Raw genomic sequence first — 144,179 nt, forward strand, 5'->3', positions numbered from 1 at the left:
TGTTTTGTTTTTTTGAGTCAGCTTTCTCTGTGTAGTCTTGGCTGTCCTAGACTCACTTTATAGACCAGGCTGGCCTCGAACTCACAGCGATCCCTTGCCTCTGCCTTCAGAGTGCTGGGATTAAAGGCGTGCACCACCACACTCAGCAGCAATAACAATTGTCCCGTCCAGCAGGACCAGTAATTACGGGGTCGCGAGGGGAGCCATACCTGAAAAGATGGGACGAGAAAGAAGGAGACGAGACCAAGTAGAACTCCTATCAAGGTCTGTTTATTGAATCGAAAGCAAAAGCTTATATGGGGTGGAAGCAGGAGCCAAGCAGTAGGGGAGGGGTCTGAGAATGCCTCCAGGTGATCTCAGCAGGGGAACATCCTGTGGTTCATCTTGAAACAATTCCTATCTTATTTTAGCTAACTATCTCTTGGAAAGTCCCGAGCCAACCCGGCTAAACAACATCTGCAGAGGTCGAAAGGAGGAGGTTATGCAGAGGTCGAAAGGAGGAGGTTATGCAGAGGTCGAAAGGAGGAGGTTATGCAGAGGCTGAAATGAGGAAGTTATGCAGAGGCTGAAATAAGGAAGTTATGCAGAGGCTGAAATGAGGAAGTTTAGCTTTGGAATGGGGCATCAGAATTTTGCCTCAGCCAGTAGATTCTTTTAGCCTTGAATGACCCTGGGCTGGCTCTGGACAAACAATAATTAATGAGATAAAAACAGTGGAAAGTTTGGCAGTTACAGACAAGCAGGAGGGGCTGTGGTAGAGACTTACTCAGCAGGATACTGATACTCAGTATCCATCCTTTATTATGCTACAGTTGCTAAAATGACATGAATGGGAGTTGTTATTTCATCAGTGTGCTGAGTACCCATCCGTGTGTGTGTGTGTGTGTGTGTGTGTGTGTGTATGTGTGTGTGTGTGTGTGTGTGTGTGTTGGGGGGGTTGTCTCTTGGGTTGTTAGACTCACTAACCACAGAGCTTAGGAATAGACTCGGAAGGGAGCACAAGGACAATTCATTTAGAATTAAAACAATACAACAACAACCCAGGCAAGGTATAAGTCTCAGCATAGCCCAGAGGAGGAAACTGAAGAGAGAGAAGGCCATGTCTTTTGCACTAGGCGGACATGAGCACTCGAGATCAGCAAGTGGCCACACTGGTGCTTCAGAGAAAGAATGAGGGATGCAAACATGCCAAAAGCTTTGCCCAGGAGAGAGACAGACTGGGGGGCGGGGAAAGAAGAAGGGAAAAAGGAAGGGGAAGACAAGAGAGATATTACATTTCTCTGAGTTAGTATTTAGACAAGGCCAGAGTTACCAGAAACAAGGCGGTTCTGTCAGCAGTCCACTGATAATTACTCCGCCCATGTCTTTAGCATGGCTTAAGATGTATCAGCTGAATATGGCGGCAGCGCTGACCTTCCACCTGCTGCTGGCTCTCCCCAGGGCTGCACTGGGTTTCGGGGTGCGAGTGTCGCCATCCGGGGAAAAGGTCAACCACACCAGCCAGGTTTATGATGAAAAAGACTACAGGAGGATTCGGTTTATAGATCGTCAGAAAGAGGTGAATGAGAACTTTGCCATTGATTTGATAGCAGAACAGCCCATGAATGAAGTGGACCATCGGATCATTTCCTGCGATGGCGGGGGTGGTGCCCTGGGCCAGCCCAAGGTGTACATAAACTTGGACAAAGAAACAAAAACAGGGACATGTGGCTACTGCGGCCTGAAATTCAAGCAGCACCATCACTAGTGTAGGCTGTGTCCTGGTCCTCTGACGTCCGTGGAGCATCTCCACATAGGTGTTTTGGTGTGAGGTCACTGCTCTGTGGATGGCGTCCCTTGTTATGAATAAAGGATGCTGCCACTATGAAGAAAAAAAAAGATGTATCAGCTTTCCCAAGCAATGGTTTATAGTAGATAAATGGCTGGATTAACTCTTAAGAGGTAAGACAATACTATGGCAACAAGGCTCACCATGCTACAGGAAGAGAAGGTACAACATGTGGGACAGAACTGACATTTGTGTCTGAGACCCCAGAACTCACAGAGTCCCACCCCCCAACCTGGCCTCAGGGTGGCTGCTCACAGCCTGTCCTGGTCACAGCACTGACCTCGTGGGATATGAGTGGTTATCAGCAGTTGGAGGGAAGGGACCCTAAGGAGTGCAAGGCCATGTGGTCTTAGGCCCCAGCCCACCCAGTCTTCAGAATACGACGAGGCCATGTAGGAAGACCAGGAGGCACCCGTTCAGCTTTAAGACAAAGTTCCACCTATTTATCAGAGGGGTGTGGCTCACCTGCTAGAGATAATCACACAGTGGGCCAGCATTGACTCATTTCCCTAAATCTGGGCTACCTCACAGGAAACAGCACCACATTGTTTCCTACAGGTTCCAGATGTGAGTGGTGCGCACGGCTTGCCTATCGCCCCTTTCTGGGGTCTCGCATCTTCAGCAAGGCTGGACCGGTTTCTCTCGAGTGCCCCTGCTCTACTTTACTGTTGCTGTGATGAACACTGTGACTAAAAGCAACTTAAGGAGAAAGGGTTTAATTCATCTGACAGTTCACCTTCCGCCATCAAGGGAAGTCGCAGCACAGGAGGGGCTGGCTTACTGGTTTGCTCCCTCTGGCTTACTCAGACAGCCAAGGGCCACCCATCCCCAGGGACAGGACCTCCCACAGTGGACTGTGTCAAGAAAATGCCCCACAGACATGTCCAAGGGCCAATCAGATGGAGACTGCTCTTCTGAGGCTCCCTCGCCTCAGGTCAGACAACCAGGATATGCCTTTTCCCTCCCTGTTCCTGCCAGAAAGCTGACTGACGGGGCATTTTAATATGAATGAGCTGCTCCACTATATATTTGCCTAATTAAGCCTAGCACCCCCTTTCTGTGAATCAGAGGCTTTGTCTCGTTACTGGCTTTCTGGAATCTGCATGTAAGTGGGATCTACTTTCAGGAGGAAGAGAAACCTGGAAGTATAAAAAGGTGGCGCACGCCTTTAATCCCAGCACTTGGGAGGCAGAGGCTGGTGGATTGCTGTGAGTTCGAGCCCAGCCTGGTCTACAGAGCCCAAGACAGCCAAGGCTACGCAGAGAGACACTGTCTCAAGAAAAAAAAAGCCTCAGTCGCACCTTGTGCCTCTTACCCTGTAACACCCCAAAACTCCTATTTCCCTGAACGCCTGGGAGCTGTGCTTTTCCAGAACTTTCTAGGACAGGTTCAGTTTTGCCTTGATTTCAGAAGAGTGTTTCCTAGCAGCCTCCTCCTGACCCAGCTTTCATTTACTGACTTTACCATCCTGGCAGAAATGACCTATGGAGAGGGGACATTTTTATTTTGGGCTCAAAAGTTTCAGCCATTCACCTCAGGGTGGAAGCAGAGCAGGAGGAAGAGGCCTGGTTTAGACTCAGCCCAAAATATGCTCCCCAACTTCAGCTGTAGTTGCAGTCACACACTGACTCCATTGTTCGTTAGGTCCAAGTCTGGAAGCACACCCCGAAGTATGGGTCAGTAATCTACTACATATTCCTCTGTGTAACCAATGTGACAACTATGATTAGCTACACAATGTCTCTAATCTCTCTCCCCTTCTTGTTCTCGAAGTGTTGCACCCTGGAGTCCAATTCAGGAAGGGGGTCGCCACGAGAGACCACTCAAGTCACACAGGCTGGAGGTATATGTAAAATTTATTACTGACACATCAGAAGTCCCAATTGTCGATGTGTCAGGGTCCCTCAGCACTCGGGAGGTGAAGGACCCCGAGTAGCTGTTACAAGCTAGTTTTAAAGGCTAAAACCGCAAAGCAGGTGGGGTTGCTTATCAAGTTAGACCATATGGACATTAGGACATCTGGCATTGGGAAGCTCCTTGTGGGGGCTTGGGTGTGGGTCTCTAGAGCAGTTACTGAAAGCCTTATGGGGACATCTGATATTTGGAAACTTACATCTAACTATTCTGGGAACTAGGGTGGAACTTTTGAAGTTAGCATTAACGAGAACTGGGAGAAGCGAGCAAGGCTGGACAAGCGAACAAGCATCTTGTATTTTACAATTTTACAGTTTCTCAGAAGCTGCCCGGATCTCATCTTTTCACTTAGGAGAACCCCAAAGCCTTTGCTTGTGGGGAAGTCCTACCCTTGCTGAGCCTGCTTTGTGTCAGAGGACACAGCTTTGTCAAGTTGGTTTTACCAGAGGAAGACCAAGGACATGACTATTTCCCAGGCCAATAGGGTGCTTAATTCCACAGCAACTTGGAAGTGGCAGATTCCGTCAGTTTTGAGGAGCTCTGGGATAAAACCCAGCAGTGTTTATACCCAGCTTCAGGCTCTGACCAGCTCTGCAGCCTCTTAGAGGCGGGCAGGAGTCAGCTGAGGAATTGTTTTCACTTTCCCCATGAATCCCAAGGTCTACAGGGCCCCACCCCTGTCCAGTCTCGGTGAATTAGACGCCTTTCTGGGATCAGCTTGATGCAAAGCAGCCAGCCAGCAGGGGACTTGGACAGATGGGGACTTGGGGGGCAGGTTTTAAACAGCAGCTCACTGAGCCGAGCTCCAGAACTACGGAACCCACTAGGAAAGGGTGGAGGGCCTGTTTTCCCAGGGAAGACAGAAGAACATGCTGTAATTCCGGTTCAAGGATTTGTGAGCATAAAACAAACAGTGTCTCCAGTTTGCACATTCCAAAGTCAAGATGTTATGCAGAGATTGGAAATAGGTTGTTCAAGGTGACTTTGAGGGCTCTGCAACTCAGAAGAGCCTCAGGAGCTGAAAGCTCTACTCTCTCCTTAAGAAAAAAATGACCGCACCTGCATAAACCCAGGCTTTGTTGTGTGAGTCCATTACAGATGCGCTGAATCCATGATCTCTACATCTGCGTAATTTAAACAGAGACAGAATTTATGCACTAGTCCAATACTAACTCCCGTGGTGCTTTAAAGAGTAAAACAAGGCACAGTAAACTCTCCTGAAATTACCCACTCGGGTCAGAAACCCTGGCAATTGAATCCTTTTTCTGCTGCCTCACTGAGGACCAGGCCACTCTCCAGAGGGGTAATGGCAGCCATCCGGAACAGACACCTTGGAGTTTTCTTGCTGAGACGGAACAAAACTTTAAGTATAATTTGCAGATGATCTCCGTAATGAAAACGAGGCCGACTCAGACCTGCGCAGCAAGTTTCCTGATGAATTCAGGATTTCCAAAGAGGTTTTGGGGTGAGGTCAGCTGAGAGAAACTTCTCTTTATGTGCCTGAGCCTGCAGCCATGCAAATTCTGGGGTGCACCCTATGCACAGTGCCCCCAACAGACACCTCCAAGCTCTCACTCAGTGATGTGTCTGGGTGTGGCTAGTCCTAAGACTGAGACTATCACTGGCAACCCCTGCCTTTGTCTAAAGACCTCAGTCATCTGAACAGCTGTCAGTGGCAAGGCTCTTGGGGACTCAGTTGCTCCTACAAATGCTATCAGTCCCTGGTTGGAGGGATTTATTTATTTATTTCGTTTTTCAAGACAAGGTTTCTCTGTGTTAGCTTTGGCTGTCCTGGAGTCACTTTGTAGACCAGGCTGGCCTCAAACTCACAGCGATCTGCCTGCCTCTGCCTCCTGAGTGCTGGGATTACAGGCGTGCGCCACCACGCCCAGCTTGGTTGGAGGGATTTATAAGGAGGCAACTGAGAATTCAGCTTTCTGGGTCTCCAACTGCCCCTTGCTACTCTGTAACAAGCCAATAGACTAGGAACAAGTTCAGAGGTGGACATAACGGCCAGATGTGAACACAGGAGGCCTGCAGCCCAACCTGACTACAATAATACCAAGAGCTATTTTTTGTTTTTGTTTGGTTTGGTTTGATTTTGGGGGGGGGGGGCGGGGGACAGGGTTTCTCTATGTAGCCTTGGCTGTTCTAGACTCAATTTGTAGATCAGGCTGGCCTCGAACTCACAGCGATCCACCTGCCTCTGCCTCCCAGGCGCTGGGATTAAAGGCGTGCGCCCCCCGGCTACGAAGAACTTTTGAAAGCATATTTAGTACAAATTAAAGACTAGAGAGAGACCAGCTCTGCCTGATCTCGCAATGAGAAAGGGGGAGAAGCAAACAATTCTTCCTTATATGAGCTGTAACCGTCTCTGTCTTTCTGCAGAAGATCCCGTGCAGCTGTAGCCAGTGCGGGCTCCCGCAGTCCCAGAACTTTCATTAGACCCACAAGTGACTTGCGTGGGTGGAATTGAACTTCTGGTAGAGTGTCAGCCATGAGACTGCAAGGTCCTGTGCTCCGTTCCTGCTTAGTACTTTTAAGCAACTGCCAAACTAATTTCCGAAGTTGAAGAGCTAATTTTATGCCCCTGCCAGCTAAGCCTGAGATTCTGGTTTCCCTCTATCCTCATCAACAGCAGCATTTATCACTGCTACCTTTTGAAGGGCGCCCACGCTCGTGGGTGTCAATTGTTATTTCGATAGAATGTGCAGTTTTAATTTTTAAAATATTCATTTAGCGTGCATGTGTATGCTTGAGTTGTCTGTGCACCGTGTATGTGTAGGTACATTTTTTACAACAGTGAGTACATTGTTAAGCATTTAACACTTCACTGTTTTAGATCGCCAAAAGACTGTGGCTGTTGGGAAGGCTGCTCCAAGCACCCCGGGGTGAAATACGGCATTATCCCACCTTGTTCTGGTCCTGGATTGGTCTCTCCGGACACCGTCTTCCTGTTTAAGCTCTTCCCACACTAATTAAGGAGGAGGGATCGGCAGAAACCCATTTTCCTCTCCTCCAAGTGGCCAGAACTGGAGTCCTGGGACACCCTCACACTTAGGCATGCAGAGAGGGACAAGAGCGGGTGGTGTGTGGGTGGGGGTGGGGGCGGAAGCAGAAGATGCTGCTACTTTTAATGCGCAGAATGGCTGCCACTTCAGAACGGCTGGAAGCTGCTTCCACGAGCTATGGAGACGGACAGCAGCGGTCCTGAGGGCGGAGATGAATGCTGGGAGAGTGGCGATGGCTGCCAGAGCCTGCCCGCTGTCTCCCGGTCCTCTCTGAGGAACAGGAGGCATCAAGCACCCCAGCCTCCTACTTCACCTAATTCTGTGTTCCCCACAGCAAAAATCTGGGAAATGCTTCCCTCCTGGGAGAGGCAGTTTGAGTGCACACTCCAGAAAGATGAATGATAAAGGGACCCCCTCTCCATCAACAGGGCTTCTGGGTTACTGAGAGCATTACCTCCTCCCACAGCGCATCCCTGAGCCACTGAGTAAACCGTGGGCTGGTAGGCAGGACACAGGAAGGCCATAGATAATGATAAACAGCGACCGTTTTCAAATGCAGTGTTTGTGAGACTGCGCATGTTCAAAAATAAGAGCTCTGCAGGAAGTCCTCAAGAGTGGGCACCCAAGGGCACAGGGGCTGCCTGCTGACTCACTGTCAAGCTCACACTCCAGCCGTCTCCAAAGAGCTTATGCTCAGAACATCATTATGCAAATCAAAACCACAGTGGCCGTTCGGATTGGTGCATTATCACCTCTGAAATTCAGATTAAGGAAGGTCACACACAAAGCAGGCAAGATTCACCAGGGAGTCTTTCCTCGTTATTGTTTAATGTGGCCATTCTAAAAATTACTTTCCCATAATCACCCACCTCTGCAGGAGCAGAACTGTTCTTGGCAGCATGTTAGGTACAGATTCTGAGCAGCCAGAAGCCTCACAAAAGCTGTGTGTGTGTGTGTGTGTGTGTGTGTGTGTGTGTGTGTGTGTGTGTGTCTTTTTTTGAAAGGACAAGCTATAAAAAATTTGTTCTCAGTGTCTCAGGAAGCAAATGGAGTGACTGCCAAGACTGATCTGACACCTTTATCTTTGAAAGGAGTCATTCAAAGGCGGTACTTGCCTCAAGGGTTAGTTAATAAAGATAAATCATCACCACTAAGAATAAGAAGTTAGCCGGGCCGGGCGTGGTGGCGCACATCTTTAATCCCAGCACTCGGGAGGCAGAGGCAGGTGGATTGATCATTGTGAGTTCCAGGCTAGCCTACAAAGCGAGTTCAGGACAGCCAAGGCTACACTGAGAAACCGTGTCTCAAAAAACAAACAAAAAAACAAGATAAGAAGTTATAGGGCTGGGCGTGGTGGCACATGCCTAAAATCCCAGGATTTAGGAGGCAGAAGCAGGCAGATCTCTGTGAGTTCTAAGCCAGTCTGGTCTACAAAGCAAGTCCAGGACAGCCAGGGCTACACAGAGAAATCCTGTTTAAAAAAAAAAAAAGTTTAAAAAAATATAAAAGTTATTGGGAAGGGAGTAGCATGAGGGCAGGACTGGAAGGAGAGGAGAGAAGTGACTGGAACCAGGTTGTAAAATAATTAAATTAATAAACATACATGTATGTATATGTATAAGAACTGTTTATAAAGAAAGAAAGCAGGTGGGTCTTCAAGTTCCTAAGACTTCTTTTTTCTTTTCTTTTCTTTTTTTTTTTTTCTTTTTTTTTCGAGACAGAGTCTCTCTGTGTAGCCTTGGCTGTCCTGGACTCACTTTGTAGACCAAGCTGGCCTCGAACTCACAGTGATCCGCCTGCCTCTGCCTCCCGAGTGCTGGGATTAAAGGCGTGCGCCACCACGCCCGGCCCAAGACTTCTTTTAGAAAAAGATTTTATCATTTTAATGCCACATATAAGAGTGTTTGCCTGAGTGTATGTGTACCACATGCACACAGGGCCAACAGAGTCCAGAAGAGGTCACGAGATCCCCTGGAACGTGAGTTACAGAAGTGTGTGCATGCTGGGAACCGAGCCAGGGCCCCTGCAAGAGCAGGAAAGCACTCTCAGCTCTTAACCACTGAGCCATCTCTCCAGCCCCTTCTTAGCTTTTTATTAAGGAACCAAAACATCTGCGAGGAGGAAACGGCCTCAGGAGAGAAAAGTCAGAGGGAAGAGGTAGCGGAAAAGCTGTGTTGGAAGCAACCTGCTTCACCATACCACTCTTTAGTCCCCAGCAGCGTTTTAAAGACCTGGTCCCACTATTTTGTACAACATAGATTCCTGTTTCTCCTAGTGTGCCAAGCCTCGAGGAACTGAGAAAATTGTAGCTATGTAAGATCACTCCCCTTCCTCCCCCCCCCCGCAGGAATTAAAATATTCTAAAATATAGAGGTGGTAAAATAGCTGCTACATTAAACTGCCAGCCTCAGCAAAATGACCATATAATGTTCTCTTTCTTTCTACGGCAAGAACGCAGCCTGACAAACGATGCCATAAAGAAACTCAGCGCTCCTGTGTTTAGCTAATAGGTTGGGAAAATGAAGGAAAAAAAAAAAAGGACTCTCCCAGCATGCTGGATGGAAAATAATTACTGACAAGTGAGTAACAGCTACCAGAACAAAGAGGACTGAACACAACCCTTGTCTTGGCAGCTAAAGCTTTATCTTATTTCTTGTATCCCAAGAGCAGACTGCAAACAAAGGTCACACCATATATGGGGGTGGGGGGCGGGGGAGGAGGGGATGGAGGGGGGGGCTCGGAAGGGGGTGTGTAGGGGGGCATGGAGGTGACTTTTCCAATAATTTGTTTCCTTCCCTCTCTCCCTCACCCCCTCTCAGTCCACCCCCTCTCTCTGTTCTCCTCTGCTATTATGTGACAAACCTTTTCCTGGGGAGACACAACACACATCGACTCACCACAGACAGGGAAGCCATGACAGATGAAAGTTTGGTCAACCATCAAAGTCCGCCATGGTGAGCCAGTGAGTCTTATTGGGGGGTCCCTAACAGGAATAAGGGTGAGGGGTTACTTAGAGTAGCAGAAATGCCTCAAAGGCAGCATCACCAAGGTCTTCCCAGGCATGGGTGTTGATCCACAAAAGCTAGGAACCTAACGCACACTGCACAGCCTGCAGGCTGCCCAACAGAATGCAGAGTTTCCAGGTGCCTCAGTTAGCCAAAACCTCTTCCAGGCAGCTCGGCTGGTTTCTGCTTCTTCCAGGCAGCTGCTCCGGGCTCACTCTGTAGACCAGGCTGGCTTCGAACTCACAGAGATCCACTTGCCTCTGCCTCCAGAATGCTGGGTTTAAAGGCCTGTGCCACCACTACCTGGCTTGTAGCTTGTTTTATCTCTTGAGTCTTTTTGGCAGTTCTATTTCACTCGTCTTAGATGGACTCTCAGCGTGTATTGCTTACTCTGGCAGGGAGGAGCCTGGTGAATATGGTCAGTTTCAGGGACCTCCTGAAGCTGTTTTGAGTTGTTTGGGCCCCTTCCGGATCTGGAGGTAACTGCGGCACACCACCTGTCAATCTTTCTCTTTCCCTCCTGCACTAGTTATTTTCTCTTTGCTGTTAACAGAGCACTTGACAGAGGACTCAAAGGCAGAAGGATTTATGTTGGCTCTTGGTTTCAGAGGACTTTTGTGTCTATAATCATGCAGGCTAGTGACCCGTCCTGCGGGTTTCGACTAAAACTTGGGAGGAAGGTCACCTGTTGAAAATACAAAGAAGGAGAGCAAGTCTGATTGATCAAACTCTCAAACTTTATTAGTCAGGCAGCAGCTTTTATAAGTCAGAAGGCAGGGGAGCATATTGCTATAGCAACCCAGCTGCAGACTTTTCTCAAAACACAGGGAATTCCAGGCAGGGTCATAGTGTCTTGCCACACAGGGTATCTTGCTTTGTCTTCATCTAGCTTTAGTCTAACTGCTGACTCACAACAGGGTCGCTCCATCCCCAACTGTCTTTAGCTGCTGACTCACAACAGGGTCGCTCCATCCCTATCTGTCTTTAGCTGCTGACTCACAACAGGGTCAGCTAGTTTCTGGTGAAAGGCAAGCTTTGGGAAAGACAGAAACTTAAAGATACAGACTTGGACAAGATGAGTGAACATTGGCCATATGGCCTATCGTCCCCAACAGCTAGTTTTATTTCAACGTGACACAAACCATAGTCACCTAAGAGGAAGGGAAGAGGGAGCCTCAATTAAGAAAATGTCTCCACGAGATCAGGCTGTAAGAAGGCAAAGCTGTAGAACATTTTCTTAATTTATGACCTATGTAGAAGGGCCCAGGTCACTGTGTGCAGAAATACCCTTGGGCAGAAGGCCCTGGGTGCTATAAGAAAGCAGGTGAGCAAGCCACAGGGAGCAAGCCCGCAAGCAGCACCCCTCCATGGCCTCTGCATCAGCTCCTGTGTCCTGGTTCCTGCCTTGCTTGAGTTCCTGTCCTGACTTCTGAGAGATCCAGCATAACTCCGCTTTGAAGCAGGGTCCAAAAGGGGACAGGCCCTGAGGAATTCCACCCTGCAGAACTGACAGTTCTAGCCCACACAATCAGGAAATTACCCCATTCGCGACCCCCGCCCCCCGCCCCCCAGCCAAAACAACAAGATCTCCTCTGACCCTGAACATCTCCAGGCTGAGGCATAGTTTTAGAACTACTCAATAGAATTAAAGGTCAGAGGCATAGTTATAGAATTACCCAATAGAATTAAAGGTTATGTTAAGCAGCCAATAGGATTGTCACTAATCTTTGAACCGGCCTCTGCCTCTCATTGGTCGCTTCCCGCAACAGACTCTCTGATCAGAGTCTCACACTTCCCTCAATGGGCTGTGACTTGGGATAGGTAAGTCAAATTAACCCTTTCCTCCCCCAACTAACTTTGGTCATGCTGCCTCATCAGAGCAATAGAAACCCCCAATAAGGCAGTCACTGTGAGAACAGAAGTCTGGTAAAGGTTGTGGCAGTGGGAGAACATGGTAGCGAGTGTGCGTGTAACAACAGGCAGACAAGCAGTGAGGGAGGCCAGAGCCAGTGGCGGGGTTGACAGGGAGGGGTGTTGGAGCAGTTGGTGGTGGGTCCCGACCTCCAAAGCCCACTCCTACTGATATGACATGACAGCTAGGCCCCACCCCAGTTCCACACCCTCTCCACAGGGCACCACCAGCTGGACAATCACTCAAAACGGGAGCCTCTGAGAGTCAGTACCTCTGTTCTTTCTGAGTATCCACTCAGGCCCCACCATCCCCCCCCCCCCAACCCCGACAAAGTTCTCAGCACAAAGGGGATTTATTTGCCCCAGAGGGACAGAGGGCGGGAATGAAGAACAAAGACAGAGGATAGAGAAAGAAAGAGAAGGGGAAGGAAACTTAAGGGCGAGAGAGGAGGGGGGTGTTTTCCTCAGAGGGACATGTAGGAAAATGGCAGTTTATAAAGGCAAAAGGGGGAGGGGGGCTATTTGGATGAGGTGGTAAATTTTAAATGTACAGGTGAATTCTGGCAGCCACAAGGGGGCTTTTGGTTGCTGGACTCCAGTACTTGGATAGCTGGACCTTGGTAGTCAGTCAGCCTCAGGAGGAGGAAGTGGCCAAACAAGAGACCTTGGTAGTCAGCCTCAGGAGGAGGAAGTAGACCTTGGTAGTTAGTCAGCCTCAGGAGGAGGAAGTGGCCAAACAAGAGACCTTGGTAGTCAGCCTCAGGAGGAGGAAGTGGCCAAACAAGAGACCTTGGTAGTCAGCCTCAGGAGGAGGAAGTGGCCAAACAAGAGACCTTGGTAGTCAGCCTCAGGAGGAGGAAGTGGCCAAACAAGAGACCTTGGTAGTCAGCCTCAGGAGGAGGAAATGGCCCAGCAAGAGACCTTGGTAGTCAGCCTCAGGAGGAGGAAGTGGCCCAGCAAGAGACCTTGGTAGTCAGCCTCAGGAGGAGGAAGTGGCCCAGCAAGAGACTAGACCTTGGAGAGGAGCTTCAGGAATGTAATCTGAGGGTTTTCAGCAAGTCAGGGAGACAGGAGAAGGGCAAAGCCTGCCAGAGCAAGCCATGCTCACCACACCGCCCAGAGACCCTTCAGTCTCCGTCCTCTCCCCCGCTTCCTTCCAACATCTCTCTCTTCTTATAGCGTGCTAAGAAACCTACTAAGTACTTCAGATTATGTTTTAAAAAAAGAAAAAAAGAAAAAAATACACCTTAGCCGGGCATGGTGGCACACGACGTTAGTCCCAACACTCAGGAGGCAGAGGCAGGTGGATCTCTGTGAGTTTGAGGCCAGCCTGGTCTACACAGAGAGTTCCAGGGCAGCCAGGGTTACACAAAGAAAACTTGTCTCAGCAACAACAACAAAGTTGCGCTTTGTCGAGAAAGAAAGAAGCAAGCCTTACAAGTTGTTCTCTTATGCAGTCAGACCTGGAATGGTAGGATACAGCTAAGAATAAAACTCTGCCCTGTGCTCCCCCCACATAAGCTGGGTCCTTTGCTCTTCTTTATTTTGGTGTTGCGGTCTCCTCGACCCTAGCCTTTCACATGCAGTAGTATATACCTCTGCAGCTAGAATGCTCCAAAGGGTTCCTAACTGACTTGATTGGCTGTGATTTTTTTTTAAAATGGCTGAAAGTACTACGTGACCAAAAAAAAAAAAAAGCTTAAATTATTACTCTATGGGGACTTGCCTTGTTTCAGAATTTCAACTATGAATAACACTGGTATAAATATCACATATGCTTATGATATTATATTACTAGCATTCTTTGCTGTTTTCTTTTCTAGAGGCCAAGGGGCAGAGGCTAAGACAGGGTCTCCTGTAGACCAGGCTAGCTTTAAACTCACTTGCAACAACTAGGAATGACCTTGAATTTGTGACCTTCCTCCTGCCTCTGCTTTGCAACTGCTGGGCTCCTGTGTGCTGATGATACTGTTGGTAACAGGCCTCATCTTTTAATTTACTAAAGTGTCTGGCACTCTCTCCCCGAACCCCAGCCCTTCATGCCCATCACTGTTGGGGAAGTTTTGGTTTCTATGTAAACATGTTTTTGTTTTAATCCCAGGTGTGGAGTATGGGAGCTGCTGACAGTTGCCTCCCTCGAGGGCATGTGATGTCTGTCAGCTGTGAATTATCTCGTGTGGGAGTATGATCTTTGTGGGGATATAAAGCCAGACCTAAAAAGAGTCTGGGGGCTCTGAGAAAGCAGAAGGCTGCTGGCACTTCCCCCCTGCTCCTGGTTGCTGTTGATGCCGTGTGATGAGAAGTTGGAGATTTCTTGAAATGAAGATTGAATTTTCTCCAAAGAACCCAACGACTGTGAACAGCACAAAGTAGCTAAGAGAAACTACGCCCCCTCTCCCCACTAACCTTCTTTCTCCCCTACCTGGTGCTGGGGTGCTGAAATGGATTGGGGTGGAGAAGGGAGAAAGAGATATAAGGAACCCAAAATAAAAAGGTTTTAAAAGTACACCAACACTTCATCCTATCCCCCACCCAGAAAGGCGAGTGGCATCTTCAGTGTGTACAGGGATGCCACACCATAGAATTCCACTTAAAGTGTTGCACAGTACATATTTTGTATTTCATCCTTAAGACTTACAGAGTTTCCCAGACTAGTATCAGTGACTGTACTATTGTCACATCCCTTCCACTTTGCACAGCGAGAGCATTCTTAATGTTTGGACACTTTTCCTTATTCCTTTAATTTAACAATTCTCTGTTTAACTTTATTTAACTTAACTTCTTCATCATTGCCCTTTCCCCAGACCTTCTTCATATATGCTAGTTTATTCAAGATGAAACCTCAGGAATACTCAAACAGTAGGGTAAAAACCTCTGCTTCTTTAATATGGGTCAAGGCAGTGTCAGACAAAAAAATATTTTTTTAAAAATTTGGTTGTTTGAGACAGGGTTTCTCTGTTTCCTGGACTCCATTTGTAAACCAGGTTGGCCTCGAACTCATAGCGATCCATCTGCCTCTGCCTCCCGAGTGCTGGGATTACAGGCATGTGCCACCACGCCTGGCTGTGCCATACAAATTTATAAGTTGTCACTGTGTCCTTTACTGTCACATACTAGGAAAGCAAAGAATTAACAACTCAACATCATTGTGAAGGTCACTGTAATACAGTAGTTCTCAACCTTCCTAATGCTGTGACCCTTGTCTGCAGTTCCTCAGGTTATGCTGACCTCCAACTATAAAAGTATTTTTGTAGCTACTTTATAACTGTAATTTTGCTACGGTTATGTGTGGAAGGAATGTGACCTTGCCTTAGACTGGGCCCAAGGTGAAAGCAGTCTTGGGTGGCTTGAGCCCGCTGAGACCCACTGAGATAATCATCTGTGATAGGCTGAGAGGAGGCATATGGGTCCAGGATTGAAGACAGGGGCTGGGACTCCAGGCCGGGCTATTGTATTGCAAAATGACAACAATGGGAGGAGGGAACCTGGGTGAGATCAGTCACCCAAGCCTGACCTGCGGGCTTGAGTACTTGCTGGATCGAGGAGCAAGAGGTGAGCGTGAAGAAGAAGGCTGGAGGTTTGGGCCACGAATGGTGCAGTTTCTTCCGTCGGGTAGAGGATCTGCTAAATTCCCGGAGAATTACACCAAGGGATTCGCCCCGCGGAACTGACACCCAGAAGGTTTCATTCTTGTTCTCCTTTCCCTCCTGTTTAGGGTAGCCAGGTTGTAAGGGAGGTACCTTTGTTTAATAAATTCATAATAAAGTTAAGTTGTTAAGGAACCAGAGCCAACATTCACGAATGACAATGCAAATAATCTGTGTTTTCCTGTGGTCTTAGGCGACCCTGAGAAAGGTCAAAGGGATCAAGACTCAGAGGTTGAGAACCATTGCTGTAATAAAAGGCAGAGCTAGCCTTCCTCCTCAGCACTGCAGTCACCAGGCTGCTGGGAGATCGCCTTCCCTGTGACAAACCAAGTCCTGACCTTGGAGAGAGTGCGATGGGCACCTGCACTCTTTGCAGGAGCTGTAACTGAGGAAGAGGACAGAATGCACCCCACTTCTCCAGCTTCAGCATCTCCCAACACCTGGGCCTGCAGTGCAGCTGTCACACTGCCAAAAGACAGGCGTCCCTGGACCCATGGCCTGGCCTGACGGGAGGGCAACGGGGTACGGCGTGCGAGTCCTCTGAGCTGCAGGTGGGGTCCTTTAAGTCAGGCCCTAAGGAGACAGTTTGTTCACAGCCTTCTGCACTCCTCCATTTCTTTTTTTTTTTTTTTTTTGGAGACAGGGTTTCTCTGTAGCCTTGGCCGTCCTGGACTTGCTTTTGTAGACCAGGCTGGCTGCAAACTCACAGTGATCCACCTGCCTCTGCCTCCCAAGTGCTGGGATTAAAGGCGTGCGCCACCGCGCCCAGCTTCCTCCTCTACCCTTTAGTGAAACTTTCTCCTGGGAAGGGAAATGGACTTATAACCTGAAGGACCTAATAAAGAAGGAAACAAGAGCCCCTTGAGTATTGTTATCATACTCCTTGATAGCTTCATACATGTATATAGTGAATTTTAATCATTTTCACATTTGTGCACACACACACACACACACACACGCACGCACACACGCCTGTGACTTTCTCTTATCCCTTCTTCTGCTGAAACATTTCTCCCCAACAAATTCCCTCTTCTTTCATGTTGTGTGTGTCTGTGTATGTCCATATTTGGGTGTGTGCATGTCTATGCATGTGTGTCCATATAAGTGTGTGTGTATGTGTCTGTGTGTCCATCCCATTGAGTTTCTTCAGGGTTGCAAGTATGAGCTCACATTATTGACTGGAGCATGGACAACATAGCAGCAGTTACACCACTGAAGACAGCGGTGCTCCTTCACCTAGTCACAATTAGTGGTCAACCTCCCACGGGAAGGCGGGGCCTCATGAGTCCTACCCCCTCTTGTGATGAAACCCTGAGGTGCCCAATCTAGTGAGGGTTATCACAGAAATGACTTTAAAGTCGTCCCTTTAGGAAACAGAAAAACTGCTGGTTTTCTGAGCTAGGAAATTAACTCGGGTCCCTTGGAAGAACAGTGTACGTTCTTCAACATTGAGCCATCTCTCCAGCAACGTTAACCGCAAAGGCACGTTAAAATGTTTTAATATTGCCTCTGGCATTTCGCTGTGATTTGTGAAGCTTTGATTGTGAGTTCCATGCCTGCTGCTGCAATCTCCCCCCTTCCCCCCCCTCCCCGGGCTCCAGCCTGGCATCCACCTGAGGAAGCACTGGCTTGCTTCAAGACAAATGTGTGAGACCTGGCTCAGTCCCTGTGTGTGCCGGCCGCTGCCGATCCACAACCATCCAAAGTCACGCTGCAGCTAGGGTAAGCAAGGCACTGTTGTACGGCCCATCAGACATCATCCGAAACCACGAGTTCAAAGAGAACATTACCGTGAGAATTTCAGGACAGTGAAGGAGGAGCATTCACTTAGCCAATGGATGCTAGAACACATGCCCTGCCAGGGATCACCATCCCTGAAGCGGCCCTGCTTGGGGGTTCAGAGGTGCATCCATGGCAGTATTTGCTTTCCCATCGCCTAGTGGCATGGGGCGACATGTTTAATGTTTTTGTTTTTGTTCACTTGTTCATTTTGTTGTCAGTCTGGTAAGCAATTTGCCTTATACACCTGCTGCTTACAACCTCTCTTGGAAATGGTTGAGGCTCTCTGTAGCCCTCAAAGCCAAAGGCGGCCTCTCCCCTCCTTATAAATCAGCTGGCCTGCACTACGCACCTGTGAAGAGTCACTGTTGACTCAGGAGGTTGCAGGGACCTGGAGGCAGAGGCTGGTGCAGAGGCTCTGGGGGCTCAGCCTGCTTGCTTAGACAACCTGCCCAGAGAAGGCACTGCACACAGTGACAGGGCCTCCCAGATCAGTCATCAACTAAGAAAATGCCCCTACAGACCAATCTGATGGATACATTTTCTCAGTTGTGAGTCCCGTTTTTTAGAAGAGCCTAGCCCGTGTCAAGTTGACAAAAAGCTTTCTAGCACAACACTGTTTTATTTTTATTATATTTAGTATTTTATGGGTGTTTGGCCTGTGTGTATGTTTGTGTAGCAAATGTGTGCCTGGTGTCCATGGAAACCAGAAGAAGTCATTCATATCCTCTGGAAAGGGCTGTGGGTACAGGTGGTGGTAAACTTACCATGTAGGTGCTGGGAATTAAACCTAGGTCCTCTTTGTGAGCAGAACCAAAGGACTGGCTTTCCAGTCCCACATAACACTATTTTAAAGAACCACATTTTGGGAGTTGGAGAGATGGCTCAGAGGTTAAGAACACTGTCTGCTCTTCCAGAGGTCCTGAGTTCAATTCCCAACAACCACATAGTGGCTCACAACCATGTATAACGAGATCTGACACCCCCTTCTGGTGAGCAGGTGTACATGCAAGCAGAACACTGTATATGTAATAAATACATCTTTAAAAAAAAACCATATTTTGCTGAATGTCTACCGAGAAGATAACTAAATATCACATTGTATGTGATTTACAGCAAACTATTGTCCGGAGCCAGCCCAGGGTCATTCAAGGCTAAAAGAATCTACTGGCTGAGGCAAAATTCTGAAGCCCCATTCCAAAGCTAAACTTCCTTATTTCAGCCTCTGCATAACTTCCTTATTTCAGCCTCTGCATAACTTCCTCATTTCAGCCTCTGCATAACCCCCTCCTTTCGACCTCTGCATAACCTCCTCCTTTCGACCTCTGCAGATGTTGTTTAGCCGGGTTGGCTCGGGACTTTCCAAGAGATAGTTAGCTAAAGTAAGATAGGAATTGTTTCAAGATGAATCACAGGATGTTCCCCTGCTGAGATCACCTGGAGACATTCTCAGACCCCCTACTGCTTGGCTCCTGCTTCCACCCCATATAAGCTTTTGCTTTTGATTCAATAAAGAAGACCTTGATAGGAGTTCTACTTGGTCTCGGTCTCCTTCTTTCTCGTCCTATCTTTTCAGGTATGGCTCCCCTCGCGACCCCGTAATTACTGGTCCTGCTGGTCGGGACACGTGGCGCCCAACGTGGCCACGAGGTACGAGCCCTCTACCACGACAGAGACCCTTCGTGGGAAATAATTCAGAAACGCCGCGGTCAAGTCTCTCGCCGAGGTCAAAAGTACCTCCGATCGTCTCGGGTGCGGGCCTGCCGCTCACAGGACCTCTCCGCACTCAGGTAAGTGTTCATCTCTGTCAATAAGATGGGTTAAAGTCTCTCAAAGGAGGCGTAATTTATTCGCCACCTTAAAATTTTTCTCAGGGAAAGAGGAGTTAGAGTTAAAAAAGCCCTTGTAAGCATTAGCTTTTCTTACAGAGATTCAAACAGTCCTTCAGGACACAGGGAACTCGGGTATTGCTTTATAATCGTCATGTCAAATTTTATGTCTATGTTTGTAAATTTGTTTACTTTTTAAAATACTGTTTAATTTTTCTATGTCTTGATAGAGGGCTAAGCTTTACTCGCTGGCCAATTTTCTAAAACAGTGCAGCACAACATGGCACACACAGCCTATGAGACAGTAAGAGTATTGCCTCTGAGGCAGGAGCAGGCCTGCCCTTTCCAGGGCCTGGACCCAGACACAGTGGCTGCCTGTGGGGCTTGCCTCTTACAGAACAGGCATGGCTGCAAACATGTGACAAGTTGAAAAAGCACGGTCTAAGAAATAGAGTTTATTGCCTAAAACTTAGAATTTTCTTGCTTAATTTTTTTGCTTGTAAGTGACTAACAGTTTTTCAAATTGGTCTAGCAAATAGAGTTAATTCCAAATTCCTTAGCTACAAGGTGTTTATAATTTTCTTGTTTATTTGCTTAATGTTTACTTGAAATATTTCTAAAAAATTTTAGGTGCTCAAATAAGAGATATAAACTAGTTTTGTCCTTGGAAACAAACATTTATAGCTGAGAGTTTCCAGCTTAGATCCAACTGACTAAACAAGTCCAGGGATACTATTTCCTTGGGCCAGATAATTTTACAGACACTGCTCCTAGTTATCTGTGGGCTTGACTCTTACAGAGCAGAGATGGCTACAGACACGTGGCTAGTTGGAGAGGCGGAACTAGGAGGCTGATAGATTTCTAAACTAGGCTAGTGAATGTAGTTAACTACCTAGGACTTAGAATTTTCTTGTTTTCCTGATTAATTTTTGTTTGAGATGTTTAAAAATTTTTTACTAAAATTAGAATAAAACAATTAAACAAGTCACGGTGGCACATGCCTTTAATCCCAGCACTCGGGAGACAGAGACAAGCAGATCTCTGTGACAGGGCATGGTGGTGCACACCTTTAATCCTAACACTTGGAGATTAACAGAGACAGAACTCTTAAATTCCAACCTGATCTCCACAGAGCGTGATCTGCTGATAAGCTAATTTTCTTACAAAGATGTAAGTTTTTAAACTTATATTAGACTTAAGGATTGTTTTTTCACTGTATCCCCTGCACCCCAGGCAGATAAGATCTCTTGGAGAAGTGATGTCCCTGTCTGGGTAGACCAGTGGCCTCTGACACCCCCTAAATTACAGGCTGCCCTAGCTCGCGTTGAGTCTGCCATTAACAACCAAACCATCTCCTTTTTTGACCCTACTAAACCCTTACAATTCATTGTCCTTCCCACCCCTTTTACGCCCACGGGGGTGTTTTGGCAGGGCGCCCCCCTTTACTGGGTACACCTCCCTTCGGAATCGTCTAAGGTTCTTGCCACCTACCCATCTCTGGTGGCCCAGCTCATAAAGGATGGCCGCTTACAGTCGAGAAAAACCTTTGGAAAAGACCCTGACATTTTGATCCTCCCCTATACCCCAGCTCAGATTAATTGGCTATTTATCAATTCTGATATCTGGGCCATTAATTGCATAGATTTTCAAGGCAAAATCGATAACCATTATCCCCCCGATAGGTTGCTTCAATTCCTTTACAAAACGCCTATTATTTTCCCTAAAAGGACGAAATTGTCCCCTATCTCCCAGGCTAGTTTAGTTTTTACGGATGGATCTTCTAATGGTATAGCAGCTTATTCCATTGATGGAGTAACCACTCATGTGTCTTCCCCTTTTCTTTCGGCACAGCTAGTTGAGTTATATGCTATAATACAGGTATTTACAGCCCTCCCAGACCATTCCTTTAACCTATATACCGACAGCGCCTACATTGCCTGTTCGGTCCCCTTGCTAGAAACAGTGCCTCACATAAAACCTACCACTAATGCTGCCCCATTATTTGCGACATTACAAAGCCTTATCCATCGGCGCACCAAACCCTTTTTTGTTGGACATATTAGGGCTCATTCTGGACTCCCTGGACCTCTTGCCGAGGGAAACCGGTTAGTCGATGCCGCCACCCAGATGGTCGGGTCTATTCAGGTTCAAGATTATCCCTCTGATCTAATTTCCCAAGCCCAACAGGCCCACGAGCTCCACCATCTTAATGCCCACACCCTTAGGTTGCGGTTCAAAATTACCAGAGAACAGGCTAGACAGATAGTTCGTAATTGCAAGAGTTGTTTGACTTTTCTCTCCGAAGCCCACTTCGGGGTCAACCCTGGAGGACTGGTCCCAGGCAAATTGTGACAAATGGACGTTACCCATGTTGCCTCTTTTGGAAAACAAAAATATGTCCATGTTACCATTGATACGTATAGTGGCTTTCTTTACGCCTCCCTTCAAACGGGAGAGGCCACTAAAAATGTCATCAACCATGTACTAACTTGCCTCTCCGTCATGGGACAGCCCAGAACTATCAAAACAGACAATGGACCTGGATATACCAGCGCCAGTTTTAAACAATTTTGTGCCCAATTAAACATCAAACATATTACTGGCATTCCCTACAACCCGCAGGGACAGGGAATTGTCGAGCGAGCTCACCAAACGCTTAAAAATATGCTGCTGAAATTACAAGGTACAGGGGGAACACTCTTCCCCACATTGGGCAATAACAAAACCCTTCTGTGCCATGCACTTTTTGTCTTAAATTTCCTTACCCTAGACAAAAATCACAGATCAGCAGCGGATCACTTATGGCATGGTACAACCTCTCAGACTTATGCTCAAGCCTTATGGAAAGATCTGTTCACCTCCCGGTGGCAGGGTCCTGACCCTATTCTTATTTGGGGAAAGGGACATCGTTAACTCCTTCCTCTATCACTCATCAAACACCCTGGCTTACTTAGGAAGTGGACTTATGTATGCTGGCCTTGGGAGCCAGCAAGGCCTGGGGAACCCCCTCCTATTATATGCCTCAAGATAAGCCACTGGATATTCCGCCTGAGGGTGTCCAAGCAGGATGTGATGGACAAGTGCCCAGGTACTTTTTGGGAGAAATACCCATTTATGTGTGTCCCGGGGGACACAGAGATCGCTCCCTTGGTCACAAATGCGGCTTCTCTAGTGACTTTTACTGTGCCGCTTGGGGATGTGAGACTACGGGAGATACCTATTGGAAACCTTCATCTTCTTGGGATTATATAACTGTTAAAAGAAAGGATCCCCCAGAGACAGTTGACCCCTCTGGCACTCGTGACTGTAGTAATTGGTGCAACCCCCTTGTGATTACCTTCACTGACAAAGGAAAGAAAGGCACATGGGAGAATCGAGGCCTAGAGTGGGGACTTAGGTTATATACAATTGGATATGATCCTGGCCTCACTTTTCAAATTAAATTACTCAAGACCATTCCCAATTCAAAACCGGTGGCCATTGGTCCAAATCAGGTCCTACAGAACCTGCGGTCTGATCCACGCCACCCAACAGCCACTGGTACACCCCATACCACCCTGTTTCAACCCACCGTACCTCCTGGCCCCTCACCTTCTGTTAATATTATCCTGACCATGGTTAATGAATCCTGGTCTGCCCTGCACGCTGTTCGTCCCAACCTTGCAGATGATTGTTGGTTATGTTATCATGCTTCCCCACCCTTTTATGAGGGTGTTGCTGTCCTTAACAATCTTACTGCTACTAACGACTCCTCCCTGGTTCGCTGGAACCCAGAGGCCAGGGAAGGCATGACCCTGGCCCAAGTCTCAGGCCTGGGGCTCTGCATCAGGGGACCCAGGATGCGTTTACCCTCCGTTATTTCTCCTCTGTGTAATCAGACCCTTGAGGTCAGTGGTGGCTCCACCTACCTGGTAGCCCCAAATGATACATATTTGGCATGTTCCACTGGCCTAACCCCGTTTATCGTGGTACAGCCTTTCCTACAACAATATGATTACTGTGTGCTTGTTCAGCTACTTCCTCGATTAACAGTTTATTCTACAGATGAATTTCTCAACTTCTGGACTCCTCCGGGTACACCATCCAGAGTCAAATGCGAGCCCATTACAGCCGCAACCATCGCGGTTCTACTGGGGCTCGGGGCTGTCGGGGCCGGGACGGGCATTTCATCTTTAGTGATCTCCAATCAAAACTATCACCAGCTTAGTGCAGCCATAGATAAGGATATTGCTGAAATACAGGTTGCTATGGCAGCTTTAAAGGATTCGCTTTCCTCCCTTGCAGAAGTGGTACTGCAGAATAGGAGAGGGCTAGATTTGCTGTTTTTACAACAAGGGGGATTATGCGCAGCACTCAAAGAAGAATGCTGTTTCTATACCGATAAAACTGGGATCGTAGAAGATAGCATGAGGAAGGTCAGAGAAAGTCTAGAAAATCGCAAGCGGGAGCGAGATAGAGCTGAATCCTGGTATAAAAACTGGTTTTCTGCTTCCCCTCTTCTGACTACCCTCCTTCCTTCATTGCTGGGACCTCTTATAGGGTTCTTGTTACTAATATCTTTTGGACCATGGGCTTTCAGAAAGATTACTGACTTTGTCAAACGCCAAATAGACTCTGCCATACAGGGACCCACCCATGTGGAAGTTCATTACCACAGGCTCGAACCACCTGACCCCGAGGCAGAAGACTGTGCCGTCCTTGATAATGCAGCTAAAAGTGGCCTCGACTTCAACAAGCTGAGACCTAAGGGCTTGAGTCGATTGTTCGCTTGAGAGGGTGCGAGGCTAAGCACTGCAGGGAACCATGCCAGACACCTCGGTAGGTTCCTGAGGAGCACGCCTGACTGCATATAGGCTGACGCGCATAAAGGATGTTACTATCCTTTTCCTGTCCTCCGCAAACGCGTCTGGGAGGTTGGGGACATGTGTGACCTGAAAAAATGGCCATGCAGTGACCTCTTAACGCAAGGCCCATCTTCAGGAGGGTCAGGCCTCTACTCCCCCCTCTCTCTCTCTCTCTCTGCTTCTATTTAAAAAAGTGGCCTCGACTTCAACAAGCTGAGACCTAAGGGCTTGAGTCGATTGTTCGCTTGAGAGGGTGCGAGGCTAAGCACTGCAGGGAACCATGCCAGACACCTCGGTAGGTTCCTGAGGAGCACGCCTGACTCCATACAGGCTGACGCGCATAAAGGATGTTACTATCCTTTTCCTGTCCTCCGCAAACGCGTCTGGGAGGTTGGGGACATGTGTGACCTGAAAAAATGGCCATGCAGTGACCTCTTAACGCAACGCCCATCTTCAGGAGGGTCAGGCCTCTACTCCCCTCTCTCTCTCTCTCTCTCTCTCTCTGCTTCTATTTAAAAAAGTGGCCTCGACTTCAACAAGCTGAAACCTAAGGGCTTGAGTCGATTGTTCGCTTGAGAGGGTGCGAGGCTAAGCACTGCAGGGAACCATGCCAGACACCTCGGTAGGTTCCTGAGGAGCACGCCTGACTGCATATAGGCTGACGCGCATAAAGGATGTTACTATCCTTTTCCTGTCCTCCGCAAACGCGTCTGGGAGGTTGGGGACATGTGTGACCTGAAAAAATGGCCATGCAGTGACCTCTTAACGCAACGCCCATCTTCAGGAGGGTCAGGCCTCTACTCCCCCCTCTCTCTCTCTCTCTCTACTTCTATTTAATAAAGAAGGGGCAGATGTCCGGAGCCAGCCCAGGGTCATTCAAGGCTAAAAGAATCTACTGGCTGAGGCAAAATTCTGAAGCCCCATTCCAAAGCTAAACTTCCTTATTTCAGCCTCTGCATAACTTCCTTATTTCAGCCTCTGCATAACTTCCTCATTTCAGCCTCTGCATAACCCCCTCCTTTCGACCTCTGCATAACCTCCTCCTTTCGACCTCTGCAGATGTTGTTTAGCCGGGTTGGCTCGGGACTTTCCAAGAGATAGTTAGCTAAAGTAAGATAGGAATTGTTTCAAGATGAATCACAGGATGTTCCCCTGCTGAGATCACCTGGAGACATTCTCAGACCCCCTACTGCTTGGCTCCTGCTTCCACCCCATATAAGCTTTTGCTTTTGATTCAATAAAGAAGACCTTGATAGGAGTTCTACTTGGTCTCGGTCTCCTTCTTTCTCATCCCATCTTTTCAGGTATGGCTCCCCTCGCGACCCCGTAATTACTGGTCCTGCTGGTCGGGACAAACTATAGTCTGGCACCTCTGATAGCCAAAGCTTTTCAAATATATCTAAAGTGGCTAGGTTGGAATATTGTATTTGATAATTCTATTATCCTGCACTCATTAACTATGTTTTAATTATTTGTTAAACTAACTAATGGTCACTGTGCTATTATGGTGATTTTTATTATATTTTAATCTTGAAAAACTGCAGTCCATGATGATTTGTTAAGATTAAATAATTATCCCAATATGATCATTAGTAAATGACTGAGACAGAAACTCCAGACTTTTTCCAGCCTGGGGGTGGTCACCATGAACACCGTCACCATCGCACATATTGGTAAAGAGATGTCTCGTTGGTAAAATGCCTGTAAGAATTCCACTGGGCCCCAGGTAATTAAGGAGGGGCAGAGAAAAAGAGTGAATTCTTTGTTCCATTCGTTAGGTGTTCATTTATATAAGATATGTTTAGTGGGTGAGTAATAAACCTCCTACAGAACAACGTGGCAAATAAGATAACGATCTCGCTTTGGAGAACCTATTTTAATGAAAAAAAAAAATTAACCACCCAGTTCCAAGTAGAATGTTCTGTGAGGTTTCCGGATGAGCAAGCCAGAGGGACAGAGGACATTTTTTGAGGTAAGGAAGGTCTGCTCAATGAAGTCAGAGACACAGGAAACCGATGGGAGACGATTGGAAAAGTGTAACCAAAGAATCCAAAAAGAGAACAAGAGATCCCTCTGCAAGCCTGAAACGAAGGGTGAACGCCATCTGTCGAATTCCACACCTAAGCTTACAAGGGTTGGCAAGTAAATCAGCGGAAAGAGAGAGGCACGTGGAGCGAAAGCAACGAATATTCCCATGCAGACCTGGAGTTTTTTCTGGTTTAAGGTTCCGGAAGAATAAGAGTGGATCATGGTGAGGAGGCATGAGAGCCAGCAGCAGGCACGGCGGCAGGAGCATGCGAACCGGAAGTGGTGTGAAGCTTTAACCTCTGGTAACATACTTCCTCCAGCAGGGCCACGCCTCCTAAATGCCCCTCAAAACAGCGCCGCCTACTGGGTACCAATTATTTAAATGCCCGAGTTTAGGGGGCTCATTTTTCGTTTAAACCACCATGCCCATGTAAATCTTATGTGCTTTAAAGTTGCTGCTGGCCATGATGGCTCACGCCTGTAATCCCAGCGGTCAAGAGGTTGACCTAGAGGATAGCCAGGAGTTTCAGGGCAGCCTGGGCTACATAGCAAGTACCAAGCCAGCTTGGGCTACAGAGTAAGGCCGTCTCAATATAAAAAGTTGGAGAAGCCAAGATGAGATTACTGGCTCTTGTTTTAGCTTCCGTGGTAACCTACCCCCAGAGAGGCTGCTCTAATGGGCCTGAGGTTTTTTTAGAGCTACCAGGTGACTGGAATATATCGCTAAGAGTGGAACCCATTGGTCTTAATCAATTCCATCTCCTCATAGACAACAACAGCAACAACAATGCTGGCAGAAAAGGAGTCTTACTCCAGGTTGTAAAGCAAATTTGCTAGTAGAGCTGACGTGTCCCGACCTGCGGGACAAATCGAATCAGGGTTCACCTAAAAGAGGGAGTGGGGATTGAAAGTAGGGTACAGAGACGCGAGAAAAAATGAGCCAAGTCAGGAAATTTCTGATCAAGACTCTCTTTAATGCCGATGAGTAAGACTTTTTATAGCAAGGTCAATAGGATCTATTCTGATGCCTCTCTCCCTAGGTCCCAATAGCCTAAATAGCTCTCTGAAAGGATTCCTTAACCCTCTGGGTGTTTCTCAGTAGGGACTTCCCTACTTCTTTCAAAGGTAAATAGTCCAAGGATGGCCTGGAACACAAAGACCTCCTCCCAGCAGCTGGAAGGTCACAGCATGCAGCCTAAGCAGGGGATTTCTGATGTGGCAGAATTTAGCACAGCTCCCCACATAGACCTAGCAATTCCAAGATGCCGGTCTGATTTGGGGGTGCCTCTGCTACCTGAGTTTGAGCCTTGCAAATCCCAGGTGTTCCATTTCCATGCAGGAGAGTTGGCAGCATCCTTTTGTTTCGAGAATGTTTTCCTGGGGCTGGGTTTGTGGCTCCCGGGAAACTGTTTGCTTAGAATGTGAGAACCCTCAGTCCCCAGCTGAGGACATAAAACAGGCATGGTGGTTTGTATCTTGATTACCCCTTCTTGGGAGGTAGGGACAGGAGGACCAGAAGTTCAAGGCCATCCTCTGCTATATAGTGGTCCGAGACCAACCTCGTATACGAAACAAAAAACAAAAAGAGTGTGGTTGGGGGTTTACCTCAATAAATAGTGGCCCATTTGCTTAACAAGTGCCAGGTACAAGGTCCTAGGTTCAGTATCCAGCACTAGGAGACACACACACACACACACACACACACACACACACACACACACACGGGGGGAGAGAGAGAGAGAGAGAGAGAGAGAGAGAGAGAGACAGACAGACAGACAGACAGACAGACAGACAGATTCTGACTTCCTGGATGTACTTGAATATCTCCCTTAAAGATGTGTCTCCACCCAGTCTGCCTGTCCTCCCCCACTTCCTCACCTTTCCTACAACTACCGAACCTTCCGTAGAGCCCATGGGCCTCAGAGAACAAGCTGTCAGAATGACTCAGAGAGACCTCTCGCCAGCCATCCTGCCAGCCCTCGAGTGCTGCCACCATCTCCCAGGGCACTTCAGAGGAGGCAGATGCATTTCACACACACACACCAACACACCCAGAGCCTCCCTGACCTCTGGCTGCTGCTCCCCTGAGGATCCCTCAGAACAGACCTCTCACCTGCTTCCCTGCTTTGTCCCTGTCCCCTCCTTCTTCTCTGGGTGAATCATGGTGTGGCTGGGGCTGCGGGACTCCTACATGTCAACGTCCAGTGCAACAGAGTGACTAATCTGTACAGCGCTTGTGATGGTGGGTTGGCGAGACGATGACAGTCAGGGATAAATGAAACCCGTTTCACCATGGTACCTACCACAATAAAAACGACTTCATGTATCATTTTGTCTCTGCATTCATCTTACCTGCCAATCTTTCTCTGGTTTTATGTCCTTTCCTCTCCTTTCTGGCTCAGCACTTCTGCCCTACCTCCAACCCCTGTCTATGGAAACATTGTACCTGAAGCCTTGGGGCTCTCGTTCAGAGATTCACGGTGACCTGTGATTTAAAGGAGAAACAGATACATCTCTTAAATGTAGCACTATGGCCTTGAACATAGTACAATTTGCTGTCTAATAACCTGGACGTTATTAACCAAAGCTTTGATTTGCTTGCAATTGCTGACCCAAACAATATGAAGTGCCTTAGGCAACATCTGTGCTCAAAGCCGTAATTAGACAGCAGAAGCCACAGCCGAAGGAAATGGAATTTTCCAAACTCATCAATTCTAGTAATTTATTAAAGGGAAGGGGAATGTTTCTATTGAAAATAATTTATACAAGTAAGTAAATAAGGTCATTTACTGTTAAATTGTTTTACCACAAAATAAGCATATTGAAAGATTGTACTAAGCTCAGAAACTCTGCTTGGAAATAAATGAAAAATTTTAAAGTCTGCAACTATGTACCAACTAAATAACAAATATACAAATTCTAATGTTTTGTCTGTGTCATTAGATTGTTTCAAAAGAGCAGATGGTACAAGATGCAAATACAGACGTAGCTTCTTCTGCCAAATGGTCCTTAGGACTCTACCAAGAAAACATTTGTATAATTAAACAAAATAATACAACAAAATAATTTAGTATCATGAAGTAAATGTATGACTTGAGTTTTCTTCTCAGTTTTACTAAAAGAATCTATCTTGAACATGTCTATGAAAAGTCACAGGAAAATTAACTAATGCTTTGGGATCAGTGAAACATCTTGACAGTAACAAACTTTGTTTTTGCAACATTGCGCTCTAAATATTGAATTATCAACAAATCTAAAGCAGTTTGAAAAGTAAGTGAAATTAGTCTAGAAAAATCATGCCATTGGCTTTTCATTCCTGTAATGAAATAAAGCCCCCCACCACCACCAAAAAAAAAAATTAAAAATTAAAAAAGACAAGAAACCATTTCTTCTGCCTGAGACATTGGACGTTGATCAGTTTTGGGACTATTAAAGCCAATGGGGGGCAGGGGCGGGTGGAGAGATGGCTCACAGGACCCTGATCTGATTCCCAGCACCCCTAACTCCAGTTCCAGATGGTCTGGTGCCCTCTTCTGGCCTCCACGGGCACTGCATGCATGTAGTGCACAGACATATGCAGGCAAAACACTAATACACATAATATTAAAAAAAATAAAATAAAATGTTCTTAAAATGGGACAATAGAGAACTTTTGAACTTGGACTGAGTGTATGTTGTGCCATGAGGTGGCCATGAACCTACAGGAGTCATAGGTAGAATGTGGGGGTTCGTCATGAGCCTATAGGAGCCATAGGTAGAGTACAGGGGTTCACCATGAGCCTATAGGAGCCATAGGTAGAATGTGGGGGGTCATAGGTGAAAGCTTCCCATAGGCTCCTGTGTTTGAACACCAGGTCTCCAGCTGACGGTGCTGTGTTGAGAGGTTTTGGATGCATTAGGAGGTTGATGTGAGTGACTAGGGGCAGGCCTTGAGTCTGGATAGCCTGGCCCTAGGCTTGTCCTGCCTGTCTCTGGACTGAGGTAGCTGTGGTGCTCCTCACCTACTGTGATGGAGTGTTTCTCCTTGAACCTTACACTAGAATAAACCACTTTCCCCCTAACTTGTTTCTGGCTAGGTATTTGATCACAGCAATGAAAAAAAGCAAGACTCCACATCTTGGCTTTTAAAGGATACAGTTCACCAATAGCTTGGCCTTGTTGGGCATTAAATGTGAATTGTTTTATAGGTTACAGAGGAGCTGTGGACGGGAGGGTGTGCTGGTTGCTGGTTTATCTTTCCTAGTGTGCTGAGTGTCTCCCTAGGAACTTACATATTAGACTCTTACTCCCCAAAGTCACAGTAATGATATTTGGTCTTTCGAGGTCACTTGAATCAGATGAGGAGGGGAAGATGGGGTCCCCATGATGAAGGTGGTGGTTTTATAAGGAGGCAAGTGGTGACAGGCTGGCTTTGCGTTGCCATGTGCTGTTTCCCATCCTGTTGTCCAGCACCAGGCCTGTAGCAAACGCCAGCACTTTGGCAGTGTACTTCCTGACCCTGGAGAATCATCACAGAAGAAAGAAAACAAAGGTGCCCCCACTGCCTAGAGAGCCCCTCTCTCCCTGCTCCCCACTTCCCACGCTTGATGCAAGAGTCTCCCTGCCTCCTCCATGTAGCCAGTGGCTGGCGTTCTCTGAAGTTCTAGTGGACACAACGCTCCCATGGATGCCTTCATCCAGCTGAAAGATTTTGAGGTGTCTGTGTCTCGTCTTCCTGGGCACTTTGCGACACTTCTTGTGTTCTCGTTGGCTTTTTGTTTGTGTTATCTCTCAGGTCTCACCTCCTGTGGCTATCTGAAGGTCCCTATCTCTCTGGTCTCCTTAGATAATTTGGCAATAATTTTTGATTCATTACTTAAAAAAAAAACAAAAAAACAAAAAAACAAAAAACAGAGTCTCACTCTGTTGTCCAGGCTGGCTTTGATCTCCCAGTCATCCTCCTGTCTCTTACTTTCAAGTAGTAGTTTATAAATGCCAGCCACCATGCCTGACAAAGAATTTCATTAAAAAAAAAAATCCACTAACAATCCACAGATATATGTGTAGTGAGAATGTTGTAGTTTTGGTTTCTTCCAAAAACACAGCAATAGTATAAGACTATGTTTTTGTTTCAACCCCATATGTGGGTATATGGGGCTGCCTCACAGCAGGTGACTATGGTTTGCCCCATGCTCTAGTAGGGGCCTAGGTTTGGCAGCTGCAGATACTTTCTGCAAGTGTGTGACATTTGGAATTCTGGGAACTTTTCAATAAATGCTAGGCCCAGAGAGGCGGGGTTGTTGTCATTGGCTGGTTCATTGGTGGTAGGACCGGAGAGGTGGGGCTGTTGTTGTTGGCTGTTTGGCTGGTTGGTTGGTGGTGGGCTGCTGCCAGCTACACACGTAGCAAACACCGGCTACACACATGACTATGGTAGGAGGTAAAGACACACAAGGGTTGCTTACAGTGCTTCAAGAAACAGCATTACTTCTCTCTACATTCAAGGAGTAAGAGTAAACAATGCAGCAAGAAAATTAGTTTTAAATGATATTTATTATTGAACTAATTAATGGGAAATTGGCCCAATACATAAAACAGTTTTGAGCTATTCAGACAATATTCTGCATATCTTTTAAATTTTTGCTCCTGAAGACTAATGACAGAGAAATTATTTAATAAAAACGAATAAAGAAGATGTATACCTATGTATAACATGATCTGACTGCATAAAATACAGCACATAGGAACTGTCAGTGGGGTCTCTGTATTATATTATAGGTAGTTTTTCTTTACATATAGTTTTCATCTCTTAAATTTTTACAATTAATATATATTACTCTGTAATCAAGAAAAATAGACATAAAATAAACTATTGATTCTATAGCATTTGATTCCAATAATAAGTCCAGATATATATAAAAAATACCACAGCGAAAGCTGATCATTCATGAGGGAAACCATCCTGCATTGCAAGGTGAAGCATAAGAGAAAAATGAGTTATGCACTGTGACCCTGTGTCAGCAAGGGTAGCTGTGCCTGCTATGGCTGATGATCTGTCACTGGCTTATCAGTAAGACCACTCAGGTGTAGTGCGGAGACGTCCCCATGAGACAGTCGGTAAGATGTAGGGTGGTGGGTGTCGGACGACCTCTTTAGCCCTTCCTACAGAAGTCAGTAGCATGGGTGGTGTAGAAGCTCTGAGAGGGGCTACTTCAAGGCCCCTTCACAGGAGCAGCAGCACAGAGCGCGTCTCGGCGACCACGAAGCCGACTTCCAGTGTGTCCCCACTAGATTGCCCTCCATCTACGAGGAAGTTTGAAAACCATCGCATCAAAGCTGTGACAGCCATGGTCTGTGGAACGCAGCAGAGACACCTTCACAGGCTGAGCGAGAGTTCACCATGGCATTCATTCTAAGCTCTGCTCAGAGCTAAAAGGATCTTCAGGGAAATCACTCATGTTGCTCATTTTAAAAAAAAGAAAAGAAAAGAAAAGAAAAGCCTTCCTCTGTTCTTCCTAGAGGCACTGCAGTGCATTCCATTTCACAGTCAGTTTCTACTTCCGAAGAGGCCAGCAGCTCATGACTCGTCTTTTTTTATTTTTTACTTTGCAAACATTTGTCAAAAAAACAAAACAAAACGAAACTCCAGTGTGCAGGCCCTTAAAGGAGAGCCAGGAAGAGAAAGCCCTCGAGCATCTGGGGTTTAGGGTGCACCTAAAAAACATTCACAAAATATAGATCTCTATAATCTCTAAGTATATCAATCTAAGTATATCAATAAATTAATATTAGCAGCATTTGATAGAAAAGTGCATGTAAAAGGACTGTTCTAGCCCAGGGCCCCTTGGCCATCTTTCCTAGATGCCCTTCCATCTTTGCCTTGTGAAACCGGATCAGGTAAAGTCACCGCGAAGGGGTCGAGACGGCAATTGAGAGATCGTGACTTCCAAAACCACGTGAATTTAAAAACGGGCATAGATACACAAGTCCCCAATGTTGTTTTTCAAACTTCTTTCCGTTTAGCACTGTTGTGACTGCCATGTTCTGTGCCTTCCGTATGGGGTCACTGTAGAAACTGCGGTGACTATGATGACGTCATTACCCCTAAAGTGAGCTGAGTCAGACACTATTCACCACGCCGACATTTCACAGTCACCGATACCTGTCTCAGAGCTCCTGCCATCTGTGACGAAAGGGTTTTCTAGAATCCAGAAGTGTGGAATGTGGCCTCACCACATGGAGAGGGACAAATGGCTGACAGCTGGCGGTGCGTGCACAACAATCCCGAAACAAGGGGCCAGGAAGCTATAAGCCACTCTACTTATAACTTCTGCCTTTCTTGGAGTAGTAAAAAATAAGAGAGAGAGAAATAATACAAACAACAACAAGAAATGCGATGAAGACCAGCAAAGACTTCCGGGTTTGAAAAAAGCCGCATTCGGTGCACACGGTGTACTCTTCTGGACAAAACCTGCCCAGGGTTTCAGTGCCCAGGAAGCCATTGTTGTCGACAATTTTCCTGTAATGTTTCATAGACGGTTTGGGTTCGAACTGATTCGCAGCGTATCTGTAAAAACCAAACTTCGGAGCTGAGCGATCATTAAGCGAATACGCGAAGTAGCCACAAAGGTTGATGCCGTCCAACACGTAGGCTAGAAAAGCAAAAAGGCAGGAGACAACTTACTGAGATATTTTATGCACAGATCAGCCTTCTTACCCAGCCTTGGTGGATAATGAAAAACCGTGATGCCGTGCGATGAGACTTCACACTCGTCAGATCTCACTAGGAAAGGTTTTACACCAGAACAAATAGGCAAATAAAAGACAATATGGAAACACACTACACAGTTGGTTTTGCACAGTCAAACCTAGGCTTGCTTTATTTTTAGTACACCAAGCAGTAAAACTGGCTGTGTGGGCAGCTGCAGCATTCACAGTAGGTATGAGATGTCCATCAACAGATGAAAGGATAAAGAAATGAGCACATGCACCGGGTGAGGTTTTGTTCAACTGCAAAGAACGAAAGGATGCCATTTGCAGGAAAATGATCCAACCAGAGACCATCTTGTTAAGCAAAATAAACGAGACTCAGAGAAGTATTGCACATTTTCTCTTATGGCTCATCTCTCTCTTTCTCTCTCTCTCTCTCTCTCTCTCCCTCTCTCTCTCTCTCACACACACACACACATACATACACATAGATACATACACATATACATACATAAACACACATACATACATACATACATACACACATATACACACACACATACACACATACATACATACACACATACACACACGCACATACACACAACACACACACACATACATACACATAGATACATACACATATACATACATAAACACACATACATACATACATACACACATATACACACACACATACACACATACATACATACACACATACACACACGCACATACACACAACACACACACACATACATACACATAGATACATACACATATACATACATAAACACACATACATACATACATACATACATACACACATATACACACACACATACACACATACATACATACACACATACACACAACACACGCACACACACATACACACACACACACACACACACACACACACAGAGGAATGGAAGTAACTACAGGATAATGAGTGCTGAGGAAGAGATCTAAATCGAGGAGATGGGAGAACAAGAGAGAGTAAGGAGGAGAGAAAGGAACAAGCAAGAGCAATTTCCTTACACATGCAGACGACACACACACACACACACACACACACACACACACACACACACCAGTACTCTGACCCTGCAGTCTTTCTGCCCTGTCTTTTGAGATTGTCCTCAGCCTTAAGTATAGGAGTTGCGCTGTAAATGTATTACTTGAGGGGTTGAACACCCCATAATCATTCATTCTAGACATGACAGGAAAGCGGTACCCATGAAAGCTGCTCAACAATATGGCTGCTTAAACAAGACCCGCACAGTAACACCACTAGATGACCCGACAACCTGGACGGGAGAAATCTCACCAGGCCCCTCCCCTAGAAAAAGAGCTACAGGCAATCAGTGGCTGCTGGGGGGAGAATCAGTCTTCTCGGGGTGCTAGCCGCCTAATAGGTCATCCTTACATACACGAACAACCCAGCAACACAATGTGGACTTGTTAGGGGCAGGTGTATGTGTGTGTGTGTGTGTGTGTGTGTGTGTGTGTGTGTGTGTGACAATAAACAAAGAAGAAGCTGCAGGATTTGAGGGGGACACAGAAGGAGTTAGAAGGGGGGGCAGATACAAACACAGTCCTCATGTACAAATTCTCAGCCGAAGGTGGGGCGGCAGGGGCGGGGCAGAGAGGTGGCTCAGTGGTTAAGAGCACTGAATAATCTTCCAGAGGACCGTGGGAAGCCACGTGGCAGCTCACAACTGTCTGTAACTCCAACTGACACCCTCGCATACACACACATGTAGGCAAAACACCAATGCACAAAAATAAATAAATAAATAAATATATTATTTAAAAAAAGAGAGATTATCAACCAAAACAAACAATCAAAGAAGTTTAAATGTGACAAGAAAGCCTAGGATAGTCTTTAAGGAGGAGGGGGTCTATCAAAAGATGGGGAGGGGACAGGGACAGCCAGGGAGAAGTGAACCAAAGCCCTCTACAACAACATCACCCACATGAACAAAATCTCATACAGAACTCTGGCATTTTGTATGCTCACACACACACACACACACACACACACACACTCCAATTAATTAAAAAATAGGGGGAAAAACACTTTAAAGAAAAGCTAAAAGGAGCAAAAGAGAGAAAGGAAGGAAAGAAGGAAGAAAAAGAAAGACAGATCGTGGCGTCCTCTGAGGCAAAGGACAAGAGGCTAGGCTTTGACTACTTCAGGCCGGTGCTAAGATCTCCGGCCTCTACTTTCTGCGCTTTTCACCACAGGGAAGACTGTGGTGTCAAGCTGTACTGAAGGATGGCTGGTGTTTCCCTCTCACATGCTCTGATGGTGATGACATTTCTGGGCTTGAGGATGTGAGTGTGGGGGAGGGAGGGGGCGTCTCACCTTTCAGGGCCTCATTTATGTAATTCTTAATATAATACATCCTCAATGCGTCTTGCTCAGCGTGGGGGTCGTCATCTATGCCATTGGCTGTCACGTACATGGGGAGGTCTCCGTACTTGAACCTTAGCCAGTTGAGTGCTTTGCGCAGCCCCCAAGGCACCACAGCCACCTGACTGGGAGAGTTGAGCCACGTGATGTCAGTCATCTCTTGCACTTCCAGATAATCGTTGTATTTCAACGGATCCTCTTTTTCCCAGTCTACAAGGATGGTGGTGTAATGGCTCAACGCCAGGAAGTCAAAGGAGCCCTGGATTAGCTTTTTTTCGTCTTCGGTGAAATAGGGCAAAAGGAAATTGTTTTTTTGGTTCAGCCAGTCTCTCATCACGCGTGGATAATCTCCAGAGCCAAAAATAGGCTCTGCCAGCCAGCCAATATCAAATTCCAAAACTCTCTCGGCCACTTCTTTGTCCTTTTGAGAGAAAGGGCAGGCTGGTTCTATCCAGTCGACTTGCAAGGCAATGGATATTTTGCCTTTCTGAGCTGCCCTAAACTTGTCATCGTACAGGCGCCAAGCCAAGGCATGAGCTTTCAGGAGGTGGTGCCCTGCACGGTAAGTCATGTTCCGTGTGTTTGGCTCGTTCAGGGTAATCCAGAACTTGACCCGGTGGCCCAGCTCTTTAAAGCATAGGTTTGCATAGTCTGCAAATGCCAGGGCGGTGTGGGGGTTCTCCCAGGCCCCGTGTTTGGCCAGAGCATGTGGCAGGCCTTGGTGCGGGGCTGCTGGGTGCCACAGGGCCACCACCGGAGTGATGTTGGCGTGCACCAGCTCACTGATCACGCAGTGGTAGAAGTGCAAAACCGTGCGGTTCACTTGGGTCTGGTTACCCAGAGGCAAAATTAGGGCCCAGTCCAGGGAGAATCGAAAGTGGGTGACACGCATTTCTCGAAGTAAGGCTATCTGAGGCCGGATAGCAGAGAAATCAACACAGGCGGGTTTTCTCTTCTTGGCTACAACCCCGTCCACTTTAATAAGCCTCTTGCTGCGATGCACATCCCACAAGTAGACGTTCGGGTCAGTAAATTGAGAGAGAGTGGTGTCCACCTACAAAGAACCAAGCAACTATAAGCTATCAGAGCAGACCTGAAAATTTCAAGCATAACTTCCACAGTTCTAGCAAGCAAGACATGCACAATTAGGCACACTTCCAGTCGAATGCTTAAACGGTTGTTTACAAGAAAGAAAATATTCTCCTTTCAAAAACTGCTAATTCAAACTCTTAGATTAAGATTTTTTTTAAATCTGAATTTTGTCATTTCAGATTACAGACACTAGTGATTTCTATATACAATGTGTAGAATACAAACAGAGAATTTAAAAAATCTTTTTATTTCAATAAAAAAATGTATGTAGCCCAGGCTGGTCTCTCCTATCTCAGCCTCTTGAATGCTGAGATGACAGATATGTCCCCCTGCAATTAGCAGGGATGTTTTGCTTTTGATGTAAGAAGCCACTAATAGCATAACACTATGCTTTCTTGCTTTCTTTCTTTTTTCTTTTTTTCTCTTTTTTTCCGAGACAGGGTCTCTTTGTGTAGCTTTGGCTGTCCTGGACTCACTTTGTAGACCAGGCTGGCCTCAAACTCACAGTGACCTGCCTGCTTCTGCCTCCAGAGTGCTGGGATCAAAGGCGTGTACCACCATACCCAGCGCTTTATTTCATTTTTAAAGGTGTTTTTAGTTTTGTTTTATGTGTACAGGGTGGGGGGGGGTTGCCTGTATATGTGTATGCACATTACATATGTTCAGTGCCCATAAAATCCAGAAGAAGGCATCAGATCCCCCGAAACTGAAATTACAGATGGCTGTGAGCCACCTTGTGGATTTTGGGAATCAAATCTTGGTCCTCTCACGAGTATTCAGTGCTTTTAACCACTGAGCCATCTTTCCGGCTCTATGACTGTTTTTAAGTAAACAAAAACAATTTTGTTTAAAAAGAATAGGAAGAGAAGAATATTTGCACATGAGTGGTTTAAATTCAGAAAATGAAATGTGATGTGTCATAATTCTGCCTGTTAAAATCAGGCTTCAAACTGAGGCGTTTCCTGGTGTCAGATATGTGCAACTGCTGCCTTTTGATGCTTGAGAGAGAAGGAAAAGACTTGGAGAACACAGCTGGGTGGTGGTGGCACACGCCTTTAATCCCAGCGCGCAGAAAGCAGAGGCCGACCATCTCTGAGTTCTACAGGAGTTCCAGGACAGCCAAGGCTGCAAGCCTGCACGGAGAAACCCTGTCTCCAAAACAAAACAACCAAAACCAAAACCAAAACACAAAACAAAAAGAAACAAAAAACCCAACAACAACAATAGAAAACAAAAAGCAAAACCCCCAAACCCCAAAACTTAGATAATATGGTGTGATGATTAAAAAGTCTGAGAGCGTGTGTGTGGAGGGTTAACTTGTGGTTTTGGGTTTTGAGTTCTCTGAATTATTTTTCTGTAGCAGCATTAACACCACCTCTTCCCAGCCCTGAAATATGTAAGTCTCCAAAATGAAAACAGTCTCTAGGAAAAACAGGTCAAGGGAAAACCCACCGGACACCGGCAAGCCAAGCTGGGCTTTGCCTGGAAATCTGTGAGGAACTGTGCCTTCATATGACCTGCCTATAAAAGTGGGGGGTCTTGGGTCTCTGGCCCAGGTTTTGTCAGGGGTAAGCATGTTGTTTGCCAAGGGGCAGGGCGAGTGCTGTGTTTATAAAGGAGAGTAGTTAAAAAAAACTCAAAAAGCGTCTGAAGGGAACTGCCTTTCTGGGGAGTGGACCCGTGGCTCATCCACGCACATTTCGGATGCTAAGGGAATTCGTCAGGTGTTCCCTTCCACCACCAAACGCGCCCAAATGGGTCACGGTCTCCGCTTCACAAGAGAAACTATTCACTTGTGTACTCTGTGGAGGCTCAAGTCTAGAGGCAGCTCTTTTGGATTATTCTAGTTCAACTCGGAATGGACCAAATTCATAACTTTTCTCCCAGAACCATCCCAGAATACCAGTTTCTATTTAGTCTCAGTAAGAACAAGTATGGAAGGCCGTGCTTAGAGTGTGGGTGGTGCGATCAGTTCTCCAAAATACGGGACACTTACAAGTGAGTGCGCAGGCAAAGGCCATCTAACTTACAGTAGTTTGTTACCTTGGGTTTTACTAAAATGTAAAAATAGGCCTTTGATGAAGGGCGGGTACAAAACGTGTATCTAATTTGTTATTGATAAAAATTTCTCCTCACAGGGCAGACAACAATGAGGTGGATGTGAGGTTTGGGGGTGTGGGAAGGTGTAGATGGGTCTGGAAGAAGTTGGGGGACCCTAGGAGGTAAATACCATCAAAATACGCTTTATAGAATTCTCAGAGAATTAATAAAAATATTCTTTAAAAAAAAATCACTTCTTGAGCCAGGCCTTTAATCCCAGCACTCAGGAGGCAGAGGCAGGCGGATCTTTGTGAGTTCCAGGCCAGCCTGGTCTACAAAGTGAGTCCAGGACAGTCAAGGCTACACAGAGAAACCCTGTCTCAAAAAAAAAATCACTGCTAGAGACATTAATAGACATTGTAGAAGTGCTGGGCACTGCTCATCATAATGATATGCAGCTTGTGCTGAGACAAAAAAAAAAAGACATTTTGACTTTGACAGCCAGGCATTTGTCTCAAGAGCAGCACTGGTAACTTAATGGAGAGCCAGCCATATGGGCAGACAGAAGCAACTCGGTGACTGTAGCCTGTTCCCATCAGGGTGTGTCCAGAGTGCTCACAACCACAGCAGGGTTGAGAGTGGCTTTTGTGTTTGTTGGGGCCACAGAGGACACAGAGGACCCTGAACAGTAGCGGGACAGAACCCCGAGTAGTGGATCTCAAAACACAGTACAACCTGAGAGAGGGTTGGGGGCTAATGCATGGCTGACTCAGATTAGATTCTGACACAGCTGTAAGAGCTGGGGTGTGTATCAGGGGGGTCGGGGCATGACTCAGTAACACTGGCTAACAGAAACAAGATGAAGAGGCAACAAAAACAGTTGCTTCAAGATTTTTTGGGGGGCTGGAGCGTTGGCTCAGAGGTTAAGAGCACTGTTTGCTCTTCAAAAGGTCCTAAATTTAATTCCCAGCAACCACATGGTGGCTCACAACCATCTACAATGAGATCTGATGCCCTCTTCTGGAGTGCAGGCATACATGCAGGCAAAATATTGTATATATAATAAATAAAATTTTTTTAAGTAAAAAAAGAACTGTAATTGAGGGAAAAAAAAGATTTTATTTTTGTTTTTTCGAGACAGGGTTTCTCTGTGTAGCCTTGGCTGTCCTGGACTTGCATTGTAGACCAGACTGGTCTTGAACTCACAGGGATCCACCTGCCTCTGCCTCCTGAGTGCTGGGATTAAAGATGTGTATCACCACCACCCAGCTCAAGAGTATTTTTTAAATACCCTGCCTATTCATTGCCATGATTTGGGTTCTGATTGGGGTTGTCCTTATCTTTCAGGAGCATAGACCCAGCACTTGCTCAGTATTTACTAAGTCCCATAGTGAAGACGCTACGCTTCCCCAGGGGAACAGGGTGAGAGCAAGGTGGCTTTCTCACATGGCCCTGCTCCGATGCAGCCTGATCCTTCTCCAAACACAGAAGACTGAACTTGAAGTCACTTGCCACACTCCAGCTGCTCTGAGCGATCAATCGTGTGCATGGGCCTCCAGCGCAGGCACATGATCAGCAGGGACCTCCCGAGAGGTAAAGAAATGGAACAAAGACCAGGGACCATGTAGTCTATTCCTGGATCTAACGAAGGTAAGACGAGAGGGGTTGGGGGACACATTTACCTTCTTCCTCCCTCTACAACATCCCAGTCTCTGTCACCTTGGAGCCTACCTAAGCTTCACGTTAGATTCTGACAAGTTCAGATCGGACGTTCCGGGTGGCCTGGTCCTGGGGGAGAGGGGACATGAGGCAGGAAGGAAAGCCACACTGCGCGGGAGGGTGCTGGCATGGCTGTTCACTGCTCTCCAGACATCCTCACGGTGCTAGCCAGCATCCCATCAATTCTAGCAAGCCTGAGAGAAATGAGTTAAAAAGCCAAAGCTGATTTGGGCTCACGGCTTTGGACCCTCCTGGTCCATAATCTGTGGACCTCGCTGTTTTGGGAGCTGCGGTGAGCTGGCACGCTGACTTACTTGAATGTGGTTGTCAACAACTCCCCAAGCAAAGTCACAGGGGAACGTCCCCTCTAGGGGCTGGTTCTCAGGCACAGGAGGGAAGCCGTTGCTCTCTATCAGCTTTTGGTAGAGCAAGGCCGAGGACTTCGGCACCAGGTCCTTATCCTGACTCAGAAAGTCCACATAGAAGAGTCCACGTCGGATGCTGTAGCCCCTGTGCCACTCGAAACCATCCATGAGGGACCATGCGGTGTAACCAATGACGTTGACCCCATCCAGCCTGATGGCTGCAGAAGGAAGAGAGGACAAGAGCAGTGTCATCCTTTGTGTGTGACTCATGAGCATATGAGGGGATTTTCCACTTAACGAGACAAGGCAAGGGGCTGGAGAGATGGCTCAGTGGTCAGAGCACTGGCTGCTCTCCCAGAGGACCCAGGTGTGGTTCCCAGCACCCACATGGTGGCTCACAACTTTATCTCCACTCCCAGGGGATCCAACACCCTCTTCTGGTCTCTGTAGGCACTACATGCATGTGGTACACACACACACACACACACACACACACACACACACACACACGCAGGCAAACACTCACACGGATAAAATACAAATAAGTAAAAATCTCAAAAAAAGAAAAGAACGAAACAAATCAGGTCTAATGCTTCTTGTTTGGTAAGTAATTTTTCTCTTGTTCACAGAAGGCTCTCATCTGCCAATCAATGCCTTCATGGACAGTGTCTCACTCCCAGGTGGGCTGGGATGGCTTGTTCTTCCTAACCTGGGCAGTTAGCATTGTGACACCTGTCTTCTGTTTTCCTGTGCTGTGGATGGAACCAAGGGCCTTGGGTGCCAGGCAGGTACTCTACCCAGGACCCACTTCCCCGGTCCTTAAAACTCAACTTCTCCAGATCATATGAGCATTCCCCTTGCTTTAAAAAGCACTTCATTATTGAAGGAAGGAGCTATTCATGGTTATAAAGGATCAACACAGATTGTATAAATGTATAGAAGAAATTTAAGGAATAAAAAAAAAAATTTAAAGCATTTTATTCAGCTAAAACAAACGAACTAGAAATATGTACAGAGAGCTAGATAGCCTCAGATTTGGTTATATTATATTATGTTATATTTATCATATTATATTATAATGTAGATAAGAAACTGTGAGTCAACTAGCTTCAAATATTAATCCTGTTTTGTTGTTTTATCAACAAATTATCAAAGTTTCTGTTATGGAACTTTGAAAATTGATTTAAGTTTCTAAACAGCCCAAATGAGAGAGGCATTACCTAAATACAGTCTCCTTACTGTCCAAATTATCTACATGGTGGCAAAAATTACACATCCACATTTTGAAAATAATCTTATGTGAGGTGTGTGTGTGTGTGTGTGTGTGTGTGTGTGTGTGTGTGTGTGTGTATGGGTGGTATGTGTGATATGTGTGGTGTGTATGTATGGTTCTGTGAGTTTGTGAGGGGTGTATGTGTGTGGTGTGTGTATGGTGTGTATAGATGATGTGTGTGTGTGTGTGTGTGAGTGTATGTGTGGTGTAGTGTGATATGTGGTTTGTGGTGCATGTGTGTGTGTATGATGTGTGTACATGACATGGTGTGTATAGTGTGTGTGTGTGTGTATGATGTGTGTGCATGACATGGTGTGTATGGTGTGTGTGTGTGTGTGTGTCAAGTTTGGCAGGAAATGGTCATCTTACTTGAAAGCCTACCTTTTAAGGTTTCCATTATGAACTTCTTGAGGTAATACATGTATTTGGCATCATCTCTTTTGGTGGTCCCTGAGACAAACCAACCATTTTCCACAATAAATATTTGAGGGTGGTTATATTCCAGATCTATCCAAGACAGAAGTTGCCTCAGGCTGGGAGACTCCAGTTGGCGGAACTTCATGTAAGGGTCTAGCAGTTGAAAGCTCAAGGTTGGTCCAAAGGAAAGAGCAAAGAAGTCGGCAGTTCCCCTAACGAAGGCCTTCTCGGACTCAGTGAACTCAGGCAGAAGAGACGAGAGGTTGGCCTTCATACTCTCTGGGTAGTCGCCATTGAGAAATATGGGTTTGGCAAACCAGCCTAGCACAAAGTCAAGAGACTTCTGGCATTCTCTGACGTTGTGGTCAGTCATTCTTCTTGGCCTAATCCAGTGGGAGCCTAGGGCGATGGACACCCGGCCTCCCTGAGAGGGTCGGAACGACGTGTTGTAGAGATGCCAGGTTTTGGCATGAGCCTACGGAGAGAAAAGCACGGTGAGTTTCTCCCTGACTCTGACTGGATCCCCAGCCCCACCGATGCCTGGTTTCCAATAGGCCTAGCACAGTGATAGCCCACAACTCAACAATCAGCTAGAGCCAACAAGTTATTTCAAGGAAGGCCACCCTGCAGAGAGCTGCTGCCATGACTGGAGAGATTGCCAGTGTGTTTTAGCAGCCAATGGAAAAAATGTAAATCTGTTGTACTGAGTGGATAGTTATGATTGACATTGGAAAAATTAATAAAAGAAGAATTTTTTAGGATAGCTTATAGGCAAGTTATCTTCGGATTATATACTTTTTAATTAATGGGCTTGATACAAAAAATAAAATCTCCCGTCTGTGGCCATACCAGGAATTTCTAAATAGGATTATATGTTTTATCCGAAGGGGCTGGGAGTTTCCAAACAGACTTCAGTTGTTGGAGTCAAACGCACTATTCTTCATTCAAATCACATTGCCAAAACTCTAACACTTGCTCTCACAACCTCTGTTTTCCCCTGTGGATCAGCACAAGAAACTGAAGGACGAGCCTCAGTCTCTTGGCCCACCATCCAGAGCGCTGAGACCACTCTGGCTCCTTGAAGTGCAAGGGACAAGCCAGGAGAGCAGGAGACAGCTAAATACAGCTGCGAGGACACGGGCTGCTAAGACTCACACAGCCAAGTGTGCTTCCAGAAAACGCTGCTCCCATTTGCTGCTCCGTTCTGTGTCGTTTCCAGAATGACTGATGCAATTTTCTGCTCACTTTGTGAGCCAGAGGACCGTCTGCTCAGCACTCCAAATATCCTTTTCATTTGCCCTAAATATTTGTCTGGTTTGTCTCAGCTCAGGCATCCAAGAGCAGTCTCCTTGCCCACTGTCCAAGTTCAGCAAGCCATTCAGTGAAGTCAGTTTGCTTACGTCATCTCTCATGCTGCCTTTTTGTTTTGTTTTTGTTTTTTGTTTTTTGAGACAGGGTTTCTCTGTGTAGCCTTGGCTATCCTTGACTCCCTTTGTAGACCAGGCTGGCCTCGAACTCAGGTTGGTCCACCTGGCTCTGCCTCCCGAGTGCTGGGATTAAAGGCATGCGCCACCATGCCCGCCACCATGCTGCCTTTCTTAAACAACATGCTTCATTTCACCGAGTGCAGTGCTTCATGATCTGAGGCAGCTGTCTATAGACGAAGAAAAACATAAAAACTAAACCGTTGACCAAGGCAACAGTGGTTTTTCGTTTGTCTGACTCGATCCTTCCTCAAGGCTGCCGCCTGGCTCGACCACCTTCGCCATCGCCACACTTTCCCTCCCTCTGCTGTGGACTGGAAACCTCGTGGTGATTTGAGAGGAAGCCGGAAGTAGGCTGTATTCATCCTCAGGAATCCAACCTCAGGAGTTGAGACAGGAAGTTTCTACTTTGGCCCAGTTTGTGACCTTTGAACATGAGTGCCCTGACTCTAATAGGCGCCGACCAGAGGCGGAACTTGAAGAGCTTCTGAGGCGCACAGGACAGAATCACCACACAGTTCAGGTCTGTCTGGGCTGTAGAGTGAAGTCTGTTTCCAAACCATTACAAAGAGGAAGAGGGAGGCAGGGAGGGAGGGAGCCCACACTGAAGTTATAGCTCAGCAGTAGAATGCCTACTGGTGCATGAAAGGCCCTAGGTTTAATCTGATAAACAAACAAACAAAACATCAAAGGGGGAAGAAATGAACCACCCTCTTACATAACAATAGAGATTGCTCTAAAAGATGGCACCCAAAGCAAAAGAGCAAAGACAGGAAGGGCACGCACATAGAGTGTGACGCCATCTGTAAGCCTTCCAGGCCAGTGTCTAATGACAAGAAGCAGAGCGAGGCTGCTTGAGGAGAGTGAGCGCTGTGAGGAGCTACAGGAAGGTTTATATGATAGCGGGCAGGTCCTGCCTCTACAGGGGGCTTGTCACACAGATGGCCTTTGTCTTAGTTTGCTTCTCTGCTGCAGTGACAAAACCCCAACCGAAGCATCTCAGGAAGGAAAGGGGCTCTTAGGCTCTCAGGTTACTGTCCATGACTGAAGCGAGCCAAAGCAGGAACCTGGAGGCAGGAACTGGAGCCTTCTGGCTGGCTTTTGATGGAGCGCAGGCCCATCATGCACTGGGCTCTCTTACATCAGTGAAGAAGTGCCACCCAGACATGCCCACAGGTTGATGGGATGCAGGCAGCCCCCCGGCTGAGGTTCCCTCCACCCAGGGGTGGCAAATTGACAAACAAAATTAGCCACCACTCTTGGAGTAGACGAAACTCATCAGACTGTGTGGTAAAATACCAAAGACGTATAGAGAAACAGGTTGTGAGAGCATATTACAGTCTTAAAGATACACAGAGCTGTAAATTATCTAGGATTGAGGTGACAAGAAACACCGATTTTCTCTGAAACATAAATTTAACTCTGTAACTACAGGGATAATTTCTTTTTTTTTAACTCTTGTTTTTTATTACAAGAGTTAAGACTTACTCATTTGTACACAAATCTTACACTCTGCTACTTTGCCAAGAGATTTTTTAAAAATCCTCTTCTCATGTAGCTTTTATCCGATGGAGGAGGAGATGGATGGAGAGAGAAGGGTTAGGAGGTGGCAGGTAGGGGGTTGGGACAGCAATTAGACAGGAAGGGCTGGCAGAAAGATTGTTTGAGGAGAGACATTAGCTACAGCAAGGCTGGGGGAGGGGCGACAGTAAGGTTGCCAGTCAGAGAGGCTGCCAGTCAGAGTTGACCAATATTTGTATTTATTTTTATTTATTTATTTATTTTGGTTTTTTGAGACAGGGTTTCTCTGTGTAGCCTTGGCTGTCTTGGACTCTCTTTGTAGACCAGGCTGGCCTCGAACTCACAGAGATCTGCCTGCCTCTGCCTCCCGAGTGCTGGGATTACAGGCATGAGCCATCATGCGCCTCTTGAGTTGTGTGAGGGAACAGATTCCAACTGTTCTAATTCGTCACCATCCCAAGTCTTGTCACTGCAGAAGCACTCAGGTGCTAACTCTATTGTCTGTTTCTTTCTTCTACTTAAACAGGGACAGCGATGACACCTTTCATTCCCGTCCCTATGGGGGCTAAATGAGTGGAGGCTGGTTGAATATGCCCCCGCCGCAAAACCCTAACTCTGAAATGCTCCAAAAGTCAACATTCATTGAGACCCAATACAGCCACCACACGTGAGAAAGCCGCCCAGGCCCTCATTTCAGGGCTCTCAGCAAAAATGCAGGCGACCTGTAAAAACTGGCCGGTACTAGCTTTTGCCTGAAGAAATATGCTGCACACAACACACACATGAATTTTGTGTTGACTTGGGTCCCACCCCGAAGACATCGCATTACGTATGTAAACGTGTCACCAATTCTAGGATCTGAGAAGGCTTCTGGCCCGTGGAGGAGAGGCTTACTCGGTCTTTACATAGATGGTAGCAATTGTGACTGCCACCTAGAAAACACCATGTGTGTATCCTTCCACTGTGGTCATGTCATTGGATGACTGGACGTGCGGTGCAGACTGGGAAGGCAGCGGGGAGCCAAGAGACTGGTAAGGCGGCTGCTGCAATGACGATGGTGCCAGACAAATGGCAGCTTGGACCACTGACCCAGGTGACATATGATGACAGACCAAGAGACAAGTGGCCAGGCATAAGTTGTCACCGATGGTGGATCAGTGTAGTTTGCTGATGTACTAAATGCTATGTGTGGGATGTAAGAGGGGAAACGGATCACGGACAACAGAGAAAGCCCCAAGATCAAATTCTCTTCAAGTCATAGAAGCACTGTCTCATGGAGGATGCCTGGCAGGAAGCCGGCATGTGATGCTAAAGCGGTTAGCATTCTGCTTACCTGCCTGTGATGTCACTGCCCACCTGCCATGGGGCGTGGCCCTACCCAGGGCCAAACTCACCTACTGAGCATGCTCTCTCTCTCTCCTCTCACCTCTCCCTCTCTCCTTCTCCCCTCTCTCCCCTCTCTTCCCTCTCTCTTTCTTGTTTCTCTTTCTCTGTCTCTCTGTCTCTCTGTCTCTCTCTGTCTGTCTCTCTCTGTCTGTCTCTCTGTCTCTTTCTCTCTCAGGTATCCCTCTTCCCTCTTCCTTCTCTCCCCATGCTCATTTAACAAATTTCTCCACATAATATCTATTGCTTGGCATCTTATTTTTAGTTATTAAAAAAAGTCGCAGACGACACTAGCCCTCACTCAAACACATCTCAGGGGCCGGACTCAATAGGTCACTTTGTTTTTAAAAAAAATTAAAATGAAATAATTCTTAGAAGATTAGTTTAATCCTATGAATGTTAATTTAAAACCTTGATTAAATTAACTGAGACCAACAGTGAAAGAATTAAGATGCAGTCCATAAAAAGAAAATATTTCAGATGCCCACGTGTGTCACTCCATGCCCAAGAACAGTGATGTAAGGTCCCAGGGGTGAACTTCTTAAAAAGACAAAGGCCTGAAACATCTTAAGGGAAAATAGAGGGGTTTTTGTTTTTCATGTTTGCTTTCTCTTCCTTTTTGGCATCCTTCATCTCAACTCTGAGAACAATGACAGGTCTGAGGACTTTCTCAAGGTCACTGCTATGTCAAGCTGTCACGCAGCCTGCTGATTGGCCTAATTCCCATGTTTACAGACCAAATTATCCCCTTATTTGTATCAGCACAAGTCCGTGGATTATAAACTGAAGTTCCCAAACAGAATTTCAATAAATCTCCCACAAAACAGTCATCTAGTGATTTTCCCACAATAGCTTTCTATATTTTCCATCCACAAAACAGCCAGCCATTTTCACACAGAGTCCCTTAGAAGGTGAACAGAGCCTAAGCTGACACTAAGGTAGATAAACAGAATAGACTCATGGCCGCTGGGATGCCTTGCCTTTAGTGAGGACTGCTGTGTGCATGTGTGTGTGCATGCGTGCGTGCACAGGTGCGCACGCACGGGCCTGTCTACCTCTGCTATCAGCCCGCAGGCGCTTTCTAGCTTGTGTTTTGAGGCAGTGTCTGTCATTAGGCTGTGGTGGCTGGACCAGTGGGCCCAGGGACCAGCCGTCTCCATCTCTTCAGTGCTGGGATTATAAGAGCATGGGACTGTGCCTTTTCTTTTCCCAACATGGGTTCTATAGGCCAAGCTCAAGCAAGCACCTTACTGACTGAGGCATCACCCAGCCCTCTACTTAGGACTCTGTTTATTCATTTCTTTCTGCTGCTACGATAAAGACACCAGGACCAAAAGCAATTTGGAGGGAGGAAAGAGTGTGTTTGGCTTACATATCCCTATCACAGCCCATCACCGAGGGATGCCAAGAGAGAGACACTAACTGAATTGTACTTAGCTACAGATAATCGTGTAGAGCGCTAGCTAACTCGTGGCACTGTGTGGAAAAGAACTGTGATAAACCAAAGCAACATGTGGGGAAAAGGGTTTGTTTCAGCTTATATGTCAGGTCACACTCCGTCTATCACGGGGGACGTCGGGTCGGTAACTCAAGCAGGAACTGAAGCAGACAGAGACTGTGGAGGAACATCGTTTACTGGCTTGGTCCCCGTGGATTGTTCTGTCTCCCTCCTTCTGCCTCCTAGAACCACTTTCCCAGGGGGCACTGCGGGACCATGGTCTGGACCCTCCCATATTAATCTTTTGCCAAGAGGCTAAGCCACAGAATTGCCAACAGGCTGTTCTTTTGGGGGGTATGTTATCATCTGAATTTCCCTCTTCTCAGATGATTCTAACATGTCAAGGCCTCTCTCTCTCTTCCTCTCTCTGTCTCCTTCTGTCTGTCTGTCTATCTGTCTGCCTGTCTGACTGTCTGTCTGTCTGTCTGTCTCTCTCTCTGTCTCTGACACACACACACACACACACACACACACACACACACACACACACACACACCTAGGACAGCATTTTCAAGGATTTGTACCAAGGGCATGACTAATATCTATTCTCTCCTGGAGGTACTGAAGACATTTTTAATGCTCTTTCTCTGATTTTTCTGACTGTTGTGTAATAAGCACTTATTGCTCATCATATGAGAAAACAATGTTTGAAAACCACCCTGAGTTATAGAATTTCCTCTGCAAAATTATCCACCACTCTTTTCCTCTACACTGATTGTTTAGCTGTTTTCAACTTCTCCCTTGCTGGAAGCCTTGGAGCATTCAACTAATTAAATCCTTGCCATTCCGCAATTACTAATTCACTCATCTCTCCACCTTATAATTTTACGTTATCCCTAACTCTCACAAATGAGAAAAAACATCAGCTTCATATATACACCTTAAAATGTCTGAAAAACATTATAGTTAGAAATGCTTAATTTGTCCTCAGAATTGCTAGATTGTAGACACCCAAATGTTTACTGCAGCAGTTCTCAACCTGTGTGGGTCATGCCCTCTTGGGGGGGGGTCACATATCAGATATCCTGTATATTAGATATTTACATTACTGTTCATAACAGTGGAAAAATGACAGTTAGGAAGTAGCAACAAAATAACCTTATGGTTGGGGTCACCACAACACGAGGAACTGTATTAGAGGGTCGCAGCATCGGGTTGAGGGCTACTGGACTAATGATTCTGGCTTATTGTCCACCAAGTGTCCCAGTGGTTGAATTGTTCTTTTTGCCTGGGTTGTGTCTCACCAAAGCACGTGGACCTCTACAAAAGAAACGTGAAATCATGGTGCGTAAGTCAACCAGTGAGGCTCTCTTTTCAAGGCTATGCCACCTTTCAGGAAAGACATGGTAGGAACAAAAAGATCTTTACACTATCTTCTGTATTGATACATGATCAGAACTTACAGATGGAAGGCACAGACCTAAGAATGTACCCAGAATGCTCTGAAAACAATGCTATCCACATAACTAGCATAAATGATGAATACTTCACGGCTTTGGGAAAATACATTTATAATAGAGACTATGGGAGCAGAATACTAAGAGATATTTGTTTGCTTACATATTTAAAATGCTTTTGTTTTGGTTTTGGGACACAGGTTCTCACTACATACCCCGGCTGTGCTAAAACTCACAAAGTAGACCAGGCTGGTATGAAGCTCACAGAGGCCCACCGGCCTCTGCCCCCCAACACCACCCCTGGCATGAACATCTTTGTTGTTGTTTGTTCGTTTCAAGACAGGGTTTCTCTGTGTAGCCCTGGTTGTCCTGAGTTCGCTTTGTAGACCAGGCTGCCCTCAAACTCACAGAGATCTGCCTGTCCAAAATGTCATTTTGTCTTGGCTTTGCTTAGTGGAGTGCATAAAAGGTCTTCTTCACTTGCTTTAAAATTCCTCAAAGAAGTCAGGGATAACGATGCACACCTTTAATCCAGCACTTGGGAGGCAAAAGCAGGCAAATCTCTGTGAGTTTGAGGCTGTCATGGTCTACATAGGGATTTCCGGGACAGGTAGAACCATGTAGTGAGACCCTGTCTCACAAATACCAACAGCAGCAGTAGTAGTAGTAGTAGTAATAGTAGTAGTAGTAATAGTAGCAGCAGCAGCAGCAGCAGTAGTAGTAGTAATAATAGTGGTAGTAGCAGTAGTAGTAGTAGTAATAATAGTGGTAGCAGCAGTAGTAGTAGTAATAATAGTGGTAGCAGTAGTAGTAGTAGTAATAATAGTGGTAGCAGCAGCAGCAGTAGTAGTAGTAGTAGTAGTAACAATAGTGGTAGCAGTAGTAGTAGTAGTAGTAGTAGTAGTAGTAGTAGTAGTAATAGTAGCAGCAGTAGCAGTAGTAATAGTAGTAGTAGTAGTAATAGTAGTAGTGGTAGCAGTGGTGATAGTGGTCGTGGTAGCGGTAGTGATAGTGGTCGTGGTAGTGGTAGCAGCAGCAGTAGTGGTAGCAGTAATAGTAATAGTAGTGGTAGCAGTAGTAGTAGTAGTAGTAGTAGTAATAGTGGTAGCAGTAGTAGTAGTAATAGTAGTAGTAGTAGTAATAGTAGTAGTGGTAGCAGTAGTAGTAATAGTAGTGGTAGCAGTAGTAGTAATAGTAGTGGTAGCAGTAGTAGTAATAGTGGTAGCAGTAGTGATAGTGGTTGTGGTAGTGGTAGTAGTAGTAATTTAACATTTCTTCAAAGAAGGGAAAAGAAATTTCATAGCTCACATTGTGCAGAACTTGACACCTGTGGAATCATCCTGCTTAACACTAAATCACATTGCTACAAAAATCCCTCTAAGGAGCCGGGCGTGGTGGCGCACGCCTTTAATCCCAGCACTTGGGAGGCAGAGGCAGGTGTATAGCTCACATTGTGCAGAACTTGACACCTGTGGAATCATCCTGCTTAACACTAAATCACATTGCTACAAAAATCCCTCTAAGGAGCCGGGCGTGGTGGCGCACGCCTTTAATCCCAGCACTTGGGAGGCAGAGGCAGGTGTATCGCTGTGAGTTCGAGGCCAGCCTGGTCTACAAAGTGAGTCCAGGACAGCCAAGGCTACACAGAGAAACCCTGTCTTGAAAAAACCAAAAAAAAAAAATCCCTCTAAGGCCTGGAGAGACAGCTCCGAGGTTAAGAGAGCTGCCTGCTCGTATAGACGACTTGGCTTCTATTCCCAGCACCCGCATAGCAGTTCACAACCATCTGTAACTCCAGTCCCAGGAGATCTGACGTCTTCTTCTCACCTCCTCAGGGACTGTATGCATGTGACACACAGACATTTTTACAGGCAAAACCCACATACATAAAAAATAAATAAAATAAATCACTGATGATAATAAAATATTAAACACAGCTCATGGCCAGGATTATTGCTGGGCTACATGACAGACAGTGTCATTATAGGAGGCATGGAGGAGTCCGATGTCCCAGTTTATAACTCTGTTTTTCTAATACCCGTCAACCTTGAACCAGAAGGAACCGTGAGGTAAAGGGAAGGAGGTACATGACGGGCAACGTCTCAAGGTCATCACAGGGTCACTCCGGTGAACACTTATCACGGCCATCGCCCACATTGGTCTGTCACACCCGCACCAAACAGGTCCTCTCTGCTTTCAGCAACGCTGAGACGAGCATTTTTTCCTCCAATAACTGTCACCTCTACGAAATGCTCTCCTTTCCCACCAGGATCTCCTGCTTTGACTCACCCGGCTAGCCCACTCTCCCTGAGCCTTCCTGGTGATCAGACCAGGATCGCTGCTTTTTAAATAACTCACTTCCACAAGAGAACACTTCAATTCAAAGGAGGCAGGGAGGGGGCAGGGAAATGACATGTGGATGTGCTTATACGTCAACAGACAGGGCAAGACTACATAAAAGTGTAATGCACTTCATGGATTTGTGGCTCATAAAACACAGTCTTTCTGCCTGCCTTCCTCTTCCCTTTCACCTATTTGTGGCAGGAAGTTGTTCAGGCCACAGGTTGTGGAGTCACCCCAAAGGTGGCTTCAATGACCCTGACCACTGAAATAGATGGAACATGTAGTGCTCACAATGGCAGCACTGCTCCTGGGGCCTTCTGCGTTCCCTAAGCAAGAGGAGTGTGGCGGGCACCGACAGCCACTACCGATGTGAGTCACAGAGGACATTAGATGACAAGTCGTCTGCTAGGAGAGGGGACACAAAGGCCTGGTGTGCCAGAGGGAGGGGCGCGGTTTCAAAGCTGTTTGCTTTTCCAGTGGTGCTCTCCAGAGTCTCGTATCATTGCTATGGTGTGGTTAAACCTTTTTATTCATATCTCTGTTGGGGACACTCCACAGGCTCCCCTCCCAGCAGCCTTTGCGTTGCTCTCCATGTTCTGTAAGGTAACAAACGTCCACTGTCAGGGACTTTGAATTCCTCACCAGGGGCAAACAGCACCTCTAGAGAACCCAAGGCCAAGACTGTCCAGGCATGCCTGCTCTGAGACTCCAGCCCCGACACAGGTAATCCTTCTGCCCCATGTCCAAATCCCAGGAATGGTGTCCCTTACAGCCTGCCCTTGTGGTCCGAAATAATCCCCCAGGCAGTATTTCTATCATTAAAAGAAAAAGCCGCTGAGGTCCTTGGTCTTTGCCAGGATTGGTTTACAAACATTTATCCAGAGGCTTTAGAAAGAACAATACGCCTCTTGGCTTCAGTGTTGAAGTCATAACATACAAACAACTGGCTTCTGTGGGGATGGGGGTGCTTCGCAGGAAGCTCCGTCTGTTTTCCGGAACCCTCGTCATCCCAGAGGAGTTTGTTATCTGTTTTAATAGCGGATCCTTTTCTTGGTGTCCTTGATTTCTTGGATGTTTTGTTTCAGGAATTTTTCAGAGTTAGCATTTTCTGTGCCCCTTATTTGACCATGTCCCCTTGATGGGGAGGCCCGGCGGCACTCAGGAGAAGGATAGCAGGCTATCAAGAAGAGACTTTATACCCTATGATCATATACAGGGGGAGGAGGCCCCCCTCAGTCACAGTCATAGGGGAAGGGAATAGGGTGAAAGTGGGAGGGAGGGAGGAATGGGAGGATACAAGGGAGGGAGAACCATTGAGATGTAATATGAATGAATTAATAAATAATTTAAAAAGTGGGGGAAAAAAAACGGGTCCTGCTGAGTCTTCTATTCAGAAGCTGAAACAGCAAGCCCACCAAACTCTAAAGATATTTTTTTACCAGCAATGCCTGTAAACTTCATGTCATGTGGTCTCCCAGAAGTCCCAGGAAGTAATTTCCTCTACTTCCGATTAGGCTGAGCTGCTGGCAAAAGCTGTTTGTTTTGTTTTGTTCTGTTTTTGAGACAGGGTTCTCTGTGTAACAGCCCTGGCTGTCCTGGACCCGCTTTGTAGACCATGCAGGCCTGGAACTCACAGAGATCCACTTGTTTAAATGGGGAGGTCCAGATTCATCTGGTGGAGAAAGCACCATGTGAGCACAGAGTTAAGGTCTAAAACTGTATCCTGACAGTGGGGGCCGGTACGGGAGGGAGATAGTCTACATAGAGGCATGCTCCTTGCTCCCTTGCGCAGCCGGGGGACTTATTAAAACAATAAGTCCCCTTCCTCGGATTCCAATCTTAGGAGAAGGAAAGGAAAGCCCTGGTGCCAACGCACACCTTGTGCAGCAGACTTGGGCATTTGTCTATTTGCAGGCCGGGCACAGACCTTTACTAAATGCCAGCAGACAGCCAGGGCCAGCCTACACTGCCCCTTTAAGGCATGCTCCACACTCAACCCAAGGACCGCACAGCCCTCCAAATAGAATGGGTGAGTTCTGGTGGAGAGCCAATCCACGCTTACATTCTTCTCATTGAGGTACAGGAAGATGTGTGCAGCTTGGCCCTTCCTGCTTCATACTCCCCACACAGAGCGGGGAATCGGCTGCGGCACCCCCTCTGCCCCCCACTATATGCCCCAGACATATGAAGCAAGCTGCAGGTCAGTACCCGGCATATAAGACGACCCCCGACTTCGGTACAGATTTTTCATGGTTAAAAAGTTGTCTTATACGCTGAAAAATACAGTAATAGAATAAGTCTGGCAAATTAGCCTCAAATAATTTGATGGCATTGTATTGCCCATCTAGAAACACAATAGTTATATCTCTGTATGCTGTAACTTCATACTTAAAAAGAAGAAAAGTGAGTTATGTCCATTTTGAAAGCTTTCAACAGTTAAACAAAAGTTTGATGGTTGCTTCTCAGTGACAAAGACTGACAGAAGTTTTAACCACTGGCTAATGGGAGGGTTCTACTAAGAAAGGGGCCTCACACTGCCTCACAGGGTGAACTCATAGCTGTATTTCCACCTCTGTGTGTTTGTAATCAGACAAGAAAACTTGTAAGACATTATTCTAAAAACACAAACATGTTCCAGAGCTTGACTCAAAGTGAGCACTATGGGCTGGAATGCTGTGACAAATTCATCTTTAAAGTGATGCTAAAACACCTATTTCCTCTTTATTTTTATCACAGTAATATACGTTTATGTTTTAAAAAGCCCAATACTGTGGCTTGAGAGATGGCACAACAGTTAAGAACACTGGCTGATCTTGCAGAGGAGCTAAGTTCAATTCCAAGTACCCTCGTGGCGTCTCAAAACTGCCTGTGGGCCAGGCACGGCGGCGCATGTCTTTAATCCCAGCACTCGGGAGGCAGAGGCAGGAGGATCACTGAGTTTGAGGCCAGCCTGGTCTACAAAGTGAGTCTAGGACAGCCAAGGCTTCACAGAGAAACCCTGTCTCGAAAAACCAAACCAAACCAAACCAACAACAACAACAACAACAACAACAAAAAACTGCCTGTGGTTCCAGGGGATCCAATGGCCTCACGGGCACTGCATATACATGGTGCATATATATACACATATACATATATACAGACATACAGGCAAACACATGTAGACACAAAACAAAAACAAAGCTTTTAAAAAGTCAACTATAGTTCTGAGGAATCTAGAAGAAAAATTACAGTTCACCATCCCGCTCAATCCATTTCTTTCCAGCTTTCCTCCCTAGAGGGAAAAAAAATCACTATGCAGTCACGCCTTTGTATTTTTTTTTTTAAATATTTTTATTTAGTTTTATGTGCATTGGTGTGAGGGTGTCAGATCTTGGAATTACAGACAGTTGTGAGTTGCCATGTGGGTGCTGGGAATTGAACTCAGGACCTTTGGAAGAGCAGGCAGTGCTCTTAACCACTGAGCCATCTCTCCAGCCCCCAACCTTTGTATTTTTTTTTAATGTACATTGCTCACACTCTCTTGCTGTAGACTGCATGCATTGGCTTCCAGTTATGGAAGCCAGCAGTGTAGCCATCTCACACTGACAGATCAGCCTTGCAGGAGCTTCTGGTTTCACTGACACCCAGTGCAGGCTTGTTCCATCGTTGTAAGCATCAGTCACAGATGAGCAACGTGGCAATGACGTCTGCTTTCCTTAGTTTTGTTCAGTTTTTTATGTTAACGGTCATGTGGGTTTTTCATTTGCTTGGTGCCCTTTGTGCTTGTGGTTCCCCAATCGTACCATACCCAGCATCCTTCCAGCATGGGTTCCTGTTAGCTCCCATCAACCTGTAGACATACTTCTGGAATCTTCTCCCTTTCCACTCTGGCTCCTAGTGGAGCCTACAACAGGGCTCGCCTCCCAGGCCTGTTCTTCATCATCACATTCCAGGCTTAGACGTGGTCTGTGCATACTGTGTCTTCTTTCTTCTGTCTCTGTGATTTTACATGGAAGCTACTCTTTAGAAGCTTCCCGAGGCAGGGCTTATGGAGACTTTGTTTTGTTTTTGAGGTGCTGGCTAGCTTGGAAGTCCCATACTTTACCCTCATGAGTGATTGATAATATAGATAAGTATTAAGTCCTAGGTTGGAAATAATTTTCATTAGGATGGCCCTGCTCACTGGCCTCTGTGGTGGCCATAGAAATATGTCATCTGGCCTTCCTGCTGTCAGGAGCACATGTGAGTGGTGACACCAGCTGTCACCTCCTTAGGGGCACCGCTACAGCCATGTTTTGTTGGTGGTGGTGGTGGCTGTTCCCACACAACAGACAGAAAACGTCAGAGGTATTGGTGTAGGCATTGCAGTGAGACACGAACTCCCACCGTGGCCACAGACTCGGTAGATCTTTCTTAGATCCAGGGGCACATCTGAGAACCTTCCCACTGCGTCCCGCTTCCTGCCCTTTACAGACATCACGTGTGCATCACGATCGGATGAGCTGCTCCCATTCTCTGCCTCCTTCCCCTTTATCGTTCATCACCATCCCTCAGGTGAGTCCCCTGCACACTTATTTAACCTTGCCTTGACATCTGCTTCTCATAAGACTTGAACTAACTAAGTGGGTCTGTGGAGCCAACATACTTCTTTGAAGATGAGAACGCATGCCGGCACTATGTAGAAGTAGGCAGCCCCCTACCACAGCCTCAGCTGATGAATATTTCACCGGGGGCAACCTGAGCAAAGGACCCACAGTGACTCAGGCATGCCAATACTGCTTCCATCTGTATTGTACTGAGGTCTGCTCAATACAGAAGAAACCATGTCAGTGTGAAAGCCACAGGCTCTCACGGGCACCACACAGAGAGATTCTTATTTAGCAGCAAAAGAGTTGATGCCTCTTAGCAATTCACATAGCACCTCGGAAAGTTCCAGAGATGGGGGGGGATAGGGGGGGTGGTGATTCAATGTTCAGCCAAGATGGATCTGACATATCAAGGTCAAAGTCCTGATTGGGATAGCCTGAGACTCTAGACGACGCAGTGTTATGCGCCTCAAAGGGCATGTCTCTGCAAACTCTCAGCCCTGGTCCACCAGGGCTTTCTAGCAAGTAGCAGCACTTCTGTAGCTGAAGAGGCTTCTCTCCTAAAAAAAAAAAAGCAAGAGGTACCACAAGCTTCTAAGTGTCAGTTCTGGTTTAACACATCTGGAGACAGCTGGGAGGATCAAGGGGGGGGGGGGAGGGGCGGAGGAGGGGGAAGCCACACAGCAAAGCAGCTTCAAGCATTAGCAAGCTTGGCTAGCACCAGACGAGTGTCACTGGGATTCAACTTCGAGAGTCTTTGGCCAAAGAAAAAGACAGGAGAAGGCAGAATAATTCACTAACTACAGGGCACTTGCTCCAGAAATAAACTTTCCAACCCTGGTCCCAAACACAGAGGGGACATAGGGCAGGTTCCCTGCAGAGATGACTCTGAGAAGTCTGTAGGAAGTAGGGGCCAGTGTGGAACAGGTGAAAACTGCCCTTCAGTGTCGCCCCAACAGCTTGTGAAGGAAGGAAGCTGAGAGGAGCGACCAGACGGGGACCAGGATGTTAGTCAAGCTACACTCCTCACTGGAGGAGGCCACTTCACAGGGCACTCTACAGGGACACACACTCTTCACCAAAGTCCTTAGGAATACGCTTTTCAGGAAGAAGCACCTGTTATAAATGCAGGTGCCCCTCTCCAGGCCAGGCTGGATGTAGTAGGGTTGGCATGCCCAGGACAGAATGAGGCCCTGGAATACGTAGATCCAAGAAACCACTGCGAAATTTCCAGAAGTCACGTGTGCTGATGGCTTCGAGCAACAGCCATGGTTGAACACTTGGTCCCCAGTTGGTGGGCCCTTTGGGAGAGATTGCGGAACCTTTAAGAGATGAGCCTTGCTGGAGGAGTGTGTCACTAGGGGTGACCTCTGAGAGTGAGAGCCTCGCTCCACTTGCAGTTTGCTCTCTCGGCTTCCTGTTTGCGGTTGAAGATGTGATCTCTCGGCTTCCTTCTCCAGCCTCCCTCACCATTGTGGCTCTCCCTCTGGAACCATAGTTTCTTTCAAAAGTTGTTTTTGGTCATGGTGTTTTATCACAGCAAAAAAAAAAAAAAAAAAAAAGTAAAAAGGTGTCTGGGTCCCTTGGAGAGGAAGGATTTTGCCTCACCACCTCAGGTATATCCTGCCATGACCTTCCTATGGTATCACATCTATATGGAATTTCCTGTCCTCAGTTCTAGGACAGTCTCTTGAATCATCATTTCATTGTTTCCTGCTGTTTCTCTTACCTAAGGTAAAGTAGAAATACCTCCTATTTAGAAGGTCGACACAATAAAGATCTGCTTTCTGCTGCTGCTGCTGCTGCTGTGAGCTGAGTGGGGCCAGGCTGTTCTGGTATGCGCTTCTGTTGTACAGTGGAACCGAGCAGTGTGGCTGCATTCAGCTGGGACGTCCAGTGGGCCCAGAAGGAACTAGATCTGCTTTGATCGCCCACACCATAAAGCCTGCCATAAATCATGATTGCTGCCATGGCGACGCTTTGTAATCTGATATAAGTTATTCAAAACTCAGTCCTGCCCTGTCACCTGTGGTCTGGATCGGAGCTCTCCATCCTCATCCTCCTCTCCAGGTTCCCAAGACCACAGAGCCAGTAGCAAGCAGCTCCCTAAGCACATGTGTGTTCCCAGCTGGACAATCCATGACTCCCACAGGGAAGCCTGGAGACGGACGCCCATGAGCTTGGGACTTCAACCCCCATCTCTGGGCGCCTATCAACCCCTCCTCACCCTTTCTGCTCACTGGTTGATGTCCCCATCACTTCCAGGCTGGTAACAGTTGCCTGCGCTTACCTCTCTGGGACCTATGAGGTCAGTTTTCATATATTTTCTATTTACCTCTTCATTGTGCTTTTGCCTGACATGAGTAGTTGGAATCATTCCCCTTACACACACACACACACACACACACACACACACACACACACACACACACACTTTTCAGGATTTTTGCTGAACAGAGATTAGGTTTGTAGCCACTCACTAGAAGGAGGGAGCTCACAACCACATTGGGAGGTGTGGGAGACTGGGATGTGACTACAGTGAAGTCATGTTTTCCTAGCCCAACAGAGCAGTTGCACATATGAACTCACAGTGGTTGAGACAGCATGCACAAGACCTGTGTGGGCCCAAGCCAGAAAATCCCCAGCATGCAAGGGAAGAGGGCATGGACCTCACCCCTCCCCTGGAAAGGGAAGGAGGACATGGACCCCTCCTCAGGAGCTGTCAGCAGATAATAGCTGACAGAAAGGGCGAGTCAGCTTTCTTGGATGTGGCTCCTAATAGGTTGACCATACATTGGACTTGATTCTCTCTCTCTCTCTCTCTCTCTCTCTCTCTCTCTGTGTGTGTGTGTGTGTGTGTGTTTAAACAATTTTATAAAGCCGACACAAAATTGGTTTGACATGGAAAAGGTGGCTGGGAGGAGTTTGGAGAAGGGTGAAGTGATCAAAGTACAGTGTACAAATTTATCAAAGAACTAACTAAAAGTGATAAACCACGGCAATAGAAACCCCAGCCATGACACCCACACATACAGAAGCCTACTTGAGAGAGAAACCCCAGGGGGACGTTCACAGCCTTTGTTCCTATCACACGAACGCTGTCCCATTTGCCACTGCAAGTCACACGAACCATGGTGCACATGAGAGGGAACTCCTGTGAGCTTCAGGGACGGCCCCAGGGCACACTGCGCTCTCCCTCCTCCCACCCTCTGAGTGCTCCCTCTTCCCTGCAGGGGACACACAACCCATTTCAACCACATGTTGAGGTTTAGTTAAAAAGTGTCCTCATTTGCTTTTCTGCTGCTATGATAAACACAGCCAAGAGCAACGTGCGGAAGGGAAGGATTCATCTGGCTTACATGCTACCATCTATGATGAAGAGAAGGCAAGTCACCAACCTCAATGCAGGCACTGATGCAGAGACCAAAGAGGAGCACTGCTCACTGCCTTGTACCTCCACCGTCTCTGCCACCCCTGGCTCACTCACTCACATGACTTTCTTCTTCAGCCCAGGACCAGCTGCCTAGGGATGGCACTGACCACCGTGGACTGAGCCTTCCTACATAAACCAGCAATTAAAAAAAAATCCCCCCCAGACATGTCCACAGGCCCACAGGCCAATCTGGTGGAGACAGATTCAGCTGCGAATCTGTCTTCCCAAGTGTGTAAGTGTGTGTCAAGTTAACCAAAATCAACCATCACAGATAGGGAGGACAGCTTTTGGAAGGACAGATGGAAAGTCCTACTCGACTCTTGGATCTGCATGTCAGGTGGGGTTTCTGGAAAAAGAAAGGACAGGCAAGTCTGGGAACTGTGAAGGGAGCCAGTGTTATCCACACACATCTCCACAGGAGATGCAGAAAACCTGTGTCAGGCCAGCTCTTCTCTCCTCACAGCGGACCATGTACAGCATTCTAATTTTACATCAGATTTCACCAGCCAGTTAAGAAGATTTCACCAGCCGGGTGTAGTGGTGCACGCCTTTAATCCCAGCACTCAGGAGACAGAGGCAGGTGGATCACTGTAAGTTCAAGGCCAGCCTGGTCTACAAAGTGAGCCCAGGACAGCCAAGGCTACACAGAGAGACCCTGTCTCGGGGAAAAAAAAACAAAAGGAAAGAAAGAAGATTCCCCTAAATTCATGTGACACTATTCCTTATGCTGATCCAGAAAGGTTTCTAGATTTCTATTATCTCCTATTATTATTATTATTATTATTATTATTATTATTATTATTATTATTTTGTTTGTTTTCGAGACAGGGTTACTCTGAGTTGCCTTGGCTATCCTGGGCTCACTTTGTAGACCAGGCTGGTCTCGAACTCACAGCAATGCTCCAGCCTCTGCCTCCCAAGTGCTGGGCTTAAAGATGTGCGCCACCACGCCCAGCTCTTATCTCCAATTTTAAAAAAGTGGCCTTCTACCTATGGGAAGCTCCCTCCTTGGTAACATTTAGTAAGATTGTAAATTTAAAGATAGACTACCACAGGAGACAACAGGCACAATCTGGCTCAACAGCAATGCACCAGGAGTTAAGAGCCTGGTGACACTAGCTGTCTATAGATGAATCCAAGCCCTCAATGAGGTGACAGCCAAAGCTACCAGTGCAGTCTTGTACATCGGGGCCATAGACCTGCCTGCTCTGTGCTTGGGCCACAACTGCTCTGCACAGCAAATGAGGCGAGATGCCTTGAGGATCCCCAGGCCTCATCCCTCCAGCTCCTTGCCTTTTCTCACCCATGGCTTTCAAGTATTGAATCCTGAGTGTACTGTCACCTTCCGCTTACTCGCCTCGACTCGGCAAGGGCTGTGTCACAGATTTCCTCCACTATGTGCTGCCTATTTGGTGTGTCTGGCACCCGCAGCCCAGAACAGGACTCACCAGATGTTTCCATACAAAAAAAGCGTTATGGGAACCCAGTTGTGCCCATCCTAGGACACACTGCCTGGTCCAGAAAGCCGGGCATCCCTTGTTCTCCCCTGTATAGTTTTCCCAAACACTCCTCTGCCCTCCCACCCAACGACTGTCTTGTTGCTCCTTGGTGCCCCTGCTATAGTCACTTATTCCTTCTAAGGTCTTCAAAGTGTTCTAGTGAGATGACCCAATGGTTGTTACGTCTCCTCTATTAATCTATAAGTGAGTAGGAGGAGAGTCTTACCTTGTCTCTCTCTTTGTGGCAACGTAAACAAAGCAAACACTGTCACTTTAAGCTTGCCATATTGTACCCAGCCCCTCCCAGAGTGAAGGACAAAGGAGCCTGTCGGCTCCTCTGGTGGGTAATACAGGCTTGGATATGTGGCCCTATCCAGTAAGAGGTACAAAGTCCCCCACTTAACTGTATCCCAAAGATATCATACTAGATACAACAGAAGCCCAGGGAAGCTCTCACACATATCAAACAGGAAAAAAAAGCCATGCTGCTGTGAGTGGGCTTTCACTTCAGGAAGAGCACACCTGAGCACAGACTGAATGGCCTCTCCTTTCTGTCCCCGTCTCTCTGTAAGCAAGGCCTCCTAGTGTGCACAGAAGCACCATGCCTTATGGGAGAACTTGGGAAATGAGTAGGGAAAGGGTTGAAGAGAGAGGATCTGTGGTCAGGATCCAGAAAGAAGTGGCACCAAGGAAGGGGTAGAGTGCTCCCAGAGACACTACAAGGGCCTCTTAGCCACTGAAGCCATGGACACAGCACCATATAAGGAGCTCCAACCCTACAGAAGAAGCTCCAACCTTACAGAAGGATCTGCAGCCCTACAGAAAGAGCCACAACCCTACAGAAGGAGCTGAAGCCCTACAGAAAGAGCTACAACCCTACAGAAAGAGTTACAACCCTACAGGAAGAGTTACAACCCTACAGAAAGAGTTACAACCCTACAGAAAGAGCTACAACCCTACAGAAGGAGCTGCAGCCCTACAGAAAGAGCCACAACCCTGCAGAAGGATCTGAAGCCCTACAGAAAGAGCTACAACCCTACAGAAGGAACTGCAGCCCTACAGAAAGAGTCACAATGCTACAGAAGGAGCTGAAGCTCTACAGAAAGAGCTACAACCCTACAGAAAGAGTTACAACCCTGCAGAAAGAGCTACAACCCTACAGAAAAACGACAACCCTACAGAAAGAGTTACAATCCTTAAAAAAAAAAAAAGCTACAACCCTAGAAGGAGCTCCAACCCTATAGAAGGATCTACCGTCCTACAGAAGGAGCGACAGCCCTACAGAAGGACCTACAACTCTACAGAAAGAGCTACAGCCACAAGAAGGAGCTACAACCACACAGAAAGAGCTACAACCATGAGAAGGAGCTACAACCACGCAGAAGGAGCTGCAACCACACAGAAGGAGCTGCAGCCCTGCAGAAGGAGTTATAAATGCACACTGGCACCGGGAGTGCTAGACCTGTGCTGAAGCCTGTCCTGAGTCCATGCCCAATCCTCTACATCCGTCAACTTCTCTAAGTGAAACTCTATGGGGTAAAGGTGGACCCAAGCAACCCCAAACCATCTTCCTGTCTCTTCTGCCCCATCTCATGCTCAAGGGTCAGATGATCAAGAGGCCCATTCAGTGTTTACATTTGTGGTCTTGGAATTCAGCCCCATACCTTCCTGCTACACTGTGAGCTCTTGAGAAAAGTTCTGAAGTGTCATGGTCCCAGCAAATGTTTTAGCACACAGGGGAACCACTTACGAGGCACACACTAACATTTTCAAATATTTAGAAAGCTTTTTGCCTCTGTCCATTTTGTGTTGCTATAGCAATATCATGGTCTAGATAATTTTGAAAGAAAAGTTGATTTCACCGTTTATACAGCTAAGAAGTCCAAGATAAAGGGGCTACACACACCTTTCCCATTGCATCATGGGACAGAGGACACCACATGGTGATAGACTATACTCAGAAGAGACAGCAAGCAGAGGCCAAGCTCTCCTTTGCTACAGATCCAATCTTAGGATGCCTTACCCACTCCATCAGTACCAGCGTTAATGGTTCACAATCTAAGACCCATACTCCCACACCAGGCTTCACCCCCATACAAGGCTACACACACACACACACACACACACACACACACACACACACACACACACACAGCCAGGCTCCACCCACCCACCCACACACCAGGCTCCACCCACACGCACCAGGCTCCACCCTCACACCAGGCTCCACCTCCATACCAGGCTCCACACACATACCAGGCTCCACACACACAACAGGCTCCACCCTCACACCAGGCTCCACCCTCACACCAGGCTCCACCCCACACCAGGTCCCACCACCACACCAGGCTCTGCCTCCATACCAGGCTCCCTGCCCACACCCCCCACATACCAGGCTCCACCCACACACCAGGCTCCACCCTCACACCAGGCTCCACCCTCACACCAGGCTCCACCCACACACCAGGCTCCACCTTCACACCAGGCTCCACCCTCACACCAGGCTCCACCCCCACACCAGGTCCCACCACCACACCAGGCTCTGCCTCCATACCAGGCTCCCTGCCCACCCCCCCCACCAGGCTCCACCCTCACACCAGGCTCCACCCTCACACCAGGCTCCACCCTCACACCAGGCTCCACCCTCACACCAGGCTCCACCCACATACCAGGCTCCACCCACACACCAGGCTCCACCCTCACACCAGGCTCCACCCTCACACCAGGCTCCACCCTCACACCAGGCTCTACCCACATACCAGGTTCCACCTACACACCAGGCTCCACACACACACCTGGCTCCACCCTCACACCAGGCTCCACCCTCACACCAGGCTCCACCCACACACCATGCTCCACCCACACACCAGGCTCCACCCCCATACCAGCTCCACCCCCACACCAGGCTCCACCCACACACCAGGCTCCACCCCCACACCAGGCTCCACCCCCACACCAGGGTCCACCCTCACACCAGGCTCCACCCTCACACCAGGCTCCACCCTCACACCAGGCTCTACCCACATACCAGGCTCCACCTACACACCAGGCTCCACACACACACCTGGCTCCACACACACACCAGGCTCGACCCACACACCAGGCTCCACCCTCACACCAGGCTCCACCCACACACCAGGCTCCACCCACACACCAGGCTCCACCCACACACCAGGCTCCACCCCCATACCAGGCTCCACCCCCATACCAGGCTCCACCCCCACACCAGGCTCCACCCTCACACCAGGCTCCACCCTCACACCAGGCTCCACCCTCACATCAGGCTCCACCCTCACACCAGGCTCCACCCTCACACCAGGCTCCACCTTCACACCAGGCTCCACCCACACACCAGGCTCCACCCCCACACCAGGCTCCACCTTCACACCAGGCTCCACCCACACCCAACAGGCTCCTCTTACTACAACAGCAATTGGTTCTCATCCTGTTTTGGAGGGACACAAACATTCACCCCACAGGAGCTGTTCCATGTAAACCTGGTTTATTTTGTTCTTTGAGATTTAAGAAGGTAAGGAGACAACCAGGGACTGAGTGCTGTACATCAGCAGTCGTCTCTTCAAACCAAAAGATGAAACCCAGGGGTGACCTGAGAGGGGCAGAGGTGAGCTGGAGAGTCTGGCAGGAGATAGAGGACCCCTGAGAGTTTATCCTGGGGTGAAATTTGATGTGCATCCCCAGGCCCTTCCCTACCCTACCATTCTACTCATCAACTAAAAGGGCACTTGCTGACCTGGAGATACATTTTACATAATTACTACACTTAAAGTCTACGTCCCTAACTGCTTTCAGCTTGAAAAGTACTCCGACTCTCGCCACACATTTCACTAAATATGTATCTTTTTAAAGATTAAACAAGGGCCAGCATTTCATTTCAAAAATCTGAACAAATCTTGGTAAAATTCATTTAAAATCATCAAAAAGATTTAATTTTTTAGATGGGTGTGGTGGCGCACGCCTGTAATCCCAGCACTCGGGAGGCAGAGGTAGGAGGATCTCTGTGAGTTCGAGGCCAGCCTGGTCTACAAAGTGAGTCCAGGACAGCCAGGGCTACACAGAGAAACACTGTCTCGAAAAACAAAACAAAACAAAAAACAAACAAACAAGCAAACAAAAAGAATGTATTCTTGGATACAGTAATAACTAGTCTCACAACAATAACATTCAATAAAGCACAGGAATACATAAATACTACACTGTGTGGCTGATTAAATACGTGTTATAAGTCCTGGGGCATTCCCAAAGACGATGCAGACCTCAGAGCACGCAACACTGATGTTATTGTAGCATGTGCCCCACTCCCTACCTCCCTCCTCCCAGCAGGCATATGCATTCCATCCTCACCCATCACCCAAATGCTTCAAAAATAGTATAGAACAACAAACTTTCAAAAACTATGAATTGACTAATGTAGAGATGCCATGGCTGGGCTACACTCCAGCCAGCAGCTGTGGGTGCTCGCTGTGCTCAGAAAAGCGACCCTGGAGTTATGTAAGTCTGCAGCCGTTCACATCTCCTCTTTTTACCACCTCCAAGCAATTGGCTTTTTAAAATTGTTAATTTAGGGCTGGAGAGATGGCTCAGAGGTTAAGAGCACTGACTGTTCTTCCAATAGATCTTGAGTTCAATTCCCAGCAACCACATGGTGGCTCACAACCATCTACAATGAGATCTGCTATCTTCTTCTGGACTGCTGGCTCATATACAGGCAGAATACTGTATAAATAATAATAAATAAATCTTTTTTTTTAAAAAAATTGTTAATTTATTTTTAAAAATCTACTCACTTCCCATCCCAATTGTAGCCTCCTCCCTAGTTTCCACCTTCTCCCCAACCCCTCCCTCCCATTCCTTCCCCTAGTCCTCCTGGGGAGCCCTTCTTCCCTACCAACTGAACCCAGCCTATCAAGTCTCATCAGGACTGTCTGCATCCTCTTCCTCTGTGGCCTGGTAAGCAATTGGCGTTTTGAACAATTGCTTTTAATCCTCTGTAAGAGCAGTGTGCGCTCTCAACCATGAGGCCATCTCCCAGCCCCACAATTGACATTTTAAGAACATTGCTATGGTTTAAAAATATTTCACTCCTTCTTTTTCTCGGACTTGACTTTAACCTCCAGAGAACATTGTGTTCAACCAGGTATGCGCAGAGAAGCAAGTCAAGTGCCTTGAGAGGCGGTTTAACCGTTTCTCATTAAATGCACACCGAACTCAACCATGTTCCATAAAATGTATTAACCTTCAGCCCAACTGATACTTTCAAAGACATTTTAATAAGAAGAAATTCCTGAAGTGTGGCTTGAAAGTACACTCTGTGTGTCATCCGAATGCCTGCACATTAATTGTTTGGGGGATAAGCATTCAACCAGGACACAAAGTTTTCTCCAATACTCACTCAGGTTAACACAGACCGATGCTCACCCCGTTCTGACAGCATCTTGGTCATGTGGCAGAGTGACTTCTGGTAACTTCTAACTGGAAGCCGTCACAGTGCAGCCATGGCAGTGACCCTTAATGGTTGGTTTTGAATGCCAGCTTGCACACTGTGCTCATTGTAGTTTTTGATTGGGCCTTGGTCTCCCATCCCACCTCAAGATGGCTGGATAGACAGACACACTGACATGAGGAACAGCTTCCCTAAGAGGAAAGTTGTGAAGGCAAAGGCAAGCCATTGAGTAGCTGGAAGGCAGCCAACACCCGACAAGAGCAAATCTTCTTCTTCTTCTTCTTCTTCTTCTTCTTCTTCTTCTTCTTCTTCTTCTTCTTCTTCTTCTTCAGATTTTCTTTTCATTTATGTGTGTGTGTGAGCCTGCTGAGTTTATGTGTACCTTGGGCACACAGGAGCCACAGAAGCCATGAAAGGATTCCAGATCACTTGGAACTGGAGTTAAAGGCCATTGTGAGCATCCCTGTGGGTGCTGGGGGCAGAACGCTGGTCTCTGCAAGAGCAGTAAGCACTCTTATCTACAGAGCCACCTCTCCAGACCCAGCCCGGCATTTAAGAAAGAAGCCGGCAAAGGGAACAAGGTTTCTTGCCTAAAGAAATTGCCCGCCTAACGGAGTAGAGAGAGAGAGGGAAAGGTGAGGGATTAAACACAGATGCTGTGATAAACAGCAGCAGAGGATCTTGGAATTCCATGGAAGGACAGAATGATGTTCCAGTGTGAGGCTGAAGGAGTGCGCAAACTGGTGCTTAAGGTGTAGGGAGGGTTCCAGCAAGCAGGGACTTGTGGTGTTCACACACGATGATGCTCTTTCAGAATACACCCACCAGGCCACACAGCAGGAGCAAGGGAGCAAGCTGGGGCATCACTGAGGCAAAATTAAGGGTGGCCTGGTCCCCCTCATATATAGCTCAGTCGTGCAGTGCTTGCCAAGCATGTTCAAGGTCCTAGGCCAAATGCCCAGTGAGACATAAAGAAAGAAGGGGGGAGGGAGGAGGGAGGGACAGAGGAGGGAGGAAGATGCAAGAGAAGAGTTAGAACTGCAGCCTGACCGAGTGGAAGAGCAAAGAACCCTTACGCCGATGGGGGAGGGAGAGTTTGGTCCTGAGCATGGTACTTACGGCCTCCCTGGTTAGCTAAGTGGACAAGATTATCAGAGTCAGGTGCTCAGAGAAGCCCCAGGTGGAGACTGCACCTGGGTGCTTGGGATTGTGGGAGAGGGTGTCTCAAGACTCACATGGAGGGCTTCCAGAGGGGAGGCCCCAAGAAAATTGCTCTGGATCTTTAACTTTGCAGGCACAGTGAAGAAGGCACACAGGAAACAAAAGGAATGTCCAGGGTACCCACACAGGGGAGAGTGGGTGTGCTGGATAGTTTTATGTCCTGACACAAACCAGAGTCATCCAAGAGGAGGAGACCCCACTGGAGAAAATACCTCTGTAAGACTGGATTGTAGGCAAACCTGTGGGGCGTTTTTTCTTAATTAGTGATTGATGTGGCAAAGCCCAGCCCACTGTGGGTGGTGCTATCCCTGAGCAGTGGCCCTGAGTTCTATAAGAAAGCAGGCTGAACAAGCCATGGGGAGCAAGCCAGTGAGCAGCGCCCCTCCACTCCATGGCCTCTGCATCAGCTCCTGCCTTGGGTCCCAGCCCCAACTTCCCTGGATGATGGATTATAAGCTGTAAGAGGAAATAAACGCTTTCCTCTTCATCACAGTGCCTCATCACAGCGATAGAAAGCCTGAGGCAGTGGGGATCTGAAAACTGAGCTGAGGAATGAAGTCAAGGAAGTAGGAGCAACGGCTTAGAAATGGGATGTGATAGACCAGCCAAGATGTGAGCTGTGATACAAGACACGCCAGAAGTCCCCCTCTGAATGAGGAAGGGTGGAGCCAAATGTACCTTTAACTTGGTTCTGGAGCACTCAGAAATCCACAGGCAGTAAGAGCACATATGGGGGGGGGGCGAGGTCCCCCTCGGTCACAGACATAGGGGAGGGGAGTAGGGGGAAAGCAGGAGGGAGGGAGGAATGGGAGGATACAAGGGATGGGATAACAGTTGAGATGTAATATGAATAAATTAATTTAAAAAAATAAAAAAATACTATAATAACCATATGAATACCATTTTATATATCATAAAACTGAAATAAACCAGTCTACTATCCTAAAAAAAAAAGAAAGAAATCCACAGGCAGAACAAAATTTCAGGGGCACCCTCAGGTTAGACCCTCCCCCAAGCTCTAGACTTTGGGGGCTGTCAAGAACTTTTCCTTGAGAGCCATGGAAGCTGAACCGTCTGACTGCCAGCCAGAGAAGGAAGGCTTACTTAGAGGAGCAAAGCAGCCAGAGCTATGCTCTGAAAGAACTTTCTTTCACTTCACCCGCACCCCATCCCATCCTACCCTACCCTACCCCACGGTCAAGGTCCAAGCTAGCACCAGGAAGCTGAACCGCATTTACAGAGACCTCCAATGTGAGCAGGGCCCCCAAACTTGTAGGAAGTTTACCTAGACTGAGACTGTCCAGGTCATATGAAAAGTGATTCTGGGACCCCAGAAGTTCACCTGCTAATTAGTGGGAGCACAGGGGCGAGATGTGGGCTCACGGTATCTTTTCCCAGCATTCCACTCTGAAATGCAAATTAATACTCGGGGGCTCAGCGTCCCCTAATTTTCCCCCAAACTACCAGCATCGAAACCAAAGCTCCCACTACCAAACTCTGCACATTTGGACTTTTTCAGATAAAGTAAACACTTCCTTGCTACCCCACCCCAATCACACAAACACCAAGAAACAGCACTCAAAGCAAAATAGAAGAATCTCACACAGTGGCATTCATTTGTGATGCCTCACTTCTAACTAACATTAACAGGGCAACTTAACATAAATTCTAAACCCAACGGGATTAATAGAAAAGTAAGATTACTATTTCACAGTGACTGGGGTTTCATAGTGCGACATCAGCAAAAACGAGCCACGTGCCTGCCAGTTACCGATGGCAACAAAGTCCACTGCATCTCTACAGAGAACAGTGTTCCGCAACACTTTTGTGGAACTCCTCAGAAATGCAGCTGCAAAGTTAAACTCGCGACGACAAGGAGGAGAGAGTTGAGTGCAGTGCTTCATGTTAGACTACCAGAAAGAATAGCAGGTGCCCACTTTCACACACGTAGTTTATTATATGCACACTAGACACTAGAATCGGCATCAGTTAAACTTTAAGGACTGATCCTTGGTCCTAATTTGTTTCTGGCAGGAACTGACCCTGTGTATTGTCCTCAAAAGGCTGTACAGTTGTCCCCCGTCCCCTCCCCCACAATAGTTTTCTACACCACTGTTTTCTGGGCTGATTTGTTGGTTTCAGGGTTTGTTAGTTCCTTTAAAAGATGGGCAGATCAACACCACCCAGGAATCACTGCTCTAAAAGTAACAGTCTAAAAAGATGCGCACCTACCTGACACCAAACCCAGGTTTTGTGAAGCTGGCATACAACGCCATTTAGCCAATATCAATCACGCTACCGGATGCTCAGAGCACGGAGTCGACTCAACAGGCCCGTGCTGTTCTGCCTCAATTGTCTGTGGTTAATTAAACGTGTCTAGAGCAGAACTCTTAGCTTGGCGGGTTAAAGTGCCTGTCTGGTAAGAAAGTGTTTGGAAGCAGCCTTCATCCATCTCCAAGATATTCAGAACCACTGGTTGAATCTGGTAATCTAGAGATGGCACTGTGGAAACACGGATGCTGGGGGAGCCACAAGCTGCTCATCTTGTGTTCACATGCTCATCTTGCACTGTGTAAGGGGGTCTTCAGACCCACGGCAGTTATTGATGATGAACACAAGGCGGTTCCTATCCTCTGCTGCCTCAGAAGGGACCTCTAGACACAGCTTAAGCCCAAACAGCTCAGCGATGAGGCTTTTTTGACACCCTGAACCAGATAGAAAATAACCTCGTGCCACTAGGAAGAGGAGTTTTACTGGATTGACCCGGAGCTCCTGCAGGGTGCAAGGCCAGTCTGCAGCTTGTTGCGTTCACCCACCCTCTGTATTCCATCCCTGCAGCTACTTCTTACAAATCTTCCCTTACTTCTAGGAACTTTGCAACACCTGGGGAAAGGCATTCGCTCCTTTCCTCACTGGAGGGAGTCCAGTGTCCTTATCTGGGAGCCCTAAAGCGCGCGCAGGGCAGAAATTTCAGTTTCTATCTCCACTTCTAAGGGGATCTCGGGAGCTGCTGGAGACGGGGGCGGGGTCCCACTGCGAGGTCTAAGTCCTGGATGACCTCGTAATGGGTTCAAGTGAGACTTCCTGGAAGTGGCCTTGGCACTTCCAGGCCCTCTGTCCCCCAAGGTGGCCTCCTGCCTGGCCCCTCAAACTCACCAGAAGTAGGTTGTGGGCAACTAGGTACCCGAGCCTGGAGCTGCCCCGCACTCCCGGAGCCAGGCGCCCGGTGGCATACCCGTGCCAGGCCACCACGTAGGGGTTGTCAATGGTGATCCAGTACTTGACCTGGCCACCGAAGTGACGGAAGCAGAGCTCGGCATAATCCCTGAAATGGTCCACCAGGGCGCGATTGGCCCAGCCGCCATAGGCGTCCTGCAGGCGCTGCGGCAGGTCCCAGTGGTACAGGGTGACCACCGGCTGCACGCCCAGCTCCCGCAGCCGCTCCAGCAGCCGCCGGTAGTAACGCAGCCCCTCACGATTAGGGGCGCCCGCGGTGCCATTGGGGAGTACCCGCGCCCACGAGATGGAGAAGCGGTAATGGGTGACCCCCAGCTTGCGCAGCCCCTCCGTGTCGCGGTAGACGTTGTTGTAACTGTCACTGGCCACGTCTCCAGTGGCGGGAAGGGGAGGCGACCGGGCACCCGACGGCGCCACGACGATCGGGGAGTCGCCCGAGGTGGCCGGAGGGTGATGGGTGAACGTGTCCCAGATGGACGCGCCTTTACCATGCTGTCGCCAGCCGCCCTCAGTCTGGTAGGCGGCGCTGCCCACCGCCCAGTGGAAGCCGTCGGGGAAGGTGTCGTGGAGGAGGCCGGCGGCCTCGGGGGTGGGAGGGCGCGCGAAACGAGCCCAGGTCTGAGCGCCCTGACCCGGTTCAGCGCGAAGGCTGCGGGCGCTCAGGGAAAGCAGCAACAGATGCAGCGACAGCAGACGGAGCAGCAGCAGCTGCGGAAAGCGGCGAGGAGGGGCGAGGGCTGGCATGCTGCGACAGCAGAGAGGGCACCGCGCCGCGCCCCTTTATGCCCGCGCCCCGCCACCCTCCCCCCCGCGGTACCCACCCCCGCTCCTGGCGCCCCACGGGCAATGATTACCCAGAGCAGGCGCCGCCCCCCAGCCGGACCTGGCACGGGGGCGGGACAGGGGCTCAGACAGCCAGGGTGCCGGGGAGAGCGCATCGCCCGCCCTCTGTACTGGGAACGTCCGACAGCAAGCACCTGCTACACGCAGCTTGTGGAGCGGCGGATCCCGCATCACACAATCCCAAATCCTCCATCCTGAGGTATTTCCGCGTCACCCACCTCCTCGGCGTCCACTCCTTATTCCTTCCCGGGACCTGTGTTCCTGGAGGACCGAAGCAGATGTCCAACTTTGCACGACGTTTGGCCCCTCAGAGGAAAACACCTCTGAGATGTTTCCCGATGACATCCTTTGCCAGTGTCTGAACATGGCAGGAAGGCGGGGGTGGGGAATCCACGTTGGAACTTTGCTAGGTTTAAGAGTATTCTGGCAGTTTTCTTCTGGTGAGAGAGACCCGCCCCCATCTCATCTGAGAAGGCAAGAGTTGGCCCTGCCTCAGACCCCAACTGGGAAGCACAGTGGGTGTGAGATTTATGTGTTGCGGGTCTTCTGTTTCTGCTTTCCTTGGGTCATCTCCTTGGCCCCCAACACCCTCGCCCCGTCCTGCTATCCTTTAGCCCTTTAAATCAGCAGTGTTTGGTAATTAGATCCCTCCGAATTCTCTCGTGAGTTTGTAGCTGCGGGTTGTTTCCTAAGAGAAAGAAAAACTCCAAGCCACTCAGATTTCAACTCCACTGTACCTTATCCCACTTGCCATCCTCCTAATGAATATTCAGGTTTTAATTTGCGGCCCTGACTTAGCAAGTGGGGTCTCAGTGCATGAATGCTGGCGATGGGGAGAGACCTCTGTCCCCAATACACACACACACACACACACACACACACACACACACACACACACACACTGTGGAGGTAAACTTAGCTCAATAATTCCCATCCCTAGAATGAAATAGAGCCAGCACATTTTTTCCAGTTCTCTCAAAGTCCTTTGAACAGAAGTTTCCAGCCACACACAGCACCCCATTGTACACCACTGTATGCATACATACATCATATACACATGCATACCTGTGCTTTGTGTTCGTTGGTGAGCATCATGGAGCTCAAAGGACACAGGTACACTACGATGAGTCCATAATGGGGAGCCCAGAAAAACGGAGGCTGCTACCATCCTCTTCAGTCAGTCACAACTCAGCTCCCCCACTGCCCACAGAGGGGTGAGTAACTTCCCCGGGAGAACAGGCGGTCTGAGAGACACGCCCTTGGAATTTCATACCAAATGAAAGTCAGCACAGCCGCAAGTGTTCCAGTTGGAGATGCTACAAAGTCAGCTCAGGAGACTTGGATTCCAGTCTCATAGTCTCAACTCCAGCCAGCATACGTTATCACCACTTCTTCTGTCCAGTGTGGCGTTTAGATAACTCAGGAAATGTAAAAAATCACTCCGTGCAGCCTTACAATCACCTTTCCCTTACCAGGAAATAAACAGCGCACGTGCCTGCTGCAGCGTCGAGGCCCGAGGGCCGGTGCAGGGCTGAACGTGCATGAGGCTTGAGGAAACAGTGGGGACTGGGAATCGACTTGCTGCTTAAATAGAGTCTGTCTATTGCTTTTAAACATTTACCAACAATACAAGAAAGAAAAGGGACTTTCTCTTATAGCAGTGATTAAAAGGGCGGTTAAATGCTTCCAATGCGAAACTTATATGTAAGAGGCATGTGTTGTATGATTATATTTGATGGACCCCCAAGCCTATTAAACTTGATATTGCAGCTCATAGACCACAGTTACTTCAACACAACAAAAGTGACTCCATGGCAACTAAATTTGATTTTTTTTTTTAGAGCTTTCTTGTAAAAATTTTTTTTTCAGATTTATTTGGGCTTTATGTGTGTCGAAATAACAAACAATGATGCCTGCATGCAGACAAACAAACAAACAAACAAACAAAAAACCAAAACCAAACCAAAACAACAACAACAACAAAAATCCAACCAAAACAAAGTGTGAGCCTGCCTCCATGTCTGCAGTCTTGTCTTCTAAGCAGAAAACAAAAACAGTTTATGCAAATGTTTGTCTGCCTGCGTGTGTACACATATGTCCAGCACCCACCGAGGCCAGGAGAGGGCATCAAAGGCCCAGGATCTGGAGTTACAGTGGCTGTGCTGTGCTCCCTGAGCACTGGGAGCAGAACCCGAGTCCCCTGCAAGAGCAAGAGTCACTTTAACGGCTGAGTCCTCTCTGCAGCCCTTGATTTCCTGAGCTTTCCATTTATCAGGGCTCTGCTTGCAGGCACTGATTTCTGGAACCCCAGAGGGTGAGTAAAGACCCATGTCCTCCTTCTCACAGCTGGGGAGATAGGTGAGGTGAGGTAAAGATATAAAGCAATTAATCTGAGAAGTACCGGAACCCCCAGGATACAGTGGGTTTTTTCTCTACTTAGAAGACAAAAAGGCAGACATAGGGACAGCGCTCACATATTATTTTGTTTGGGATTTTTATTTCGTTTCTTTGGTTTTGGGGGGGTTTGTTGTTGTTTTGTTTTTGTTTGTTTTGCAAACATGTAGGTGTCAAATGCCTTGCAATCTAAAATACTGTGAGAGACTGTTGCTCTTCTCTGAGTAGAAGAAAATATTATAATCTCAGCAAAGGAAAAGATGCTGTAAATTTTGCCTATTGATTATTTTCAACAGACAAACAGAGGTCAGCAGGGGCTGGAGAGATGGCTCAGTGGTTACATCGCTTGCTCCACAAGTGCAAGGACCTAATTTGGATCCCCCCGAAACCCCATCTAAATGCCTAGTGGGTGTGGTGGCCTGCATGTAATTGCAGGATCCCCAGAGACAGGATCCCCAGAACAGGATGGCTAGTGAGACACTGCCTATGTGGGGGCTCTGGGCTTTACTGAGAAGCCCCGTGTCAATGCACACCTTGGACAAGCAATGGAGGAGACGGCCTAAGACTGTCTTCATGCATACATGCGCACCACACAGCACACACACAACCGGAAGAAATCAGAACACCGTCAACAGTCTCATGATCCTTTTCTCCATCATCTGCATCTCTTTATCCTCAACCTTACAGCAGCCAAGGGAACAGAAGGATTTTTCTTGAATCTCCTATATTCAAAGCCCAGTGCCTTGAAAATTCTCAGTTCGTAAGTCACAGACCTTCACCCTTTGTGGGGATGCGCTTCACGGAGCCGCAGTGGTAAACAATGCAACTGGGAGCTGCTCAGAGACATCAGGCGTCTCTCTCAAAGGCAATATGGCACCACAGAACCAGCATCAGCTTAAAATAAATTGTTCAACTTTTTTTTTAGGTATCAATAAATGACACTGAGAAATAAGAGAGAATTGAAATTGCCCAAATTGAGTTGGCCGCCTCAACTTATTTTAATAAAGAGACAGCATTAGGTAGCCAGTCAATGAATTTGACAGCCGCGTACAGCACTAGCTGAAAAAGGAGACAGTAGAATTTAAGGATCGCTCTAAAAGAAGCTATAGTAACGTGCATGATGAACTAAGCCTCATGCCCAGCACCGTGAAAAATGAAACTATGAAGGAAGAGACACCTGAAAATGGGGATCTGGAGAGGACAGAAGACTAAGAATTGTTTAACTGAAGATAAGAAAGAGACCCACAACTATACCAAAGAACACCAAGTTTGGTTCATTTGGCAAAGTAGGCTGACAAGTGCTTGTCAAAGATACCCCTGGAGCTATGCAATCAAAGCCCAAGGTACCGACAAGAATTGGACAAGACATTTTGACTGCAAGATACAGGATAAAATGAGTGAGGTAAAAGAGAAGCAACCGAAGGGCTAAGTGCTGGTACATGTGTCCATCTGGGGAGATGGCTAGGATGAGAGATGTCAACTTGACCCACGCTCAAGTTATCTGGGAAGAGAGACTCTCAGTTGAGGAAATGCCTCCGGAAGATTGGCCTATGGGCAAGCTTGTGGGATACTTTCATAGTTAATGACTGATGTGAGAGGCCCCTGGTCGTGGGTTGTATAAGCAAGCAGGCTGAGCGAGCCATGGAGAGCAAGCCAGTGAGCAGCACCCCTCCACGGCCCCTGCATCAGCTCCTGCCTCCAGGGTTCCGTGAGTCCCTGCCCTGTCTTCCTTCAGTGATATGACATGAGAGTTGTAAGCTGAAAACGTCCTGTCAAACCGTTTCCTCCCCAAGTGTTTCCTTATGGCAATAGAAACCCTGACTTTGATAGATGTGAAACAGTAACTAAATAAATAAAACACAGAGAAGGACCAGAAATGCCAGAATGAAGGGTTTTCTAGCTTAGGAGACAGCAGTGAGAAAGCAAAACAAAAAACAACACCCTCTCAAAACAAACAAACAAACAAACAGAAACAGGATCATACTTGTTGGGAAAGTAGCTGATTTAGAGGTTAGCTCATTTGGAGACTTTGGGGACAGATTTTTATCAGTTATAGTGGAATGAAGCCAGGTCACATTGCAAAACATTACTGAGATGCTACAGGAGGCAAGAAAATATTGTTCACAGAACTCGGTCTTCTGCAAGGTTAGGAGTAGAAGACAGGTAAATATGTCACTTGGAGAGCTACAGAACACAGAAAAACATTCAGCATGATAAACTCGCTATATATTTGTGTGCAGATAAAGGAGTGCAGAGGAAAAGGTCAGCTGAGAGTTTCAGGAAAGCCATAAAACAAAACAGCATGGCCACACCAGCTGTGGCCCAATGTTAAGGCCCTTTAGAGATGAAAAAAAGAGTAGAAACCTAGGTGCACACAGAGGGAACACAGTAAGCTCATTGGGAGGTGAGCAAAAAGGCTGTGAAGATGAAATAGCTCTGTGAGAGGTCAAGATGTCTGCAAATGGCAGGAGGGCCTCACTGCAGGGCCTTCAGGATGGTGGAGCTGAAAATGGCTCCTCGAGAGGGCTTTCTGGAGCAAAGACAGAAGCAGGAGTCACTAGAACATGCCGGGTGGGGGGATTATTTTAATGGAAAGACATAAAATCAGCAGTTGGTGACCTTAACTAAACCTTTCAACACTATTTGGCATTTCAGCTTGTGCTAGGGAGCTTGCATGTATGTCAATAGGCCTTGGTCCAAAGTGCAGAAGGATCCTTCTGAGAGGAAAAGGGAGTCTGAAGACGAAGCCAGCATAGCTTCTTCCTTTGACTGAAGCCTCACAGTTCATGAATGTGACAGAGAATCACTGAGCAACATGACCGAAGCTTCAGAACCTTTTAAAATAACCTGTTAGGAACTGGAGGAGCTCACAGGCAGCTCACAGCCATCTGTAACTCCAGCTCCTGAGGATCCAACGCCCTCTTCTGGCCTCCACAGGCACTGCACGCACATGGTGCACATACCCACTTGCAAGCACTCATACACATAAAATAAAAACGAACCTTTAAAAAAAGGTATCTGTCTGCTTAAATCAATCAGCCTAAAGACCATAACACAACTATTTCAGCTACTCTATACTTTGCTGTTTAAAACCCACTGTTTATTTTGTAGGGTATTTCTCAGAGACATAATGATACAGACATACTTTTCACACGACAGAACACCAGATTTGCTGTTTCCTCAGATACAACCAGTGTCCATGGTTAGGACTAAGGCCAATAGTTCATGATTTGGACAGTCTAATGAGCATGCACCAGGCCCATTCTCATAACCATCGTCCTGCCTGCCATGCTTTTGAACATGGTGCTCTGGGTCAGCAGGGCATTAGCTGGAACAGAGTTTTCACTAGGGGACACATATTCCCTATGGCCTATGTCTTTCAGGTTGGTTGCCTTCTATTGGTTATTGCCCCGTCTCCTTAGCTCAACCCCTTGTTTAGCTCCCTGACATCCTTCTGGGAGCCATCTTCTTCTTGATTTCAACCAAGTGAGCCAAGTATTTAAGTTAACTGCATCTGCCTCACATTTTTCCTGGAACATTTCAAGCTCCCTGCTGAAGTTTAATTGGCAAAGCACACACGGAAGTTATAGGAGAAATGCACATGAGTATAAAGACCCAGAACATCCAGATCAATCAGCAATGAGATGATAGAAGCAATACAAACATATTCTAGAAGATTGTGGAAAGAAAACTGGAATAGAAACAATGAAGAAAAGTAGTAGTAATAGTAGTAGTAGTAATAGAAGAAGAAGAAGAAGGAGAAGAAGAAGAGGAGGAGGAAGAAGAAGGAGGAGGAGCAGAAGAAGGAGAAGAAGGAGGAGGAGAAGAAGAAGAGGAGGGAGGAGGAAGAAGGAGGAGGAGGAAGAAGAGGAAGAAGGTGAAGAAGAGGAAGAAGAAGGAGGAGAAGAAGGAGAAGGAGGAGAAGAAGAAGAAAAAAGAAGATGAGGAAGAAGAAGAAGAAGAAGAAGAAGAAGAAGAAGAAGAAGAAACATCACTGGAGAGATAATCAGTAATTTAGTGTGTGTGAAAATGTGGGAAGAAGATGGAGAGGTGACTCAATGGTTAGGAGCACTGAATGCTCTTTCAGAGGACCTGAAATTCCCAGAACCCACATGGCACCTCATAGCTGTCTGTAACTTCAAGATCTGACAGCCCCATACAGACATACAAGTAGACAAAACACCAGTGCACATAAAATAAAAGTAAATTCTTTTTTTAAAGGAAAATTATTTTTTTATTAAGAAAACAACTAAGCAAAACTAGATTCCAGATTCATATGCCAATAAAGTATCGAAAATAGACTAGAGAAACAACATTTTAAATGCAGACGAGTAACAGGGGAATAGTGGTATACTTTTATAATCTTTTGGTTGTAGAAAGCCTTTCTGAGCACCAAAACCAACCTGGAAAAACCTCATCATAATTTAAGTGAGTGATAGTTAAAGGTGCTACTTAGAAAGCTGGAAACTAGAGACAGAAGTGGAAGTGGTTATTTGGAGAAAAATTGTACCATCCATGACCATAACTAGTTCTGCTGAGTAATAAGTAAGTAAATTCATTGTGAAAAACCATCAAGGGGGCTGGAGAGATGGCTCAGAAGTTAAGGGCATTGACTGTTCCTCCAGAGGTCCTGAGTTCAATTCCCAGTAGCCAGATGGTGGCTCATGACCATCTACAGTGTGATCTGATGCTCTGAAGGCCTGGAGGTCTACATGTAGGCAGAGTACTGTACACATAATAAATAAATCCTAAAAAAGAAAGAAAAACCATCAAAAGACATTGACAGGCAAGTCACAGAAGAGAAAAAGAAGGAAAAAACCCAGTAAATATAGCAAAGCAGACCTACTAAAATAATATAATTTGTTGAACAGAGAGATGCCATGTTTTGTCCCAAGATAAAGCCTTAAGAAGCACAAAGTAGAAACCCCCCCCCCAAAAAAAGGGCTGGCATTCAGCGTTAGGTACAGGGAGTCGTGCCCATGTGTGTGCTGGAACTCTAACTCTGACAACTTCAGAGGAGAGTGCTTTGTCACTCTTTAGAAAAGCCCAGGTGCTCTGCCTTAGGATGCAGAAGCATCACCACACAGCCCTACCCCACGGCAACAGTAGCAGCATCGGGATGCAAGGACACAAATGTCCTACCAGTAACAAAAACCCATCAGTAATGAAATTACACCAATTATGTACAAAATCGGATTTTAACAGTCCCCTGGCTGAAGGTCTGGGATTGGAGGTGGAAGTTTTCCTTCTCTGTTGTGTCTGTTTTATAAAGCATTCTGATTTTGTACCACCTCCGGAGAAAAAGCGAAACAGGAGGGGCAGGAAAGGGGCTCACGCTGGGATTATCTGTTCTGTAAGTGCCAGAGGGTGCAGACACCAACAGAAATCAATGCTATACACAAGAGTGCAGTCAGCAGCTCATTTGTTTTCATCTTTACCAACTTCATCTCCAGACAGAAGATGAAAAGAAGAAAAAAGCCAAAACATCCAAACAAACAAAACAGAAACTTAAACACAGAATATACATTCCTTATTAAATTTTTTGTTTTGTCTTGTTTTTGTTTTTCAAGACAGGGGTATCCCTGGCTGTCCTGGACTCACTATGGAGACCAGGCTGGCCTCAAACTCACAGCAATCCACCTGCCTCTGCCTCCCAAGTGCTGGGATTAAAGGTGTGCGCCACCACACCAGGCTGCCCAGCCTTTTTAACTTTTAAAAAATGTTATTTTAAGCATGTGAATGCTTTGCATGCATGTATGTGTATATGCGTCAACAATCTGCCCAGTGTCTGTGAAGGCCAGAAGAGGGCGGCAGACCCGCTGGAACTGGAGTTAGAGATGGTGGTGAGCTGCCATGTGAATGCTGGGTACCAAACCGTAAACCAGGTCCTCTAGAAAATCAGCCCTCTCCCCATCTCTACCTTACTTTTCAAAATATTTTTAAATCTTTTTGGTTTGTTTTGGTTTTCAAGACAGGGTTTCTCTATGTAGCCCTGGCTGTCCTGGAATGCACTCTATAGAGCAGGCTGGCCTCGAACTCACAAATATTCACCTGCCTCTGCCTCCTGAGTGCTAGGATTAAAAATATGATGTGCCACCATTTCCCGGCTTTAAGCACGTGTGGGCACATGTGTGTGTGTATACATGTGTGTGTGTGTTCCCATGGGTGCATGCACATACATGAACAAACCAACAGGCCCCCCCACTTCCCCCTCTCACACTCCCCCTCAGGCCAGAGGTAACAGAGTCCCTGAAGCTGGAACTACAGACCTCCACGAGTGCCAGGAACCTGTAAGAGGGCAGGATGTGCGCGGAGCCTCTGCCATCCCCCCAGCCCATGAATCTACCTTTTTGTGTGTGTGGTTGGGTTTTGTTTGTTCTCTGAGACAGGGTTTCTCTGTGTGACCTCGGCTGTCCTGGAACTCACTCTGTAGACCAGGCTGGCCTCGAACTCACAGCGATCTGCCTGCCTCTGCCTTCTGAGTGCTAGGATTACAGGGATGGGCCACCACTGGCTGGATTTATGAGTCTACATTCTTATAAAGGCAATGAGGAAAAGTCAAAAAGAAGAAGGAAGAGTCAGAGAGCTGACAAAAGTCAGAGCCAAAGCAAGAAAGTAGAGACGGGGAGAAGGAAGGGGAGGGAGGGGAGGAAATGGCGAAGGGAGGGGAGAGGAGGGGAGGGAAGGGACGGAGAGATGGAGAGGGAGAGGGGAAGGGGTGGGGAAAAGGAGGGGGAGGGGAGAGGAAAGAGGGGGAGAGGGAGGGGGAGGGAGGGGAGAGAAATGGGGAGAGGAGGGGAGGGAGACATGGAGAGGAACAGGGGAAGGGGCAGGGAAAAGGAGGGGGAGGGGAGGGAAAAAGGAGGGGGAAGGGAGGGAAAAAGGAGGGGGAAGGGAGGGGAAAAGGAGGGGAGGGGAGGGGAGGGGGAAAGAACAGGGGAGGGGGAAAAGAGGGGGAGGGGAGGGGAAAAGGAGGGGGAGGGGAGGGGAAAAGGAGGGGGAGGGGGAAAGGACAGGGGAGGGGGAAAAGACAGGGAGGGGAGGGGAAAAGGAGGAGGAGGGGGAAAGGAGGGGGAGGGGAGGGGGAGGGAGAGATCTCAGTATAGACCTCAGTGAACATTTCTCAAACACATCTGTCTCTCTTGGTAAAGCTCTCACCCTACACCTGGCAGCTCAAGAGTGGCAGTGGCTTCCTTCTCCTGGAAGCTCCCCAACCGCTCTTGAGCCTCCAAACATCTGGTAGTAGGTCCCTTTGCAGCCGCGGGCAGATGAGTGTGTGCTCTCAACTGCAGCTCACAGCTAGTGTACTAACCATGTGCTTCATCCAGGCCAGGGGCCCCAATTTGTTAAGAAACAGAAATGCTTGCCCAGAAAGCAGCAGAGGAGTCACATGGTCTGAACTTCCAGTGACTACGGTAGCCTGAACAGAAAAGACAGTTGTCACAAGCCAGATGTCACTCTGTCGGCAGAGCTTGCTTCCTGAGTCTCAGCCTAGAGTCCTCTGGTCAATTGAGGAACTGCCTCCATCAGATTAACCTGTGGGCACTTCTGTGAGGCATGTCCAGCCCACTGTGGGAGGTACCATGCCTACACAGGTGGTCCTGGGATGTGTAAGAAAATTAGCCGCATGTGAACCAGGGAACAAGCCAGTACAGCATTTCTCCATGGTCTCTACCCCAAGTTCCTGCCTTGGTGTCCCTCTCTGATGCTCTATTACCTGCCAGCTAAAAAAACAGTTTCCTACGCCAAGTTGTTTGTATCATAGCAACAGAAATCAAACTAGAGCCCTGAGACTCTCTTCATTCTGTCCCAAGAGGCCACACAGAGCCTCTATTTTAGGGTAGAAATCCTCTGTGATTTCTAAGAAGCCAGTGACAATCTCTTACTCTACAAGGAGTCCACTTGATATTAGGGACAGTAAAGAACAAGGGACACTTCTCTGTGGGTGTAGTGGGGACCACAGTGTGACTCAGATGGTAGTCACGGCTCTTATAAAATCTGGTCTTCCAATTTCGCATCCTCCAGTGTCTCAACAATGGAGTGCCAACTCAGGCTCCGTTTTCCGCCCCACACACCACAGAGGAGAGCACCCCTGCACCCAGGCGTGGTCTCAGACAATAGCAACTGTAAGTGTCAAGGGTACGACACCGAGTCATGGGCTGCAAAGTGTCTAAAGGCTGAAAAAATCTGGAAAGCAGGCATAGAGAAAATGTGAAATGTTACTCACACACACAGTGTGTAGAGATCTGGCAGAGAGCCGAGGACGGAGCTCACAGCAGTGATTCTGGGCAGTTGACCTGGGGCTCTGCCCGAGTCTGGGCTGGGTAAGTCCATGGCCAAAGTCCTAAGGGAACATCGGCATTCCGGAAGATGGGACAGTCGGGCCTGAGCTAGAAAACATTTACAACAAGCAAGGCAACACCAGGGATAAACTAAGAACCTGTAGTGTTAATGATAGCAGGAATACTGCTGCCAGTGCCCTCGTACCTGGGGACTGGCGTAGAGGGTGCCGTTCCGTATCTTGAGATGTACAGATTATTCTGAATTCTCTGCATGGGCTCGGTATAAACACAAGGGGGGCGGGCAGAAAGGCCAGTTAGACAGTGATGCCACAGGGTACCAGGTCACGGGGTGGTGAGGACAACATGACCCACTGTCGGCCGGAGGGACAGACAGGATCGGTTTGAGGCAGCATCCCACTCCAGAAGCAAACTCAACATTAAGTTTCTTGAGCCAATCCTCATCTGAAACAAGGGCATTGTGTGACAAGGGCATTGGAGTCATTAAAAAAAAAAAGCTCTCTCATGCTTTTGAAAATGAGCAGAACTTTTAATAAAGGCTTAGAGTCCTCTGCCCCCTCTCGGATGCTCAGAGGTGCGGATTGTTCTGGGCCTGGGGAGCACTGAAGCGGTATTGTAGGTTCTGGCTGAGGCTACTCCAAAGTCCCAGCGGTCACTTAGGGCCACCCAGAAGCCTTACAGCCTACGCATCAACCTTTGGCCTCAGTGAGAACAACACTGAACTCCGGCAAGAGCTAGGCTGGACAGACGCTCAGCGGTCCAGTCACCACCTTACGGCGTTCCTCCCAACCCCCGTACCTCAAGTCTTAGTTAGCGATTCATCGCCATGAAGAGACACCATGACCACAACAACCCTTGTAAAGGGAAACATTTAACTGGGGCTGGCTTACAGTCTCAGAGCTTTAGTCCATTATCGTCACGGCAGGAAGCACGGCGGCGTGCAGGCAGATACATTGCTGGAGAAGGAGCTGAGAGTCCTACATCCTGATCCCACAGGCAGCAAGGAGGAGACAGTGTGCCACACTGGGTGTAGGTTGAGCATATATGACCTCAAAGCCTGCACCCACAGTGACACACTTCCTCCAACCAGGCCACACTTCCTAATAGTGCCACTCCCTATAGCCAAGGAGTCTACGGTGGCCACGCCTATCCAAACTACCACACCTGGTCACAACCTGAGCTTCCCATGTCAACCCTAGAGAAACAAAACTCATTTCATTCTCTGCTGCTGTAATGAAATAATTTCTAAAGAAACTGGCGAGCTCTGCAGAGTCTCAGTGACATGCAAAGCATGACACCACAGAGAGACAAAACAGGGAGCTGGAAAAGTCTAGTAAGCCACTCCAGAGATAATCCATAATCTACTAACCTGCAGGTGGATCCATCCTGACTGAGTCACCGCCCAGAGGTCCCAAACTCAAATAGTACTAGCATTACATCATTTATGGGACCATGTTTCCCACTTGAATTCTGGGGGGGGGGGGAGGGGGGAGCATTTGCGAGAGCGGAGACAAAAGCACCATGGTGAGTGCACAGGCCAGCCACTTATTCTACTGGTTTGTAATGGCGTAAAACCAAAGTGGAGAAAACAAGTGAACTGATTTTTTAAAAACTGAGTCCGTAGTTTTGAAAACTAAGCAAACTAAGATTCATTCACTAGCTGGGCATGGCAGAGCACACCTGTAATCCCAGCACTCAGGAGGCAGAGGCAGGCAGATCTCTGTGAGTTTGAGGCCAGCCTGGTCTACAAAGTGAGTCCAGGACAGCCAAGGCTTCACAGAGAAACTATCTAAAAAAAAAAAAAAAGGAAATAAAATAAAGGAAAAAGATACAACCAATAATTATTAGAAGTCTGCACAAATTTATATATCTAGTTAGTTAATTGGCAGAATTCTGAAGACTCAGGCCTATGGGTTTGTTATCACGTTTCCACAGTGAGATAGCAGACAGTCAAGAGAGGCTTTTAATGAATTTTGCCTACCTTGTATTAAAACTGATGATGTGGAAAATCTCTGTTTGGCTCAGGTTTTCTTCCAGATGTTTGTAATTGTGTGTTTGGCAAATTAGTTTTATTGTTTTTTAAGGCAGGGTTTCTCTATGCAGCCCTAGCTTTTCTGGGACTCACTCTGTAGACCCAGCTGCCCTCATAAAGACCAGGCTGAACTAAAAAAGATCTACCTGCCTCTGCTGTCTGAATGCTGAGATTAAAGGCATGGACACAACTGCCTGGGTAGACAATTCAATTTTTAAAGGAACTTCCCAGAATGCCCATTTCCAAGCATGACATTGATTATATGACAATTTTTTCCCACTAACTCAAATTCAAATTGTGTGTGTGTGTGTGTATGTGTGTGTGTGTGTGTGTGTGTGTGTGTGTGTGTGTGTGTGTGTGTGAGAGAGAGAGAGAGAGAGAGAGAGAGAGAGAGAGAGAGAATGTATGTGTGTGTAATTTGATATATATGTATATCAGATATTAATATAGATTTTCTTATCTCTGATACAGAGCCCACTTAAAATCAAATTATCAAATTGATAGGCCTTTGAAAGTTTCTTCAAATAGTTAAATGAGTATAGCAGGTACAGAATATCAATGGGAAAAGACACTAATTGGCCTTTATAAATGTTTACAGGATGAACTCAGTTCAATGTAAGTTGTTGTACCCAGCAGCCAAGTTGTGTGAGATTTCCATGTACACAGCCCACTGCATATCATAGCTCTCTTTCTATAAATTCATCCACAAGGTAAGTATTTACAGACACCTCCTGTGTGTCTGACAGCCAAGAGAGCTGCTAGCTGTTTCTTCTCTGAAGCACAGGCTAGCCTCCCAAGGACAGCTTGATGACCCATGGCCTCCCTCAAGAGCAATGCTGCATGGATGTCCCTGAGGCAGTGGAAGTCCAGATGGCTAGATGGTCCCTCTCGCTCTCCTGTATTTCAACGTTTGTGAAGCTGAGCTTCTAATAATCCTCTCAAAGCCTGCTCGCTGCATCTCTTTGTTACTCAGCTTTCTAGGACTATACTCAGCCATCTGAGAAAATCTATTCCTGCTCTGGGTGCAGAACTCCACGTACTGCTGAGGCTCACTGTGATGCTGTGACTGAGAATGTCCCCCACAGGCTCGGATGTGCGTGTGTGTGTGTGTGTGTGTGTGTGTGTGTGTGTGTGTGTGTGTGTGTGTGTTGGCTGCTTGGTTCCACTTTTGGGGAAGGTGCAACCTTGCTACAGGAAGCGGAGCTATTTTAAGGCCAAAGGGAAAGGCATACAAACATTAACAGCACCCCCCCCATGAGACTGCAAGTTGTTTCATTTGTTTCACTGTTCTTTTTATGTGTTTCAGAGTTTCTGGGTTATTAGCTTTATAATGAAGGCACATGAGAAGGTAATTAAAACCGCCTGCATCGTGTTTGTGAGCCAGGCTGGCAGCCACTTCTGCCATCTCGTCACATGCCAAAGAGCAGAATCGGAGACCTTAGGGCCAAAATGGTGGTATGAGTGTTGCAGAGCTGGTCCTAAGGACCCGAAGGACGTCTCATGGATGGCGCCATTGCTTTAGTTCACCAAGCATCGAGAGTCACCAAGTTCATTTTAGAATGGGATGTAAGCTACCCATGCCTACCAACAGTTGAGAAAATAACTGAACCCTCACGGGGAACGCCTGAGGAGCAGGGAGCAGATGAAGACATCTGCCAAGTGAGGAAGTCAGCCAGGAAGGTGAAAAGGCACCAGACCGTATTACAGAAAGACTATAGAGCCAGGCGCAGTGGCCCACACCTGTAATCCCAGATGTCCAGGACACCTGTAAGTCCAGGACAGCTGGGGCTACACAGAGAAACCCTGTCTTGAAACAAAACAAAACAAAACAAAACCAACCAAGCAAATTAAAAACAACAACAACAACAAAATAGAGCCTCCCTGTAGAAAGATCAATAATGATGTGTGAGGTAATGAGCAGTTTATCCTCACTGCATTTGGTGAAAGCATTCTGTCAACAGGAGCTTCCTGGAGCATAAAAAGCAAATGACGAACCAGTTGCTGTTTAGAGTGAGGGTACACTCCATGAATATGTGGCAACGCTTAGTTTGAAGTTACTTTGAAATTAGAAGCCGTCAGTATCATCTATTCAAATTAGACTCAAATATATTAGCTTTCTGCCTTCTCCAGGAAATAAGTATCAATTGGTTGAGCTGGTGGTCTGTGAAAACACATCACACACACAAGAAATAGTAATAACACACCAACAGTATGTGAGTCGGAATCTCAAACTCTAGGTGAGAGTTTGTGCAGATGCATGGACACTGAGCTGTGCATGCCAGATCGGAGTCAGTCCCGCGGGATAGGAAAGAACACAGCAGAGCCTGGGGTGACAGTGCAGATATGTGGTGACAAAGGAATTAGCCCCTTATACTTTGTAATCTGTCAAATACCACTGAAAGGAAAAGTATCAGCTCAGGACCCCCAGGGCCAAGTTCGCAGAACAAAGGAGATTTATTTTCCCCAGAGGGACAGAGGGCAGGGATACGGGACAAAGACAGGGGAGAGAGGACAACGGAGAAAGGGAAGGGAACAGGAAATGGGGGCAGGGGTGTTTGTCCCAGAGGGACAAAGGATAGCAAGAGATAGATGTACCCCATAGGAAAATGTCGGTTTACTAGGTGAAAGGAGGAACTCCATTTTAGGAGGAGGTGTTTAATTTTGATCAGGCATGTTAACTGGGTGACCAAAGGGGGTTTGTGAGTGCTGGATGTCAATGCTTTGATGGCTGGGCCTTGGTAGTCAGCCTCAGGAGGAGGAAGTGGCCAAGTAAGGGACTAGACCGTGGTGGCTGCTTTAGAAATGTAATCTAACGGTTTTTAGTGAGGCAGAGGGGATGGGGGGAAGGGCAAGGCTGCCAGAGTGAGCCGTGCTCGCCGTGTCCACCATGCTCGTCATGTCCGCCATGCTTGAGCTGGCTAGAGAGTCCTTCCAATCGCCATGTAACCTACTGTTTGGAAAGCCACTTGCTGGGATAAAAATGCAAAGAAATTTAAAACTCATTTTGCTAGAAGAAGTTTTCTTCAGATGCACAAATAAAACTGCAACAATGATGACTCTGCACACGCTTTCAGGGCCCCAATTCAAGTACATGTTCTTGACTTGTTACTTACAGAGGCAGACCTCATTTTACTGCACGTCCCCACTTATGCTTTGCACGCACTGCTTAACATACACACACACACACACACACACACACACACACACACACACACACACACTTGAAGGTTTGAGGCAGCCTGCATTAAAAAGAAGAGGGGACAGGAGACTGGAGAGACGATGGCTCAGGGGGTAAGAGCAATTATTGCCTTACGGAGGATCCAGGGTTCAGTGTCCAGCACCCATATGACAACCCACAACTATCCACAACTCAGTTCCAGGGTATCTGACGCCCCCTTCTGGCCTTTGAGGGTACTGAACACATATGGTACATACACCTACATGGAGGCAAACACCCACACGTAGAATAAAATAAATAATTTAAAAAATCCATTGACACCTTTTCCATCAGTGAAGATGGCTGTTAGTATTTTTAGCAATAAAGCATTTCAGTTAGGGGATGCACATTGTACAAATAGGCCTGATGATTGATTACCATGCACTTAACAGACCACAGTGTAACACAAATGCAGCTTTTAAAATGCACACTAGGGGACTGGAGAGATGGCTCAGCGGTTAGGAGCACTGCCTGCTCTTCCAAAGGTCCTGAGTTCAATTCCCAGCAACCACATGGTGGCTCACAACCATCTATAACGTATAATAAATAAATAAACACTGTATAATAAATAAATTAATAAATCTTTTAAAAATAAAATAAAATGCACACTAGATCACCTAAAATCTCTTGCAGGCACTCACTTTATCCTGGCTGGGTTTTACTAAGGGCATACAGAGCTGAACTTGCAACACTTCAAGGATGACTGCGTTGCAATCTAAGAAATAATGGAATGAAAAGATCTGTGGAGGGGTCTGTTCATATTGATCCGTGTATTAAAGCAGGCATCTAAAGAGTAAAGAGCATTCCCATCTCTTAGTTTTATTTATGATTCATTGAACCCTTGATATGAACCATCTCCGCTATGTGTAAGTTTGTGCTTGTAGAATATGCCTCCAGCAATGCTCATGAAAAATCAAGAGTTAAATGCAAATGAAATATGCATAGTTTAGCCAGTCATGGTGGTGCATGCCTGTAATCCCAGCACCTGGGGAGGCAGAGGTAGACAGATCTCTATGAGTTCCAGGCCACCCTGGTCTACAAAGCTAATCCAGGAAAGCCAAGACTAACACAGAGAAACCCTGTCTCAATGCCCCCTCCCCAACTAAAACATAGGCACAGTTTCTCCCAGGTCACCCAATGACTCAGTGGTTCTCAGCCTGCAGGTTGTGACCAGCGACCCTGCATGTCAGACTTTCACTTTAGGATACACAAGAGGAGCAACTACAGTTACGAAGTACCAGCAAAACAATCCCATGCTTGGGCATTGCCATCACATGAGGAACGCACGAGAGGGTTGCAACATCACGAAGGATGCAGAACTACTGTAGCGGCTGAAGACCAAGTTAGTATTCAGCATTCCTGGCGTCAGGTGCCCTGGAACTGGAGTCATTGATGGTTGTGAGCCAATGCGTGGTGCTAGAAACCAAACCCAGGTTCTCTGCAGGAGCCACAAGTTCTCTTAACCACTGAGCCATCTCTCCAGCCTAGTGCTGACAGTTTAGAGTTAGTCACTGCTCCCCAACCGAAACTGAACAATGGCTCCGAGTTAGAGCACTTGCCTGGGGCGCTCTACATTTAATCCCCAGGCCATGTCCAGCACACTATGCAGCTCAGTGTGATTTTATAGCCATGATCTCCTACCTCCACTTCCCTACTGCTGGGACCACACGATGTACCACCACACCTGGCTTTTAAGCTTTAACATTTAGTAATGCGCTTATGGGAAAACATGCACATGCTTACATTCCTTCACGCATGAATTATGGTGCTGTTTGCCGGGAGTTCAATGTCAAAACAACAATGAGGGCTAAATAAGGTATCTCTTAAGAGAAGCACACAAAAGGTGGAATTGTGTATTGATTGATCAACACTGTGTCTAGAGGCCTCGTGGGAGTCTGGCCCTGGATTGCCTCCAAGATGGGTGGTGCTTCCTAATCCAGTGTGTTAGGTGCCTTTACTTCCTCAGAGAAAGTGCTCTGCGTGCACTCTGCCCTCAGTGAGTGATTAATATAAAATAATGTTTGTAGTAAGCTTTCAAACCACGGTGTGTATTTTGGGCCTCTAAGACAGCCTCAGGCTGGCCACCTTTGATATGCTCAGTGGACTCCTGCTGAGCAGCCACTGTACCAAGCAATACAGATCTAGCTTGGGACTCCAGAGAGACATTGCTCAAACAGAGCTCTTGACCACCACCACAGAGCTCTCGGCCAGCGGTTCTCAACCTTCCTAAGGCTGCGACCCTTTCATTCAGTTCCTCATGTTGTGGTGACCCTCAACCATATATTATTTCCTTTGCTACTTTATAGCTGTAATTTTTGCTACTGCTATAAATCATAACATAAATATTGCGGGCGTTATTTAACCTCCTCCAAATGAATATCCAGATCAAGGTCAGAATAAGAATTAGTGAGCAAAGGGTAGACCTATGCTTTAAAAAAAAAAAAAAGCAGCTGAGCACACTGCCGCACGCCTGTAATCTCAGCACTCAGGGTGGCAGAGGCAGGAGGATCTCTGTGAGTTTGAAGCCAGCCTAGTGTAGAAAGCCAGCCATGGCTACACAGAGAAACCCTGCCTCAAAAAACCAGAAGGAAAAAAAAAAAGAGGAAAAGGAGACTAAGGACACTTTGAACAGTTGGAAGGTTCAAGAAAGAGAGCGAAGAGATGAGGGGACAGCGACTGACAGGAGACAGGAGCAAAACCGTCAGCTGTGTGGCTCTGACCAGCCATCTTCAACTTCGGAGATCTACGCAGAAGCACCCGGAACTGCAGAACCATATTTGGTTTCAGTAAGCAGAGGGCTGGGCAGATTTGGGGCCTGGAGTCCAGCGAGATTTTACTAGGATTACACAGAAACATGGATAAAAGCGATGTGCTCAGAGGTATTTACCAGATGAAATGCAAGGAGTTGGCAAAATGACTGAGGTGTTGAGGGTGACCACCTGGTGTCTGGGTTCTGCCAATTACCTGCATGTGGGGGCAATTCTAGAGAAATCCAAGGCCACACGGTTTGCCTTGATGAGCGGTTTGCTTGGGGCCGTGCTGGATTTGGGGGATCCTTGAGACAGTCCATGTAAAGAGGGCTGCAGAACTGGTTTGGGACGCAAGAGAAACCAGAGAGTTGGAACGCTCCGTGTAAATTCTTTCTGAGCCCCAGTTCGACCATACGGCTGGTGCTTCCTAACAATTTAAACCGATAGTCTGGAGGCAACCGATCTGTGCGTGCAGCTCTGTAGAAACTAGTAACTAATAAATCAGTTCATCTTAGCAAATCACCAAGTGGCGTCTAACTGTCGTTGGACGCACCATGATGTTTGATGTTAGAGTTGATCCTGATTATATGTCTTGGAATCACAGTGTCTAATATCATGTGAAATAAAAAGTTATGTCAAAGAGACAGTCTTCTTTCACTCTGTCATTTAAGCAGTCAAAACAAACTTTTCTCCGGAATTAAAGGCTTTTTTTGTCCTCTGTTCTTCAGGCACATTCACTTGCCTGCCTCAAACCATAACATCCCCTTTTCTTGTGTTTATACATTGTATTTAGATTCATATAGGATCAGAAAGCACAGATTCACACAGAAGGTCTGGAGCAAGCGGTGGGCCCTGAGCAAATGTTTGCTAAATGTAATCGAGTCAAGGAACCACAGTCATGAGTTCCGCTTACTGTGGTGGAGTTTGTTGTTGTTGTTGTTTTTATTTTGTTTGACGGTCTCACTAGGTAGTCCCAGCTGGCCTGGAACTCACAGAGATCCACCTGCCCCAGCCTCCCTCGTGCTGGGCCACCATGCCTGGCTTTCTATTTATTTTTTTATTCCCTTTTATCTCTGACCAAAACCCCTTCTTTTCCTCTCATTAATCACCCTAGCATGGTTTTAGATATCTCTTAGCACAAGTTCTTTTGAAGTACATGTTTTTGTTGGGAGCGGACATAATTCCTTAAATAGGTTTTAGACTGAAGTAGAATTGCTTTACCTCTTGTTTCCTCCCTCCACCCTGTCCCAGCTTTCTTCCTTCCAACCTCTCCCACGCCTGTCGCAAGTTGATGGTCTCTTTTTCTTGGATTCTTATTGTTACACACATGGGGGGGGGGAGACAGAGAGATGGACACACACACACACACACACACACACACACACACACGAGGGGAGGGAGGGAGAGAGAGAGAGAGAGACAGAGAGAGAGAGAGAGAGAGAGAGAGAGAGAGAGAGAGAGAGAGAAAGACTCTAGAGGATAGATGTGTTGGTTTTTCTGTACTCTTATAAGAGAAGCTAAACCTAGGTAATTTACAAAGAGCAGGGGTTTTGAAGTTGCAAAGTCCAAGCTAACGGACACACAGTCAGGACCCTCTTGCTCTATCATCCCACGAGAGAAGGAAGGCTATGCCCTTGTCTACACTCCTGAGGTAAGCAATAGCTTGAATTTGTAGCCTCAAGCCCTTTCCTGTCATTCATTCATGAGGGTAGACTTCCTGTGCCCCGTTCTTATCGCTCACTGGGCTCCACTTCCCAATGGGCATGAGGGGGGGTCCATTGGGATTAAGATTCCAGCCCACGATTGAAGGGGACACGTTCACCTCACAGCACTCCTCTGCGTTTTTGCCCTTTTTTAATTCAACACTATCTGAGAGGACGGACATTGCTAAAAGGGCCGTGGCTACAGTCGTGTAACCACCGTGAGCACTGCCTGCCTCCACAGACACCGGCCAATGCCAGTGGGAGTCTCTAGCCATAGCTAAGAGTCCCCCAGAAGCCTTTAGAAGAGCCTGCGAGCTCCCCATGGGGTTGCCACCATTTTGTGTGGATGGTTGACCCCTGTATACAGGCTGTTTCTGCAGAATAAAGCTCTGTGTTTTTACATACTTGTTGAGTCTGGGGTCTTCCTTCAGCGACTTTCTGACCCTTACAACTATTTTAAGGCATATCACTGCCACCATGTGAAAATTGAACCTGTTCTTCTGGCTGTGGCTTTAATTCTCAGCGTTTGCTCTTCCCTCACTTATCCCCACGCCCAATGACAAAATAAAAGCCAGCGTGCCACCGCACATGCACTGCAACCCATACCCATGTGCAGTACCCTCCTGGCTTAGCAATGAGAACACTCCCCTAAGGAGTACCCCACAGTAGGACAGCCAGGAAAGCCATAGAGCTGGCGTCCACATAGTAGGGCTAAGAACAGTCGTGACTTCTGTGCTAGTCAGTTCGTGGTCAACATGATACAAGTTGGAGTCATCTGAGAAGAAAGAGGATCAATTAAGGACTTGCTTCCATTCCACTGGCCAGTGGTTAATAACTGACATGAGAAGGCCCAGCCCAGTGTGGGTGGTGCCACCCTGGACAGGTGGTCCCAGTTGGACAAGAAAGCAGAGTGGGCAAGTCATGAGGAGCAAGCTGGTAAGCAGGGTTCCTCCTTGGCCTCTGCTTCAGGTTTCCCCCCTGAGTACCTGCCCTGATTTCCCTCTGAGATGGACTCTATCAGGGGAGTAAGCCAAGTTAAACCCTCCACCTCAAGTTGAGTTTGGTCAGTATTTCAGCACAGTGACAGAAAACCAAAGTAGAACAATCTCCTAGGCAGCTATTCTCTCTTATCAACAGGGCAGGAGGGTACCTAACCCCGCCCTCATCCTCACAACAAGAGGGTACTTAACCCTGCCCTCACCAAGAGATTGTTGGTAACTGTATTTCATGGTTAATTTTCACATCTTGCTTGTGTGAGTCTGAACACCTTTTCCCGTGTTGGCCATCCCCAAGAACTCTTCTGGGAAGCACCTCTCAGCTGCCTATTTCCCCTTTAAACATTTGCTGCCGGTGCCAGAAATTCCTTTATGTTTCAGATGGTAACCCCTCCTTCCCTATTTAGACATTGCAAATATCCCACCGCTTTTGTGCCACCATAATCTATTAGACCAAATGTATTCTTTCAATTGTATTTGTTTAGTAATTCTAGATTGTAAAAACTGGTTAACGTTGCCAAGAGTAAAAAGTATGTTTTTGTTACATTTGTTCCCTCTCTTTAATTAAATTTGCTAATGCGGCTTCTTTAGGATGGTCTGGCATATATTAGACACCCACTGCTTCCATTTGCCGGCATTGTATTTAATGCAACCATTTTCTCCTGGAATTGTCTCAATTCACCTATGTGGTATAATCATCTTAAGATATGTCTAAATAACTGCAAGCTGGGGTCACTGTTTCTTCCTTATCAGCAAGATGATTCAGAGGCATTTAATAACCTTATTAGAAACAAGAAAGAGCAAGCCGCACTTGGACACAGTTCACGGTATCGAGCCATTTATAGTCTGGAGGAGCCTCTGGGCTGTATACGGTGCAGGAATTGAGCTAACTTATGGACAGGCTGCTGTCTTAAGGCATGCTACTCACCTCCTGGAAGGATGCTGTCTCCCTGTCTCTCTCACTTCCTGTCACTCTATGATGACTCTCTTTCCCACACTAACTGTGGGACTGTTTGGCTTGCACGCTGAACAGTTAAATCCCTCAGGATAGGTGAAATTTTACTCCTTGAAAACAGCCTGTCACTGAGAAGTGAGGTGCCCATGAGAAATCTTCATGAGGAGAGCAGACAAGTCTCTGCATCCCAGGCTTCCCTCTGTAACTTATAATGTCCATGATCATGACAGAGGATGGGACATGCCCTGCATGTGGCACCCTATGCCTGTGTCCTGTAGACAATGGCAACAGTGACACCCTATGCCTGTGTCCTGTGGACCACAACATCAGTGACACCCTATGCCTGTGTCCTGTGGACCATGGCAACAGTGATACCCTATGCCTGTGTCCCATGGACCATGGCAGCAGTGACACCCTATGCCTGTGTTGTGTGGACATCGGCAACAGTGACACCCTATGCCTGTGTCCTGTGGACCACAATATCAGAGATAGCCTATGCCTGTGTCCTGTGGACCATGGCCACAGTGACACCCTATGCCTGTGTCCTGTGGACCAAAACATCAGTGACACCCTATGCCTGTGTCCTGTGGACCATGGCCACAGTGACACCCTATGCCTGTGTCTCATGGACCATGGCAGCAGTGATACCCTATGCCTGTGTCCTGTGGACTATGGCAACAGTGACACCCTATACCTGTGTCCTGTGGACAGCAGCAGTGACAGCCTGTGTCATGTTCCTGGGAACCATGGCGGTGGCAGCCCAGTCAGGGCTTCTGCAATGACACATCTACTCAGGAAAATCTAGGCACACCATAGAATTTCTCTTTTCTAATACTTTCTTTAAAAATGTTACTTCAATCAACTAGATACAAATAAAAAGAGAACTGTTTGTGAGCCCAGGAAACTATTTCTACATAGACTTCTTATTTCTGTAATTTTTAAAAGATTTGAACTAATAATGAGTGTCATTCAGGATGTCATGCACATGTACCCATACATACATCTATATAATATGTCAAGAAACATCTGAAATTTTCATTTTATCATTAAAGAATGAGTCATTTGGAACTTTGTGATTTTGCTCTTCAAATGGTTGACAGCAACTTTCTAATTCTTTTGAGACTTCTCTTTAATATCTTACCTAAGAACAAAACGTTATTGTTCCTGTGATTATTGCAGTTTCATCGCATTCCATGCATAAGATGCCAGTCATCTAAGCAAGTTCTTCCTCACCTCCCATTACATAACCTCCCCTGAGAAAACTTTGGAAGACAAATATCCCTCATCTAAAATATCTAAAACCATCAATGTTTCAGATTTTGGGCACCATAGAATTTGGAAATATTTGAATATACATAATAAGATAATTAGGGTTGGTGCCCAGGACTAAACACAAAACCATTCAGAGGTTCAGTATAGATATAACATGAGGGTCATTTTACAATAGTGTTGGAGGCCAAGTTAGACTCTAATGTGTGGCTTCTGACTAACTTGACAAAGATTTGTGGAGTGGACTTTCCCACCTGCTTTACCTTGCCACTCAGAACAGTTCAGATCTTAGGGGCTTTTTGTTTGTTTGTTTGGTTGGTTGGTTTTGGTTTTTGGGGTTTTGTTTTTGTTTTTGTTTTTATTACTGATGCTCAATCTATTGTGCACTGCCACCCACCTCCCAAAGAGCGAGAAACTACATTGGACACTTTAAATAGCTTATTGTCTGCTAATACGTATCTTTATTTTATGTACAAGTGTATGTGCGCACTGTGTGTACAGTACCCATGGAGGCCTGAAGAGGGCATCAGATCCCTCTGGACCTGGAGTTACAGGTAGTTGTAAGCTACCATATGGTTGCTGGAAACTGAACCCTGTCCTCTTCAAGGGGAATAAATGCTCTTAACCACGGAACCACTACTCCAGGTTCTGTTCATGTTTCTAAAGTTACTTTCAGTCCTTTTGCTTTTCGCATGAGAACACAGTTAAGAATCAAAATACGTAGAAAGAAAAAGTCAGTGTGTTATCTGTGGTCTTTGTTTCACGATGTTGGGAATGTTTCTTAGTAGTTTTGAAAATGTCAGCTATCTTTTGCTAACTGCTAGGAACACATATATGTTGACCAACCAACCAACACATGTAGAAGAAATGAAAATTAAACTGAAGTTCCAAAGGCAACACTTTAGCCAGCCGCACAAAAGCTTCACGGCAGTTTTGCACTGTGTGACTCGGGAACAATTGAGATCAAACAAACACAACCTCTGTGTGTTAATGTAAACTTCCCTGCTGGCTTTTTGACCTGTCTTTATTCCACATATGTCATCCCACATTGTAAAGTGAACTAAGCTAAAAGATTCTTGCCCTTGGTTCACAAACACAAAATTGGAGCCACCAGAACCAACAGGGATGATGATGATGATGACGATGACGACAATGAAGATGATGATGTCATGAAGATTACCACAATGATCTCAACACCCCAATAGCACCACAAAGATTGAGACTTAAGCAGCAGCTTAATTGTACCACTCACTGCCTCACAAGTTCAATAGAGTGATTCCTTTTAAAATGAGATGCTTTTATTCAAAGGAATGGGTATGTGGAGGAATGCTGGAGCAGACTTTTACAATTAATCACCATTTCATTAATTTGCATTTTCTTATACTTGCTGCTATTTATTTTGCAGCTAAGTATTTAACTTGCCTTGGGGCAGGCCCAATGTTGACTCATCCAGATCCTCTCCTTCCATCTGGCAACAGGCTGTGTGTCTATTCTATCCAGCCTCCATGCCTATTCCAGAATGTTCCTTGGCTGTTTATAGACTTTCTCTTACATCTAGTGGACACCATCATACTGAAGCCCATAGAGAGGGGTGACCTCTCAGGCTTCACAAACAAGCCCAGGCAGCCTGCAGGGATGGGTGGGACTAAACCATGACAGATTAGGTTTAACATTTAAGGAGGTAGTCCCACCTTGTGCAGATTCTGCATTTGTGTGGTCTGAAAAACAAGTGCTACCTTATCCTGTGCCCAGGGTCTTAACTTCCTGCCCTGCATCCCTTGCTTCTTCTTCTCCCTTGGAGATGCCCTGATATAAGAGTTTGCCAGGAACAGTATTAGACATGGACCTTGATACTAATCATTTTAAACCTGATGCAACTGAGTTGGCAGAACCCTTGGCCAAATAAAGTCAAGATTACTGCGTGGATCCCACTGGGATTTTGTATAGATAGCTCCCTCAAAACATTAGGAAACATTGATTTGTTTATTGTTTAACATTTCTTAAAATGTTCCTATTAACATCCATCCTGGCTAATTTTAGCAACTTGATACAAGAGCTGTCTGGAAAGAGGAACCATGAGTGAGAAAATGCCTCCACCGGTGGTGGTGGTGACATATGCCTTTAATCCCAGCACTTGTGGGTCAGAGGCAGGTGGATCTCTGTGAGTTTCAGTCAGCCTGGTCTACAGAGAGAGTTCCAGGACAGCCAAGGCCACACAAAGAAACCCTGTCTTGAAAGACTGAGAGAGAGAGAGAGAGAAAGAGAGAGAGAGAGAGAGAGAGAGAGAGAGAGAGAGGGAGACACTCTGTAAGATTGCTCTGTGGGCAAGTTTGTAGGACATTTTCTTTTTTAAAAAATATATTTTATTAATGTATTCATATTACATCTCAATTGTTATCCCATCCCTTGTATCCTCCCATTCCTCCCTCCTCCAATTTTCCCCTTACTACCCTCCCCTATGACTGTGTATGAGGGGGACCTCTTCCCCCTGTATATGTTCATAGGGTATCAAGTCTCTTCTTGGTAGCCTGCTATCCTTCCTCTGAGTGCCACCAGGCCTCCTCATCTAGGGGACGTGGTCAAATATGGGGCACCAGAATTGTGTGTGAAAGTCAGTCCCCACTCTCCACTCAACTGTGAAGAATGTTGTAGGACATTTTCTTGGTTGATGATTGACATGGGAGGGCTCAGCCCACTGTGGGCAGTGCTGTCTCTGGGAAGGTGGTCCTGGATGCTGTGAAAACACAGGCTGAGCAAACCCTTAGGAACAAGCAAGTGAACAGTGTTCTAAACCATTGCTTCTGCTTCAGATGCTGCCTTGAATTCCTGCCCTGACTTCCCTGGTGACAGACTGTAACATATAAGCAGAAATAAACTGAGGCAGGACCCTGAAAATGTCTAAGCAAGGAAGCAAACCTGTGAAAACATGAGAATGAAAAATGTTTATTTTTATAAAACTATGTTTGTTTCTCTTAGTTTATTTCTTAGTACAGCTATCACACAAACAATTGAGATTCTCTTATATTTGTTTATAAGGCTTTACAACACAACCTTGAGCAGTTTAAGTCTGTTCTTAACCCTCTATGTTATCCTGACATAGTCACTTGCTTTTTAGTTCTTTCTTTGCTCCAGCTGAATCTTATTCATCTCTCTGCACCTCTGCCTGTGCCTGAGTCCCCTACTTCCTCCTCTAACTCTTCCTCCCCAGGCTGGCAGGAAGTCCCACCCTATTCTCTCCCCTGTTCAGTGATTGGCTGTGAGCTGTTTTATTGACAAACAAGAAGACAATTGGGGAGCATAGTTTATGCAACATTGAGATGACAGATTTTTAGAACAAGGATTGCAACCAGATTATGGGGGCAAGTAGCGAAATCAGTATTTGAATTATAATAATTTTATGCCCACATCTCCCCCTTTTAGTCTAATGAAAGGCTCTTCTCTAACAATAACAAATTATATGTAATAATAATTATGAAAATTATTAGTTAAGATTAACATTGTATTTTTGGCAATCTTGGATAAAGTATTTTCTATCTATCAATTTCTATCATCCTAAGCAATTTAAATTTAACTATGAGACTATAACTATCTAGTCTTCAACTCCATCAGAGACTTAAGATGGAATAAATATTACCTAAAGGTGTAGGAAGGGCAAGAAAGCAACTTCCAAAAGTATAGAAATGACAGAGATATTTTCCTGCCTGGAGAGTCTCACAAAGTTTCTCTATAACACTGGAGCATCATCTTCAGCCTTCTGGCTTAGAATATCTGACAGACTGCTCTGTGAAGCAGGAATTATAAAGGACTTGCCTACCTTGTCCTTGCAAAGCTCAGCAGTCAACACAGTCAACTCTCCTGCATCCAATTTCTTCTGTTTGGACAGTATTCTGTCTGTAATTAACACAAGAGCATTTTCTCACCCAGTGGCTGGCTTGCCACATATGAAGCCTTTGATGCTCTTTGAAGTAGAACAGGGTGCTGCCAGGAGCAGACCTGTCTCATTGTCAAAGACACCTTAAGTTAATAAAATCTTTAAATACCATATTCTATAGATCTCTGAGGTTTTTGAAGACCATCTCGCTATCTAACTCATCTGATTTGTTTGTTTCTAGCTATTTTAACTTTTTTTTTGTCAATCTAAGAAACATATTTTTGTAATTAACTAAGTAAGCTAGTATCTAACATTACCATGAAGTTGGTTGTCCAACTGCTAATATGCATTTCTTAATTATCCTGAACAGTTGGTAATAGTAGCTTTCAAAAGAACTATCATTTAACATTGCATTTTAAAAAATGACATTAAAAATTACATAGGTACAATACCTTACCATGTCACAACCAAATATAATAGTGTGTGTGTGTGTGTGTGTGTGTATGTGTGTGTGTGTGTATTAGGCTTGACTGTCCTGGACTCACTTTGTAGACCAGGCTGGCCTTGAACTCACAGAGATCAGCCTGCCTCTGCCTCCTGAGCGCTGGGATGAAAGGAGTGCACCACCACGCCCGGCCCCAAATATAATAATCTTAAATCTGTATTAATATACAAAGATCTATACCAATGTAGTATTTTTGGTTTATTAATGTTCTTTGGTCTTAAAGTAGATTCAACAATCTACCCTTTTACTTATCATTCCTTATAATCAGCCCCTTTAAAACAATAACAAACATCTATCACCCACAGAATGACCAAAAACCATCCACCTGCTCTTGGGAATGAGGCATAGTTTTCTTAATTGCTTCCAGTTTATTTGAGCCATGGTTTCTCTTTTTGAGGGTCCAAGAAAATTGGAATATTGTCCAGTCTTAAGAAAGCTAGCTGTAACTTTTGCTGTCCAGTCTCTGAACTCTGAGAAAGTTCAGAGCTTAACTGAAGTCCTGACTGGAGCAGTCTGCAATATTAGACAATCTGGCTAGCCATTTTGAAATGATCACAGGTGGAGATTTTTGAGGAAACAGGATCTTTTTATAAAAATACACAGTAACATAGTTCAGATTGACTTTGTCAACCTGGATCAAACTTCAGGGAGTCTGATGCCACTCGGTTTATTGTCAGCATATTTAAAACAGTACAATTTGGGGGAAAAGTTTGCAGGCAACAGTCATTCCTGTTCCAGATTTCCAGGCAACAATCATCCCAGTTCCAGGTGCACAATCAAGCTTAGAAATTCCTTTGCACAGTGTGGTCTCTGACTGAGCTAGCATAGAAGTCAGCAGGCTATAAAGTACATGTGACATCTTCCCTCAGGATGGTTCTATTAAGTGGGAAATAAGGAGGGGGAGTCTGGGATAATTATTCTGGTGGTTTGGGTGAGGTCTCCCTCCACAGATAGCAAAGAGGTCCCTGGCTCCTTAACAAAATCCATCCAGCCTTCTGGGTGAAAAAGCAGATATTTTATATCCTCCATTGAGCAGAGACCCCAGAGAGGGCGCTGGTTTCCTAGCACTCTGCGGCCACGAGCACCTTTGTGTCCCTGTGGCTGCAAGCACCTTTGCGTCCCTGTGGGCGCGGGCACCTTTGTGTCCCTGTGCGCGCAGTCACCTCCATGTCCCTGTGGCCTCGAGCACCTCTGTGTCCCTGTGGCCACGAGCACCTTTGTGTCCCAACAAAGAGCCCTTTCCTCCCCACACTGCTTTTGGGCATGATCTTTATCACAACAATAAGAAACAAACCAAGACACCATCTATTGATTTTGCCTTATACTGGAGTTCGACATGTTTACACTCATGTATTGGATATTTTGATTATATTTTCACACACACACATACACACACACACACACACACACACACACACACACACACACACACACACACACTGGTTCTGGCCCGCTGGGAGCTAAGCCAGGCCAGGCTTCAGTAGGAAGACCTGCAAGCAATGTCTGAGATGCTGCTGCTGCCACAGAGCCAGGAGGCAGAAGGCACCCCACCTCTGATGGTGAATCCTCATATCTAACATCCACGTGTTGGGGTGCAACGACCTGTAAGCCTGTTCCTAAGGATCTATCCCTTTTTCTTTCCAGCCTCCAGGAGCACCCGGCACGCACATAGAACACATACATACTTACAGGCAAAATACTCCTACAAATAAAATAAGTAAAAAAAAAAAAAAAAGTTATTTTTACTGTTACCACTCTAGGTAACATTCTCAATTTAGTCAGCATTTTTCTATGCTTTGAACACATGCGGCATGTTTTTTTTCCCCCTTGATCAATTTATGTACTTAGACATCAAAAGAAGTTTCTGAAATGAAAGAGAAATACAATCAAGTACAGAATAGAAAAAAATAAAGAAAAAACCACCCTCACATTGCATGTTTTATATTTGCACCACTTAAATAGATCAGGCTGGGTGTTGCTTGACATTGTCCAGGGCCTGACTCTGCAAGTAAGTTCACTGTGACTGCAGCAGGCCAACGCTGCACATGGTGTGCACCGCACATCCAGCACCACTGGGCACGGGGCAGGCTCCACTCCGTGAGATCTGGACACCTGACAGGAACTCTAAGACTCCCTTAAGCAACAGGACAGACATACTTCATTCTCTAAGTGTCCTGTTGAAATGAGGCCCAATCTTTTTGATCTTATAATTATAGTGACCAAGAACATATTTTCAGTCTTCTGAGTCAATTTTTCTCTTGTGTCATAGGCAGACAAAACAGTGATTTCCAAAGAATAAAAAGAAATCATGTGTTCATGTGGGAAACTGTGTGATGAGCCTCTGATGGGTGGGGGGTAGGGATCGGTAGGGATGAGCCTCTGTGAGTGTGAGGGGGACGGGGATTGGTGGGGATGAGCCTCTGTGAGTGTAAGGGGGACGGGGATTGGTGGGGATGAGTCTCTGTGAGTGTGAGGGGGACAGGGATTGGTGGGGATGAGCCTCTGTGAGTGTAAGGGGGACGGGGATTGGTGGGGATGAGCCTCTGTGAGTGTGAGGGGGACGGGGATTGGTGGGGATGAGCCTCTGTGAGTGTGAGGGGGACAGGGATTGGTGGGGATGAGCCTCTGTGAGTGTAAGGGGGACGGGGATTGGTGGGGATGAGTCTCTGTGAGTGTGAGGGGGACAGGGATTGGTGGGGATGAGCCCCTGCGAGTGTGAGGGGGACAGGGATTGGTGGGGATGAGGCTCTGTGAGTGTGAGGGGGACGGGGATTGGTGGGGATGAGGCTCTGTGAGTGTGAGGGGGACAGGGATTGGTGGGGATGAGGCTCTGTGAGTGTGAGGGGGACAGGGATTGGTGGGGGATGAGACTCTGTGAGTGTGAGGGGGATGGGGATTGGTGGGGATGAGACTCTGTGAGTGTGAGGGGGACAGGGATTGGTGGGGGATGAGACTCTGTGAGTGTAAGGGGGATGGGGATTGGTGGGGATGAGACTCTGTGAGTGTGAGGGGGACAGGGATTGGTGGGGGATGAGGCTCTGTGAGTGTAAGGGGGATGGGGATTGGTGGGGATGAGCCTCTGTGAGTGTGAGGGGGACAGGGATTGGTGGGGATGAGGCTCTGTGAGTGTGAGGGGGACAGGGATTGGTGGGGATGAGCCTCTGTGAGTGTAAGGGGGACAGGGATTGGTGGGGATGAGGCTCTGTGAGTGTGAGGGGGACAGGGATTGGTGGGGATAAGACTCTGTGAGTGTGAGGGGGACAGGGATTGGTGGGGATGAGGCTCTGTGAGTGTAAGGGGGATGGGGATTGGTGGGGATGAGGCTCTGTGAGTGTGAGGGGGACAGGGATTGGTAGCGATGATCCTCTAAGGTAGGGGGTAGGGATTGCTGAGAGTGAGACTCTGGGTTGTGTGCAGAGAGTGGTAGGTGATGAGAATTTTCATTTCAAAGAGTTAAATGTCATAAGAAGGGTCAAAGTAGGAAGAACATGTCTTCCCTAAAGCCTTTTCCACAATGCTTGGTTCACAGCACGTGGTCTTATTTGGCCAAAGGCACCAATGACATTATTTCTCTGAACAGGACTCAGAAAGTGCGCTCTCTCTCTCTCTCTCTCTCTCTCTCTCTCTCTCTCTCTCTCTCTCTCTCTCTCTCTCTCCTCTCTCTCTCATATCTGCCTTATATCACTTTCATTCTCCCCAGGAGAAGCCTCTTTGGGGCGGGGGTGGGGTGGGGGAGGTGTTATTCTTTGATACAAATCTACTTAATAGCAACTATATCCCAGATAACTTTGTACTTTAATACATATATTTTAAAAGTAGATCAGAGCATTTTGCTGTAATTACTAAGAAAGACCTGAGACTGCTAGTCCCTCCCCCAAAATGCAAAATGGCTGAAGGCTGAGACAAGAAAGAATCTCAAGAACCGCACGCCCCGGTGTCGATGTCTTCATTTTGAAGCTGCCCGCTAAGAGTTCTAAATCTTTCTCAACCCGCTGCTCAAAACCGAATGGCTCCTTAGATGTGGTCTTTTTAATCCTCAAGGTCCGCACTGAGTAACTTGGGATCACAAGCTTTTCAGCCTGTATGTTTGTGGAAACAAATCAGGAACTCCTGAGGAGAGTGCCTGTGGCGACCCAAAGGTTTCTGGAACATTCGTCAATGCTGTTTTCAGATGTGCGCTGCTGCCCATCACAGAATCCTATCAGTCCCCTCTGTGCTTATCTCCAAGTTTTTAACCTCTCCTGTGCTGGCCCAGCGCTCAGCACAGACGTGCTCACTTGCCTGAGCCTTGGGCAGCTCTGCGAAGAGACCCCCTTAATTTGTTATCCAGAAAATAATTGTAATTATTTGGCCTACCTTGTCTTCTCCCCGGGTGCTTGTGTAGAACTCAATATTTTGTATGTTTTAATTTTTTTTTAGAATTTCATACATTATATTTTGATCATATCCCTTCCTCTCCCCCAGTTCCTCCCAGATCACCAACCAACTTGATTTTCTTTCTCTTTCTCTCTCTCTCTCTATCAAAAAAAAAAAAAGCAAAATCCAAAGCCAACACACACACACACACACACACACACACACACACACACACACACCTGCTCCTGGGCACAATGCCTGTCCTGCAGTGCGATTGATATACTCGGTGCAGGAAACTGACTTCCTGTCTGCCAGAAGCTGTCATTTGCAAGAAGCATCTTGGCCAGGAGTGGGACTTTGTGCCCTCTGGCCTGTGCCATGCTTGGTTTTGTCCACTTTGAGCCTGTGCATATCTGACGGATGCTGCCACAGACTCTGTGAACTCATATGGGCATCAACCCTGTTGTATCTGGAAGACACTGGTTCCTTGAAGTCCTCCAGCCCCAGTGGCTCTTACAATCTCACTACCTTCTCTTCCACACAGATCCCTGGGCTTCGGGGAAAGGGGTGTGATACCAATGCCCCCGTTCGGGGCTGAGGAGCACTCAGAATTTAACAGGCAGGTACAGAGGCCTATGGGAGAGGAAAGTACATTATAGACAGAGCTCAGGAGCCTCACCATAAGATCAGAGCTGCTATCAAGATGGCAGCACACAGTAAAGGGAGGGAGAGGAAGAGGAAGAGGAAGGGAGGGAGGGAGAGAGAGAGAGAGAGAGAGAGAGAGAGAGAGAGAGAGAGAGAGACAGAGAGTAAAGCTTAGACCATCCATATTTCAAAGCATGTCAATTATACACTGCACTTTTTTTTTCAAGATAGAGTTTCTCTGTGTACCCCTGGCTGGCTGTCCTGGACTCACTTTGTAGACCAGGCTGTTACCAACTCACAGAGATCCGCCTGCATCTGCCTCCCTGAGTGCTAGGATTGTAGGTATTTAAATATTAAAGACTTTTTATTTTATTTTTAAGTGTGTGTGCGTGAAGTGACCAAGAAGACCATGAGAGGGCTTCAAATCCCTCTGGAGCTATAGGGGTTGTGAGCCACCCAAGATGGGGGCCTCGGAACTGAGCCTGGGTCCTCTAGAAGACGTGCTCCTGCCCCAAGTTGTAAAAATGCTTAACATTGAATAATAACAAATACTATCTAAAGTTTGTTATATCCAAGTGTTCCTATATGGTCATCCTGATGGCCTGGGGGAAGGATAGAGGGCTTATGGGGAGGACAGCCTACAAGCCACTAACGTGTGCTCACTGCTAGCACTACTGTGTATCCATATGCAGAGGTAACTAAATCTACACACAGGTCTTATGCCCTTCAGGAATCAAGTGAATACCGAGAGCGGGCAAAAATGTCAAGTAGAAAACTGTAAAACCCCCGGCAGACACCACAGGGGAAGCAGTCAGGAAACTGTGACCTCTGTGATGAGCGGCCAGTCACAGCAGGAAAGCCCAGTTCCATGAGAGACGCAGCTGGCAAGCTGGGTTTGCTCTGTGAAGGAATTGTCAGGAGAGGAGAAGACAGAACACGAACTGGGAGAAAGTGTGTGCACATCTGAGTATCCGAGCTGTAAGGACTTTCAAAATTCAACTATAAGAAAACAAATCAAGGGCTGGAGAGATGGCTCAGAGGTTAAGAGCACTGACTGCTCTTCCAAAGATCATGAGTTCAATTCCCAGCAACCACATAGTGGCTCACAGCCATCTCTTCTGGCCCGCAGGCAGAATGCTGTATACATAATAAATAAATAAATCTTGAAAGAAAGAAAGAAAGAAAGAAAGAAAGAAAGAAAGAAAGAAAGAAAGAAAACAGATCAAATGAACAGATGCTTCGCCAAGGAAGATGTCCACCACAGTGCCAGTGTGTAGTGGGAAGTGCCCCTTGACGTGCCCCAGAAAGGTGAGGAAATATGAAGCAAGGTTAGAGTTTATTAAGAAAATGAAATCACACACAGACAATGTAATGCGTGTTAACAAAGTGGTGGGCTTAGCTGACTTAGCAAAAGCCATAAATGTGAGTGTGTGGCTTCCACATTCACACTATTTAAAGGGTATAATTTATAACTGCCTTAAAGTAAGTGAAGTTTTAAAATTAAGTAAAAATGAGCTGGTTACATATTTCTCTCGTCTTAAAGGATTTCCTCCTGTGAGAAAAACTGTATGGTGGGTTTATAAAGTGCAGTGCTCAGGCTTAGGAGTGAGGCAGGAGTGCTGACGGGGTTAAAACCACAGGTCGCAGGGAGTTAAGACATGTTTAGACCTTCAGCATAATTTATCGGGTGTTTTCATAACCTTGCTTAAGCCACCTCTCAGAAGAGGGACCACAATCTCTTCGCAGGCAGTTTTTGTACAGGTTTGTGTCAAAAATTCTTGACTTCCATCCATCCGGTAAAAAGCATAAGCCAGATCTGGGGGAGTGAGAACCTGCTTCTTTTCCCACATTTCCTTACTTTCCTGTCTTTCCATCTTGGCTGCATATGTCATAAAAGAATCACAAATCGGGGACCTAGGCCATCTATATACATGCTATGGTTGTGTAGCTTGCTGTTCTTGTGGGACTCCTAACAGTGGAAAGTGGGAGTGGGGGGGGGGCGCTGTCTCTGACTCTTTTACTTGCTTTTGGGACCTTTGTCCTCCTACTGGGTGGCCTTGTCCCGACATGACGTGATGGTGTGTGCCTGGTCTTATTGTAGCTTATGCCAAGTTTGGTTGATGGCCCTGGGAGGCCTGCTCTTTTCTGAGGGGAGGTGGAGGAGGGGTGGATCTCGGGGTGGGGAGAAACTGGGAGAAGGGGAGGGAGAGGAAACTGCAGTCCTGATGTAATATATGAGAGAGCAAATAAATAAATAAGAAAAATCACTTTAAAAAGAAATTGCAAATTAAAACAGTAAGAGAGGGGTGGGAGAGGTGGCCCAATAGTCACCACATGCAGCTCCTCCAGACCCAAGTTGGGTCTCTAGCATCCACATCTGGTAGCTCACAACAACCTGTAACTCCAGCTCCACGGCATCCCACACCGTCTTTTGGACTGTGAGGGCAAGAGAGCTCATACACGCACAAATAAAATAAAATAAAATAAAATAAAATAACAAGCGTATTTGCCCTTATTCCCCCAGAACCAATCAGCTTCCCAGCTAACTGTTAAATCGTTTTTACTGAAATTTTATGATGTTGATATCTGGCTCACTCCGCATCATCTTCAGCACTTACAATTCTCTGACTAATGGTGGGAAGCTTGGTCAGAAGCATCTGGAACACTGGAGGTGGAAGAGTTGGCTGTAACACTTGGAGCAGCTGCTGAGGCTGCCCACACACAGCAATTGCATTTGTCAGGTGGTCCACACCCTTCTCATAGTCACCTTGAGCTGGTAACTCTTCACCACGCTGGATCTCCTACACTGAAGTCTACCAAAGTGAATGCGCACTTTGAGTAGATCCATTGTTTGTCCTATTTATTTTTTCCAGTGAAAAGTATTTTGATAGAGCTTTTCATTTTATAAATACAGTGAGTTAATCAAAATAAATAAATAAATAAATAAAATCTTTGAAAGCCTAAGAGACCCATCTATCTGAATGGTGAAAATCCAAAACACATGAGTGTGGGCCATTGCTGGGCAAGGTCGAAGTCCACCCACCTCTGGTTAGCCATTCTAATGTGCTCGGAAAAGGGGGCGTCTCCCTTTTGATCCCAGTGGGCCCCTAAATCCCATCTGGTGAATGATGTCAGAGACCTGGTTCTGCTCTGATAAAAACTTCAAAGCCACCTCCTGGTCACCAAGGGCTGTTTCCCCTTCTAAAGATAAGGCTCTCAAGATATTTACTATAAATAGAAGCCATATCCTGGGATCTCCCCTCCCCCCCCCCTTTTTTTTTACAACTCCTAGGCCTTAAAAACCCTGGATTCGTGAGTGAGGGGGTCCCCTTCTTGGTTCCTTTTTTCCTTCCTTCTCGTTCTGCCCCTTTGAGCCTTTCGTGGTCCTTTTTCGCCCTTCCTGTGCGTCCTTTTTGGTCCCTTTTTGTCTTTTAGCTTTTGTCTTAGCTTACAGTCCCCTTCTACACCGAATGTGCCAAGCTAGAATGCACAATAAAGTTTAGCTCCTGGCTTTCCCGGCTGCCTCTGGTGCTTTCCAAGCTCTGGCGCTGTCGAGACTTCCAGAAGCAGTGAAGTCTATTCCCGCAGAGAGACGTGAGAGACCTGAGAACATGCATTCTCTCTGCTCAAGAGCACGGATCCAGGGGAAAGCTTGCACTCATTCCAAGAGAGCCACCTGCGCCCGATTATAGTCCAGTGGTCTAGGAAGCAACGCCCCCACCCGCTGTTCATCTGGTTCTCTGTTGCATGGAGCTGTTCCCTCTGAAAAACAAGAGGGAAAAAAAACCCACGGGGGCCACAGCAGTGAAGGCTCTGAAGCTGCGAACTATGGGAGCACAGCAACCGCACCCCAGGACCCATAAGAGTAGGCCGCCTTCTCGCTCACTCGCTGGCTTTCCCGCTGGACCCGGAGCTGCTGCAGTTTGGGCAAACTCAGAAAATGAACTAGTTGCAGCCACTACCTAGCGACTGGGACGACTCACTGGGCCAAGGCTCCCACTGCTGTAGTGATCCGTGGAGGTCTGCCTTCGGTGAAGCCTTCCGTGCAGCTGTTAGCTTCCAAGACAGATGATGGAAAAGACGAGAAGGTTTAACAGCACCGTATGAACGAGGCGTTGCTGAAACTGCCAAAAATGCAGTTTGAAAAGCACAGCGCCCTTGCTTTTGACAGAGAACCATTATCGTTCTGAGATCTTTTCAACTGTGAGAACTTCAAAACTGAGGCCAAATGGGGCTGGGTCAGCCATGGAGCCCCCTTTTAATCTCTGCAGCCTTCCTCCCGCCCCCCCCCCCGCCCCCTTCCCATCGTCTGGAGATCAAAGTTGTTATTCCCAGAAGCCCTTTCCAGGTTAAGCTACTTCTGTTGTCATGCATAGAGGGTTAAAAAAAAATCAGTGTATGGTTTTTGAACCTCAAATACTTTTTTTGGGGGGACACCTGAACTCATGTCTGTGTCGTCAAACTTCGCGCCTCTTCCTGCTAAGAGATTGCTGCTGGCAGCCTTCGCTAGAGTTTAATGGGCCCCAGCCACCAGCTCCCCTGGGTCCCTGGCAGCTTTTACTCTTATGAGGGTGGTTCCAATGTGAAATCACAGAACTAATCAGGCGAGTCGAGGCCCGTGGCCATGTTTGACTGCGGTCACCTCTCGCTGCTTTTAGCGGCTGTAATGGCCCTGTTTAGATTCCATGAAGCTATTTTTCTCCCCACACACGTGTTCATTTAAGCCTAACGTCTCCTCACAACCTCCATCGTACCCTTTTGCTCTGTCACCGTCTCCTCCCACAGCCGCTCACTGTGTGTTCCTTGCCAGCAGCCTTAATGTCCCATAATTGTGTTATTGGCTTCAATTTTCTCAAACCCCAGCTTATTAGCTGTGGCATTTGCGGCACAGACTGAAAACCCGTGTTACCTTTAAAAATGTATATGTGGTCTCCTATACAAAACTCTGTCTACCGTCCATTCTAAAGACCTTCCTTCGAAACAAATAGCTTGATTATAAGATGAATAGAGCAGGCAAATTCCAGGCCAGTGGCTGTATTTTAAATAATTATCATTCTAATGAAGGCTCTGGTCTTCCAGCCAGCTTTCATTTTATTAATATGAACAGATAAGTACATGTATTTGCACACGCTTTTTTTTTTTAAATCTCTATGGGCAAACCCTTGCTGCCTGCATACAGATCTAATGAGGCCCCTTGGCTTCATCCCAGTGGATACCTGAGTTAGAAAGACTCCACAGTCGTGCAGCCACAAGGGAGTACCCCCATCTGCCACAGGATGGGGTCAGAGAGGGATGCAGGTGACTCCTATCACCACCTTGGGTGTGGCTGTAGTGTGACACTTCCATGCAGATGGTCTGAAGTAGGCCACCTGTGGTGGGCAGTGGAGCTGGATGCAGAACGCACTGTGTATTTGGTCGGCTTTGGTAAATTCGCCAGCAGTGCCCAGGTTCACACACCTCAGTTTCAGGAGGTTGGAACCAGGAAGTCGCGGGACTTCTCTTGCAGAGGGAGAGGGACATCTGTGCACAGGTCGCGCAGGGGCTCGCTTGGAGTTCTGGCTGCTGCACGCTCTCTCCAGGGAGCATGTGGCACGGTGTCTGGATGGAAACCATCGCCGCCCACTCATTCCAACCCTCCTGATCCAGTGCGATGGTCTGACTCCCTCCTGCGCAGTCTCTGTGTCCTGCGCAACCATTTGTTAAGATGGAAACAGCCTAAGTGGCCCTCAGTAGAAGAATGGATAAAGAAACTGTGATACATTTATACTATGGAATACTACTCAGCTATTAAAAACAAGGAATTCTCGAAATTTGTGGACAAATGGATTGAACTAGAAATGATCATAATGAATGAGTTAACCCAGAAGCAGAAAGAGTTAAATGGTATATACTTACTTATATCTGCATACTAGCCCAAGGGGCATGTCCCATGAAAGTCTTCACTAACCAGGAAACTGGGACAGAGGGGAGGACATCCTATTGGGACTCTAGATGAGAGAAGCATGGGAGAATGGCAAAGTTGAAGGATCCAGAGGATCCTAGAAACCTACAAGAAGAACATTATGATAGGCAGATTTGGGCCTAGGGGTCCCGCTCAAACTATGGCACCAGCCAAGGACAATACAGGCTGTAAACTTCAAACCCCTACCCAGATCTAGCCAATGGACAAGACATTCTCCACAGTTGAGTGGAGAGTGGGGTCTGACTTTCACACATACTCTGGTGCCTCATATTTGACCACGTCCCCTGAATGGGGAGACCTGGTGGCACTCAGAGGAAGGATAGCAGGTTACCAAGAAGTGACTTGATACCCTATGAGCATATACAGGGGGAGGAGGTCCCCCTCAGTCACAGTCATAGGGGAGGGGAGTAAGGGGAAAATGGGAGAGAGGAATGGGAGGATACAAGGGAGGGGATAACCATTGAGATGTAATATAAATAAATTAATAAAATTAAATTTTTTTAAAAAAGCGTTTCTGTTGTTCCTTCTCACCGCTGCGCGCCCCTGGCTGTTTGGCATCCACCTGGCTCTACGGTGTCCTGTTAGCATGCTCTTTTCTGAGTCTCTTTATGTTCACTTACAAACTGATTTGTCTCCTGCTCAATTACACAGACATTGTGTTGTCCTTTGCAAAAGACAGCTGCTCCTAAATGCTCAAGCGTAGCTCACTGTTCTGTGGATTTGTGTGGTAGCTGGGAACTCCCTGACCTTCTCCTCAGAGATGCCTTAGGCTTCTTGGCTGCCACCTTTGGACTTTTCTGCTGAGTCACCCCTGGGCCTTGCTTGTGCTGGGGCATAGTGAAGAGGGAGAAAACTTTTGAACGACTGAATCAGCCAGTCTGTTTTAACTCATGTTTAAGCCGCGTCAGCAACACACATCGACAGTGAGCCCCAAGCAGGCCGCTCTCTTCAAGGAAGTCTATCTCCTGCTTGTAAGATGGTGGCATGGTCCTCTCCCATGCCACGTGACTGACTGTATTCTGATGTAGGTGGCAGTACTTGCTTGGGAGCTCAGGCATCAGTCCTATCAGATGCTCCCCGTCCCCCAGTGTCTGCCTCACATTCTCCCGTTCCATCAGGCTGCAAGTAACGTTTAAGAGCCTCGCTGACAGCAAAGGAGACGTGACATGTGACTCTCCAGAGTCTCACATGCCACTGGGCTCCTGAAACTGCTGAGAGAGCAGAACATACGACTAGAAGTGCAGCCAAGCAGCCAGGATGGGTCCACTCTGCGAGACACAGCTTCCACTCTAAGTCAGAGCACTCTGTAGTACTCTGACCTCTCGGGGAAGAATGCACGCTCCAGGGCCAGGCGTAGGAGCAGGGGGGGGCGGGGGGGGCGGTTCACTAGCCTCAGATCCCTGCACCTGTAAGCTCTCTGGGTGAGCAGTGTCTAGCACTTAAGGGAGCCACATGCACTAGGGGACACAGAGACACAGTACTCTGCCATTAGGGCAGTGTGGGTCCCTTCTGCCAAGACACGAAATCAGGATTACTATTTTGGTGGAGGCAACAGACCGTACTCAGCAGAAAGGATCAAGTCGCTGTTATAAATAGAGGCAAGAAGCAATGTGTTTGGCATCCAAGTGAGCCCCTTGGGCATCTCCAATTGCCAGTCTTTTCCAATTGGACAGTAAGTGGACAAGCTCAAGTCCCGGCTGGGGGATGTCACCTTGGTATAAGCGAGAGTTATTCAGGAAGAGGAACCTCAGTTGAAAATCCCTTCTTCATACTAGCCATAGGCAGGCTGTAGGGCATTTCCTTGATTAACGATTGATGGGGGAGAGCCCAGCCCACTGGAGATGGTACATCCCTGGGCAGGTGGTCCTAGATGAAAGCCAACTGAACAAGCCACGAGGAGCAAGCCAGTGAGCAGCATTGCTCCACGGCATCTGCCTCAGTTCCTGCCTCCAGAGTTCTGCCCCAAGTTCCTGCCTTAACTTCCTTCGATGATGGATTCTGATGCATAAGCCAGACAAACCCTTTCCTCCCCAGACTGCTTTTGGTGAGGGTCCTTATGACAGAAATAGAAACTGAATTAGGAGAGTGCAGCATCCATGGACCAAAGAGCAAACACAAGCAAGGACTTGCATCCCTGGGGTAAAGGTCTGGGCAGTAAGGCTGTCGGAACATCAGAAGGGCCAGCTGAGGCTCAGGCTGGTGGGAAGGGAACAGAGGAAGGAGGGAATGAAAAATGCCACAGCAGAGACCAAGAGCTCCCATGACCCTCAGACTCACCAGAGTCCTAAGGGACAGAGTTCCAAGACACATAAGAAGAAAAAGGCTTCAAGAGAGTCAAGGTGTAGAGAGCAGCATAGTGCCACCCATCAGAATCTTTTAGCCAGCCATGGGAGGACATCCAAGCACTTGCTAGGAATGTGTGTGATAATCCTTGTTAGCTATTGTAACCCTTAAGAATGACTTAGGCGGGGGCCAGAGAGATGGCTCAGCGGTTGGGAGAACTGACTGCTCTTCCAGAGGTCCCAGGTTCAACTCCCAGCAACCAAATGGTGGCTCACAACCATCTATAATGTGATTTAATGAGCACTGTATACATGATAAATAAATATTTAAAAAAAAAAAGAATGACTTAGGCTAAGCTGATGAAATGGCTCAGCTGGTAAAGAAGCTCGCTGTCAGGCCCAACAACCTGATTTTGATTCCTGGGACTCATACAGTAGAAGAAGAGAACTTACTTCTGAATGCTGTTCTCCGACCTCCATACGTACCCTCTGGCACACTCACACACATCACACACACACCATATATACACACACCACATAAACACAGAGAGACACACAGCACACTGCATACACACACAAATATACACGCAGACACACACCATACACACACTATACATACACACTACACATCATATACAGACACATCACACACACACACCATAAACACCACATACATACACAGACACACACACAGACACACACAAACACACACGGACACACACACACACCATGCACACACATACCACATACATACACATACTACACATACATACCACATACATACAGAGTCACACACACCATGCACACACACACAGACACAGACACACACCACACACACACACATACACACTCACATACACGCTCACACATACCATGCACACACCCACCATGCACACACAGACACGCAAACACACCACACATACAGGTACCATGTACACACACACACACACACACACACACACACACACACACACACACTGACTTCAGATGAACTATGCTGCTTCACTCATGGTTGTGCTTCTTTCCTGAAGCAGTTCAAATCTCACAACAGGTCTGCATTGGGGCCAAGCCAATGGCCGTCTTAGCTTCAGGATTCCACGTGGGCTTGGGTAACATAGCTGCCTCCAGGACCCTCCCTCCCTGTCCCACCCCAAAAATGCTGCCCCTTAACTTTTCTGTGCACTTATTTCCATCCCAGTGTCCCCCTCCCCAGGAGAGCCACCTCCCACCAGTGCCTCAGCCTCAGGGGGTCAGTTGCAGAGTCAACCTCACCCTGCCTTGCATTCCTCACTCCAGCCTGGGAGGCATTGGCACCCTGTGAGCCCCAGACACTCACTCACCTTAGACGCCATTAGCTAACACCCACTAGACACTTTCTACAGAGATGCTTCTGTCACAGCTTAAAAGGGTTTCACTATGGAGCTGAACGGATAAGAGCGCTGGCTGCTCTTCCAGAGGACCTGGGTTCAAGTCCCTCAAAACTATCCTTAACTAGTTTCAGGGGATCTGGCACCCTCTCCTGGCCCCATGGGCACTGTATGCACATGGTGCGCGCGCGCGCGCGCACACACACACACACATACACACAAATAGATAGATAGATATGCAATGGGAAAAGCACCCATACACAGAAAAATAAATGAATCAAAATCACAGGTTCCATTAACAACAAAATTAACAAATGTGACTAGAAAGGAAGTTGACAAAGAGACCTAGAAGCTTCTCACTATGGCTTAATTGTAGACAAGACTCACTTTTATCTCAGTATCTGAGGAGGTTTGAAATCCTGGGAGATACTAAGGTGGGGAGGTCTATAAAGTAAAGCAGCATGGGCTAGCCTGGAACTCACTCTGTAGCCCAGGCTGGCCTTGAACCTGTGGTTTTCCAGCTCAGTCTCCTGAGTAGCTGGGACTCCAGTCCTGTGCCACCAGACCTGGCTTTTCCCTTATTCTGATTTATGTAAAACATGTTGAATTCCGAGTGCTGCTAATACTTTACGATTAAATCAAGCCCTCCCTCCCTCCCTGTTTTTCCTTAGTGAGATAAATCTTTTATTTTAAGTGACATACCTAAAGAAGTTAAAAATTAATTTGGGGAAATGAGTGCAGAATTCCAGGAGTCAGTGAAGCTCAGCGAGCCACACTGGGTCCTGGGTGACCTTTATGTCTTTTCCAGCTGACGGTCCAGATGGTAAGTTTTTCCAGGGCCAGGTTTTGCATGCAGGATGTCTGCATGATTGTTCTCACACAAGCTTGGAAAGAAGAAAAGAAACATTTCCTTAAAATAGGAAAAACCCACCATCTTCAGTTAAAAATGAGAGCTGCCCCTGCTCTGAGAACTAGTCACTCTTTATTTGCTTAGATTTATTTTCTATTTTTTATTTTATATGCATGGGTGTCTTGCCTACGGTAAGCGTATGCACCATGTGCATGCAGTGCCTACAGAGGCCAGAAGAGGGCGTCAGACTCATCCCCTGAAACCGGAGTCACAGGTGGTCGTGAGCCGCCGTGTGGGTACTGGGAACTGACTCAGGTCCTCTGCAAGAGCAGCCAGTGCTCTTAACCACTGAGCCATCTTTCGAGCCCCATCACCTGGATATATCTAAGGTGACAGAAGAGTACTTGTGTCATTAGAGAGCAAGCCACATAGCACAGGGGAGACCTGGATTCAGTCCCCAGCACTTCCCCTCAGTGGGTGGCCCAAGTGATGCCCCTTCGTGTCTGTTGTGGGATCAGAGGACAACCAGTGACAGCTTTACCTCCTTACAGTCTCATCTTTCCACGTAGGTTTCCCAGGTCAATAACGAACTCTGTGGAGTTCAAGTATGGGACTGACTTCCCCCTCCGCAGACCACCGTCGGCATTGCCCATGACAGCGGCCCCCCGGGCTTGCTGGGTTTAAAATTCTCTGGCACTGACCCGTGATGGATGCATCTAACTGCTGATCCCGGGCTACTTGCTTGAACACCTGGATCTGCTCTGGAAGGAGTCCTGCAAAGCAGCATGTGCAACATGCTTTCAAGGTGATGCTAGCGTAGGTGGTCCTCCGACCACAGCTGAGAGATGCTATGGTGCACGGTGGGTACCAGAGACACATCACTGAACAGCTATCAATTCTTACATCTCCCCTTTACAACATCGAGGTTACCATATGTCTCAGAATGCACGTCTTCAAAACAGCCACTTCCTAAGCTTTAGAAAGTACATCTTCCTGATGTGATGATGATGGTGATGATGGGAGTTAGTAGATGATTTACCATTTGCTGGTCCAATTTTTCCTTATACTATCAAGTACGTGTGTGTGTGTGTGTGTGTGTGTGTGTGTGTGTGTGTGTGTGTGTGTGTGCCGTGTGGAGTTCAATTTGTAGGAGTTGCTTGTCTCTTCTCAATAGGTGGGTCCAAGGATTGAACTCAGCTCATCAGACTTCGCAGCAAGTGCCTCTACTGCAGAGCCATTTCACCGGCACCTAAAATTGATTTTTAATAGCTGAACGCTATCATTTTGCCTTATCTTTCATTCTTTACAATTACTGACAAATTGCTAAAGTAAGGCTCTTGTGGGTTTATTTATTGTTCTTTCAAATGAGACTTCAGCAAAAAGCACAAAGAAACAAGTGTTTTGTTTATTTTGCTTGTCTCCAGAGAGCTGGAACTGCAGGTATGTGCCATCAGGCCCAGCTTTATAAGAATAGAAATCCCCTTTGTTTAATCTGTTGTATTTTGTACAACAAGCAAACTAATACAGCTGCCTTTTCCTCCTCCTTCTCCTTCTCTTCTCCTCCTCTTCCTCTTCCTCCTCTTCCTCCTCGCTCTCCTCCTTCCCATCCCTTCCTCCTCCTTCTCCCTCTTCTTTCTCTTCCCTCTCTTCCTTCCCCTGTCCCCTCCTCCTCCCTTCTCCTCCTCTTCTTCCTCCTCCCTCTCCTCCTTCCCCTGTTCCTCCCTCCTCCTCTTCCTCTTCCTTCTCCTCCTTCTCCTTCCTCCTCCCACCTCCTCCTCCCTCCTCTTCTTCCTCCTCCCTCTCCTCCTGTCCCTTCCTCCTCTTTCTCTTCTTCCTCCTCTTCTTCCCCCTCCTTCTTGTCTTTCTCCTCCTCACTATCCCCCTCCACCTTCTTCTCCCTCCTCATCCTCCTTCTCTCTCTCATTTTTCTCTGTGTATGTGCATATGCGCATATATCTTTAAAAACTTCCAGAGTCTCCCTTTACCTAAAGACAGAAACCCTGACCCTGAGTGCAGCCTGTGAGGCAGTGACTCCAGGCCCCAGCAGGCGTCTGTGCCCTCTGGTGCTGCCCAGCTTCCTGTGACCTTGAGCTCCTTGACCTTGAGCATCTTGAAACATGCCCCTCCTTCCCCGCCAAGCCTCTCATCTAGCTGGCTTCCTGAGCCCTTGGGTATCCGCTGGCCCTCCCACCTTGAGGAACCGTGGCGAGCATGCACCCTCACTTCGCAGGCCCATCTACCAACCCCCACGGACCCTGGGCATGTCCTTCATGCATGCTCAGATGTCTGGCCACTGGGTGTGCAATCGCTTGATTAATGCTTCCTGTCTGTCTCCCTCACACCACCATGAGGAGTCTGGAGGCCATGTCTGTTTTGCCTCCTACAGGCATCCTGGCTCCACATAAGGCCGGGCAGAGAGGAAGTACAAATACCAGGCATCCACAGGTAGCTGCAGTTAACTTTAACTGTGGTCACGTGCGAGGGTCTAAGAGTAAGAGGGAAAGCAGCGGGGCTACACGTACAGAGAATGTTTAGGCAGGAGAGCTAGCCAGAAAAACGGCTCACCTCTGTCTGCAGGGGGTCTCCTGACACCAGGACTAACAACAAATCTCTTTCATGCACAGACGCCACGTCTGATGCTCGGCTGCCAATAGAGTCCTGTAGGCACCCCCCTGCCCCTGCCCCTGCCCCCCCACCCCCCTTGCCCTCCCTGCCTCCCCCCACCCAGGCAAAGCAATCTCTGGTCCTGACTTCCTCTCCACCCACAGTCAACACAGCCAATCTTCCTCCAACGCTTGACATCTGTGACCCTTTGCTTTTTTTCTAACCGCTTGTCCTTCCAGGCCTAACCCTAAACTTACCGTTATTTCCAGACCTGGTGAGACAATCACATAGACACGATTTTAATATCAGCATCCCAGACTTAATTGCCAAGGATTCTGGAAGGAAACTGAGGTTTGTCCTTAAGTGATGAGCAGCACTGTCCGGGAAAAGCTTACTACGCCTGTGAGCTTTTGCAGGGGACATTCAACATGATAGGCACTGAGTGAGGTTCTAGTCTTAGATTAACAACAAACACTTGCAGGGTGGCTCTGAGTTGCCAGCACATCTTCCAGACGTTTCCGTTTGATCCTCCTAACTTTGTGCAGATGAGAAAGTGCTCAGCCATGCCCTTTGTTTGTTTGTTTGTTTGTTTGTTTTGGTTTTTCGAGACAGGGTTTCTCTGTGTAGCCTTTACTATCTTGGACTCACTTTGTAGTCCAGGCTGGCCTTGAAGTCACAGCGATCCGCCTGCCTCTGCCTCCCAGGATGATGCTCTTTCTTTCCTGGCTCAGAAGCCCATATTAGTCCTTTTCTCGGTCCCCACACTTACAACGGTTCTGAGGCCACACACCTGTAAGAGGACTGCTGCCTTCAAACTCCTTAATATTAGTCCTGCCATTGTGGAAAGCAGTGCAGCCACTCCAGAACACATTCCCATGTGACCCAGTGTGCTTTCTCGCCCCTGTTTACTGGAGCTTTGCTCACAACAGCCAGGATATGGAAAGGGCCTAATGGACAGATGCGTTTTTAAAAAATGTGCAGAAGCCCTGGAATACTCTTTCAAAAATAAGGCAATTGTGCGGCTCGAGAGATGGCTCAGTGCTTAAGAGCACTGGCTGTTCTTGCAGAGAAGTGGGTTCAATTCCCAGCACCTACCTGGTAGATAATAATCATCTTTGTTGCTCTAGATGAAAAGAAACAACGAAAGAAGGTCGACTCAAGGGAATCTGTAAGATTTCTAGACCACGTATGCAGGGTTTGAATGAGAATGTCCCCCACAGGGTCAGTGTGTGGACACTTGGTCCCCAGTAGGTGGCAGTGTGTGGAGAAGTCTAGGAGGAACAACACTGGGGACTTTCCGGGTTTGTGACGTCACACCACTTCCAGTTGACTCTTTCTGCTTTGTGCTTGTGACTGGGGGTGTAAGCTTGCACTTCCTGCGGGTGCTGTCACACTTGTTGCTGTGCCTCCCATGCTGCGATGGACTCATCCCTCTGAAACCACAAGCCAAATGAACTCTCTTTTCCCTCCCAGTTAGTTGCCTTGGCCACGGCCACCTCCCGGCCTCAATCTCTTATCTTCAGATATTCACAAAGGCACCTGCGTTGTCATGCTATAGGAAATAACATGTTACTGTCTCTAACCCACCAAGGACGCAGCTGGTGCATGCACGCATGAAACCCCTACAATTTCTCTTCACCTGTTACTGTTGAGTTCTGTTTGATTTTTCACTCACCACGGAGCCTTAGGTTGCCTTTCTATCTTCTCCGAATTTCACAATCACTTCCAATTTAATATCCACCATGAATTTAATTAAAGTTCTGTTAGCAGCTACCTCTTCTAGACCATAATGAGGCTGTTAGAGCAAATGTAATAAAGATCCCTGGAGCACACTACAGATGTTGCTATTAATAACTGCTTTTCCTTTGCCTGTGCTCGGACTGTGGCCACTCCCATCAACTTTCTCATCGGGGAAAATAAAGATGAAAATAAAGAGCTGTGGCGAAGACTCTGAGAGCTGCTACACCGTGGCCATGAGGCCTCTGAAAACCATAGTTCTGCCAGGGAGAAACAAACAAATAAACAGTTGACATCAATAGGGAATTTTCCAGAGAACAAAGGGAGATTTCCACCACTGAAAACCGGCAAGCCTGGTGGGTTGAATTTAAACATCATTCTGATCGTGTCCGCCATCTGCGAGTGAGGAGAAGCCGTCAGCCCTGCAGCCCAGGCTCTCCGCTAATCAAAGCCTTGAGCAGCCTCAGGACTCACAATATGGTTCCCTGAAAGTCTGTTAGAAAAACGGAATCTGGTTCCTAACCAAGAATTTGCACTTTAAATGATAATTTATATATACGTTAAAGCTTAAAAGTCATTACCTGGAGCTGGGCATGGTGGCGCATGCCTGTAATCCCAGCACTTGGGAGGCAGAGGCAGGCAGATCGCTGTGAGTTCGAGGCCAGCCTGGTCTACAAAGTGAGTCCAGGACAGCTAGGGCTACACAGAGAAACCCTGTCTTGAAACCCCCCCCAAAAAAAGGCATTACCTATCTGATCAATTTACAGGTGACCTGAGAATCAGTAGGTAAACAGACCCATAGTGTATGTCCATGTGTGTATGCATGTGTATTGTGTGTGTATGTGTGTGCATATGTATGTGTGTATGTGTGTATATTGTGTGCATATATGTATGTACATGTGTACATTATGTGCATATGTGTGTACATGTATGTGTATCTGTGTGCATACATGTGTGTATGTATGGTGTGTATGTGTGTATAAGAGTGTATTATGTGCATGTATTATGTATGTATGTGTGTGTACTGTGTATATGTGTGTGCATATGTATGTATATGTGTGTGCATTGTGTACGTGCATGTGTGTGTATGTATGTGTTGTGTGCATGCATGTGTGTGCATATGTGTGTTGTGTGCATGTGTGTTGTGTGTATGTGTGTACATGTGTGTATCTATGTGTGTAGATGTGGATGTATGTATATGTGGATGTGTGTTATATATGTGTGAATGGGTCTGTATATGTGTGTATGTGCGTGTATATTGAATTTTTTGTGTGAATGTATATGTATATGTGTGTATGTGTTTGTGTGTATTGTATGTGTGCGTATGTGTGTGTTTGTGTATATGTGTAAGGGTCTGTATATGTATGTATGTGTATGTATGTATATGATTCTTATATTTTGTGTGTGTGTGAATGCATGTAAATATATGTGTGCATGTGTGTATGTGCACATGCATGTACATTTGTGACGGGAGAGTCCCAGGTACTAAAGCATTCCAATCTCACAAGCACAATGAACATTTTAGGAGATTGTTTTAGAAACAGGAGGAGAGCCCGTGTACTTCTGAGTTCGCACCTGAACTCAGTTTGACTCTAATTCCTTGTCGGGAATCCTTTCCGACCTTTAGGCCGCTCGGTTTCCCACTCATTCTCTGCCTGGGTCCTGGAAGCCCACAGAGGATTAACCTTTAAGCCCACTTGAAACCAGTTTCTGTACAAGTAGATGTTTGCAGCACGGCGAGCGCCAGCATGCGAGGCGGCGTACACGCTGCAGGGCTTGTGAGTTCAAGGTCTGAGAGCAGCCATGGCGCCCGGGTCCCCAGTGTCCGCAGCCGGAGGCGGGTAAAGCACCCGTCCTCCCGCATCTGCCACGGGGAGGTTCCGATGCGCGGTTTCCTCCCTCGTGAATATTTTCCAGGTTGGTCCCTGCAGGGTGCCCAGCCGCAGATGTTCCCTTCCAAATCCTCCCAAAGCACACGTTGTTTTCATTTTTTTTTTAAGTACTAATTAGAAATCATTACAGGTTTCCTAACTAGATTAGGGTCTTCTCAGTGAGCAGAGCCACATCATCTCTTACACCTTTGGGGAGGCGAAAAGTAACAATTAGGAACTGGGTATCTTAGATACACAGACCCCACCCCCACCCCCACCCCCACCCCCCACCCCCGCTTCTGGTTGCTCTGCTGAGAAGTGGAAACAAAAACCAAAGAATTACAAAAGAAACAAAAAGGTAAACACAAAGCCACGTAGGACAATTGAGTCCTTTGCTACAGAGGTCAGATGAGCCTGCAGGCCCTGTGCTCCTGTGGGCAACCGAAGCTAAGGAAGAAGAGGGTGGGAACAGGGGTGCCCTCGTGACAAAACAGGAAGGAAGCCTGCTTCCCCTGGAGCCCACCAACTGGCTCCTCTTTGCCTCTAACGGTTGCTCTGTGTGTGTGTGTGTGTGTGTGTGTGTGTGTGTGTGTGTGTGTGTGTGTGTGTGTGTGTGTGTGTGTGTCAGCTTGGGAAAATAACTGCCGTGAACTGAGGCAATGAGAAGTGAAAAACACTTCCCCATTTTCTGGAGTGGAAACAGTTTCTCTCTGGGGCTTAGTCCTGTCCTGTGAGACATGGGCTTTGGGCATAACAGGAGGGGGAGGTGAGGGACTGTGGGGTGCAGATAAAATCCCCAATACACACAATGAAGTGAAGGAAATAGAATATAATTAGGCGCTTCTGAAATATCTGCGTGTCTACTAAAAACCTAGAGAAAACTCCAGTCGAATGCAGCTGACAGATTGTATCTGGTTGCCTAGCGCCAGCCTGGAGTGACTGGGTGTTGCTAGGCAACCCATCCTCCTGGGCCTGGTGATGCAGCAAACACTGGGCCTTTGCTTTACCTCCATTACCCTGTAGCCCGCCCAACGTTCTCATCTGCAAGATTCACACCTGATTAATGTTTCCCAAGGACTTTTTCCCCCACTCGGATGGGGCGCTGAGACTATGCTCAGGCAAGCCTGGCTGCTTACCCTGAGAAGCCCTCGCAGCAAAAAACCAAATGGTTCTCTAAAGACTAACCTGCTCTGCTGAGATGGGAGCCTCCGCTGGGGTTATCAAATTTCCATCCGCCCCAAGGGCGGATTAGCCTGGTACATATCAGAGTGTCCTGAGCCAGCCCACAAAGTGGTCCAGGCTTATTGTCATCGCCCCGAGTTATCTGGGCCGGGCCACGCTTTTCTCTGTCAGGCTGTCAGGGAGCTTTCTGTGACTGATGATAAGATTTCTGGGTTCAGTAGAGGAGGCGAGTGTAAAGAGAAATGATTAATAATGCCCTCCTCTTACCTTCTTAGGAAGAAAAGGCCCGCACGTTTTTATTTTGCCTTTCTTCTGTCTATTCCTGCTTGTTTACACAGTCTAACACAGCTTGACACATTTTGACTCTGCACGAAGCCCTGATGATAAAAAGATACAAACACATCAAACTAACATTGCTGGCCTGCAAGGGCGAGGTGGGCTCTGCCTTGACCAGGCATCAGGGGTATCAGCGATTTCTGAGTTAACAGGGTAGGCATTTTCAATCCACTCGGGGTATGCCTGTGTCTCCCCCCCCCCCACCCCCCTTTACTTGTTTGTAACCTTCCTAGGCGTTCCCACAGCCCCATACTACCACACACGTATACTGCAGAGCACAGAGGGAGCAGTTTTCGTGCCAAAAACTCAGCTGCAAAAGAAACAAACTTCTATTACAATCGACTCAGTTTTGAATTGCGGTTCGGTGCTGAATAGACTGGAAGACAGACAGGTCGTGGATGCCCTGGAACCCAAGGAGTTCCGGGGGAAGCTGGGAAACGAAAGAGCCCTTGTGTTAGTCAGCTTTCCAGTTCTGTGACAAAGCACTTGGTGCTGCCAAAGTATAAGAAAGGAAGGCTTATTTTTGCCTCCTGCTTCTCAGAGTTTTCAGTCAATCACTGCTTTTGATGACGTATATAACATGATAATATGTGGCAAAGGAGACTGTTCATGAAATTGGAAAGGAAATGAGAGAGGAAAGGGGCCAGGGTCCCCTTCGATGATATTTCCCAGTGACCTAATTTAAGTAACTTTAAGTGACTTGACTTAAGCAGCTTAAGGAAAGAAGTTTTGGGCTGACGGTCTGTCTGTCACAAGGCAACGGCTGTACCCCAGGAAAGGCACTGCAGAGGGAATTCTGGGCAGCTGGTCACATCGTGACCACAGTCAGGAAGGAGAGAGAGGGGGCTGCTAGTGTTCAGCTTATTTTCTTCACATTCAACCAGAGTCATACACCTCTGAAAATGTCCGGACAGACAGTGATGTCCAAAGGTGCATTTCCTGAGGTGGTTTCTAAAACATTTCTAAACTGTCGGTAAAGATTAACCGGGACCAAGAGGGGAGGGAAGGGAGGGGAAAGCAAGGAGCTGATTTCCACATGCCTAAAAATAACATGTGTTTCTGCCCTCTCCCTAACAGACCTGCAGACGGACCCCAGACCCAGGACTAATGACCGTTGTGACACATACTAGCACTCCCAACAACAGGTGAAACATCAAGATCTAGTCTGAACGTTCATCCCACTAACTAGTCAAAACCTCTGGAATGGCAAGTTCTGGCTCTAACCTAGTATTCTGCTGGGTCAGGGCCCAAGTGGCTGCCTCTAAGAGTGGAGCAGCTCCTGGTTTGAGCTCAGTGGTCTGATCCATTGCCAGTAGCATGAGCTCAGCCTGTGTACCAAAGACAGGACTCAGTTAACAAAAACCATGAATGAACAGACCACAAAGTGTGGGTTCCCCTGCTCCCTGGAAGAGGGATGGTGTCTGGCTGGCCATTTGGCCTGTGACTTGGTGCTTGGAGGTGGAGGTAGCAGAAGGTGCCAGGTTTGAGTTCCTATGGGAAGGGGTGTATTGCAGAAAACTTCAGGAAGGGGGCAACTGCTACAGACTGGTGTTTTCCAACCCTTCTCACCACAGTCTTGAGCAAGAAATAAATTTCACATCATAAACATTCTACCAATTTGCTTTCTGTTGCTGTGATAGGACAGTGACCAAAATGAGGGGGAAAGAGTTTGTTTTATCATAGACTTACAGTTGTAGCCCATCATCTGGGATGCAAAGGCAGGACCTCAAGGCAGGAACTGAGGCAGAGGCCACAGAGGGACACTGCCTCCTGGCTTGCTTGCCATAGCTGGCTCAGCCTGCTTTATTATATCACCCAGGACCTCCTTCCTAGGGACGCTAACTAACTAGCCCACAGTGATCTGGGTTCTTCCACATCTAACAGTAACCAAGAAAGTGCAATGCAGTCTTGCTACAGGCTAATCAGATGGCGTCATCTTCCCGACTGAGGTTTCTTCTTCCCAAATGACTCTGGCCTGTCAAGTTGACTAGAAGGAGAAAATAAAAGGGCCACACACCTAAGCAGCACAAATGTATTCATATATAATTGAGATGAACCACTCAAAAATGGCATGTGTTTAGAATGTAGGATGTGCTCTGATGGCCTCGCTAATCGGATTCTTCTTGACGTTGCTTGCTGGGAAGCCATACTTAATTCACAGGCCGTGCTTTGAAAATCACTAGCTTGAATCTACCCGAAGGAGAGATCTGGGAGATGGATCGCAAAGGAAGGTCAGCACTTCAGATTTCAGGTCAGTGGCTTTGCCCAGCTCTCGAAGGGGATTGCCTGTCGAAGTGGAGGTCCAAAGGCCCAGAATCTCAAGCCTCACCCTGACAGTTTAGGTCTTCTCAGCACGCTAGAGTGATGAAGTCCTCGGCCACTAAAGGCCTCCCCTCACCCGTTCAGAAAGCACTCACTGGGCCCCTACAACGTAGAGGCTGGAAATTCCCCACCCCAGAAGGGACTGTATTGGTTTGGGTGTTTGGGGCTACAGGTAGTAGAAGATACCACACCAAAATTATTTAAACGACAACACCACCCATCTGGCCCCGGGGAGTGAGGATGGGGGAATTCGGGGGTTACCTATGCAATAACAGCTCCTCTGACGTCTCCCCATTCCGCCACCCGCAGCTACTCATGACTATAGGCCTCTGCCATAGCTACAGGCAACCTGCTTCTCAGAGCTGAACAAGGAGATGTCCCTCCTCCCTCCTCCCTCCCTCCCTCCATCCCTCCCTCCTCCCTCCTCCCTCCTCCCTCCCTCCCTCCCTCCCTTCTCACCTTCCTTTGTTCTTCCTAGGTTGTTTTGATATTTTTACTTTGGAGAAGGATCTCACACTGCATCTCAGGTGAGTCTTGACATTTAACTTGCAATCTTTCAGCCTTAGCCTGCCAAGTGCTAGGATTATAGGTGTGCGCCTCTACGTGGTACGTGCCTCTTTGTGGGGTGGGGGGTGGGGGTGAAACTGAGATGGGGCTCCTGGCTCTTACCTGTCACCCCGGCTCCCATGTTTGACACTAGTCTCCTTTGGCAAGATGTGCATATGTGTGTATATGAAATAATTATACACATGTGTGTAATATCTGAAGTTTAAAGACCCAAGTTCACAAGGAGGAATGCGACTGCCCCACCCGACACTCACACACACCATGCTGCTGCCCCTGCAATCTTTGACACAGAAGGGAAGGGAAACACAGCAACCATTTTGAAAAAGGTCATTTGGAGATACTCGTGTGAGACCTCCTTCCACCCTACCCCCCAAAACAGGCAAGCATACTTTGCAAAAGGCAGAACTGGGGTGGCTGTGGCCACATTGGTGCCACTGGCAAGGGACTGTAGAGAGCCTTGAGCTGCACAACACAGTTACCCTCAGTTGTCAACCATCTCACTTTGGAATGTCGCAGTTTTAACAGTGATAATACCAAGTGCGTGTAGACTGCTGCTACAGCCTGCCCCTCCCCCTCCTCCCCCTTTCCTCCTCCTCCTCTTCCTCCTCCTCTTCTTCCTGACAGGTCTTATTGCAAAGCTCTGGCTGGCCTGGAACTCACTTTGCAGATCCTTGAACTCAGAGAGATCTGATCACCTCTGCCAACCAAGTGCTGGGATTAAAGGCGTGCCCCGGGCTTCTTTAGTAATTGTATCTTCCTAATTTACCTCCAATAGTTTAAAGCAATTGGTACATTTTTAATCATCCTAATGCAAACAGGTCTTATTGAATCCTTTAAATTAAAGGGCAAAATTTGGACAATTTCTACATTCATAAATATTGTGCTGCAAGAAAACAGAAATACAATGAGAGGACTCTGGGAATTAAATGTAGCCAGCCCATCTTAGTTCATCTAATGAGCTGATTGGGTCTTCACCTCGTCCCTTGCTACTGACAACCTTCAGCTGATTAGAGGCAATTTTTTTTTTGAGCCACAGTACATTAGGTACAAGTTTCCCCAGGAGCAACAGACACTGAGAGAGTAAAGTAGAAAAACATCCCATGCTAGTGTTTAACAAGCAGGAAAATTAAAACAGAATTTGTTAATTCACCCCAAAAGTACAGATTGTACAAACCTGGTTATCTTCATCTTCCACAAGCAGAGGCATAATACTAGATGCCTTTGAACACGGGGCCACATCTCCAGGCCTCTTAAATTGGCCCTTTTTTTTTTTTTTTGGTTTTTCAAGACAGGGTCTCTCTGTGTAGCCCTGGCTGTTCTGGACTCTGTAGACCAAGCTGGCCTTGAACTCACAGAGATTCGCCTGCCTCTGCCTCCCAAGTTCTGGGATTAAAGGTGTGCACCACCACGCCCAGCTATAAATTGGACTTCTGGATCATTTCCACTTCCAATTTTCTTTCCACTTATTTTACTTCCTCCTATCTCACCCTGTAAATGTCTCCGAGCATTTGGCTGTTTGGCTTTCTCCAGTTCAGTGTACTGTCAGGTATAAAATAGTAACACAATTGTAAAACATACATCTTTTTCAGCACAATTTTGCACATTTTTCTGGTTAATGGGGAAGGCTCTTCAATAAATTCCCAAGCTTCCCCACCTTTCCTTGTCTCTCAAGTGTTTCTCATGTATGACAGCTCCAACTGAACCTTGGGGTTTTTGTTTTGTTTTGGATTTTTGATAACAGCTTTCCATTTTCATTCTCCACCAACCAAAATCCCTACACATCCTCTGTCTTTGTATAAATCTACATGTCTGAGGTCACACTGTATGTTCTCCACAACTTTATCCCAGAATGTCCAAGTAGTAAAAAGGCCAAAGGCTGGAGAAACACTCAGTGGTTAAGAGCACTGTCTGCTCCTCTGGACGACCCAGTTGCAGGTCCCAGCACTCACATGGTGGCACACAACCATATGTAACTCCAATGCCAGGAGAGCCAGCACCCTCTTCTGTCCTCTGTGGGCACTGCAGAAGTTCACATGCAAGCAAGCACGTGCGCGTGCACACACAATGCGCACACACACACACACACACACACACACACACACACACACACACACACACGATGCGCGCACACACACACAATGCACACACATGCACACACAGTCACACACACATGATGCACAGACATACACACACATGATGCACAGACACACACACACACACACACACACACACACACACACACACACGATGCACAGACATACACTTAGGCAGAACACCCAATCATTATGTTACTTTTCAACTAGAAAATTGAATAAAAGTATTTTTTTCTAGGCTGAGCTTCAGAGATGTTTGGTAACTTACAATCATGCAGATGTCAAGCATTCGAGTTAGGGTTCACATGCGGCCTGTGCTCTTAATCAGTATTCCCTGCCTCTCACACAGCCCAAAGCCTGCCCTGACTTGAGGAAGCCAGCAAGGCTGCATGGTGAGCCTTTGGCAGACACAGGCCGGCAGCCTGGGATGCCCTGAGTCAGTCAGAGCATGAAGACCGATGTTGGCAGGAAGCTTCCTGAGTGCATGATCGAGGTGACGGAGACCTCCAATGGAAGTGTGAGCCTAGTCCCCCATTATTCACTGGGCTAAGCCAGCAGCCTGGGTACCATGTGTAGCAAAAGCCGATGATGAAGGACAGACGCAGCTCACTCACCTCCTCCACACCTCACAGTCGCTAGCTATGAGCCTGCTTTGGTCATTCTGGCCTTTATTGTTGTTTCTTCTTCTTCTTCTTCTTCTTCTTCTTCTTCTTCTTCTTCTTCTTCTTCTTCTTCTCCTCCTCCTCCTCCTCCTCCTCCTCTTCCTCCTCCTGCTTCTTCTTCTTCCTCTTCTCCTTCCCCTCCTCCTCCCCCTCCCCTTCCTCCCTCACATGGTAGCACACAACCATATGTAACTCCAATGCCAGGAGAGCCAGCACCCTCTTCTGTCCTCCCCCTCCTCCTCCTCCTCCTCCTCCTCCTCCTCCTCCTCCTTCTTCCATAAGCTGCCTCAGCCTGGTGTTTTATCACAGCAAGCAAAAAGTAACAAAAACACCATCCAATTTACAGAGAAGTTATTCTGCTATAAAACCCCATCTTTGCCCTATTGTTTAATCATAAGGATTAAGGTTTATGAGACAATGCTTTAGTTGATAGTGAGAAATCATGAGACATGACTAATCTCAGTGAAGGGATAATATATCTCATTTATGTGAATTGTTTCATAGATAACTAGCGTCAATGAACTCACCAATTTCCTTTTCTACTTCCTGCCTAAAATTGAGTCTCTCATTTTGCACTTGCTACACAAATTCTAGTTGAAGTCTTGATGTTTGGAGGAGGCTATTATTGTGTACTCAGTGCCTGCCTCTGTTATTTTAACAAACTCAAATCAAGTGAAAACGCACCCACCAGACTGGAAACCTAAGTCAATGTGATGTTCAATTCTCCCACACTGGGGTAGATACAAGAGCGAACCACACTCCTTTGCAGGTGTCTCTAATCAGTGATGACATTTTCCCCTGGCTTCACAATTCTGAATAGTGACCTCAAACTGGTGGCTACCAACGTCTGGGTAACAGCCCTTTGCCACCCCTGGTGCGTGTGTGCGTGCATGTGTGTGTGTGTGTGCATCATCTGTATGTGTGTGTACTACATGTATGCATCGTGTGTGTGTCCATCATGTGTGTGTACTGCATGTGTATGTGTGTGTACTGCACATGTGCATCGTGTATATGTGTGTGTACTGCATGTGTGCATTGTGTGTGTGTACTGCATGTGTGCATTGTGTGTGTACTACATGTGTGCATCGTGTGTGTACTGCATGTGTGCATCATGTGTATGTGTGTGTACTGCATGTGTGCATCATGTGTATGTGCATTGTTTCTATGTGTGTATATTGTATGTGTGCAGTCTTCATATCTATGCATCATGTGTGTTGTGTGTGTGTACTAGTCATTAATCTATATATGTTCATACACACACACACACACATATATATATACATATATATATATATATATATACACATACATAGTCATTAAACTATATACACTTTAAAGTAGAAGAATGAAAGCACCATCCTGTTAATATTAGCTAGGGTTCTTTAAAGGAACAGAACTGACAAAATGACCATATACATGTTTATGGAATTCATTAGATGAGATTATCAGACACAACCCAGGCAGGTCAACAGGGCGCGTCTCACAGTGGAGAGGCTGAGAGGCCAGATGTTGCTCAGGAGCCTTGCTCTCCAAGAGGCCTCCTGTCATGTTTAGCCCTCCATATATTTCCATTTGTCCTGCCTGCCGGGAAGCTCTGCATTTTTAAGCCAAGCTAATTGGCATTTGGCATTGCCTCAGCCTCCAGCAGCCAAATGAGCCAGCTAATTATTTCTGACTCATCAGGTGCCCGCCATGGGCCAGGCCAAAGGTCCCAAAGCACTTGATATTCACCCTGAAGAAAATAAGGGGCCACCCCTACCATCCTCAGAGAATTGCAAAGAAGGCTCTCAGAGCAGACTGCAGAGCACAGAGCCCAGCGTATCTCTTCCTGCTGCAGCAACTGCCTTTGTACCAATTGTTAATGTACTACTCTCTGCAGATGTACCAAAAAATGGAGATTAGAGGAAAGAGGACAGTTCCACCCCCACCCCCACCCCCATGCCCCTGTCATCTGGAATGCTGGCTTCCTGTTGGTTTGTTATTCTTAATAAGAAATCACTCATGAGAAAGAGTAAATAGCAAGTGTCTCCCCTTGGGGTGACTTTAGCCCTCCCTTGGTTTGACAAATAAAGCAGTTAGCAATCCAGAAGAGAGTCTAACAGCTCTGATTCTCCCATCCACGTCACTGGCTCCTAACAGCATTCATCTTCCTGTGGCTCTCTGGAGGTGTTTATAAGCCTTTCCGTTTCTATCATCTCTCAAGGGTCACCTTGATTTATAAACTCACGGGCACCATTTCAGACAGGAAGTGGGTTGTATACATAGGAAGAACGACTCATACACAGTCAGGGACAGGATTTACAACTCTTGGGGCGCCTCTCGCATAGACCTGGGAAGAGAGGCATGGCGGTAACTGGGGGTGCTGTGAGGATGGCACACAATGTTCCTTCCTATCATCTGGGTGATAGGTCACAGAATATCTTGAATCATTCTTTATTTGACAAGGATGGAGTGCAGGCATACACCAGAGCGATGGCTCATTTGAATCCAGGCCACCACAACAAAGGGAAAACCACATTAAAGCGAATGGTTGTTTCCCCCACAGCACATAGAGCGATGTTTATACTACACTGCAGACCATTGACTGCGATAGCACTTTGTCTAAAATGTACCTATCAGAATTTAAAACATCTTTGACTTAAAAGTGCTATGGTTGTCTGAGCATCGGAGAAAAAGAAAGACAGCAAGTGGAGGGACGACAAGGCCACAGTGACTCTGATGTAGCTCTGGAAAAAAAATACTGCCCCGCCGCCTTACATGCAGTGACTGTGGTACCTGAATGGTAGTGCCCCCATACGACACCCCCATATGGCACCACGCCCCGTCCCATGTCTGTGAACTTGAACACTTGGTCCCCACTTGGTGATGCTGTTTGGGGACATTTAGGAGTTGTGGCCTTGCTGGAGGGTGTACGTCACTCGAGAGGAGTATTTAAAGACTCACTCTGCAGTTCACTCTCTTCGCTTTATGTTTGTGGTTTACGATGTGAGCCCCAGACTGGAGAGATGGCTCAGTGGTTAAGAGCCCTGGCTGTTCTTCTGCAGAGGACTTGGGTTCAATTCCCAGCACCCATATAGCAGCTCATAACTGTCTGTAACTCTAGGTCCGATGGCTCTGACACCCTCATGCCAATGCACACAAAATAAAAAAATTTTTAAAGAGAGAAAAAACTGAAGGGAACCCCAGCTTTATGCTCCAGCTGTTGTGTCTGCTGCATGCTGCCACCGTCTCTGCCGTGGTGGACTCTTACATCTCCGGAACCATCAGCCAAGGTAAACTCTTTGTTCTACAAGTTACCTTCGTCATGGTGTTTTATCAGAGCAACAGAAAAGTCACTAATACAAGTGTGGGGGCAGCTTCTAGAGTATCAAACCTAAATATGTAAAAGGCACTAGTGGAAGAAATGGCGAGTGGGCTCCAATCGGTGCCAGCTCTCTGCTCCTGTTGATGACGGCAGAGGAGGAAAGGGAACACTGACTTAGGGAGCTTATTCTGTCTTTGCGCATAAGTGAGGAGGGCAGGCAGTTTTCCTGCATGCCCCTTCTCAGTCACCTCCAGCCCAAAATAACCCGTGCCAATGGGACATGCTTTTCTTTTTTCTTTTCTTTCTTTCTTGCTTTTTTGTTTGTTTGTTTGGTTGGTTGATTTGGTTTGGTTTGGTTCGGTCTGGTTTTTCGAGACAGGATTTCTCTGGTAATCCTAGCTGTTCTGGACTTGCTTGGCAGACCAGGCTGGCCTCAAACTCACAGAGATCCTCCTGCCTCTGCCTCCAGAGTGCTGGGACTAAAGGTGTGCACCACCAGGCCTGGCATTGTGAGCCCCTCACCACCATCTGTTCTCAGTGTTTCCTGAAACACAGGCATAGGAAACCCTCGTTCTTCTCAGAAAGCACAGGGACTATTATCAAAGGAAGGTACAACTCAGCTAGTCATGAAAGATCAGATGGTGCGGTAGGACAGTGAAGGGGAAGGGTACACCAGGCAAAAGGGACAAGCTGAGAATGTGGGGCACCTAGGGAGTGTTTGGGACACCAGTGTGTTTGTGCAGGGAGCTGACCACACCAGCGGTCAGGGGAAGCTCCAGAGACACAGCAGGAAGCCTCTTGACATGCCAGTGATGGAGGTGGAGGACCAGTGAGGAGATGAGAGGAGGAAAGTCAGGCTGCAGTTGCTGGGGAAACAGCCAGAAGTACAAAAGAAATGGTCCCTGGAACCGTCACAATGGATGGTTGAGAGCTTCTGCGTGTGCTAGAAACAAAATCTGCATCCCTGCCAGAGCCTCAAGTGCTCTCCATGGCTGCGCCAACTCTCGGGCCTGGGGCGGCCTCAGCTGTGCTTCTTTGACACGGTAAGAAAGGAATAGCAATAGCAACGTTGCGCTATTGCAGAATTCTATTTTTAAAGCTACAACTCACAGGGTCAGTTGCTGGTTTCCACTTTCCAAGAAAATCGATTTTAGAGTTTGACCTTGGCTTTTACCAACTCAATAAAAGCGTATTTTACGATGCTACAAAATATGTATGGGGTAAGCCAAGAGTGTGCACCCTGCTCTTAGCAGTCAGAGCAGCTGAAGAAATGTTGTGTCCAGAAAGCCAAGAGCCGCGTTCAGCATGCTGTGTTTTCAGGCAGTGGTGGTAGCGGTGATGGTGGTGATTGTGTCAGTCCTCACCCAGTGGAAACTGTCCTAGTTTGCAGGTCAGCGAGAAGGACCAGCGTCAGTCATGAAGACTGGGTCACCTCCATTCCCAGTGAACCAGAGAAGTGTTGATGGTCTCTGGAACAAAGGGAAGCGTTGTCGCATCTAGGAAGGGAGAATTTAGCTGGTGTTGGGTGCAGGAAGGTGCCATTCCCAGCTTGCTGATATTTTTTCTTGTTTCCCAGTGATATGGAGGGAGTTTCAGGGAGGAGTTAGCCCACGCCCAACAAAAGCACCCCAGACTTTATTTCAGGATGACGGGGCAAGGTTAAAAACCAAAAATCTGTGCAATCTTGAAATATCAAAGTTGGATGAAAGAAAAGTTGTTTCCAGGCCTGGTGTTGCAGTCCCAAGGCCATAGGCAGGATCTCAGTTTGGAGGCTTAATAGATTTGCCCTTTAGGTAGCAGCTCCCAGCTCCACAGCCTGGACTCTGTTGATTCCGGCCATGGAGGTGGCGACAGATGTGTCGTAAGTTTCTACAATGGAAGGAACGTCCTGCCAACGTCAATAGCATGAACACCAAACCCTTGCCTGCAGGCCTAGGGGGTCACTGGGACCTGCGACAGTCTCTGGCCTATGCATCAGGGACTGCAGGGTCTCTCTCTGCTGCAGAGCACCCGCTGCTCTCAGCTGAACTTTTGTAGGTATGCATAGCCGAGACCAAAGGCACGTGAGCATATGGCTGAGTGGTCTGTGGACAGGCAGAATAGCAAGCGTATGGATGGTGCCCCCTGCTGCTGGTGAGAACAGGCCAACAGGAGCAGCCAGGCTGCCACTGGGGCCTCATATAACAACAATGAAGATGTGGGAGGTGTGAGTCAGTGGCGGAGCTCTGCCTGAGCACAGGTGAGTCCAAAGGGCTGGGCCCTGGGTTCAGCCTCCATGCACAGGAACAATGAGGAGCAGTGGGAAGTGGGTCTGCAGTTAGAGCACTGGCTGCTCTTGCCCAGGACCTAGTTCAGTTCTCAGCGCCCACAGGGTGGCTCACAGCCACCTGTAACTCCAGCTGTAGGGGGATCTTATGCCTCTGTGGGCGCCTCACTCACGTGCCCTTACACGTAACTAAAATGAAATAAATCTTTAAAATATTGCAACGTGTCTTTCTCTGAATGATCATGCAATCTGGTTTCAGTACTTACCCTTGTTTTAATTGTCTGCTTGGTGCTGCCCAGCATAAATATTCTGTAAATTCTTTTTTCTTTTTTGGTTTTTTGGTTTTGGTTTCTCTGTGTAGCCTTGGCTGTCCTAGACTCATTTTGTAGGCTGGCCTCGAACTCACAGCGATCCACCTGCCTCTGCCTCCCTGAGTTCTGGGATAATAGGTGTGCGCCACCGCGCCCAGATGTAATTTATTTTGTTTAACCAATATTCAAGTTGTTTTTACTTCTCCCCACTGTTATGAACAAAGCTTAAATCACAACCTATGTATTTTCCTGCGTGGCTCTTTATGTCCTTGGGAAAAGTTCCATGTGGACAACTGTGGGGTCATATTTCAAAATATTGACAGTGTCAGGTGACCATCTCAAAAGCTGAGCCCGGCCGGAGGATTATAAGCCAATGGCCTACATTTTCTTTCCCCTGACCCCCTTACTAGGGGATCCACATGACTCCTGAGCTTGCCATTGGCTACATCGGATAGGGAACCTAAGTCCAGTCCACGAGTGGTCCTTGGTTGCTGCTTCAGTCTCCACAAGGCCCTCTGGGCACAGGGGAAGAGGACGTGCTCAGTCCTGATATGACCTGATGGGCTGAGGTGGATTGATAAGGAGGGGCTCTCCTTTTCTGAGGAAGAGGGGAGGGGGGTATGAGGAAGAGGGAGGGAGGGGGCCATGATTGGAGTATAAAGTGAATTAATTAATTAATTTTTAAAAAGTAAAACATTCACTCCTTTCGGTTTTCCAAGTGACTGATTTTTCTCACATCATTTTATTTAAGGATTTACCTTCACCATGTGGCCCTGTTTCTGGATCTTGCACTGTCAAGCTTCCTGTTAATTGTTGGGCATTGTTTTAGCTGTTATACTTGTAGAGTGCTGTAATATTCAATGACACAATACTCCACTTTCTGTTTATAGCTACCCATTCTTCTGGGGTGGGTTGTCTGGTTTAGTTTGGTTTTTGTTTGTTTGTTTGTTTTTGGGTTTTCAAGACAGGGTCTCTCTGTGTTAGCCTTGACTCTGGGATTAAAGGCGTGCTCCACCACAGCCCGGGCTAGTTTGGTTTTTCAAGACAGAGTTTCTCTGTGTAGCCTTGGCTGTCCTGGACTCGCTGTGTAAACCAGGCTGGCCTCGAACTCACAGAGCTCCTCCTGCCTCTGCCTCCCGAGTGCTGGGATTACAGGTGTGCGCCACCATGCTGGGCTCTGGAGCACATATTTTAAAGGGAGATTGTAGGTTTCCATGGGGTCTAACATCTTATGTCATAGTAAGATTTTGTTGTCTCCGTATACATCACACACAGAACTCACCTTATATCTATAGTTTCTTGTTGGCTCTGTTTCTTAACAATTAAGCTTTATTATACAACACAACTAGCTTACACAAGAGGGAAAAAAGGTTAAAGGGAAAAAAGAGTGAACCTTCCGGTACCCGTTCCACGGGATGGGTCCCTAGGTGTCTCTCTGGCCTGCATACTAGTCCAGCCTGTTTGCTGCTCCACGTGTGCTCAAGCCTGGTCTGAACCTGTTGCTCTCTCCTCCTCACCTGCCTGAGTCACGTGGGAAGGGCGGTCTCCTCCTGTTGAAGATCAGTTAGAAAAACAATAGTCCAGGCGGGGTTCCCAGGTCTGCTTCCTGAATTCCAGGCCCAGGATGGCTCCACTCAGTCTGTCACAAGGTGTTCATGGGGTGCCCCAAGGGTAAAGGCCACCAAGACTTCTTCCACCTGTGACAAAGCTTAATCTTTCCCACAGTTTCTATTTTATGTATATGTTCTTATGTAGCCCAGGCGGTGACTCCCCTGCCTCAGGTTTCCAGGTTTGTACCACCATGCCAGCTGGGGAATCTAATATTTTTTTTTATTATTGTTACCAAATTGGGGGTGATGTGTACCCCCAGTTACAGCTTTCTAGCTTGCTTCATTGAAATAGACTTGCCCGCCCAGCCTCAGTTTCTCCGGTTGGCTGGCCACAGTGCTCAGGCTTGAGCACTAACACGCATAGGAGGGCTCTAGGTCATCCCTCTCCTTGAACCTGTCCCAGCAGAAGGACCAGCATTCTAAAGAGAGCATCTAAGGCAACCAAACAGGAGCGATGGCCCAGGAACTGAAACCTCCCAGGTATCTCCTTTGAAGGAAGGAAACGGCAGAGCCTGGTGCCAAGCAGAAGAGAAACGTGCCTCCCGGGAAGAGGTTGCATACAGTTATGACACACTGAATAAGTCTCCTTTTTTGCTTTCACCATGACTCATCTTACTAAGTAGTGTATTGAGGACGGCTGGTAGCGTGACTCTGCCTGCCCAGGCAATGTCCTTTCTCACTAGTGCTCTGCAGCCGGTGTACATCACAGGCCTCACCAGGAAATATGGGGCAGTCAAAACTCTGCAGTGACCAGCAGTCAAAATCGGGGCTTGATTCTAGGTGGCTGGCACCCTGACCCTGGGGGCTAGATTTGCTGGGCAGAACAAAGTGTCCCGTGGCTCTGCCAGCATAGAGCATGAGTTGAGGCTGGGGGCCAAGGAGGCACTGGTGTACCTCATGGGAAACTCCCAGACTCCTCCTTGGGCACACGCTTTCAAGCTGAATACCTGGGGCCACAAAAGCCTTCTCTGCTCCTACGGGAAGCTCCCAAGGCCCGGATTGGCAGACAGAGCAATTTCTGGAAAGATTGGTTTGGTTTTCATTGTGATTTCTATCTCAAGCTTTAGAAAAAGGCCCTATCCGTCATGTCTTAATAATCCTCACCAGCTATAAGGTGATTTATGATGGAAAGTTTTTGTTTAAATTTTAAACATGAATGGTTTTGTTCTGCTCTGGAGAACTGAAGGCCAACAGCTGGAAATGGGCTTACAACAGGTTTTGCCCTGAGGTCTGACTCGATGACTAAGGTGACCTTTGAGAAATGGCACCCGAATCAGGACTGGCTACACCCCACCCTCCGTGCACTGTTCCCACTGGGTCCTGGGCTCCGCATCCATCTCCTACCAGCTAGGTACGCTAGGTACTTCATTATTTTGAAAGTGTCTTTTGAAATTTTGTTTGGCTCAAAGGGCTGATGATGGATTGATTAGGAACCTATGGTCGGCTGCTTTTTTGTTCGATTACTCAACACGACCCTGAAGCTCAGAAACCTCCCCCCTCCCCCCATGCTCTCAGTAGCTGCTGTCTGATATTGGTATGCATTATTCTATTTAAAGGACCTTAAGGTCCATGCCGTAAAATTCCTGTTTTTAAATGTGAGGGGTCCAGGTTTAGACACTTTGGCTGTCCAAGGATGACTTATAATGAGGATTTGGGACCAGTTTTCTGTCCTCAAATAATAAGATCTTTCTACTGCCTTGTCTGACCAACCAAGGAGACTTGCTAAGCTCATCATCCTATGAGACATCCAGGAAGGAGAAAGGTGTCCTCTGGCTCGTGACTCCAGTCTGTTGCTGCGGGCCTGCGGCGATGGAGAAGGGCCAGGGCAAGGCAGAGCAGAGCTGCCGGCCTCGTGGCTGCTAGGCAGTTGAAACAGGGACAGACAGGAAGGAGCCAGGACAAGATGCCATTGCCAGGTGCACCTCCAGTGACCCGCTTCCTCCAAGTAAGCTCTGGCTTCCGGAGTTCTGTAACCATCCTACAGTCCAGTCATGTTCAATTAATCATGCGTCCATGGACCTCAGAGGAAACCTTGGGAGGGCTGGTTCTCTCTTTCCGCCATGTGGCTCCTGGGGACTGGACTCATACCATCAGGCCTGGAAGTGTAAGGACCAGACAAACTCCATTTTGAAAAAGAAACTTCATTTTGTGTTAAACCTAGCCGAGGGCTGAACCCAGATTTAAAAAAAAAAACACCACAAACTAGTCTAAACAGAAATATATTTCCTAGCAACACAATCAGCTCACCTTGGGAAAGTCCAAATATACTCTCTGCTGGTCAAGCTGACCAGCAGGTGGTCTAGCACATAACAACAACCAATTAGGAGAAGCCAGGCCAACGTTCCCAACACCCTCATGACAGCTTCAACCAATCTTTTCTACAGGCCAACTTGCCCCTACACCTATTACCCAACCAGGAAACACCAAGGCTTGTAACTTCCCGCTTGCAGCTTTTCTGCCCAAATGCTATACAATCATATACTGTAAAACCCATTTCTTTATCTAAACCTATAAAAACCTCCTCTCAATTGAGACTCGGGGCCACTTCCCTGCATCTACTGTGTCAGTGCATTGGAGGTATGGCCTGGGTTTGAACCTGCATTAAAGACTTCCTTGCAATTGCATTTGGACTTGTCTCTTGGGTGGTCTGTTCAGGGACTGTCTCAGAATTTGGGTATAACAGAAGCAAGTGCCGTAGCCAAGTCTTCTTGCTGCCTCTGGTGTTTGAGACAGAATTTCTCACTGAACCTGGAGCTCAGCTCGTTGGTCAGCTAAACTGATTAGGCAGTGACTCACCAAATATGTGGGAGCTGGGGGTTGAACTCAGGTTGTCAGGCTTGCGTGACAAGCACTTAACTGACTGGTTCATCTCCCCAGGCCATCAGTAGAAAAAAAATCCTGATGAAAGCTAGGAATGGCATCTCTTTCTCTCCTCTCCTCTCTCTCTCCCCCTCTCTCTCTCTTCTCCTCTCTTTCTCTCTCTCTCTTCTCCTCTCTTCTCTCTCTCTCTCCCTCTCCCCCCTCTTTCTCTCTCTCTCTGAACACTGCTTGCATGAGGGACCTTGAATCCAGAAAACATCTTGAGGGACACTTCACTTCTAAGCCCCATGATGTAACCTATCATTCTATCTGGGCTGTTGGATAAGGATTACATGGAACGTGTGTTTATGAGTGACAGTCAGGAGCCCAAGTTCATGGTGCCAGCGGCTGGTGTTCCTCCTGCAAGGTGGGTCCTCGCCTCCAGCTTCACCATGGCGCCTTCTCAGTATGCCCTCTTGTAGAATGAGGAACGGGCTTGGCTTTAGTTTTCTTTTAAGTAAGGATACGAATCCTGCTCATGACAATCTCCTCTCAGTGCTTTGTCACCTCCCCAGGGTCCCATGCTGTACTTAGCATGATAAGATCTGTGCTATGTGCTTCGTGGTCAGCTTCATTTTCAACTAGACACACAAGGGAAAAGGGAATTCTCTGTCAGGGAACTGCCTTAGTCAGATTGACTCGGTAGGCTTAGATTTTTCAAAACCTACTTTATTTAGTTTTTTTTTTTTTAAAGACAAGGTTTCTCTGTGTAGCCTTGGCTGTTGGTTGTGGACACGCTTTTGTACTTGAACTTACAGCGATCTGCCTGTTCAGTCCTCTGTTCTTCCTAGCACACCTTTGTGTCCTGTCCAGCAGGACCAGTAATTACGGGGTCACAAGGGGAGCCATACCTGAGGGATGAGACGGGAAAGAGAGAGGCGAGACCAAGTAGCGTTCCTATCAAGGTCCATTTATTGAGTCAAAAGCAAAAGCTTATATGGGGTAGAGGCAGGAACTAAGCAGTAGGGGGGGGGGCCCGAGAATGTCTCCAGATAATACTATCAGGGGAACATCCTGTGGTTTTTCTCAGAACAGTTTCTATCTTAGCTAACTATCTTTCGGAAAGTCCCGAGCTAACCTGCTAAACAACATCTGCAGAGGCTGAAAGGAGGAAGTTAGCTTTGGAACGGGGCATCAGTATCTTTCCATAGCCAGTAGACTCTTTTAGCCTTGAAGGACCCCGGGCTGGCTCCGAACACCTTTGGGATGTCTTTTAGAAAATTTCAAATCCCTACCCCCACATTAGGGGCTTCTAAGCTTACACATCGCTGTAACCAAACTTGGACGGATCCAAAACTAAACCATTTTAATTACTGCCAGCAATCAGGTGAAATGGAAGGAAGCTCCCTCTTTCCAAACCTTTTTTTTTTTCCTCTCTCCTAAAATTTTCAAGCACTGTCAACGTTGTTTCTTTTCTTATTTTCAAGCTTTTTCTCTTCGCTCTCCCAAGAGTTTCAAACGTACACCTAAAAGGAAAAATTCTCCCTAATGTACTAACTTTGTCTTCTGCCCACATACATGTTCCAGGATTCTGCCAGACTACCTACATCCAGGACATCGCTAAAGCACCTACTCACAAGTGCTCCCTCCCGTCCAACCTCACAGATCATGTCAGCTGGACCTGCATTGTCTCTGCTAGCTGCAGATGTTCGCAGACCCTGGACATTCCGGAACCTGGCCAACATTTCAGCCTTTTAACCCCCATCGCTGCCCTACTGTCAGCAGAAAGTAGTTAAGAATACTTCTCCCCTTATCCATTTGCAAAAGGCTGAAATGCTGTGCTCCAGGCCTGGGACAAACAGCTCCAGGTTCCCCCAGCATTCCTCGGTCCCTATCTGCTGCAGCACATGGCTGACATAGCCTGCCCTCTACCCTAAATTTTCAGGACAGAGATTTTCCTTCCCCTTCACTATATAATCTGGACATTTTGTTGCTTTTGCTTTCTCTCTCTCTCTCTCTCTCTCTCTCTCTCTCTCTCTCTCTCTCTCTCTTTCCCCCCTTACATGACACCAAAGAGCTGCTTCCAATGAACCTACATTTATATTTTTCAACTTACCTTATATAAAATCAACCCAGCATTCCTCATTTTTTAATTATAGGAAAAGAGAGGAATGTTAGGATTCTGCTTCAGTCTGCCTACCTGTGATGTCATTGCTTACCTGCCATGAGGGCGTGGCCCTGACCAGTGTATGAAAGGACAGACCTACCTCACTGCTCCCTTTACTCCCTAACTCCCTTTCCCTCTCTTCCTCTCTCTCTCTATGTCTCTCTCTCTGGGGTACCCCTCCTGCCTTTCCTTCACCCATCCGCCATGCTCATTTAATAAACTCCTCATCTAATATCTCATCTGTTGCCTGGCATCCTATTTCTTATTCTCTATTATCTTATATCTTATTTTTATTACATAAAACTTATCAGTTGCTAAACTTCAAATGTTAAACCACAGGCACCCCACATACATGCACAAGTCTAAACCACTGTGGGCACTGGCTCAGCGCTGTTGAAACAAATTCCTAACTGGAAGTTTTCTGACCAGGAAGTTCTTTGGGGTTGAGTCTTGTGCCCTGTCTGATGCAGGATGTTAGCCATCGCTGCGCTCTTGCCTTTTGGTTGAGTTTAGGTCAGCTTGGGGTTGAGTTTTGGGTTTTCTCAGTATTTGGGAGTTTTTATGGGCTGCGGCCTGACAGGAACTGTTAGTTGGTGCAACACACCTGCAGAGTTCCTTGGAAATAAAGTGTAAACCACCATGTTCCGGCCCTTGGGACAAATCGAGCCAGGGTCCACCTGAAAGACGGGGTGAGGATTCAAAGTAGGGCACAGACTTGTGAGAAATATTGAGTCAAGTCTGGAGATCTCTGATCAAGACTCACTTTAATGCAGGTGAACAGACTTTCTATATCAAGGTTAACACAAGATCTATTGTAATCCCACTTCCCCTGGCCCCCAGGCAAGGATACAATCACCTGAATAGCTCCCTGTAAGAACTTCCCTATTTCTCTGGGTAGTCAATCCAAAGATAGCCTAGAACACAAGACCTCCTTCAGCAAGGGTCAACAACTCGAAGGTCACAGTGTGCAGCCTAAGCACAAGGTTTTGTTTTGTTTTGTTTTTTTGAGAAAGGGTTTCTCTGTGCTAGCCTTGGCTGTCCTGGACTCATTTGTAGACCAGGCTGGCCTCGAACTCACAGCAATCCGCCTGCCTCTGCTTCCTGAGTGCTGGGATTAAAGGCGTGCACCGCCACCACCTGGCCCTAAGCACGGGATTTCTAACATGGCTGAATTTAGCACAGCTCCCCACACCACCAGAGATGTACAGTAATAAAAATGAAAGCTTCGTGCATTAACAAAAGTGCACGCTGTAAAGGTAACTGATGTGGGGCACTAGTTCATCTGCCTTGCTTACCAACCAAATAGCTGAGGCTGCAATGCATAATGTAAAGAGGAGGTTTACTTAGCTTAGACTTTCAGAGATCAAAAGTGAGAGCAGCATGGGCTGGCTTTGGAAAGGCCCCTCTACTCCCTCTTTGCACCAAGACAAATGGCTTCTCAGCAGAAAAATGTGGGGTGTCGGGAAGCTAAGGCACCTTCTTTAAGATAAGCCTCTTCCAAAGACTACTAAGCCTGGTCCTTCCCTTGAGAACCACTCAGTCCTCTCCCAGGGCAGTGCCCTAATGACCCTTGCTAGCTCCCATCTCTTGAAGGTCCCACCACCTCTCAGTACCTTGGGGAAGGGGAAGAAGTGGGAGAGCTGGGCGCTTTTAAACTAGAAAGTGGATGAAACTATACCAGGCTAAGACTACAGCTTGGACACAAATCCTTTAGAGATGGCCCAGAGAAATCAGGGAAATTTTGTGTCATCTTGCCTTATCACAACGTCTCTCTCTCTCTCTCTCTCTCTCTCTCTCTCTCTCTCTCTCTCTCTCTCTCTCTCTCTCCCTCTCCCTCTCCCTCTCCCTCTCCCTCTCCCTCTCTCTCTCTCTCTCTCTCTCTCTCTCTCTCTCTCTCTCTCCCTCTCCCTCTCCCTCTCCCTCTCCCTCTCTCTCTCTCTCTCTCTCTCTCTCTCTCTCTCTCCCTCTCCCTCTCCCTCTCCCTCTCCCTCTCTCCCTCTCTCCCTCCCTCCTTCCCTCCCTCCCTCCCTTCCGGCTGCTCTGCTGCTTTCTCCTTCTCCTCTCCTCTCTCAAACCAAGCCCGGGAAACTAAAGCTCCTCCCCCTCTCCTCTATCTAGCCATAGGATCCAGCATCTTTATTTAGCCAATCAGGGATAATTGAGGAACATTCCTTATCATCACACAGTTTGGGGAGCT

The 144,179-nt window shown here is 47.2% G+C and overlaps 2 protein-coding genes across 2 annotated transcripts; one reads left to right on the plus strand and one right to left on the minus strand.

Annotated features, from left to right (window-relative positions):
• Positions 1-1,356: 1,356 nt before the first annotated feature.
• LOC311586262 (NADH dehydrogenase [ubiquinone] iron-sulfur protein 6, mitochondrial-like) lies at positions 1,357-1,878 on the plus strand. Its single transcript, XM_084762254.1, has one exon. It carries the CDS (start codon positions 1,361-1,363, stop codon positions 1,745-1,747), a length of 387 nt encoding a protein of 128 aa, XP_084618380.1. The 5' UTR covers positions 1,357-1,360; the 3' UTR covers positions 1,748-1,878.
• Positions 1,879-31,309: 29,431 nt separating this feature from the next.
• KL (klotho) lies at positions 31,310-72,642 on the minus strand. Its single transcript, XM_084762488.1, has 5 exons — positions 71,775-72,642; positions 42,775-43,285; positions 41,070-41,338; positions 35,857-36,958; positions 31,310-33,427 (listed from the first exon to the last, which is right to left on the minus strand). Exons 1-5 carry the CDS (start codon positions 72,597-72,599, stop codon positions 33,093-33,095), a joined length of 3,042 nt encoding a protein of 1,013 aa, XP_084618614.1. The 5' UTR covers positions 72,600-72,642; the 3' UTR covers positions 31,310-33,092.
• Between the last annotated feature and the right edge of the window lie 71,537 nt (positions 72,643-144,179).

Source organism: Acomys minous (assembly GCF_964271855.1).
Source record: "Acomys minous genome assembly, chromosome: 16".
Taxonomy (NCBI): Eukaryota; Metazoa; Chordata; class Mammalia; order Rodentia; family Muridae; genus Acomys; species Acomys minous.

Bases quoted from the DNA above. Each gene is read 5' to 3' on its own strand.
- LOC311586262 (XM_084762254.1), top strand. From the start codon at position 1,361: ATGTCTTTAGCATGGCTTAAGATGTATCAGCTGAATATGGCGGCAGCG.
- KL (XM_084762488.1), bottom strand. From the start codon at position 72,599: ATGCCAGCCCTCGCCCCTCCTCGCCGCTTTCCGCAGCTGCTGCTGCTC. The intron at 41,339-42,774 runs GTAGGCTTTCAA...TTCCTTCTGCAG, and splicing joins CATAATGGAAACCTTAAAAG to CCATCAGGCTGGATGGGGTC. The intron at 36,959-41,069 runs GTAAGTCAGCGT...GGTTCTTTGTAG, and splicing joins TTGTTGACAACCACATTCAA to GTGGACACCACTCTCTCTCA.